Source organism: Ovis aries, chromosome 3 (assembly GCF_016772045.2).
Source record: "Ovis aries strain OAR_USU_Benz2616 breed Rambouillet chromosome 3, ARS-UI_Ramb_v3.0, whole genome shotgun sequence".
Taxonomy (NCBI): Eukaryota; Metazoa; Chordata; class Mammalia; order Artiodactyla; family Bovidae; genus Ovis; species Ovis aries.
Genome location: NC_056056.1, coordinates 97,698,228 through 97,821,339, shown reverse-complemented (window position 1 = coordinate 97,821,339; position 123,112 = coordinate 97,698,228). Strand labels below are relative to the sequence as shown.

General features: G+C 42.0%; 1 long non-coding RNA gene across 1 annotated transcript; it reads left to right on the top strand.

The window, feature by feature from the left end:
• Positions 1 to 3,611: 3,611 nt before the first annotated feature.
• Positions 3,612 to 78,938, top strand: LOC121819074 (uncharacterized). Its single transcript, XR_006059241.2, has 3 exons — positions 3,612 to 3,774; positions 71,715 to 76,065; positions 77,227 to 78,938. It is a non-coding gene; the product is annotated as an uncharacterized LOC121819074 (long non-coding RNA).
• The last annotated feature ends 44,174 nt before the right edge of the window (positions 78,939 to 123,112 follow it).

Sequence of the window (123,112 nt, the reverse complement as noted above, 5' to 3'; positions counted from 1 at the left end):
GATTGTTCCTGAGGTCTGAACGGCTTTTTTTTTTTTTTTTTTTTTTGTGAGTGTGACAACAGATTCTGGGGTGGAGAATGCAGATTTGTGCCATGCTAAGCTGGTCTTTCTTTGATTTACAGAAGACAATTGGATCAGGTCCCCGGCTCCAGGACACACCAGAATTTTTTTTTAACATGTTCAATTCCTGATGACCAGTAAAATTGGATAATAAATTGGGTGGCCATGGGCCATGGGCTGGTCCTGAGAAAGAAGACAGCAGGGTGCATGGAAGTTTGGGCTTGGGATCTTCTCTGGGCCACTGGACATACATCTCATCCTCCCCTTGATAGTGGGCCTGGGGCATAGTTTGAGGGGGACGCACAGAATGGAGGGTTGGTGTTGGAAGTGTGTGTCTGTACTTTTCATTTCTCAGGAGGCAGCAGAGAGACGGGGGTGTTTATTGCCACTTCCCAAGTGTGGTTCCTTGTTTTTGTTGTTTTTTTTTTTTCTAAGATCAAGTTTGCCATTCAAAGTGACTGGCAGTTATCCTGGTGAAAGAGAACAGACCTGAGCCATTCTCCTGAACTGTGGACTCTCCAGCATCTCTACAACTGAGAAAACTGCCCTCTCTCTGAGGTTCTATCCCCCAAAACTGAGGTCGTTATCAGAAGGAGCCTAGCTAGCAAAATGGCAGACTGTTATTTATGTATAATAATTGATTTCTCAGAATTCTTTTGAGGATGTTCCCCAAAGGAGGGAGAGCTTCTCTAGTTTCTTTTAGCAATGAGGTCTTGATGACTCTCAGGTCTGCCTAGAAATCTGCTCAGGGTCTGTTGGTAGATGCCCGGCCCAGATGAATTCCAAGGTGCCAGGGAACCTGTTACCTGAAAGCCATTCAGGTGGTGCTGCCCATCTCCAGTTTCACTGACCGAAAAAAGAGAGTTTCACAAAAATATTGACTTCCTATCTCCCGGAGGGTCCCTGGTATTAGTTGCTATAAGTAGCTCATGATTTAGAATACAAAGGCATTTCCAGAATGCATGTTGAACAAAATGACATAGCAGATAATTGAAATTTATTTGCAATTTTCAAACTACAATAAACACAATTCTCCTTTTCTTTCATTAATAATCGCACGGCTAATGCATAGCAATTCTTTCTGCAGCTTTTACAAGCAAACTTGAGCTGCTGTGTTGTAATAGCTGGAAAAGTTAATGTAGCTTGAACAAGGTTCCTAATTGTCCCTGTCTCTGTCATATTTGTCTACTTGAATGGTCCTAAATACCACAGCGATTAATTACTCCAGAGCAGGTATTACAAGATGTTATCATCTTTCCCCGACTGTCTGGGTGAATGGAGAGAAGCGGGAGACTGTGCCAGTGTTTCATCTCTGCTCTTCCTGTAAGGCACTTTAACCAGAAGATTTAACGTGTCAAAGTTAACTGCGTTCTCTAGCAGATATTCACATTCTAATTAAAGATTAAGAACGCAGTACATTACACTGTGATTTGTCATACATGGCTTGTTAAATAGGAAACCTACCGGGATTCCCTAACATTTTATAAACATTATTCAGGGCTTTTAATGTGGGCAAAGAAAAAAATGATTTGACTATACTGCAGTCTGGAAAGCGGGTCGCCCTCCGCCCAGCCCCCTGCCAGCCCCCCGTAAATCACAAAATCAGACGACAACTCGGGCAGTTGGGAAACTGACTTACTGCAGATATTTTGTTCAAACCCTGAACCAACTCTGGTTTGTCTTGGGCGATGCAGGGGAGACCTTGGTTATTATGCCTCGGTAATTTTTTTCTTTTCTTTTTTTTTTTTTTTTGACTTTTGCTTTTTGCTGTCTCCTAAGTAGAGGAAGAGTCTTTGTTTGAATATGAGTGCCAAAGGACGGCAGGAACATGAAACAGTGTTTTTACCGCAGCCTCTCATCCCCTTGGCCCGAGCAGCACTAGTGGCCTAGGACTGGTTCATGTTCTCTGATTGCCTGAGGAGTAAATTAATGAGGTTACTGAGACACTGCACATTTGCATATCCACAGATGCTTATTAGGTATGAATGCCAGGTGCACTGAATTTGGGGGATGCAGGATTTGTTAAGCATTAACCGTCTTTCCGCTCCTCGGAAAAGAGGTGTTTTGTCACTAAAAATAAGATGCAGGCGAAACTCCTGCTTAATAACTCTCTGAATAATTACGATCAAATAGAAACCCAAGGAAAAGGAAGGTCCTTCCTGAAAGCAACAGAGAACCCACCGGGCTTGCCCTCTTTGCGGGGAGACCTGGATATGGTGGTCCCAGAGCATAAAGGAAGTTGGATGTGATGCTCTGCTTGGAATATGGGCTTTAATGATGCTGGTGGCAGGCACAGCAGACCATGATGCCGTCATCCCGAATGCAAAATTATCAATTGAAGGAGACTTTACATCTGTAAATATTATTGACTGGTCGCCAATCCAAGCTGGAGCAGGGGAGACCTTTGCTAAGAAAATGATGCTCAAGCCTGAATCACAGAGTCAGTCCTGCCTGTGACTCTGAGGGGTGTGGGCGCATGTTTCCACCCTCGGGTGATCTCTGCTGTGTGCAAGGACACTGTGTATATCTTGTTACTGGGAGAAGGTTCATGGTGCCTTAGTGGTGGCTTGGAGACTCCGTCCTCAGAGCTTCAAGGGCCAGGTTTCATATTCCTCCCATTCTTAGGAACACTTAGCAAAACAACAAGGTGGGGAAAGCCTGCCTGGCCTTTTTGCTCTCATTTTATACAGGTAGGTTTTCTTACTTTCAATTTCTTTTTTCTCTCCCTTTTTTTATTCCTCTTTAAGGACAATGATTGGCAGCACTCAACCTCAAGGAACTGATCTATCAAAATCAAGCTGGGATAAGTATTTCCTTGAGAAATAATATATATTTACCAACAGACTCTGTTCTGCCCCCTTGTTACCCTGTACCTGCACACCACTCCCCTCCACCATCAGACCAGTGATAACCCTGTATTAAGAATATAGTCACCGTGTCTGTATGCAAACAAATATATATTTTTTCAAAGATTCCATGATACATATTCTCTATTTTACAATCTCTTTTCTTGATTGTAAAAATATTCCCAAGATCTAAAGAGCGTTTTGAAAGATCCTCCCCACCGTTTCAAAAAATAGCTCTCTAAATATGAATGACTTAAGCATCTTCCCAGAAAAAAGTCAGAGCCTTTATTTCAATCTCGCATCAGACTTAAGCTTTTCATTTATTCTGTGGAGATTCAGAGGTAGAGTAATTGTCAGAACACTACCCCCCACCCCGCCTCCAATGATCTGCACATGTTTTAAAATTTATTTTCTCACACAAATTTCTGAAGCATTCATAAACATACGGAGAAATCACAATTATTTCAACGTGGTAGAGTTGTAACGAGGCCCCTATATATTTTCATAAACTGGAGTATTACAGATTTATTACTATTTGTTAATAACATTATATAAGACATTAAAAAAAAAAACCTGCATTTCACCCCAAAAGGGCCTGCCTGCAAACATACACTGCAGTACAATCACTGGAGTCCAGGGTTTTTGTCACACAGGCAGAGCACAGATTTTTTTGATTATGTAGATTTCTTTTCCTGCCGTAGTTTCATATGCAAAGCATGCAGAGCCCCATCCGTGCTATCTCCTAAAGCAGTCATTCTGAAACCCAATCTGGGGACAGTGCAGACTAAATAAAATTTCATTTTGATTTGGCCTCCTGCTGCGAATGGGACTGCTTTGTCTCAGCCGACAGAACGAGCGAGCCAGAAAGGTATGTCCTGTTTTGCATGGCTGATGGTGTGTCTTGCGGCTCCCAGGCAGGCCCTCCTGCAGCCCGCTCCTGCTCAGGCGGGCTCCCAGCTCCTAGACTCTGCTTGTCTTTCTCTTCCCCTTTCCATTGCTTCCGGGACTGCCTGCCTTTACCTGCAAGGCAGAGCCGGGACAAACCCACACCGATGGTTTACTTTGGCAGATGCTTAATAGCTTGTGTGGCTGTGTTCGTTTTTTTCTCCCTGTCTTTGTTGTTGGTTTTCTTCTTCCTCTTCTTATTTGGGTTTTGTTTTGTTCTGCTTCCCTGCCCCACATTGGCTGTCCCTGTTTCTCAAGGTGTTGAATGCCAAAATCTGAACTTAAAGAAAAATTGTGTATTGCGGCTAGGATGCTCCTGAGATTTTCCTGGGAGATTTTTGTCATGCTGAATTTTAGTGTAAATTGGAAGCTTCAGTGGACAGCTTTGAAAGACTTTCGTTTGCACAGCCCTTTCGAGCCTCCTTGGCAGAGAAGCAATCGCCCATTTTAAAGAAAGGGGGAAAACAGAAAATAACAACTCTTCCGATAGGACTGAACTGTTTTGCCATCTTGGTATGTTTTTTTGTAAAATGTATTGTGGTGTCTGCCTGAAGAGCTGCAAAAAGTAACTCTTTTTTAAATGGTGACCTTCATCACAAGAGGCTGGATGGTGTCATAGACTGTTGTTCCCCCTTTTGGAGAATGGATAGTGATCAGGGAAGGACCTGCTCTGATGTCCTCAGAAGAGGCTACAGATAACCTTGGCAATGTGCCAGGGAGGCTGTCAGGGAAGTCAGTTTTTAAGCCCAAATTTCTCCTTGGATTTGTCATTGCCCTTGATCAATTCTTATGGCTCCATAAGGGAAAGAAGTTCTTCCCTGGTTAACATGCTGAGATACTATTAATATAAACTAGATAATAGCAAATTGGCAAAGGTGGGTATTAAAGTAAATAAAAAATAAATTAAGAGAAGAGCAGGGAGGGGCTGCTCTCTGACTCTGGGTTTGACAGAAGTAATTCCAAAGAGGAGACAGAGGAGTAGAAAAAATGCTAATTAGTTTCAGAGGGATCTCATCTACCCCCACCACCGGAAGTAGAAACAAAACGTCACAGAACTTTGTAAAGGGTTGGAAATTAACTTTGCAGCTCCATACTGTTGCACTGTTGCAGTCACCCCAGTGTGCTGCGGTGAGTGCACCTCTAGGGGTCATTCTTGGTGCCCTGTCTCAAATTCAGTGGATGAGGTCTTTGCTATTCCAATGAATTGTGCCTTTGTAGCTAAATCTCCAAGTTCACTATGTTGCATCATTTGGCCAAGAGCCATCAAAAATATTCCTAATGTGTTGAGAGACCCCTGCTTGTTGTGTACAATAGGTTAAAGAACAGAGTAAAAGCTAAAGAAGACATTGAAGAAACTCTACCCTGAAAACAGCACAACGCGTCTGATAAAGATGGCACCATCACTATAAGGAAAAGGAAGACGGTGGTGTCAGATGGGACTGGCAGTGTTTGGTTGGATGGGGGCATAGTTTCTCCATCACCCAACAGCATGTCTTTCTGCTCTAGCCTCAGTGGCAGAGTCAACTCAGCTATTTTACAGCTGCTAGTTGATTATATTAAAAAGCCCAAATTTGTGTTTTGTCTAATCTGTAAATGTTTTCACAGGACCATTTATTGGCATTATAGGGACTTTTTTGCTGACTAAGTGAACACATCAAAAAGTAAAATCCGCTACATTACCTCATTGGCTTTTTAAAAATTATGATTATTTGGCAATTATAAAATACTTTTTTTAAAAATCTGTAATATGAACACTGGCTTTGAATAACAAGATTTTATTTGTCCATAAATGTATATGGGAATTTATGTGTATGTTAGGTATATATGTACATATTTGTATACATGGATATGCGTGGTTTCCCAGGTGACTCAGTGGTAAAGAATTGGCTTGCCAAGCAGGAGATGAGGGTTCCATCCCTGGGTTGGGAAGATCCCCTGGAGGAGAAAATGGCAATCCATTCCAGTATTCTTGCCTGGAAAATCCCATGAACAGAGGAGCCTGGCAGGCCTACAGGCCATAGGGTTGCAAAGAGTTGGACACGACTTAGCCACTAAACCACCACCACCATATATGCAGAGAGAGAGAGAGAATGAACCAATTATGCTGTTAAAAAGAGCCACAAAGTTTATCTTCAGGGAAAAAACAACAAATATATCCAGCAGAGAAGATTCTATACTATGATTTGATATATCATACACATGTAATTATCACCAAAGTTTAACGTTAAAGCAAGGGATATTTTTATTAGTTCATGTCTTCATCTCAAAGTCTGTCTGCAGGAATCAGATTATTATAGGAAGACTTAACCTCTTTTGTGGTTTAGGGAAATGACCTCAAAGAAGAATGGATGCTGCCTTAGCATCAACCGCTTCATTCCAATCTTCTGGTGTCTGCCATGCCTGTTGGCCTTCATGTTTCAATTCTTGTGCTCCACAAACATTACAGTTCAGTGTGTCTGCAAGCCTTGGCTGTAATCGGTAGAAGTATTGTATAGTATAGTATAGTAACTGTAATGGTGGCTCTTGGCATGTGAACTCAGTTTGTTGCTGTTCTTGCTCAATCACTAAGTCGTATCCAACTCTTTGTGACTCCATAGACAGCAGCACACCAGATTCCTCTGTCCCTCACTCTCTCTCCGAGTTTGCTCAGATTCATCTCCATTGAGTTGGTGGCGTTATCTAACCATCTCAACCTCTGCCACCCTCTTCTCCTCCTGCCTCCAATCTTTCCCAGCATCAGGGTCTTTTCCAATGAGTCAGCTCTTAGCATCAGGTGGCCAAATTATTGGAGCGTCACCAGGGGCAATATTCAGCTCTGAATATTCAATATTCATCCCTGAATATTCAGGGTTGATTTCCTTTATGATTGACTGGCTTGACCTCCTTGCATCCCAAGTGACTCTCAAGAGTCTTCTCCAGTATTTTATTTGCCAGTGTTTGTGATGGGCATCGTCTGACCTTCCATAATTCATTATCTGGATTTCTTTACAAGTAAGAGAAAGATAGAACACTGACTGGAGTTAAGGCAAATTGTAGCCAAAGACACAGTTTTTTCTTTTGACCCCTCCAAATGGCAACCCACTCCAGTGTTCTTGCCTGGAGAATCCCAGGGACAGGAGCCTGGTGGGCTACAGTCGATGGGGTCACACAGAGTCAGACACGACTGAAGTGACTTAGCAGTGGTGGCAGCAACTCTTGGGAAACAGTAGATACACAAGAAATCCTCCTTGAGAGAATAAATGAGTGAATGAGTGACCCTGGCTGAGGGCAGGAGGAGAGGAACAGGAGAGCTCTCCATCCTTGGAGCCCATCTCCTGTACATCCAGCAGTCATCACACATGAGGAAGGAAGAAGACTGGAAAGCCGTGGCTTCTCCACCTGGGGCCCACAGTCTTCTTAGGCATGTGAATCCATTGAAAATACATGCACATCTTAAAAAAAAATTAAACAGCATGACATGCTCAGAAAGGTTTAACTAGAAACTTCCTAGGGCTCTAGGATTTTAAGAATATCCAGCCAGAAAACAGTCACAAGTGGCAGGCAATGGGAAAGCTTAACATTCTCTGAAGAGCTTGGTAAGAGAGGTCCAATTTATTTACTCTCTGCAACTATTTCCCGGCTACAAAGAAAGCATGCAACATACAGAGGCTGCTGCTGCTACTGCTAAATCAATTCAGTCATGTCCGACTCTGTGCGACCCCATAGACTGCAGCCCACCAGGCTCCCCCATCCCTGGGATTCTCCAGACAAGAACACTGGAGTGGGTTGCCATTTCCTTCTCCAATGCATGAGAGTGAAAAGTGAAAGTGAAGTCACTCAGTCGTGTCCAACTCTTAGCGACCCCATGGACTGCAGCCCACCAGGCTCCTCCATCCATGGGCTAAAAAAGAACAATATTAAAAAAAAAATTATAGGGAAATTTGGTTTTACATTTCAGCAGGTGTGCTAATAGACACTAGAAAACCAAAACAATAAAGAGAATGCAAGTTAGAATCCAGACTTTGGTCTCTGGGGAGGTACCACTGGAAAAATACCTTTGGCATTATTTTTCAGAGAATCACACTGGACTTGGAAATAAACTGCTTATGTTGTTTTAATAAAAATAGCTATATTTAACAGAAAGGCCATTCACTTTACCAGTCTTAATATGCAAAACACTCTCTGCTCTTTTGACGTATGTGATAATAATAAAGAACATTTCTGATCTAGAAACTACAGGACGAACTGTGAACAATTCAGTTTTCTGTGATAAGTTAGGTAACCTTGGAAAATCCCCACAAAGCAGCAGATCAGGGAGGCGATTCCAGCAAGGTTAGTCCTTAGACAATGTGACATCCAACTGTACTGTTGGAGAGAAGACTTCTACTTGACCTATGACATCAAAGGTTGTATTGTCAGAGAAAGTCTGTAAACTGTGGCGTTCATGCACATGGAAATAATCCTAGACTTCAATATTTTCATCTCACGAAACTTCAGTAGATTTTAGCATCCAGATTAAAGAACCTGAATGTCAGACGTAGAGCAATAGATGTTCTCCATGCAAGGGTCATCCTCAGAAGAAACGACACAATGTTTCTTAGAAAGCCCACATTGCAATGATCACTGACTGGTCAAGTGATTAACCAGAGGGGAGTCCTGAGGTTGGGCCTCCGTGGCTGCTCATGATTACTCAATGGGCGGGAGCTGCTGTCACAGCAAAGACTGGGAAGTAACCACTGGCCACTGAGCTGGGCTAAGTACAGGGCAGGGGCATGGGTTTCTCCGGATGGAGAAGTAAACCAAGGTCATACCCACAGGAGGAGTCCTATGCACTTCCCTTGTCATTCTGCTCAAGACAAAATAAAACAGCATGAGTTCCTCAGCTCCAGACTGCTTGCAGGAAAGCAAGTAGCCATGTAAAGACCACAGAGACAATGACCTCATTCAGGAGAGGACCAGAAGACAATGATTCCTGCTCCATTCCCAAGGCCACCAGGATGCATGAACTGTACCCACCGTTCCCCACACACTAGAATGTCATCTTAGGGGAAGAGGCAAAGAAGGGGGTAAACACCTAAGAGACTGGGTGTTTTATTCAAATGAAAGAATGAACACCAACTGAGAAAGACAGCTTAGATGATCAGGCCTGACCTGACAGCCCCAAACTTGATTGGACTTTTAATTAATTCCTTTCCTGTAGCCTCATTTGCTACTATTTGAGGGCTCAAAAAGAAGCTGAGATGAGCTGCAACCAAAGTAAACTAAATTAAACTTTCACTTCATATGCAAGTCAAATTGTCACAGAAATTTTGCAATAGCTAGGCTCAAAAGATTCTAGGTTTTCTCATAAAACTTGCCATCAATGACCTAAGGAAATGCTAGAAAGTCTATATGCCAGTCTCAAAATAGAGGGGGGAATAACATTGAACAAGTATTGGTTGCAATATGTCAGATTAATCTTCTTCCATACCTGCTATTGGAAGGACTGATGCTGAAGCTGAAGCTCCAGTACTCTGGGCTCCTGTTGGGAAGAGCCAACTCATTGGAAAAGATGCTGATTCTGGGAAAGATTGAAGGCAAAAGAAAAAGGGAGCAACAGAGGATGAGATGGTTGGATGGCATCAGTAACTCAATGGACATGGATTTGAGTAAACTCCAGGAAACAGTGAAGGACAGGAGAGCCTGATGTGCTGCAGTCCATGGGATTACAAAGAGCTGGACATGATTTAGTGACTAAATAACAACAAATATGTGCCATGCTTTAACTCCACAGGGCTAGACCTCACCTCTGCATGGATTTCTCAGAGCAGTTTCTCCATCTGTGGGAGGAATCCTTGAGGTAGAAGTGTGAGCTCTTAACTCATCTGCAAATTTCCTGAGTCTTGACCTAGTTCACAGGCCAGACTCTATAGGAGCTCAAATAAAGCCACATTATTCCTCCCAAGAATTTAATGTTTGAAACAGAAATGCCCACTTTTCAGGAGATGTTGGAACTTGATGACATCAATGCGGACATGGCAAAAGACAAATGATTTTATACCTCCTCCCAAAGACCTAGGTGCTGTCTTTCTGCTTCTTCTGCAGACCGGATTCATCAACTCCTTATGTCTGATGCCATGAAATGCCACAGTATTACCTCCATCAGTCCCCCTGTTCTGTCTAAGTTTTCTAGAATTTCTTTCTCTTGTTTCCAACTTAAAGGAATCTCATGTGGTGCCAACAAATATGTGAACAGGAAATTCTTAGAAATCAGTGAAACATCCTAGGCATTCAACCATGTGGCCTCATGGAGGAAGTATAGTAACCGAGAACACAGTCTTGGACTCAGATCCACATAGTGAAACTGAAGTGTGTTGTTGAATCTGATAACACTCGCAAATGTTGAAAATGCTCATGATGTCAACCAGAAGTTTTCTAGAAAGGTACATAAATGTCTTCAGGAATGCCAGTACTTCACATCAGGAAGATGCTATCTTTGAGGATTAAATGTTCCAGGGTACAGCACGTAGAATAACTTTCCAAAAGTTATGCCATCTTCCTTCTGTTCCATTGGCTTGTTTATTCATGTAAAACATGCACCAGGCTTAGTGAATGTAAGCAGAAAACTATCTTAAAATTCAAGAGGAAAGTCAAAAGAACTGAGAAGTATCATAGCATTCAAGGACAGAGGCAGAACCAAGCTGCTACTATAGGGATGGAGATACAATAGGGATCTAATTATTTCTCTAAACAGAGACCAGGGGGCTGGAGTTTTCAAACAGTGCAGGAAAATAAATGGAAATCTCAGTTCTTAAAAACAGGCATTATTTTGAAGGTTTGCTACTAAAACACCATCTTTGACTTCACCAGTAAATCAAACTAGTGAAGTGGCCTAGATATAAAAAAGAATAGCTGTGTTAAGAATAAGACATAAATTAAGGTTTGGTTTTCACCTGTAGAATTTCTCCCTTACAATATTTGATATAAGCATTCAGTAACTCAGATTATAGTATTAATGTCAATGGTTTTATTAAATTAATGACTATTGATGGATAATTCCCTGGTGGCTCAGACAGTAAAGAATCTGGCTGCAATGCGGGAGACCTCAGTTCGATCCCTGGGTCAGGAAGATCCCCTGAAGAAGGAAATTGCTACCCACTCCAGTACTCTTGCCTGGAGAGTTCCCTGAATAGAAGAGTCTGGTGAGCTATCGTCCGTGGAGTCGTAAAGAATCTGACACAACTGGGTGACTAACAATGTGTTATCAATTGATGTTTTTGTCACCCAGGAAAACACTCTTTCAGTTCATAATATGCAAGGATACTATTATAAAAGAACTACTATAAAAATAGATAACCTTGGGGAAAATTCTCACCCAATCATTTTAGTGGTGTTCTGTGTCTGTGTAAAGGGCAAAAGAAGGTGAATTTAGCTATACCATTATCACCCACCCACATTAAGAATGCATGTATTCCCCTCTAGTCCATTACAGACTGCTGTGCTTTTCACTTATAGACTGTTTTTTATTTTCTTTGCTTATTAAAAAAATACTTGAATCTTTTACCATTAAAGAATGCTTTTAAGGAGAACAGTGTATATGGAAACTGACATGCTTCTCAAAAGAGAAGTGACTATCTGTGGTCTAGCTAAATGGTAACCAAGAGTGTTTTTTATTTTTTTACCAGCAATCTATGAGTATTTGAAGAGCGTAAACATTAATGAGGGTGAAGGGCTCCGTGGAACAAGGGGATAGGGTTTGGAGTAATGGGATGAAATTAAGAAAAGGGAAAATTAGGTTGATTACCAATTACCAATTGAAAATCTTGTTAATGTTGAGGTCTATTAGACTGTAGGGTAATCTTCCAAGGGAAGTGGTGGGACTCCCATTGCTTCGATGTTTAAAATTAGAGTGGACAGAACACTATCAAGAACACCCCGTCGTGAATGATCCACCCTGTTGTGTGGAATGAGCCAGTTCACCTTGGTTGCCTTTATAGGCTCAAGCTTCCACATGACATAGGGAGAGACAGGGAAATCATTTTTAAATATTTCATCTGCTTTTCATCTAGAACAGTCTTTCTGACCCTTTGATAGAAACCCCCCAAAAGGCAGGGGGTGGTTTTTTTTTGCCACAAAGACCTTCCCAAGGTGTCCTTTCTACCTAGGAAGCTGACATCTTTCTGAGATCCAGAAAACCAGCATCTTATGTCTCACAGTACTTTGCTTTTCAAGAAAGTAAAAACTGGGGTGACCAGGTAAACAATACTTTAATAATATGGCTATCACAAAAATGTTCCCTCATTCTTGAAAGATCAAGAGAGGGACTGAATGAAAGGGAAAGCTAGAGATGGAGAAAGAACAGAGCTGATTAGCAACCAGTAAGCATTGCACTGTGTTCTGGAGTCATATAAACTCAGGTAGCGCCAATCACATGAAAAAAAAAAGGATATTTCCTTCTATTCCCTGGGAGTCCATCATGGTACAAAGTCCATTTCAGAAAAAAAAAAAAAATAACAGTCTTTATCTTAATGAGGACATTTCTGGAAATTAATATGTTAGAAAAGATAGTTACAGCTTCTAATTTTAATGAAGTAGTACTTTATACTTTTTGGAGGTTCTGTCAATCATTATTAAAAAAAGAAAGAATACCATACCCACATGGCATCCTTCTTTTTGCACAATATCTCTTTATTCTGGTTTAAATAAGCATGCCCAGCCTCATAAATCCCCAAAAGAAAACAGGCGTGAGATCATAAGCGTGTCTGTATAAATTGCTGAGCTGAGTGGACAGTGGGAGTCAGAGTGTCCATCAGAACAATGACAATCAGACATCCAGATCCTAATATCCCCTCATTACAGGAGGTGGACCAGAGGAGGCTAAAGGTTGTAGGATGGTGAAGGCAGAGAGAGCGTGTGCCCTGAAAGTCTGCATTAGGCAAAACCAGTGTGTCAAACCAAGCGGAAGGTCAGCAGATCCCACGCTTCCTCTTTTGGAGATTTTGCTTGTTAGCCTGTTTTTGGCTGGGCGGAGTCTTTGCGGCTGCACAGGCTTTGCTCTCGTTGTGTGAGTGGGAGCTGCTCTCCAGCGCTGGTGCTCAGGCTTCTCATTGCAGTGGCTTCTCCCGTGGGGCATGGGCCCTAGGCGCTGGGCTTCGGTACTGGTGGCTCGCAGGCTCAGTAGTTGCAGCTCCTGGGCTGTAGAGCACAGACGCGATAGTCGCAGCACATGGACTTTGTTGCTCCGGGGCATGTGGGATCTTCTCAGACCAGAGATGGAACCGGTGCTCCCTGTGTTGGCAGCTGGATTCTTTACCACTGAGCCACCCAGGAGTCCCTCACTCTTCTTCCATCCTCACGCTTTAACTTCCTAGTGACTGATAGTTAAAAAGTCATCCTTGGTCTTCAGTAAAGAAAATTTGGGATGGGAGAAGATACATAAAATGCAGGATTTCAATTTGTCTTCCAAAAATGACGCCTGGAAAAAGTGAGAGAGTTCAGAGAAAAAGATTTAAATGCTACCTTTCATATTACATGCCCTGTCTTAGTTTCCCATCCCTTCCGTCCAGTAAATTCCTTCCCTGTTTATGAGTTTAACGTTTTAACTGATTGCAAAATCACTGTAGTTGAAGATGTTCAATAGAAATCTCTCACTCCTACCAGTTGGTTTTACACATGAAATGAACATTTTCCAGAAAAAAAAAAAAAAAAGATCTTTTTTTTGGTCTCCTATGGGGAACAGCTTCTTTGGAAACTTGTGATTGTACAAGATGAAAAATATGTTTCTGAATTCAGACACTTCCATGCAATTCATTGCTGTGATTGTTCTTGAAATCACATCCATGCAATGCTTATTTAATAGGAATGGCATTCGGAGAGAATCTAGGTCCAGTGCTGTGAGCACAAGTGTTGGGTGCTTGGCAGATGTGTGCTGAGCCCTAGGCTGAGGCCAAGGTCAGAGAGCTGGGCTGATGACAGTGGCTCCCTCTGGAAAGCCAAGCTGGCAGTACCATCTTTACACCACAAGCCAAAGAAAGGTGATACCAACTTAAGAGGGGAGGTACAGAAACACCATGTCCATTCTCTTTTCTCACTTTGTGGCTAAGCTGACAAGCGAGGTTGATACGTATAAGGAAACAAGGGAAGCGCATTCATGAAAGCAATTGTTTCCAGTCTAGAGTCTAGCCAGGAAAGGAACAAGGGTGCTCGTGTTCTGTTGTTCAGTTGCTAAGTCGTGTCTGACCATTTGCAACCCCATGGACTGCAGCACACCAGGCTCTCCTGTCCTTCACCATTTCCCAGAGTTTGCTCAGACTCATGCCCATTGAGTCAGTGATGCCATCCAACCACCTCATTCTCTCTTGCCCCCTTTTCCTTCTGTTCTCACTCTTTCCCAGCATCAGGGTCTTCTCCAATGAGTTAGCTGTTCACATCAGGTGGCCAAAGTATTGGAGCTTTATCATCAGTCCTTTCAAGGAGTATTCAGGGTTGATTTTCTTTAGAATCAACTGGCTTGATCTCCTTCCAATCCAAGGGACTCTAAAGAGTCTTCTCCAGCACCACAGTTCAAAAGCACCAAGTCTTCGGTGCTCAGCCTTCTTTATGGTCCAACTCTCACATCCATACATGACTACTGGAAAAACCATAGCTCTGACCATATGAAGCTTTGTCAACAAAGTGATGTCTCTGTTTTTTAATATGCTATATATAGTCGTCATAGCCTTTTTTCCAAGGAGCAAGCATCTTAGAAATCCCCAAATCACCAGCTATTGTTGTGCAGTCATGCCCAACTCTTTACAACCCCATAGACTGCAGCATTGCAGGTCTCCCTGTCCCTCACTCTCTCCCAGAGTTTACCAGTTAGGGTACCTTAAAGTCAAAATATGGTGTTATTCATCAGAAATAAATACCAAAATTTTTCCTTATAGAAAACTCTTACTGAGAAATGTACAAAGCCATTTACATTTACTGTCAAAATTGAGTGTATATATTATTTAAATATCCACATACTCACTTCTTATGTTCAATTAGGAGATACTTTTTTTCTGTAGACCCCAACATCGCAATTTATTTTTAAAATGATACTGCTTTACATGTAAATAAAATTTCAGGACACTTTCAATCATATTATTTCATTTTATCTTTTAAGAAATGTTCAGTTTTTATTGTCAATAACAATTTAATTATAGCTTTATTTTATTTAACCAACTGGTAGAAGAAATGTAGACTTGAAGTTATGCATCAACAAAATTCATACCCAATAACAAATGTAGTTATAATAATAGACTCTAGCAAGTTACCAAATTATAATCACATAATACATTTTCCAGGCAGCTTCCCTGGTGGCTCAACAGTTAAGCACCTGCTTCCCAGTGCAGGAGATGTGGGTCTGATCCCTGAGTCAGGAAGATCCCCTGGAGAAGGAAATGGCAACCCACTCCAGTATTCTTGCCTGGAGCATTCCACAGAGAGAGGAGCCTGGCAGGCTACAGTCCATAGGGTCACAAAAGAATCAGACACAACTGAGCGACTAAACAAAAACAATCAACTGGTCATTTGTGGGACCAGGTAAAATGAACCTGTGGGGGACCTTGTTAAAAATAGTGAAGAGAGACTTGCCTGGTGGTCCAGTAGTTAAGACTTCACCTTCTAACACAGGGGATGTGGGTTCAACCCCTGATCCAGAAGCTAAGGTTCCACATGCCTCACAGTCAAAAAAACCAAAAGATAAAACAAGTAACATTGCTGTTGTTGGTCAGTTTCTCAGTCATGTCTGACTCCTTGCGGCCCCATGGACTGCAGCATGCCCAGGCTTCCCTGTCTATCACCAACTCTCGGAGCTTACTCGAACTCATGTCCATCGAGTCAGTGATGCTATCAAACCATCTCATCCTCTGTTGTCCCCTTCTTCTCCTGCCTTCAATCTTTCCCAGCATCAGAGTCTTTTCTAATGAGTCAGTTCTTCTCATCAGGTGGCCAAAGTATTGCAGCTTCAGTTTCAGCATCAGTCCTTCTAATGAATATTCAGGACTGATTTCCTTTAGGATTGATTGGTTTGATCTCCTTGTCCAAGGGACTCCCAAGGGTCTGCCCAAAACGACGGTTCAAAAGCATCAGTTCTTCGGCACTCAGTCTTCTTTCTGGTCCAACTCTTACATCCATATCTGAGTACTGGAAAAACCATAGCTTTGACTAGACAGATCTTTGTTGGCAAAGTAATGTCTCTGGTTTTTAAATGGTCCACATTAAAAAAAAAAAAAAAACTGGCTTAAAATTTTGAGAGGATGATGGAAGAATGTTAAACCCTACACACATGAAGGGGGCCTCTGTCACCACTGACTTTTCTGTATGTCATTTGATTCTGCTTCCAAAGGCCCAGATTTCAGTTCAAGGTAAAAGGAAACTATATAACAATTAGTTGTTGCTCAGTTGCTCAGTGTATCCAACTCTTTGCAACCCCATGGACTGAAGCACACTAAGCTTCCCTGTCCTTCACCATCTCCTGGAGTTCCCTCAAACTCATGTTCATTGAATTGATGATGTAACAATTAGGGCTGTTTACAAATAGAGCAGCCAGCCCTGTTACACAGCCTTTACCCTTCCACGGAAAGTTTACACAGAACCTGGAAGATGATCTGTCAGAGATGCTGAAGGAGAGATTAATTCCCATTTTAGGACAGAGTGAAACATGGCTTTAGAGGTCCTGTTTCATGCTACAATTCTATGAGTCTGCCTATTTTCATCATCTTCAAATTTTTTAAAGGAATCACTTTATATGATTCATTAATACGACCTAGGAGGCACACCAACATTCTCGACATTGTCACTTTAAAGGGATCATCTCCCTACCATAAAATCTTGGCATTGCCATTGTTGACATAAAGGTGGCCAAAGATACATGGGCTTCATGAGCATTTACATGACTCCACTCAGCACGGAAGAAGCTTGTTAACCAACATGCAAGATAGTCAAGGGGGTTTGGGTATTTCACTACTTGAAAATCCACGTGTCTGTCAGCGTTATGCAAAGCTTACAGTCCCCTAACCCACAACTATCACAACAAACCCTTTGTGGTCACTGTAAGTCTTCATATAATTGTGGCATCATTATACAGAGAGGCTAAGGTAAGAAGCTACTGAGGATAAATTTGAAATGTTGAAGCCATAATATTGAAATGCACATTAAGAAGATGCTACAGAGATAAAAAGTAGCCAAGAATCCCATGCCTCCCTGAGTTGATCAACAAAGAAACCAGTCCACAGGCACAGTCAGAGCAGAAAACCTATTGGGATTCTCAACTCACACTGCATTCAAGGACCAAAACAAGGGAACCATGGAACTACCTGGGTCTTATTGTTTTGCCTGAGTAACATAATCATTAATGATATTAATATAGTGTATTTTTATTGAGTCCCTCAGGCTGTTCAACTACTTTGAATCTACTTAATGTTGGTTAAATGGCGTCTGGCTGGTAATCAGATGGACGGGCTCTTGTTTTCTTCCAGAGCTCACATTCAGGAGCATTCACCATGGCCATTATGCTAATAAAATAAGGATGGGGCTGGTTCTAGCATCCTGGATTTTTGTTGAGCACAGCAGCGTGGTGCATCAAAGGCGAGTCGAGAGATGTGACGTAAATGGAAATCGCGGAATATCATAGTGCCGCACAACAGGTGCACAAAATAGATGTTCAAAATGGTTTCTATTATTTGGCTTTTTTGGAATCAAATCAGAATCAAGAACAATAGTGGCCATTTCAGATAAATTACTTCAGCACATTCTTGCAGATTGAGCAGCTGTAAAGGAGGGGAGGAGGGGAGCTGGGGGTGCTTGCTGTTTGGAAGGTGGATGCAAATGCATTTCTAGGGTGTATATAGTAGATGCAGGATATTATATTTGTTTTTGCCTTTCGTGTGTGATGATAAAAGTAGTTTGCTTTCCAGGGTTGCATGTTTCATTAGTACCAGCATTTTAATAATGAAGTAACACAACTCTAGAGCCAATAGCTAAGATAAAAGTTTGCAGACAATCCATTATTTTTCTCAGACAGCCCGTTTGAAGAGCCCATGGAGATGCAGGTTAATGATTTAAGTTCTAAGGCAGGTTGTTTCATAAAATCTTGGGTGTTTATGTAGTTCTGTTCTAGCGGGTAGTGTCTTTTGTCAGGTGTGGTGTTATTAATGACAGGAGATGGGGTGAAGGGCCGGTGGTCCCCTCTGAACATCATTATCCACTTCAGCCCACTCTCTGGCTATTTCTGCGGTATTACAGTTACTATCTGTAATTTTTAATGTTGGGAAGGGAGAGGTTTGTTGTCTTTCTAATCCTCTCTGTTAGCATATTCTATTTTATTAGACATAATTCAGAGGAAGAGAGAAAGAAGGCGGCAGACACTGGTTAAGGGGGATATATAATTGGGTGTAGTGGGATTAAACTGTTATTAGTGTGCACTCTTAATGGATGCCCCATAAAGAAGCCATGGCAAGGGCATTAATGAGCGATAAAGGAAGAGAAGGCAAGTTGAACAGTGTTTCCAATACTGAGATGCTACTTAACGAACAAATTGTTTAGTAACCACTCAAAAAGCGCACCAGACTCCTGATATATTTAAGCAGGAAAATTTTCCTCCAGAATTGTCTGTTTTTTTAAATCTGTAACTTCCCATTGGCAGGATCTTTCTCACACCCCGATCCTAATATTTAGTTTTGCTCCAACATCAAGCCTTAAATATAAAAATAAATAAATAAATAAAAAATCCTGAAAATTTTAAATAAAATGGAGAAATACATAAACGTATCTAAAAATATGGCTCTTCTTTGATTAAAAAAAAAAAAAAAGAGCAAAATATGTGAGCACTAATGCCCCCAGGTGATGGGAGTGGGAAATGGGGACGGGATTTTTTAGATACAAATATTCAAATGTTGAACAAGGTTAAAAGTGAAAATTGCAATGTATTTTTCTGTTAAACTTTTTTTTTTTTTAAGTCAGGGCCAGCATCCTTTTGCTGTGGTCCTTGACATTGCAAGTAAAAATCAAAGAGAAAGCACAAGTGTAGATGGTTTCACAGATGATTTAGGTAACATACTGTAATCTATGGGTGAATTACTCTTTGGGTTGTGTATCTGATGAATCGCTTTCCACTTAAACTGTGTAAATGTAGACAGTAACTTTTTCTGCTTTATATTCTTTTCATTCTTTCCCTCTCTCACAAGAAAGTAGGATTTTTTTCCCTCTCTTAAAGTAAACATATTATAGATTTAATGACCACAGCAGAGAAGCCAGAATACGCTATTAAGAGCATGATTTTTGTGTGATATTTTTCAAACCTCAGAGATTTTTGATAAAACTTTTATTTAAGAATTACTACTACACTTAGATTGCACACTCATAACCGTGAATATTGGTAAATTGCATTCCCCACAAAAAATCATCACCCCACTTGTTGAGGACTTTTTTGGAGGCTTCTTTATTTTAAACTTTTAGAAGAATTAATCCTTGAGGTCCTGTTCAATTATGACATTCTGAATAATATTCTTTTCCATGTGAATACATTTTTTAAAACAATCTAAATTCTGTGGCTGCCTATGTTTTCTAGAAATCCTCTCCACCTCTCTTCTGTGGAAGACTGTCTAGCATTTGTGACTTGGAATGTGTTTGTAAAATATGAAGGAACCACGGATGGTGTCTAAGGAAAACTCAGCCACCTCCCGAAATGGAATGTTTATGTGAGCAATTTCACAAGATAAGGTTGCCAGTCGAGGTGGCCCACCTCAAAGATCTAGGACTTAACCTTACAAAGATGCACAGTTTCTTTCTTTCTTTTTTTTTTTTTCCCTTGATGTATCTTTTTGCTTTTATAAAAATGGGTTTCGATTCTCATACATAAACGACTCAGGCAGAGAAATGAAAAGTTCTTTGCATGAAAAATAGGATCTTAGGTATATGAAAACTTGGTGTTGGAAGTAGTTTCGCTTTTTTCCATTCGTTTTTATTGCTTTCCAAAGTGAAAACTCCATAGAGTCAGAAGCCAAAGGGCCTTTTGAAAAATGCCACTTTCAGATTTCAGCCAACAGCCTCAGCTGACTCGACAAGAGAGGTTCTAACAAGACAGTTGCTCGCTGCCGGCTACAGTTCCCGCTTTTGTCTCCTCTGGAAACTAACACGGGGCAAATTGAAAGAGTGATTATTTTAAGGCTCCACTGTCTTTCCTGATCCAGTGTCTACAGTATTTTCATAGAAAATGGGAGCAGGAAAAGCAGGGGGAGATGTCAGACCTTGTCAGTTTCAGCTGTGGTTGTTGGCAGAGAGCTGAAAGTTCTAGCTTTTCAAACAAGCTGCAGAAATCTCTGCTCCTTTTGCTTTTAAAACAAAAATGTTAGTTGAACACCAGCTTTACCTTTACCTGCCCCTTCTATGCTTTCCCTTTGCATTGTGATTTTCAGGGAGAAAAAAAAAAAAAGGCACAATAGTTCGTTTGGGCAGATCTGAGGGAAACTTGCGCTGCCAAAACTTTGTTCCAATAAATAAGCCATGAATAATGGATGCTCTCAAACCATGGGACACTGTATCTGTGAATGTAAGTAACTGGTTTATCCAATCGGCGATTTATTCAGACCCTTTGGTTTGCTCTGTTGTTCCCTCCCCAGTGAAGCTTTATTCACTTCGTAAATCTCACCTTCTATGGAGTAAGACAAAAAAGGCAGGAGGAACGATAAACAGTTGCTCAAAAAAGCATAGATTATTACAGATCAAATGAGGAATTAGTCTGTCTCTGCCATCTAAACCTATCCTGTCCTGTTAGCTACTTCTGTCCTATAAAGTGCTATTAATACTTATTAATTAGCCATTTTTAGTATGCTTTAATGATTTTAAAATCATTACATTTAAATTTTACAAATTCAACATATTTAACCAGTTTTTGATCTCCCAATTCCTTTTTTTTAAATCACATAGTTTAATCACATTCTATTTTAAGACCTCAGAATATAGGAATAAATAAAGGAATGTTTTTTAGTGCTTCAGACAATCATGACAGGCAGGTTCTTATGACGATGCTGTGTGATTGCATCTATTATTATTAGGTACTTACTGTGTACCAGGCACTTCGCACGCATTGTCCCAATTAATTCTTCAAGAAATACTTTGAGGCAGCTGCTATTATCCTTATTTCACAGATGAGAAAGCTAAAGGCAGCTTAAATAACTTCCCAACAGGACACAGGAAGAGCTGGGAGGTGTGCAAACCCAGGCCTCTCTGACTCAGAACACATATTCTTAACAAATGACGCTGCGTCATAGTTTGTACCTCTGCTTGCTCACACGGGAGAGGGGAGGTGGGGAGTGCTATATGATGATGGTCTATGCATTGCTTGCTGGTGTAGACAGATAGGAGGTCCCAGACTGTTAGGCTGACATGTTGGAGGGCACACTGTGGCTACCCAGAATGAAGCTGTGGGATAATTAGGAAGAAGGGGAGCTGTTCACAGGCAGAGCTATACATAGAGGCTTGGATTGTCCTCCCAGTTGGAAGCTCCCAGTGAGCCCAGCCAGCTTCAGTGTCAGTAGGCACCTAGGCTCCTGCCCTGAGCACGTAGAGGAAGTGATTCCAGTCCCCAGAGCCCTTTCCCGAAGCTGCCTGAGCACAGAGACTCATCTCAAAGCTGAGATGATAGAGAAATGCAGGAGGCATGTGCCCTCAGAAATACATGCTCCCAGGCCCTGGCATCCGGGCATTTTGGACACAAAGGAGAGAGACGGTGTTTACACCAGCCAGAGGGCTGATCCAGACATTCCCTCTCTTTTCCAAGGACACCACTCACCTGCCTGCACACACACACACCTTGAAACAAACCATGTTTACCTATAATTTCAAAGTTAGGAGCGGACCCTGTACTTAGGCTCCAGTTCAAAACTGACTTTCTTTGATGAGAGGAAGGAAAAGATATTCATTCTACAGATCAGAGTTACTGCTACAAGGATTCAAATAGCTGTGAGATTTAACAATTGATGTACATGTTGTATTTAGAGTACATAGTAATAAAAGACTTCAAATTATTTCCCAGGTGTAAAGCGATGGAGAGGCCCTCAGGTGTCACTAAGACCCTCGTGGTCCAGCGGTTTGGGAGCCAGCGAGATGCAGCTGCCCCCAGGCGGGAGGGGGCAGAGCTCGGGAGTCAGGCCAGCTCCCCGGAATCTGGCTGTTACGTGTACTGTTAATTGTGCACCAGCGGTTTTATCTACATTAGTTCATTTATAAAGTTGGAAAGGAAAGGTCTCAAAAGTATGCTCTCTGCTTGTTATTGAAGCAAGAGGGCTTTTTCCAACTTAATTACTGAGGTAAATTGCCAACTTTCTTTTCTTCAGAAACAAGAATCTTCTTTTTAAGGCCTGACTTCTCATGGATTCCTATTAGATAACAGCATTTTTGAAAGAATTTGTGTATATTTTTCAGTAGAATCATTTTCGACTGCTAGAGGAAAACCCCAGAAGTACTTTGAGTTATCCTACAAATTAAAAATATGTAGCATTTTCAAAGGGCAAATATCCAAAATCTTCTAATTTAAAAAATCTTAATTATTCTACAAATTTGTGCCAAATATATTTGGCATATATTTGGTGGTATATACTACACACACACACACATACATAAACACATACACCAATGTATATACATATGCATATACATATATATACTATGTGTGCACATATACATATATACATACACACAGACATATCTACAACATACATGTATATGTACGTGTACATGCACTTATGAATACATATGGACATGCGCACACAGCTTATACATACACACAATACACGCATATATATACATGATATGTGTGCATGTTTACATATATACAATACACATACATACACAGCATGCATGCATAGTCACCTATACCATACACATTCCTGCACACATATACACAATATACATGCACATACACGCATACACAAACATACATATATACTTATATACACATTCATGTACACAGTCTGCACACTGTATACATGTGCACGTACCTACACATATACATACACACATATACCCACATACATATACACGCACAGACACCTATACATATATATACAGGCACATATTCGTTTATATACATACATATACGCCATATACATATACATACACATATATACAATATGTATGCGCTTATACCTACATGTTTGTGCTCAGTTATGTCTGAATCTTTGCGACCCTATGGACCATAGCCCTCCAGACTCCTCTGTTCTTGGGATTCTCCAGGCAAGAATACTGGAGTGGGGTGCCATGCCCTTCTCCAGGGAATCTCCTGCCCCAAGGATCGAACCTGCATCTCTTATGTCTCCTGCATTGGCAGGCGGGTTCTTTACCACTGGTGCCACCTGGGAAGCCCCACCACTATTCTAATTCAAGCTTATTCCATCCCAGTGAGGTGATATAGTTAATGTGGCATTGAATTGCAAGTCAACCGGACCCTAAAACCCTTATTCTTTCCACTAAATCACATCACTGTCTTTTCCTAATTTACTCTTATCAATAGATTTTCTTCTTATATCTACTTATTTTAAGGCTTATATTTCCTTACTTGAACTTATTCTTTATATATTATGGATGCTTATTCTTTAATGATTATGTAGCCATTTGTTTAAATTTTTTTTACTCTTTTTTAATGTAGAAAATCCTTGTAGTGTGTTCTTTTTCACTATCATCTAAGAAATGCTTCAACTGTGTATCAAACGTATATTCTCATATTTTCTTCTGAAATGTTTTGTTTTTCATATTGAAAACACTTTCCCATCTGGAATATATTTTTGTGAAAAGAGTGTGAGGTAGAGATCTAATTTTATCTTTTCAGTCTCTTCTCCCAGTTTTTTTACGTTTCTTTTTATGTATGTAGTAGTATTAATATCTGGCCACACTGGATGTTAGCTGCAGCATGAGTGATCTAGTTCCCTGACCAGGGATCGAATCCAGGCCCCCTGCATTTGGTGTGCAGGGCCTCAGCCACTAGACCGCCAGGGAGGTCTCTCCTTCTGTTTCTTTCTTTACCTTCTGTGGACAAACCCATTGTGCCCTTCTGTATTTGCAGTCCCAGCTCAATATAGGGGCTCCTACGAGCATACACAAGCATGTGCAGATGGCTGCTCATGAGCTCCTGATTCTGTTCCGAGGGTCAATTTGTTTACCCTTCCACAAGCATCACAATGATTTAGCCGCTATGGCTTTACCATAAGCCTGAGTACCTGTTTTCCTCCTTTCTATTAATGTTCTTTTATGAACATATTTCTTTGGTCTACACGATTTTTAATTTCCTCTTGTACTTTTCTGCTGACTTGAGGGTTAATTTTTTTTTAATGTTTGTTTTAGAGATTTATTTTGTGTTGGCAAAACTCAGAGTATGCATTCTGAGTATATATCTAAACAAGGATATATTGTCATTACTGTTTTTATTGAAGTATAGTTGATTTACAATGCTGCATAAGCTTCACATGTTCAGCAAAGTGATTCTGTTATATATACCTATATATCTAATTTTTTTCAGATTCTTTTCCCTTATAAGTAATTATAAAATATTGGGCAGAGTTCCCTGTAGTATACAGTAAGCCTTGTTGCTTGTCTATTTTATACACAGTAAAGTGTATATGTTAATCCCAATCTCCTAATTTATCCTTCCCCCCTACATCCCCTTTGGTAACCATAAATTAGGTTTCTGTGTCTGAGGGTTTGTTTCTGCTGTGTATATAAATTCATTGTATCATTTTTTCAGATTTCGCCTATAAACAGTATCACATTGTGTTTGTCTCTGTCGGATTTACTTCATTTAGTAAGTTAGTCTCTAGGTGCGTCCATGTTGCCGCAAATGGCATTATTTCATTCTTTTCTATGGCTGCATAATATTCCCTTGTATACATTTTCAATTCCTTGAGTAACCCTTTTTCAATGATGCCTGTGAATGGTAGACTCTGAATCCCCGTCTGAAAATGTTTGAATTTCAGTTCTAGTTTCAGTGGTTATTTATCTGTAGCTTGTATTTATCTGTATGTTACTCAGCAGCTTCTGCCAACAGTTCGGTTTCATTCTTCCAGTCCACCTCAGACACCATCCCTCTTTCTGCTGCCTGAGGAGTTTCCATGTGAACACCTAAAGAATCTTCATTAAATTACATCTCACTTTCTGATGTTCATACACAGAGGACATTCGTGGTATCTAATCTACCACACTACTGGAACCAGAACTCTTAGGATCCCCTTATCAGATCTTAGCCCGGCGCCATGTTGCAAAGGTGCACAGTGAAAACAACGGCGAGATTTTCAAAGACTAAAGCAGTCTTCTTAATCTTATCTTTGTATACTCTAAATGAATATAGAACATCTATTTCTATACTCAATGGTACATTTCAGATATGTGTTTTTATTTCCATGTGGGTAATATTCCAGTTAGGGAACAATATCTGAATAGTTAGTCAATAGCATCTGTTAGCTAGCCACAAAATTTAAAGTTTAGAAAGTAGAACACTTCAGGACATGAATCCCACCCCCTTTGTTCTGGACCCTCTGTGTATATCTTCTTTGTAGCTCTCTGGGCTTTGGTGTTATTCTTCTTTCTTGTCCCTTATTCCAAGTGGACCACTTTATCTTCAGAAATAGCAACATGTTCTACCCCACTTTGTGTCTTTACAACCCAAAACAGTGATTGGTGTATAAGAAGGATATGTTAAATGCTTGCTGAATAAAGGAATTATATAGAGGCAGGTAGAAGCAACAGGGATAAATCAACACAAATCAAGCAAGATTTAGAAAGTAGTGCCCTGGGACTTCCCTGATGGTCCAGTGGCTAAGACTCCATGCTCCCAGTACAGGGGGCATGGGTTTGATCCCTGGCCAGGGAACTAGATCCCACATGCTGGAACTATGGGTTCACATGGCACAACGAAAGATCCCACATGACACAACTAAGACTCAGCGCAGCCAAATGCATAATTTTTTAAATCAGTGCACTTATATTTATATATAAAAAGTTACTTGTGGGGGGGTGGGGATTTGGAGGGGGGGAATGCTATTGAAAGGAAGATATTTGTTTTGCTAAGAAAGAAAATGTAGAATTGTCCATGGACAGAGAAACACATTTGCGGAGTGACCTGCCGTGGAAAAGACAGTCTAGTTCAAAGAGAAGAAGCAGAATCAGAAAAAAGAATGTGGGAAGAAGCACAGCTTTTCCCAGCTGTTCAATTCAGTTCAGTCGCTCAGTCGTGTCCGACTCTTTGCGACCCCATGAATCGCAGCATGCCAGGCCTCTCTGTCCATCACCATCTCCCCGAGTTCACTCAGACTCACACCCATCGAGTCCGTGATGCCATCCAGCCATCTCATCCTGGGTCGTCCCCTTCTCCTCCTGCCCCCAATCTCTCCCAGCATCAGAGTCTTTTCCAATGAGTCAACTCTTCACATGAGGTGTCCAAAGTACTGGAGCTTCAGCTTTAGCATCATTCCTTCTGAAGAAATCCCAAGGTTGATCTTCAGAATGGACTGGTTGAATATCCTTGCAGTCCAAGGGACCCTCAAGAGTCTTCTCCAACACCACAGTTCAAAACGCATCAATTCTTCAGCGCTCAGCCTTCTTCACAGTCCAACTCTTACATCCATACATGACTACTGGAAAAACCATAGCCTTGACTAGACGGACCTTAGTCGGCAAAGTAATCTCTCTGCTTTTGAATATACTATCTAGGTTGGTCATGACTTTTCTTCCAAGGAGTAAGCGTCTTTTAATTTCATGGCTGCAGTCACCATCTGCAGTGATTTTGGAGCCCAAAAAAATAAAGTCTGACACTGTTTCCACTGTTTCCCCATCTATTTGCCATGAAGAGATGGGACCAGATGCCATGATCTTCATTTTCTGAATATTGAGCTTTAAGCCAACTTTTTCACTCTCCTCTTTCACTTTCATCAAGAGGCTCTTTAGCTCCTCTTCACTTTCTGCCATAAGGGTGGTGTCATCTGCATATCTGAGGTTATTGATATTTCTCCCGAGGATCACAAAACAGATTCCTACTTAGGAATTCTGATTCGATTCACCTAGAAATTCGAACTGAGACATACTATCAGCATAACAATTATGGAATGGTTTAAATATTACACACGCAACATCAATACACATTATGTGGGAACCACCTATAACATGAGTGCTCAGTCACTCAGTAGTGTCTGACTCTTTGGGACCCCATCGACTGTAGCCCACTAGGCTCCTCTGTCCATGGGATTCTCCAGGCAAGAAAACTGGAGTGGGTTGTCATTCCCTTCTCCAGGGGATCTTCCCTCCCCAGGGACTGAACCATATCTCTTGCATTTCCTGTACTGGCTGCTGCTAAGTCACTTCAGTCATGTCCGACTCTGTGCGACCCCAGAGACGGCAGCCCACCAGCCTCCCCCATCCCTGGGATTCTCCAGGCAAGAACACTGGAGTGGGTTGCCATTTCCTTCTCCAATGCATGGAAGTGAAAAGTGAAAGTGAAGTCGCTCAGTCGTGTCCGACTTTTCGCGACCCCATGGACTGCAGCCCACCAGGCTCCTCCGTCCATGGGATTTTCCAGGCAAGAACACTGGAGTGGGGTGCCATTGCCTTCTCCGCTCTTGTATTGGCAGGCAGATTCTTTACCACTAGCAGGCTGACTACTGCTACTGCTGCTGCTGAGTCGCTTCAGTTCTGTCTGACTCTGCGTGACCCCATAGACGGCAGCCCACCAGGCTCCCCCATCCCTGGGATTCTCCAGGCAAGAACACTGGAGGGGGTTGCCATTTCCTTCTCCAATGCATGAAAGTGAAAAGTGAAAGGGAAGTCACTCTAGTTCACTCTATAAATATATTACATTTTGCTTACCCACAAAACACTTTATGGATATTTGGGTTATTTCTAGTTTTGAATAGTATCAATAAACATTCCATTATTTATTGTGTACTTATTTTTTATGGATTTATATTTCTAGTGTCATGTTATTTCATAAATACCTAGCAGTGAGATGGTTAGATCCTATGTCACGGGATTGTCTACCATTTTAAGAAAAATATCAGTTTTTCAAAGATTGACACCATTTTATTTCTCCAGCAGCAGGGTGTCAGTGCTCCAATTCATCCACACCCTCATCACATCATATGAGGACAAGTGTTTTTAATTCTAGCCAGTTGCCGTTCTAATATGTGTGTTGTAGTGTCTCATTGTGGTTTTCATTTGCCTTCCCTAACCATTAATGATGGTGAGCATCTTTTCATGTGCTCGTTTGTCACCTGTCTTCCCTCGAGAAGTGTCTGTTCAAATATTTGACCCATTTGTAATTGACTTGTTTTTGTTTTCTTATTACTGAGTTTTGAAAGTTCTGTATGTTCCAAACACGTCTCTTTTTTCAGATATTTGCTTTGAAAATGTTTTCTTCTGTGTGTGGCTTGTCCTTGTTTCTTAATAACAGTGTCTTTTGGAGAGAGGAAATTTTCACTTTTGATGAAGCTCAATTTAAATGTTTATTACTTTATTTTCCTTTATGGATAGTGATTTTGCTGTTGCATCTAGGAAATCTGTAGGCTGGCAAAGTCATGAAGATTTTTCTCTTGTGTTTTCTTCCAAGTGTTGTATAGTTTTGTGTTTCACATTTAAGTAGATGATATACTCTAAGTTAATTTTTTTCATAGATTATACGGCTCAAAGTTCATTTGTTGGTTATAGATATCTAATTGTTTTTTCACCATGTGTTGAAATATGTACAGTGTTTTGATATATACAGTTTTTCTTTTAACTTTTTGGTTCAGTTAAACATATCAATCTTTACATGTTTGCCTTTTTGTTTTATGGCTTCTTCTTTTATCCTTCTCTTTTAAAGGCTTCTCCAACCAGAGATCAAATAGATTACATTTTCCCCAGGAAGTTTTAGATATATAAAGTATTTAATTAAAAAATTGCAAAATTCCTGAAACCAAAGGGCTTCCCATTGACTTTAAAGGTTGCATGGGAAAACTAAAACTGAAAGAACAAGAACATTTAAATTTTTGTTAGGGTAAGCTGGAACTTAAACATGAACGATTACTACATAAACAAGATGTAAAAATTGTAATATAATACCAAATATATATTCAATGCTAATACATTTGGAAACATTAAAGAATCTAAGAAAATATAAAATGACAACATTGGCTGGGAAAGTTGACAAACTTAATATAACAATAAACATGGGAAAAACTTGAATTGTTCTCAAAGAATTGTCTCAAATGAAATGTAGATCCAAATAACGTTATGGGTGAATTCTTTCAGAAAACTCAAAGTTCCATGGTATATAAACTGAATCAGAGCATAGAAAAAGATGGCAAGTTTTCTGGCTACATTTGCAAACCTTGTCCCACACTCAAAAACAAAACTACAGTCTCTTCTCAAATGTGCCCATGGATGTAAAAATTCCCAAACGATGTTAGAAGACCAAATCAATCAAATCTAGAAATATAGAGAAAAAATGGACATGCCATACCCAGTTGAGCTTCAATTGAGGTTCTCACAAATGCTTCATTATGGGAAATCTAGGTATTAAATCAGTAGAGAATTTATGCGATTAGCATAAAACATCACCAAAGATCTGTTTTTTAAAAAAAATATTTTATTGAGTGAATTGTAGTCCACACACAGTTATAAGAAATAAAACAGAATAATAACATGGAAATAATACACCCAGTTTTCCCAGTGTAACATCTTACACAGCTATAGTACAGCATCACAATCAAGAAATTTATATTGATGACATCTATCAATCTTATTTAAATTCGGCCAGTTTTACGTGCACCCGTTTATATGTGTTTAGTTCTCTGCAATTTTACCACTAGCACAATCACCACCATTCAAGATGCAGACACCTTTCGTCATAAGGACCTCTTATGCTGACTTTAATAGCCACAGACACAGCCTATGACTACCTATGACCTGTTCACTCTTTCTAGGATTCTGTCATTTTACTTCCAAGAATGTTGTTTAAATGACTCATGCAATATATAGTCTTTCTTTCTTCACTCAGCTTAATGCCATTGAGATGCATCCAAGTCGTTGCATATACCAATGGTGTATTCCCTTCATTGCTGAACTTCATTTCATGGTATGGATGAACCACAGCCGTTTTTGTTTTGCTTGTTTGTCTTTAAACATTCACCTGTTGAAGGACTTAGGCGAGTTGTTTGGTGTCGTTTGGTTACTACGTATAAAGCTGCTATGAAAATTTATCTGCAGGTTTTTCTGTGAACATAAGTTTTTATTTCTCTTGAATAAATGGCTCGATTCATCCCAAAATGTTTTTTTTTAAGTGCAATGGCTGGGTCATATGGTACGCATATGTTTAGTTTTATCATCAACTGCATACTCATTTTCATTTTACATCCCCACTAGCAATATATGAGTTTTCCAGTTTCTCTGTATCCTCACTGGCATTTGGTGATATCACTATTTTTTTTATTTTAGCCATTCTTTTAGGTGTGCAGTAATATCTCCTTGCGGTTTTAATTTGCATTTCCCTAATGGCTAATGATATTGAACATCTTTTCATGTGCTTATTTGCCATCTGTGTATCTTCTTCAGTAAAATGTCTCTTCATGTCTTTTGCCCATTTTCTAATTGGTTTGTTTGTTTGCAAATATTTTCTACCAGTATGTAGCTTGTCTTTTCATTATCTTAACAGAGTTTGGGCAGAGCAAAAGTTTTATTTTTGACAAAGTCCAATTTATCAATTTGTCCTGTTATGATTTGTGCTTATGGTGTCATGTTTAGGAACTCCTGGGCAAGCTCTAGATCCTGAAGGCTTTCTCTTAAGGTATTTTTCCTAAAAGTCTTGCAGTTTTTAGTCTTACATTTAAGTTTGTGATTCATTAAATTAATTTTTTGTTGAAGACTTAGATAAAGATTTCTCCTTTTTGCATATGGATACCCAGTTTCTCCAGCTTCATTTATTGAAAAAGCTATCCTTCCTCTTGGAGAAGGCAATGGCACCCCACTCCAGTACTCTTGCCTGGAAAATCCCATGGACAAAGGAGCCTGGTGGACTGCAGTCCATGGGGTCGGTAGGAGTCAGACACGACTGAGCAACTTCACTTTCACTTTTCACTTTCATGCATTGGAGAAGGAAATGGCAGCCCACTCCAGTGTTCTTGCCTGGAGAATCCCAGGGACGGAGGAGCCTGGTGGGCTGCCGTCTCTGGGGTCACACAGAGTTAGACACGACTGAAGCGACTTAGCAGCAGCAGCAGCAGCAACAGCAACAGCAGCAACATCCTTCCTCTACCAAATTATTTTTATACCTTTGTCAAACATAAATTGGACTTATTTGTGTATGACTATTTTAGGGTTCTTTATTCTGTTCCACTCTTATGTGTCTATCCTTCCACCAATAGTACATTATCTTGAATTACTATATAGTGGACTTATTATTGGGCTTCCCTGGTGACTCAGACAGTAAAGAATCTGCCTGCAATGCAAGAGACCTGGGTTCGATCTTTGCCTCGGGAAGATTCCTGGAGAAGGAAACGGCGACCCACTTCAGTATTCTTGTCTGGGAAAGCCCATGGACAGAGGATCTTGGCGGGCTACAGTCCATAGGGTCGTAAAGAGTGGGATATGACTGAGCGACTAAACATACACAGCCTTATTATTGTCGAGTGAGATCTTTCACTTTATTTTTCTTCAAATTTTTGAATTATTTTAAAGCCTGTGCTTTTCCACATAAATTTAACTTGTCCAAGTCTACAAAAAATGTTGCTGGGAATTTGAAAGGAATTGCACTAACCCTGTAGATCAATTTGGGAAGAATTGATATCTTTACTATGTTGAGTCTTCCAGTCGGTGAATGAGGTATGTCTCTTCATTTAGCTGGATTTTCTTTGATTTCATTTATTAGCAGTGTGTAACTCCCAGCACAGACATCATCTATCTATTTATGAAATCATTATAAATCAAATGTTACTCATCTATCTACTGATCGATCATTAAATCAAACTTTAGATCTGTATCTATTTCATTTGCTTCAGCACAATTATAGATTATACTTCGTCTTTAGTTTTGGTTTCTGCTGGTCTGTTGCTAGTTTATAGAAATACTGTTGATTTTCTGTGTTGATCTTGTATCTTGAAACTACCGAAGTCACATATTAGTTCTAGGAAATAGTTGAGAGTTTTCTGTATAAACAATACAGTTATAATGTGACCTACAAATAGGAACACAGTTTTTTGTTTCCTTTTACACATGCATGCTCTTTATCTCTCACTGCCCAGTAAAACTTCCAGCACTGTTGAATACGAGTGATGAAGACGGACATTCTTTCTTGTTTCTGATCTTAAGGAGAAGGATTCAGTCTTTCAGCGTAAAGTATTATGATAGATAATATTGTCTCTATCATATGAGTATATTTTTTGAATAGCTATCTTCATGGTTGCTCTATCAAAACCCAAATTTTTTAAATGTCATAGTAAAGTAAAATTGAAAGGTTAATTTCCTAACATAATAAAAATATCTTAAAATAATTCAAAATCAGGCATCAGAGCAAAATACAAAGTGTTTTGTTAAAGTCATGGCAGTGCAAAAATACATGTTATTATCAGTAATAGCGGACTTTTTAATGAAACTTCTACCTCATGCAATAAAGACAAGAAAATAAACAAAAGAATCAGACCTGGAATTGAAGAGTCAGATTTATCTTTTTCTTCTTATATTCTGATCCTTTGATTGACTTCCTAGAAAACCAAGGAAAGAAATTCAAATTTGTGAACTGATAAGATATTTCAGTTATATGACTAGCTATAAAATAAGGATATGGAAGTAAACAGATTCCTACAGTGAAAAATCTAGTAGAAGACATAAAATTCACAGTAGAAAAAAAATCCTAAGAATAAACATATTATTATTATTTTTTTTTAATTCTCAAAACTAGACTTTCTTGGCAGGCCAGTGATTAAGACTACGTCCAGTGCAGGAGGCATGGGTTCAATCCCTGGTCAAGGAACTGAGATCCCACGTGCTACACGGCTTCATCAAAGAGAAAAGAAACAAGGAAATAAAAATCCTCAAAACTTCAGTGGCTTGAAATAAAAATCCATGAAAACGTTGGGACGTACTATGATTTTGACTAAAAACACAGATATTTGAAAATAATGTAATACTTTTAAAGTCAAATAACATTTACTATAATTTTAATAAAATTTGCAACCAGACAAAGTTATTATAAAGTAAAAAAATGAGTAAGAAGGGCTAAGAAAATTCAGAAACAGCAAAATAATGAAAGACTTGACCTGCTTATCATTTAATTGTCTTTAAAAGTTGCAGTAACTAAAACAGTGTGATGACGATCTTAGAAAAGTCAGGCAGATTAAAAGTATGGGATAAAACTCCAGAAATAAAACACTTAAGAATCTGGTATATCACAAAAATTATATTGTAAAATAGGGGAGAACTGACTGTTTAATTAGTGTTTCTTCTAAACAAAATAAAATAGTGCATTGTAATTTTCATAAATTTAATTTCCTTTGAATCTAAAAATATATGGGCTTTCTCATCTTTTTTCCTTAAAAAGATGTTGAAAATAACATTTTTCTTAAAAAAGAAAAACTCAGGTTTCTTTATCTAATCTGCTTTTATAGTAATGGATCTGTTCTCTTTTACTCCTGGTTTGTTTTCTTTTACTCCTGGTTTGTTTTTGTTTCATGCTTATTTTTCTAACCTTTATATGAATAATTAACTTGTGTTATTCTTTCTTGCTTAGTATCAAAATTATTTTATCCTATAAATTTATGTGTAATTAAAGCTGTGACAACATCCCATAGATTTTTTTATTGTGCATTTTGATTGTAATTGTTTATTAAACAATCCAAAGCCATTTTTTTGCCCCTTTGTTAAGCATTATTTATGTGCTTTTTATTTTTCAAAAAAGATAATATTTTGTGAGCATTTATTTTTATTTTTGTTAATAACCTCTAGATTTTTTGCACTGATGTCGGATATTATGTGAGAAAATTTGTTTTGCCGGTATATTGAGAGTGGCTCTATAAACAATACAATCATATTTAAGTGATCCATGTGTGTTTTAGTTTGGATCCATGTCTGACTCTTCGAGACCCTTTGGACTATAGCCCTCCAGGCTCCTCTGTCCATGGGGATTCTCCAGGCAAGAATACTGGAGTGGGTGGCCATGCCCTCCTCCAGGGGATCTTCCTGACCCGGGGATGGAACCCGCATCTCCTGTGTCTCTTACATTGCAGGCAGATTCCTTACCTGTTGAGCCATCAGAGAAGCCCTAAGTGATCCATAGACATTTGAAACACATAGCATAATTACATATTTATTTCCTCATATCAAATTGGTTCATGATTTAAACCTTAAGCATCCAATTTTTTTTTTTTGCCTATTATCTGTTAAGCACTCAAAAAACATGTCAAAATCTCTCACTTCTATTGTTTTCTCTGTCAACTGACTTTCCTGTTTTAACCACAGTTATTTACATAGTTTGTTGCTATGTAATTCTGTATGTAAACTTTCATGAGCATTATTTTATTTGGTGATTATACTCTGAGTTTTTAAAAGAAAGAAAATGCCTTTGTAGGTTTGTCATAGCTTTTTTTTTTTTTTGCCTTCAAATATGTGTTGCCAGATATTAGTAGGGAGCATTATCTCATTTTTATTTATTGTCATTAAGTGATATATTTAGTCCCTTTTGGTTATTATACATTTTTGTGTGTATGTGCTTGTGTGTGTCCGACTCTGTGATCCCATCGACTGTAGTCCACCAGACTCCTCTGTCCATGGGAATTCCCAGGCAAGAATATTGGAGTGAGATGCCATTTCCTTCTCCAGGGGATCTTCCCAACCCAGGGATTGAAACCGCATCTCCTGCGTCTCCTGCATTGCAGGTGGATTCTTTACCCATGGAGCCACCTTGCAAACCCATAATGTTTTTTCCTTCCTTCTATTATTTTATTTCAGTCTTTTTAGCAGTGTGAACTGTGATCTCTTTGATCAATTTTCTCTAGCAATTTTGAAGTGATAAATCTTATTTTAATATTACTACCAGATGCCTTTAAAACACATGCCGTACCGTCCTGCTACTGGCTCCACCTGCTGCTCTGCTGCTCGCTGGAGCCATGCCTGATCTCCATTTTTGATACTGTTATTAAAATCTAGAAAAATAGATTTGGAGTGGCACTCCCTTTCTCGTTTGTGACCTGCTCTCGCTCCTCCAAACTGGTGCAATTGGGTTTCTCACAGATTCTCTGTTTAGATCTTGTTGAAACACACTTCTTTCTGTGGAAGGAAAACTAAGTTTTCTCTTGGGGTCTTCATCACATCTAGTCTGGCTGCATAATGTCTGACTTCAATTTCTAAATGTTTCTGTAACACAACCTTAATTTTCAGTGCTCATGTCCTCCCTGGTGGCTCAGATGGTAAAGAATCCACCTGCAATGCAGGAGACCCAAGTTTGATCCCTGGGTGGGGAAGATCCCCTGGAGAAGAGAATGACAACCCACTCCAATATTCTTGTCTGGAGAATTCCAGGGACAGAGGAGCCTGACAGGCTACATTGTCCATGGGGTCTGGAAAGAGTCAGACACGACTGAGCAACTAACACTTACTTTCCTCCCCACCACACTTCCTGTTTTTCTATTGCTTTGCTTATCTGAGTTGGAATCTGCAGAGGGAAAGTTCACTGAAGCTTGAAGCCATGTGCGGGATATATTGAGCAAAAAGTCAAACTATAGATGGTTGTATAAAACAATAAATCCCCTTTGAGCTTTCAAAAACATTAATTTCTCATATCTGAAACTCCTTATACTAAAGTAAGTCAGACAGAGAAAGACACTATCATATGATGTCATTTGATAATGCTTATATGTGGAATTTAAAGAAATGGTACACATGGACCCATTTACAAAACAGAAATTGACTAACAGATGTAAAAAACAAACTTGCGGTTACCAGGAGGGAAGGGGGAGGGATAGGCTGGGAGATTGGGATTGACATACACACACTACCATATATAGAATAGATAATAAGGGCCTACTGTACAGCATAGGCAGAGAAGGCAATGGCACCCCACTCCAGTGTTCTTGCCTGGAGAGACGGGGGAGCCTGGCGGGCTGCCGTCTACGGGGTTGCACAGAGTCGGACACGACTGAAGCGACTTAGCAGCAGCAGCAGCAGTACAGCATAGGGAACTCAGCTCAGCACTCTGCAATGACCTATGTGGGAAAAGAATCTTTAAAGAAATGGTTATATGCATAAAAATATATATAACTGATCCACTTTGCTGTACAGCACAAACTAACACAACACTGTAAATCAGCTACACTCCCCAAAAAAATTTTAAGTTAAAATATTAAGTTAAAAAGTGTATCTCCATATATAATTAATACAAGAACAACTTAAGAATATGAATTCTGTATCCCAAATGGAGATAGGGTTGTTTGATCTTCACACTTTCAAGCTTAATGTTAAAATCCATGGAGAAATTCTTCTTTACTTCATATCCCTCCATGGGAGGATTTTTTAAAGGTAAAATAAACTACCATAAAAATATTGTTTCATAGTAGGATCAAGAATCATATTCTTAAATCAACACAATTACAATTTAATCTATGTAATTTTACATATTCTCTGGGATTTCCCTAGAATAATTTAAATGATCAAATCTCATAACCCTATTTGTTAGTGACTTTCAGGTTTCTTTTAAAGGGGATAAACATATCTTAGACTGAGAACTTTTCCAACTCAGAATCTGTGTATTTTACAAAGGCCATGCATTTTGTGTCTCTAAAAAATTCTGCTAAAGTTAAATGTCTTCAACATAATAACTCTCTCGTAAAGAGCTTTATCATTCTGACAGCTTCTTTCATGTAGGTCAAAATGAAGCACACAACTTTTTCTCTGGTCTGCAAACAAAGCTGTTTGAACTCTTTTTTTTAAGGCAACTCTCACCTCTTCTCTTACCTTGCGCTGTTTTCAAATCCAAAGTAACAAACATCAAAACAGCACCTATACAAAGTAGTTTGTGTTCCTATCTTTATCCCTCTAATTGAAGTCTTATTTACAGTTTTACTATAATGTTTTTGAATTGTAATGGTTAGGAGTTTGTTTAAAATCTTCAGTACAAGTGAAAGTTTATTTTCCTATGATTAATTCACTCTAAAAGGCATGCACAAAATAATACAATCATAGTAAGCTTTGGAAAGAAACTTAGAGATCATTTGTCAAACTATCTTATTTATAGAGGAGAAAGTTTGGCCCAGAGACGTTATTTGATTCGTGTAATGAAAGAGTCATAATGTCAGTAGCATCTGTGTTTTCCAAGCAAAACAGGACTGAGGCAGAAAGTTGAGTTTGTTCCCTGAATAACTCAGATCAAAAGAAGCTGTGGTATATGAACTCAAAAGCCAGATGATAGGTTTGCCCTCAAACATCAGGACACATTTTATTTGTAATTTCGCTTATCCACAGCATTCATGTGCTTTCTGATTAAACATTTAATCAGTGATGATTAAGATGGACACAATAAAGGACAGAAATGGTATGGACCTAAAAGAAGCAAAAGATATTAAGAAGAGGTGTCAAGAATACACAGAAGAACTATACAAAAAGATCTTCATGACCCAGAGAATCCCGATGGTGTGATCACTCACCTAGAGCCAGACATCCTGGACTATGAAGTCAAGTGGGCCTTAGGAAGCATCACTACAAACAAAGCTAGTGGAGGTCATGGAATTCCCGTTGAGCTATTTCAAATCCTAAAAGATGATGCTGTGAAAGTGCTGCACTCAATATGCCAGCAAATTTAGAAAACTCAGCAATGGCCATAGGACTGGAAAAGGTCAGTTTTCATCCCAATCCCAAAGAAAGGCAATGCCAAAGAATGCTCATGCTGATGGACAGGGAAGCCTGGCATGCTGCAGTCCATGGGGTTGCAAAAAGTCAGACACGATTGAGAGACTGAACTGTACGTTCTGTTTTTTTGGCCAGGAGGCATATGGGATCTTAACTCCCTGACCAGGGATCGAACCCACATCCCCTGCATTGGAAGGGAAAGTCCTAACCTAGACAAACAGGGAAGTCCCCAGCACGTGTCTTAACTCAGTGAGCTATGCTTCCCTTAGCCCTGTCTCTGTGCGTTCACCCTCCTCTCCCTGCCTTGTGTTCAATCTTCCTTCCTATCCGTCACTCCCTCAACTCATCATGACATCACCCTGGCTTCCAGGGAATCCAGGTACGGCTGTCATCACCTAGATTGAGTCTTTTTTCCAGAATTCCCCAGGAGACACAGCTCCCCTCCTGACAGAACTGAGGCAGAAGTCCTTTCAGTTATTATAGCCATGCGGCTGAGCATCATTTAAAACCAGCCAGTCTGCTGGGGGATAATCAAGGAGGCCTGGATGGCTACCGCCTATCAACATAAGCATCTTTGATCAGGGACCTCAGGACCTGTTGCCGCAAAGCCACGCTTTTCCCTTCTAGGGAGGAACTGTGTCACTCCACCAAGAGAATTGCATTCACCAATTAGAATATGTGTGTTGTAAGCTCCACGGCTGCAGAGATGCACAGCTATGGCCAGAAAGGAACTTAGACAAGCATCACCGGGTCCAGACCCCAGCTTCGCAGAGCAGCAGACAGACTCAGGGAAGCGAAGGGACCCCCTCCCTCACCCCCACACAGCTACTTGCATCTGATAATAACACACTGAACTGAGACACTGAGAAAAGAAACTGCCACAGTGCAGGAGACACTTCTGTAGCTTTCCTTCACTGCGGTGGTCAGTCTGAGGCAAGAGGTAGATGTACCCCCTCCCCCGCTGTAAAGCAATGCGAGATTCGTTCTGTTTGGACAGAAACTCCAAGATGAGAGCAGCAGGGCAATCAGGGGAGGAGGCTGGGCCCTGTCCAGACCACATATCTCTCATTCCTGAAGTCAGGAGACTTCCCCAGTCACACATGCACAGAAGACGCTTCTTGGAGGTCAAAGGGGAGTTATGTCAAGGGATGCTCTACCCGTAGTCTGCTTTGGCAGAATCTATCTTGGCTGAGAGGTGAGTGTGCACACATATGGGAGGATCCTGAGGTACACTGGAAACGGACCGTGAACCAGGCAAATCAGAATGATTGGCCAGAGGAAACTGGAAGAAATGCCCCATATATGTAATTCAGACTCTCATAAGAGTGCAGCCCAGCGACCCTCCCTCCGAGTCTACCTGTGACTATCCACATGCGCTGTACTCTTTTTCCTCCTAATAAATATTTTACTTGCTTCACTACTTTCCATCTTTGTTGAAATTCTTTTCTGCAAAGCCAAAATGCCAGGCCCCTTGGTCTAGTGGCTAGGATCTGGTGCTCTCGCTGCGAACCTAGGCCACCCAAGACCAAGGCACACAAGGGGATCAGTACAGCTGAGTCAAAGGGCTAACTGATCAGACTCTGAGTCACAAGACAGAATATCTCCCTGCATGGCTGTGTTACACGCACATGAGTTTCAGCAGAAATTACTTATGTCTCATATAGAAGCTCAATTTAAGTACCAATTCTCCTGTCTTACCTGGTGGCTCAGATGGCAAAGTATCTGCCTGCAATTCAGGAGACCCAGGTTTCATCCCTGAGTCAGAAAGATTCCTTGGAGAAGGGATTGGCCACCCACTCCAGTATTCTTGCCTGGGCAATTCCACGGACAGAGGAGCCTGGAGGGCTAAGGGGTTAGAAAGTGTCAGACATGGCTGAGGGCCTAACACACCCTTTCTCCTGACTTAACAATTTTCATTCAAACTATGGGAAAGAGGATTTATACCCAAGACTGCTTTGTCACTCAATCAGTACCTCACAAAAAAAATAATAAATGGATAATTCAAGTCTACCACTCAGATAATTAAACTTAAAAATCCATAAGTGTACTTGCTCCTGGAGAGAGAGGACAGCCAGCTACAAACAGCAACCCTGGAATAGAATGGTTAAGTGGGAGGTGGCCCGTGGAGCCCCTGAGCCAGAAGGGCTCAGGGGAGAGAGGAATGACTGGGTCGGCAGGATGAGACCGTCCTTGTCCAGGCCAAGATTTCACTGGATGTGTCAAATCAGGGATGCTCTGCAGATTCTAAACCAGGGTTATTTGGCCCCAGTCTTTTGTAAAAACCAGTTGCAGCTGCCAGGTGTTAAGTATCTTTTATTTTGCTAGGATGAGAATCTGTTGATAACCTAGGACACGTCTGAAACTCTGAGTCTATGTAAAGATTTGTAGATTCTAGAATGGTATATGCCATTCAGGAAATCCACAGGTTAAGAATCTGCTCGGTGGACACCATCCTGATGCGGAGACAGACTGGTCAGTAAGATACACAAGATGCTTTTCTCTGTCTAAGACTGCAGCCTTGCAGGGAGACAGGTCCATGAACAATCTCTGTGTAACTGGACACACAGGGGCAAGCAATGCGAGGCCAGGGAGGGGTCTTGGCTGCAGAGGCAAGGAGGGGAGAAGCTGGGAGAGGAGGAGAATGCTCTGCCTGGGGAATCAGCCAGGCTTTGAGAGCAGGTGTTTTAATCACCTCTTCAGCATCCATGGAGGAAGTGCTGATTCAAAAGGAAAGTTCCCACAAAGACACAGATGAAAATACGTAAAATAGCCAGTGCCAGTACCCTGACCCTATGACCATAAAACTTGCTTCTTTTTTTTTTCAGTTGAAGTATAGTTGATTTACAGTGTCATATTAGTTTCAAATGTACAGCACAGTGATTTTTATATATACATATATATATAATTTTTCAGATTCTTTTCCCTTATTTGTTGGTGTTATTGTTTAGTGGCTAAGTCATATCTGACTCTTTGTGATCCCATGAACTGTAGCCCACCAGGTTCCTCTGTCCATGGGATTCTCCAGGCAAGAATACTGGAGTGGTTTTCCATGCCCTCCTCCAAGGGACCTTCCCCACCCAGGGACTGAATCTATGTCTCCTACATTGGCAGGTGGGTTCTTTACCACTGAGCCACCTGGGAAGCCCCCTTTTCCCTTATAGATTATTACAAAATATTTTAATGTTTTGTCAAACTTGCTTCTTGAGGCTCACATGCACCCCAGTATGTGAGCAAAATAATTTCACGTCAGGGGAACATGTTCAGTTCAATTCAGTCACTCAGTCGTGTCTGAATCTTTGCAACCCCATGGACTGAAGCACTCCAAGCTTCCCTGTCCATCACCAACTCCCAGAGCTTACTCAAACTAATGTCCATCGAGTTGGTGATGCCATCCAACCATCTCATCCTCTGTCATCCCCTTCTCCACCCACCTTCAATCTTGCCCAGCATCAGGGTTTTTTCTAATGAGCCAGTTCTTCTCATCAGGTGACCAAAGTATTGGAGTTTCAGTTTCAGCATCAGTCCTTCCAATGAACACTCAAGACTGATTTCCTTTAGGATTGTCTGGTTTGATCTCTTTGCTGTCAAAGGAACTCTCAAGAGTCTTCTCCAACACCACAGTTCAAAAGCATCAATTCTTTGCTGCTCAGCTTTCTTTATAGTCCAACTCTCATATCCATACATGACTACTGGAAAAACCATAGCTTTGACAGATGGACCTTTGTTGGAAAAGTAATGTCTCTGCTTTTTAATATGTTGTCTAGTTTGGCCATAGCTTTTCTTCCAAGGAGCAAGTATCTTAATTTCAGGGCTGCAGTCACCATCTGCAGTGATTTTGGAGCCCCCCAAAATAAAGTCTCTTGCTGTTTCCATTGTTTCCTCATCTATTTGCCATAAAGTGATGGGACTGAATGCCATGATCTTAGTTTTCTGAATGTTGAGTTTTAAGCTGGCTTTTTCATGCTCCTCTTTCACTTTCATCAAGAGGCTCTTTAGTTCTTCTTTACTTTCTGCCATAAGGGTGGTGTCATCTGCATATCTGAGGTTATTGATATTTCTCCTGACAATCTTGATTCCAGTTTGTGCCTCATCAAGCCTGGCACTTTGAATGATATACTCGGCATACAAGTTAAATAAGCTGGGTGACAATATACAGCCTTCATGTACTCCTTTCCCGATTTGGAACTAGTCTGTTGCTCCATGTCTGGTTCTAACTGTTGCTTCTTGACCTGCATACAGATTTCTCAGGAGTCAGGTAAAGTGGTCTGGTATTCCCATCTCTTTAAGAAGTTTCCATAGTTTGTTATGATACAGAGTCAAAGGCTTTGGCTTAGTCAATAAAGCAGAAGTAGATGTTTTTCTGGAACTCTCTTGCTTTTTTGATGATCCAGTGGATGCTGGCAATTTGATCTGTTTCCTCCACCTTTTCTAAATCCAGCCTGAACATCTGAAAGTTCATGGTTCACATATTGCTGAAGCTTGACTTGGAGAGTTTTGCTAGCATGTGAGATAAGTGCAATTGTGTGGTAGTTTGAACATTCTCTGGCATTGCCTTTCTGTAGGCTTGGAATGAAAACATTTTTCAGTCCTGTGGCCACTGCTGAGTTTTCCAAATTTGCTGGCATATTGAGTGCAGTACTTTCACAGCGTCATCTTTTAGGATTTGAAATAGCTCATCTGGAATTCCATCACCTCCACTAGCCTTGTTCACAGTGATGCTTTCCTAAGGCCCACTTGACTTCACATTCCAGGATGAGTGATTGATCACCTAGGGGAACACGGATCCTTAGTGATTCTTGGCCTTACACATTTAGAGGCTTCCCTGATAGCTCAATTGGTAAAGAATCTGCCTGCAGTGCAGAAGACCCAGTTCAATTCCTGGGTCGGGAAGATCCACTGGAGAAGGGAAAGCCTACCCACTCCAGTAATCTGGCCTGGAGAATTCCATGGACTACAGTCCATGGTGTTGCAAAGATTTGGACACGACTAAGCGCCTTTCACTTTCATTTTACACATTTAGATATGTGACTATGCCTTCTATTCAATTTGATTGCATCACTGAATAAGGCATATTGATTTACCAAAGTACGCATTGTGAGTTTTAGATTCATTAGCCTGTAGACTTTAAGGAAATCATTAAGCATGGGACTGCTTAGGCTCAATTCTTTACAGCTTGGTAGGGAAATAGAAAATGCCTATCTCCAACAATGAAACAAAGGGAGTGTCTTCTTGGTAGGCACCACGTCAACCTGTCAAACAGGGACCCACACAGAACCTCCCTCCTGAAGATCTGGAACTCACATGTCCTTGGTGAATACAAACGAAAGACAAAAACCCCTTTGTGTCAGGGCTCCACAAATGTGGAATCAGTCACCAGTCGATTTAAGAACAATTGGAAGCTTTTCCTGTTTTAAGACGGAGCTGAAACAATACCTCGTGATGAGTGGAAGTTGTCATAATTGTTTTAATTGATGTTATTCTTGTGTTATCTCAGTTTATTGTGTATTTATATGCTTTGGCTTATCGCAGGTCATGCTTGAAAATGGGCTTTCAGCTTCATTTACAGCCACAGTTAACAAATCAATCAAGACATGTATGTATGTTTCTCAACCCCACTTGTTTATATCAGATGGGGTTGCCATATGTACGCTCCATACATTTCATGCCCTCGTGTTTATATCACACAGATAATCCATCTGAGATTGATTTCAACTTCACTTTTAAGTCCTTAGAACCAACACAGCAAATATGCATCTTGAAATACAAGCTGAAGTTATACAGAAGAACAAAAAGACCTAATGTTTTTTAACTCTTTCTCGTGGATCTATTTAAAGTAATGTGCCTGTGGCTCATGACAAGAATTTGCTGGAGAAGAAAGTGGCCATCAGAACGCTGTAACTCTCTAATTTCATCCCCCACACACACGAGGACTGAAAGCAAAAAAGGCAGTGTAAACAAAGCCACAGAGAAGATCACTTGGGGAGGAATGCATTGTAACCCCAAGCACTGGTATCACAGCTGATGGAGAAATGGCATGTTTAATGCACACTCTGCTTATAAATGATAAACATCTATACACACATCCCTACCTGCCTGTCATTTTCTGGTATCCAAAACACAGCAAATGAACCAGCAAATACACAAGGAGAAAGGAGAGGAACAGGGTGTCATTGTTTCATTTACTCCATTTATAAACTTGCAAGCCATAAACACAACTCATCTGGGAAATGTGTTTTTCTCCAAACTTCATAACATGGCTGTGTTAATTCAGACATCATCACAGCCATGTGGTCACCCTTGCCCCCCAAACCCTCACCTTTGCAGCCTCCTAGGATGTTTGCCCAGCAGGGAACAGAAGTGGGGGACAAATACAGAATTGAGCGACCTGATACCTGTGCATCATAAACCCCACCACCATCCAAAATGGAAAATAATCTCACATGTAGGCAGCATGTGGACTTGCCAAGGAAAAAACTGAAGAGCGAAATATCTTCCTTAAGGGGATGGGTCTTCAGAGCTACTGGGCTCTTGTATTTCACTCAATAAATATCCAAATTTGAACCCTGCCCAGGGTAGTGGTTTGTAAGCAAATATTCTGAGGGAAGAGGAGGGATGGGGTGTTCAAAGAGGATGAAAAACCTGAAATGGCTATTAGGATCCATTGTATCATTCCAGCTGCTAGGCAGACATATTGCGTCCATGTGTCAAAAACGCTTACTAAGTTTTTCTCTTGGAGGAAAATAAGCCATAAGCGCACAATAGCCTTTGTCTCTTTCAAAGGCTGGATAACACAGGGCCTCTGCACATCTCAGTTGAAGGTACACTGGCCTGGCACCTAAAGCTCTAACCCACGCTTCCTGTGTTTCCCTCCACTCTCCAGGGGCCACGCAATTGGCTGGCAAGGACCACAGAAAGCTCTGTGCTGGGACCCCAGGGGACGCAGAGCATCAAGGGCCTTGAGAATGAATGCCCCTTGTTGATTCCACAGATGTGTGCTCTCAGGGCTCTCCAGAGGCCTACCGAGCACTTCCATGAACAGATTAACTGAAGCCTAAGGGCTCCCCTGGGGGCTCATTGGTAAAGAATCCTCCTGTCAATGCAGGAGACGTGGGTTCAATTCCTGGTCCAGGAAGATGTCCTAGGAGAAGGAAATGGCAACACACTCCAGTATTCTTGCCCGGAAAATTTCATGGACAGAGGAGCCTGGTGGGCTACAGTCCATGGGGTTTCAAAGAGTTGGACATGACTTAGCCACTAAAGAATAACAACAAGGACTCAAAAATCTCCAAGGTGGTCCAGATGTTTACATCGAAGTTGTAGGCACCACTTAGATGATTCTCTGCAAACACTCAGGACAGGAACCCAATTTCTAGAAAGATGCGAAATTATCTTAAGAACAATAACTATCCCTATAGGAGAACCATAAAAACCTTACAGGAAATAGATGCAGGCAGTTGTAAAGCTGGAAGAGACCTCAAAGACAATATAGGATAAGTAGGAGCTAAGAAGAACAGAATAGTCAAGCTATTTGTAGAAAATCGTGTACACACAGCCCAGAGACCATGTGGGACCCACAGCACGGCTTTCTCTATGCTGCATTTCACTGCACACATGCACACAAGACCCTTCAAGAAACAAAAAGATGAAGTCCCTAAACGAGAACAGTACACTGATCAAACTGTATGTTAACATGAATATATACATTAAAACTCTTACAACACATCTATCAGTGGAAAAGCACAGAAATGATTACACACGACCTAAGCCTCCTTTTCATTCTGAGCTTAACCCATGGTAATATTTCAAGACAGAGTTGAAACAACCAATCTATTGCCACAAGTGGTTTTGCATGATTCCCGAATGATTTCCTCCCTTCCTTAATTTTGAACCTACTGGACCACATCACAGTAATATTTCTCTAGATAACTGTTCTATTCAAATATCAAAGCCTTCTACTGCAGACCTATGGTTGTCATCTAAAATTATGTATTTCTCATCATTCGTTTGCTGGGATTCTTTGAATTCGGAGAATCAGTCTTGTCATGGAACACAAGTATAGCATTGCAAATGAGAAATGCCAACTTCAAACTTTTTCATGTGAGAATTTATTGCCGGCACACAAGTGGGTGCTGACCACGCCTGACTCCATAGAGAATAAATGCGATGGCACTTCTCATGGAGCTTACAACAGATGAGCTCATCAAACTTAGTGAAAAGTAGATTCAGTGCTTAGTAAAATTTTAAGGTGGGCAGGATGTTTTCACTGTTGTTGCCTAGTCGCTCAGTCATGTCTGACTCTTGGCGACCCCATGGACTGTAGCATGTCAGGCTTCCCTGTCCTGTACTGTCTCCCAAAGTTTGCTCAAACTCATGTCCATCGAGTCCATGATGCCATTCAACCATCTCATCCTCTGACACCCTCTTTGCCCACTGCCTTCAGTCTTTCCCAGGATCAGTGTCTTTTCCAATGAACCAGCTCTTCTCATCAGGTGGCCAAAGTATTGGAGTTTCAGCTTCAGCATCAATCCTTCCCATGAATATTCAGGGTTGATTTCCTTTAGGACTGACTGGTTTGATCTCCTAGCTGTCCAAAAGGCTCTCAAGAGTCTTCTCCAGCACCACAGTTGGAAAGCATCAATTCTTTAGTGCTCAGACCTCTCTTAACCAAAAGCGAAAAGAGCTAATCCTCAAAATAGCAGAGAAGGATTGACAAGAGAGAGATCCAGCATAATCTGGGCTTTTTTCTGGAGACAATGCAGAGTCAATAAGGTGTTTTTGTTTTTTTGTTTTGGGGAGATTTTTAAAGTATTGTAGATTTTCGATGTCGTCCCCATCTATGCTGGATAACAAAGTGACTCAGTTTTACATATATGCATACTCCTTTTTAATATTCTTTTCCATTATGGTTTATCCCAGGAGACTGGATATAGTTTCCTGTGATGTACAGTAGGACCTTGTTGTTCATCCATATAAATGCAATAATGTACAATAACGGTTTTTAAACAGAAAACTTGGGTTGTCAGTTTGCAGTTTAGAAGGTGAACTTGGCAGCAATGAGAACAAGAGGTTAGAGGTGGTGGTAACTCCAAAAAAGTAGAAAGGACTTGGAATTGGATAATTTTATGATCAGAAATTTAGAAACATTTTATTTGTTTTTTAATGCCCAAAGTAACTTCCGTAAGACTGCCTAAAAAAATTTTTTTAATTCAAATATCTGCTTATTTTGGTCTCAGAATTCCAAATATAGTTAAAAGGTTGACATGTATTTTGATGCTAAATTTTAGCAAAATTTTGGAGTAAATATGAATCTACTAAAATCTGACTCCAATTTTTCTTATGGACTTACTTTCTTTAAGAACAAACTCATTACTCTTAATGGATACTGGAAACATATTCAAAGCCAAGAAATAGAACATTGAATTGTTTCAAGTGTATCTCCCGGATACATTTCTCTACCTGATGAACTTGTGCTCAGTGCTGCTGAGATGATCTTCATCTTCAGGGCCCAGGTGGTAATTTAGGTTCTGCTTACCAGGAAAGGCAGGTCTGGCCTCTGTAGTATCAACAGCTACGAATGAATGAAAGCTTGTCTTTAAACAATCCATTTAGAAATTCAGAATTATTTTGATGTATGCTATTTTCACAAAGACATCCTGGTAAGGTAGACATAGTATAGTATTAAAGTGCTTTGATTTCTTATAAATGACTCCAGTGTAGTAGATTTAAATGAACAGTTGGCAGCTGAAAGAGTCTGGGGTAAATATAAACACAGGAAAACCGCGGGAATCTCAAAAATTGTTTCACTGCTTTCACAATAAATGAGATAGCACATATTTTAAAAGTCAAGATGATGGGACATTAAAGGAACATTTTGTAGCACCGGTGATTTTCAAGAGAAGCTAAGTTTGTAATGGCAACTAACCAGGGCTGCTCGTCTCTTGAATGGGATAGGTGAGCTGTTGCAGAAATAATATGCATGGTTTCCAACGGAATGAACTAAATGAGTCATTATGGAGACACTCATTACTGGGTGTCTCACTTAATGGCTCCATGAAAAGATGTATCAAGGGCTACAATCTTTGTGACCAATAAGAGAGTGGGGAAATAATGAGGTAAACTGGTCCAATCTGTACGAAGATAAAATCCCAATAAGCCACAGTAGGGGGGCGGTGTTTGCAGCCTTACGGTCCTCGGTTCAGGTGCCAAGGGTTTTCTAAAGCCTGATTGAAACCAGAAAATGACAGAGAGGGAGGGAAAGAGCGACAGAAAAAGAGAGAGACAGACAAAGAGAAAGATAAAGAGAGACAGAGAGGGGCAGAGAAAAGAGAGAGCGAGGGAGAGAGAAAAAAAGAGATTGAGAGAGAGACAGAGAGAAAGATAGAGAGATAGAGAGAGAGGCAGGGAGAGACAGAGAAAAAGAGAGAGAGAGAGAGAGATGGGCAAAGAGGGAGAAAGAAAAACAGAGGGAAAGAAAGAGGCAGAGAGGGAAAGATAACCTACCCGTAATAAGATTTTCTTCCTTATAGAAAGCACACTTCAATGTTCTCGTCACACACTTGTTTAGACATTATTGAGTGTTATGTTTCTGTAAAACATTTCAAAGGTTGATGGAAGTTGTACATTTCCCGAATTAGGAAATAGTACACTGTGCACTCTCTAATAACAGATGTAATAAATGTATTTTGACGCTCATTTAAGAATAGTGTTCCTTCTCTCCACACTACCACATACAGATGTAGGATGGGAAATCCTTAGACATAGATATCCATCCACATTCACACAGGTTCCGAGATCTATTATTCAAATGGAGGGATGGGATTAAATGCTGCACCTACCAGAGAGGACTTGATTCAAAAACACCCAAACTCATCCCAGTGAATCACACTTTAAATTCATCCCCAGCCATCTCAAAGGAAGACGAAACCACAGAGACCCTCCTTCATCTTCTCTAACTTCTGATTCTGTTAAAACCCATCCCTCAATCTGCCCTGCCACCGGTATAAGCCTATTACCTCTTATTTTGTTCCATTGACTAATGAGAATAACTGGCCCCATCCTCTTCATAATATCCCTTGATAGAGGAGTAAAATACTTATTATGTCTCCCTTGGGAAACTGAATGTGTCCAGTTCTCTTAACCTTTTCTCCTGGGTCGTATTTTCGAACCCTTTTATCATTTTCGATGTTCCCCTCAGAACCCAAAACCCAGGTTCCAAATGAAGCCTGTCCAAGTCAAGTCAAATAATTGCCTAGCTGGCTTTAACTGTGAGCACCTCTTCACACGGCCACCCTTCGACTTTTCTTGGCAGATGGTTGTATCTGCCGGCTCTTTACGATATTCTCCGAACAAGTTCACCTGGGGAGAGGGAATCAGTTTGCCTTTTCTCTGATGAATCCTCAGTCTTGCAAACAAGGATGTGCTTGCTGGAATTTTTTCACTAACTGGACCCTTACTTTGCTAGCATGCTTCTTGAAATAAAGCTGTTGTGCTGAGCAATACACTTCTCCAAATTATGTGAAAGCAAATTCACCTGATGGGACTTTTTATTTTTTACTATTTTTAACTTAAATTTTATTTTAAGGGAGGGAGGTGGGAGGGGGGGTTCATGTTTGGGAACGCATGTAAGAATTAAAGATTTTAAAATTAAAAAAATAAAAAACTAAAAAAAAATTTTATTTTATACTAGAGCAGATATTGGTTTACAGAGCTACATTAGTTTCAGGGGTACAGCCACTCTTTTTCAGATTCTTCTCTCATATAGATTCTTCTCCCATTTAGATTCTTCTCCCATATACTCCCATGCAGAGTTTCAAGTCCCCTGTGCTATATAGTAGGTTCTTCTTGGTTACCTAGTTTATCCATAATAGTGTGTTAATCCAAAGCTCCTAATTTTTCTAAATTATATGAAAGCAAATTCACCTGATGCGCCGTTTGTTTTCCTATTAATTTTTATTGGAGTATAGTTGCTTTATAATGTGGTGTTAGTTTCTGCTGCACAGCAAAGTGAATCAGCCACATGTGTAGGTATATCCCCTCTTCCTTGGATTTCCTTCCCATGTAGGTCACCACAGAGTACCAAGTAGAGTCCGAAGGAAACCATAATTCAAAAAGACACATGCACCCCGGTATTCACTGCTGCACTATTTACCATAGCCAGGACATGGAGGCAGCCTAGATGAGAGCAAGTGATGCTTTCGATCCTCAAAAACAATAAATAAATAAATAAGTGCTCTCAGTAGTATTATCAATAGCTAGGGAAATGGGAAATAGGTTCAAATACAGAAAATGGCAGGTTTCTTCCCAGATTCTACCTCTGATGGTCCCAGTTCCATATTCTAGGCAGGAATCCTGCTCAGTCTCCCCACCAATAATGCCAATGACTGTCCCCAGGGCAAGGTCCTTTCATTGAATGTTTAACAAATTCCCTTCGAAGTCTTGGTGAAAATGGCAAATCCTCCATCATCAACCTTGTTATTTTATCATCTTTTCAATTTTATCATCTTTCAATAGTTGTCCTTGAATGTTAAAACAGAAGAGTCAAAATATATCTTACCTTCATTTTCTGTAAAATAAAAGGTGAAATATCCTTTAAAACTACAGGGAATTAGAACAACAAGGAAAAGTTTAAGATCACCCAGCTGAGGCCCAGAGAAATGAAAGCAAGGCAAGCGCATTCCCCACCCTGCACTGAATCCATCCTCAGTTTCTGACCCACGGAAACCCGCAGCATAATAAAGTGGCTATTTCTAAGGACTGGGTTTGGGAATAAATAACTTGCTGTATGTGTGTGTGTGTTCAGTCTGACTCTTTGCAATCCCATGGACTGTAGCCCACCAGGCTCCTCTGCCCGTGGAATTTTCCAAGCAAGGATGCTGGAGTGGGTTGCCATTTCCTTCTCCAGCAAAACTTCCTGCAGGGATTGAACCTGCATCTCCTGTATTGGTAGGCAGATTCTTTATCACTGTGTCACCTGGGAAGCCCAGTCGTAGATAAATGGAAAATTTACCTAACAGTTTTGAAGGGCGTCCATCTAGGGAAGATGATAAGACCCTGAAATCAGGATTTTGAGAGTGCTGGCAGGCTGGGACAACGTTGTCTAACAACAGAGTACTAACCAGAAGGGCAGGATAAGATCAATCTAAGTATATAGCTACTTGACTCCCTGGTATACCTGCCAATCTATTCCAAAGGTCTGAAATGAAACCAAAACCCCAAGCCTCTTGCAGGACCCCTAAATACTGTTTCTTGTGGCATTTTTCATTCTTTTCAAATGTTGACACTTCGGGATGATTTAAGCACATTTTTTCTAATGGCACATTCTTCTATGAGTTTAAATGTTAGCAATTTGTTATAGCATTTCTCACTCTTCAAAGACATGTCGATTCAGACGATCATCGATAAATCACCGTTATGGTGTTTTTGTAGCAGAAATGGCTTCTGTTGACACAATGTAATTAGCAAGCAAGCAAAGCACTAAGTTCACGTGTAAATACAACACTACTGATTCCGCAGCTGCCAGACTCTGCCTCTGAAAACAGCCCGTGTTGTGTTTCTACCTTGTTCCATGTCTTGTATGACAGAATAAAAGCTGGCAAACTGTAGGCTAAGGTAGTGTTCTTCGGTTACTTTTCTTTCTTTTTTTTTGAGTTTATTTCTGACTGTGCTAGCTCATTGTGGCAGTGCAGGCTTTCCTCTAGTTGCAGCAAGCAGGGGCCACTCTCTAGCTGCACTGCGCGAGCTTCTCCTTGCAGTGGCTTCTCTTGCTGCGGAGCATGGGCTCTAGGGCATGCAGGCTTTAGTTGTGGCTTTCGGCTCTAGAGCAAGGCCCAGTAGCTGTGGGCCTGTGGGCTTAGTTGCTCCTCGGCACATAGGATCTTCCCAAACCAGGGATCAAACCGGTGCTTCTTGCATTGGCAGGCAGATTCTTTACCACCGAGCCACCAGGGAAGCCCCATCAGTCATCTTTCTGAGTCCCTTCCTCCTTCCTTCCTAGAGATGCTGCAAACACAGGTGATTGCCTCTCCTCAGCAGAGATTCTCAGAAAGGGCTCCTGTTTCTCTCTCTTGTCACATCAGATTCATCAGAATATTTCCTCTTTTCTTTCCTTTCTTTAAAGATGAAAACACGATTCAAACCAAGGCAAAGTGTACAAAGGACCCATCCGTCTCTCTGTCTGATTTGGGTGTAGTGAGGCTTTGGTTTCCTAAGCAATGGAATCCCTCTGCCCCTCTCCTTGTCTTTTTTCCCTTTTCAGATGTTTATGTTCAGCGCGCATCCGTAGAATTGAGCTAAATGCCAGGCGAGCTCCCTGCTGGGCAGTGAGGGTCCACCCGCCACCCAGCCCCTGGCTGCAGAGCTTCAAGCTATTTAATTTTGGAAATGACATTTCTTTACAGTTCTTCCAAGATAGCAATTTATGTCAATCATCTGAAAACTCCCTTTGCCAATCACAATGTCAATGGACTTGAATTTCCTATTGACTTTGGGGTGAGGAGGGCTATCTCTTTGACTCTTCTGAGTAGTACTTTTCACTACCGTTCAGAAAAGTTCCCCTCCCAGGGAATTTTCCTTGTGGTCACAGACCTAATCTAACCTTCCTTTTATAGTTCCAGGAAATAGAAAAAGAGGAAAATTCTGTGTAGTGTTTTATTGCCAGGAAGCATGGCTCTAGTTGACTCACTCTATCATGAACTCCTGTATCTTATCCCCAAAAAACTGTTATAATTCAGGGGGAGATGAAAGCCCTGGAGCACCCAGACTTAGCCATGGCAGTGCATCGTTGCATCCTAGGAGCTGATGTGAAAGTAACCTATCAAATCGTCTTGCATGCATGGGTTCTAAAAACCACTGTGTTTGTACAAACTAAACAATGTCTCTGTTTATTAGGATTATTAATGTTAATCTTAATAATTAAGTAACTAATTGGGTAGGATTAGATTTAATTCATGTTTACCTTTATAAATGCATAAAGGAGGGTTTTACGTGCGTCATTCACAGAAATCAAACATTCTTATCCAAAGGACACAGGTAAGATGAACAGTTTTGCTATTGTTCAGTCACTGAGTCATCTTCGACTCTTTTTGACCCCATGGACATCATCTGTCCTTCACCATCTCCCAGAGTTTACTCCCTTTCATGTCCATGGAGTCGGTGATGCTATTTAACCATCTCATCATCTGCTACCCTCTAAGTATAATTTTGAAAAAAATCTTACAATATTTCTTTTCCTCCACTTCCTTGAAAAAGGTGAATGACCTGAATATTTTTATTTTACTGAAAGTTCAAGATTCAATTTTGAAAAGGTGAGAAAAGGTATTGTCATGCAGATAGAGGTGATGGTCTAGGATAAATGGAAGTGAGATTCAGGTGAGAAGGAAAATGACAGGATTCTGTTTAAAAAAACTCGCATTTTGCTTCCTAACAAAAAGGATGTATGTCTTAGATGTAATGTGTGTGTGTGAACGTGCATGCATGCATGCTTAGGCATGTTGGACTCTTTGTGACTCTGTGGACCGTAGTCCATCAGGCTCCTCTGTCCATGGGATTTCCCAGGCAAGAATACTGGCGTGGGTTGCCATGCCCTCTTCCAGGGGATCTTCCTGACTCAGGGATGGAACCTTTGTCTCTTGAGTCTCCTGCATTGGCAGGCCGTTCTTTACCACTAGCACCACCAAAGCTTAAATTCATGTAAGTCTTGTGTAAGATCCTTTGGAGTTGATTGGCACCTGATAACACCAAGTAAGGAAACCCTGGGATATTTGGAGAATAATAATGCACGTAGAGCAAGCTCAGACAATAAACACGAGAAACCTGCTTTTGGAAGATGGTTGCTTTGTCCCTGTGGAATGACTCTGATTTATTTAGGAACTCCTGATGCCAGCTTTATGAATCTGAATCTGATAGTTCCGCTACTGGCTGTCCTTTAAGGCATCAGAAAGCAGAAGTTTTATAGCTTTAGTCTACTACCCAGAATGTTGTGGGGACCTTCAGTAGCCAGGAAGGAATATAGCCTATTTGCAAGTGAGGTGTGGGCATTTTCTGGGCATCATGGTTCTTTTGTAAAAGTGATTTGGGCAAGGAAAATCCCAGGCAAATTCTGTTTCACATTCCCTTGGTGTCCACAGAAGCCATCAATTTAAGCTTCCTTCTGTCTGGATTTCCCCAGCCAACAATTTGCTGCTTGATTATTGTTTTCAATTGCTAAAGTGACCCTTAACTATGGTTGCTGGAGAATTCCCTGGTCCCCTCAAAGCAACGGAGAAATCCTAGACCAGTGTGTTGGGTATTTTTTCCCCCCTACTAGTCTTGTGCCCTGTGCAAATACTTAGGTAGCTGCACTTTCTCTCAGCCGAGTGCCTGAATAGGCACTCTTCAAAACACTGATGATGTGCATGACATCAAAGGACTGGTGTGGCTGTAAAGACAAGAGACTTCTAGAAAGACATGCTTGTCCCACTACTGGCTGTCCTTTAAGGCATCAGAAAGCAGGAATTTTATAGCTTTAGTCTACCACCCAGGGTGTTGGGGAGTCCTTCGACAGCCAGGAAGGGAATGTCACCAATTTGCATGTGTATTAGTTTGGGTCTCGTGGTTTAGTTGCTAAGTCATGTCCAATTCTTGCGACCCTATGGACTGTAGCCTGCCATGGTTCTCTGTCCATAGGATTCTCTAGGCAAGAATACTGGAGTAGGTTGCCATTTCCTTCTCCAAGTTTGGGTCTAGTACCTGAAAAGCTAAACACATTTTGTCATAGAATCAGCACCTCCAAGCTGAAGCTAAGCAAGAAAACTTTGACTCCTGTAGCAAGAAGGAAAAAGAGATTCTGAGAAGGGACCACAAGGTTTGCTCATTTTTACTCCTGGGCTTTGGCGAATTTGATCTGTTCCCTTTTTTTAATTTCTTGGGCTTCCTAGCAAGCCACGGAGGAATACCACAGGTGCTCCCCCTCACAAATCTGGTATTCTACTCCAGTGAAGGACAGGGGAGAAGCTGCTTTGGGGCTGTCATTGTTTTAACTTCTCAAGGTGAGAATTCAGATACAGCCTTTAAATATGTTACAGCCTATGGAAGAACATACTTTGGCCACATGATGGGAAGAGCTGACTCATTTGAAAAGACCCTGATGCTGGGAAAGATTGAAGGCGAGAGGAGAAGGGGATGACAGAGGATGAGATGGCTGGATGGCATCACCGACTCAATGGACATGAGTTTGGGTAAACTCCGGGAGTTGGTGGTGGACAGGGAGGCCCGGCGTGCTGCAGTCTGTGGGGTTGCAAAGAGTCGGACACGACTGAACTGAACTGATGGGAGAACTTACTCATTCATGGACGTCTTCACTCATTCAACATCTGCCGAATGTCTTTCACACTCCAGGAATCAGTCGGTCTCTAGGAACTAGGAAGTGGACAGACCGTGACTCTCTGCTCTCAGGAGTGCCTGATGGCCCCACGGGGACAGATGGGCGAGCTCACAGTCCAATGTGATGTGACGATGTGATGGTGCTTATAACTGAGGCATGAACCAGCCACTGTGACCGGGCCTCAATAAGCCACCCCCAGGGGAATCAGGTCATGGAGTGTGATAGTCAAGCTAGAGGTTTCTCATCCAGAGAAATCACTTTGGTAGAAAAAAGAAAAGACATTGAAAATTGGTTTTTCTTTCAGTTGATAAATACATGGATGTACAATCAGGGTTAATGTACATTATTAACGCAATACAGAACCATAAGTTGTAGGTGAAAAATGTCACAGACAAGATCTTTCCTGTTATCTAAATTTTATATTTCCTAGAGAACTATATAGCCTGGATATTTAAAAGGCTTATTTAACTTAGCCAACCAAAGATTTTTACTTTTTAAGAGCATTAGTCATTCACAAACATGGGTCACTTATACACAGTAGATGCCTTTTCATTCAGAATCCAAATTGAGGAGCTCAAAACAGTCATTTAAAACATGTTTTAGGGACTTCCCTGGCTGCCCAGTGGTTAAGACTTCACCTTCCCACGCAGCGGGTGTGGGTTCAATCCCTCGTCAGGGAACTAAGATCCCAAGTACCTCACAGTCAAAAAAATAAAAATGTAAAACAGAATGAATATTGTAATAAATTCAATACAGACTTTAAAAACACATGTTCTACAATTTCTTTAGTAGCTCAAGTCGAGGATTTATTACTAAAATTAAGATCCTCATGGTCTGTCATAGGATCAGAACAATACCACATTAACATTTAAAACCATGAAATTTTGGAAGACCTTAAACATTAAAACAAGGTTGTTTAGTAGACTATTCCTGCTAAACATATTTGACTAAATGGTAATTCCCTGAAAACTTACTACTTAAAAAAAAACTTACTACTTTAGTATTTGACAAACAGTAACTAAGCAAACAACATTATTAAGCAAACGGTCCCTCCCCAACTTGGTTTCACCCATCTCTCCCCATCTTACTTAGGAGACTCCATCTTTGTAGTTTTTCAAGTCAAAAATGCACACCTTTTGTTGTTGCCTAAGGTTAAGAGGGATAGGAGAACTGAGAATGAATGTTGTGGTGAAAATTTCCCAAACTGATTTTAACGATGGTTGCACAATTCTGTGAATATCGAAATACGTATGCTGCTTAGCTTCTGCTTTTATTGTCTGCCTTCTTCTGAATGTGGGCTTCATGGGAGTGGGTCTTAAAACTTTGTCCCATTCACTGTTAATCCCAGAGAGCATAGAGCATATAGAATACGTACTAGACCCTCAGAAAGACGTTAGATACACTGTCGTGCACGCGCAGTCATTTCGGGTCTGACTGTTCGTGACCCCATGGGCTAGAGCCCACCAGGCTCTTCGGTCCATGAGATTTTCCAGGCAAGAATACTGGAGTGGGTTGCCATTTCCTCCTCCAGGGGATCTCTCTGAACCAAGGATTGAACCCATGTCTTCTGCACTGGCAGGCGGATTCTTTACCACTGCACCACCCGAGAAGCCCAAACTCTCGTGACCACCTTACTATAAACACTGGAAAGCACCGAATGAAAGCAGAGCATCTAACAAGTGCCCAAGCCTACATGTCTGTGGCAGAGGGCCAATATTTGGAGTTTTCCTAAACAACACAAATATTTTAGATCGAATAATTATATTCATTGGAAAGAATAGTTTTAAGAGATTCCTTAGATAACGGAGAGTTTGGCACATTATTAAATGTTTTAATGAAGTGTCCTCTCGTAGAAACTGTTTCATCTAAACACACTGGAGTCTCATCTTAATTTTAACTTTGCTAATTAAGTTATGCAAAGGAAATGCAGAAGGGATTTCAATGAAGACCAGACGCAGGTCCTGCTTCGTATACAACATACATTTGATTCTTCTGACACATTTTAATGACTTTGTAGATAACCAGGCAGATCATCCTGGTTATATCACCCAGTGTTAATAATTATCTTCCTGAATTTATAGTCCATTGTCTAAGGAATCCAACTATCAGAGAAGCATCTGTTTGTCCCTCATCTGTGATTTGATTCTTGCTTTTAATTTCAGTACTGAAACCAAAATGCCATTTACACTATTTAATTCAAAATACAAAATTCCACATTGCTCATGCAATTGAATATTGGATTCTTAACTGATGTAATGCTACAAAGTTATTTATAGAAGCTACAGTGTCCAAAAGATATAAAAAGGTTTACTCCCAGGTGGCTGCCTCTGGGAAAAAAAAAAAATCTTAAGTAGCTGGTAAAGTTTGGGCAAGGATCACAAGGTCAAATACAAATATATATTTACCACCTAACATATCCCACATAGGATATAAAGCTCAGGATTTTTTCTTAAAAATATGAATTTCTCAGTCATGCCCAAACTCAAATCACTTGAATAACATTTACTTTACAGCAAATATTTGCACTAGCCCCCATTTTGTTCAAAGCAAGAGTAGATTTTTCCCTATTCCTCTGCAAAGGTACAAAGGTACTCTAAAAATACATCTGTAAAATTATGATACAAAAGAGAAGCTACGTTAAACTATATCTAATGGCTATTAACCAAATGGGTCATTATCAATTGGAAATAATCAGGAATTGTACGCAAAAATACTTTGCCAAGTAGCAGGGCTTTTTAAAAAACAGGCAATCAAGTAGAGACTAAGACACAGAGAACAAATGTGTTGACACCAAGGGAGAAGAAGGGCTTAGGAGATTGGGGTTGACAGATATACACTACTGATACTGTATATAAAATAGATAACTGATAAGAACACACTGTAGAGCACAGGGGATTCTACTCATTGCTCTGGCATGACCTAAATGGGAAGAAAGTTAAAAAAAAAGGAGATATATATATATATATATATATATATATATATGCAAACCTGTGGCTGATTCACTTTGCTGCACAGCAGAAACTGACCCCACACTGTAAATCAACTCTACTCCAGCAAAAATTAACTTAGAAATAAACAAACAAATAAGTAAAAAACAGGTGACCAAAACCACTTTCATGGCTTAGCAATAATATAAAATTGACAATTTCAAATAAAACGGCATGTGAAAAACAAGTCTCGTTTGGTTCCCTCCTCCCTCTCCAGGGCTGTCATGGGACAGAAAAGGCATTTATCTGGGCTTTTGGGAGTGGGAGTCTGGCCCGAGGTCCAGGCGTGCCTGCAGAAGGGAATAGTGTTCACAGGTTGCTTATGGCACCTCCTCTATCTCCAGGGCATAAACCCCTCTCAATCCACCCCACTCCGCGACTGCTGTGGTTCTTCTGGAAAGAGGTGGAAAAGAAACTTGAGGAAGGAGGAAGCATAAAACAGAGCTGAGCATTAATCTGCATCAAAGTATTTAGAGTAATCAATATTTCCAAAATTAATGTAAAACAATGTGAGAATTCAAGGTCCTTTGAGGATTTTCTCTCAGTCATATTACTCTCTTATTTAAGCAAGATTCAAACGAGAGCTTGGGACACTCCAGTGCAAAGCAGTGGGTCTCTGTAAATTCCAGGGCTGGGAGAGAGAGAATCCAGAGAACCACTGGTCTTCCCCCTCAACCTTACCAAAACCGCGTGTTCTATGTGGCTAAAACGGAACTGTATTCTAGATTTTAAGCTTTTGCAAGGAAGTATCTCTTTAAAATATTAATAATCATTTCTTGTCTAATGCATGTTTGCTGTAGTGCTGTAGTCAGATTGAATTTGACTCTTACTTTAATTTGAAGGTGTATGTTAAGTCACCCCAAAGCATTTTTCCTTTACATTTAATATTTTACAACCAAACCATGTCTCTCTCCCTTGAAGCCCAGAATCCTCTAAAGTCTCATGAAGGACTTCAGTTGGCATCTTTCTGGCAACAGTGGAAAGAGTCCTCCAACTGTTTCCTACAAGGTTTACACCCACGTTTCACATTTTAAAATGAAGGCAGGGACTTCCCTGGCGGTCTCGAGTGGTGAAGACTTTACCTTTCAACGCAGGAGATGCAGGTTGGATCCCTGGTCGGGGAGCTAGATCCCACATGCCTCATGGCCAAAAAAACAAAACATGAAACAGAAGCAGTATTGTAACAAATTCAATAAAGACTTAAAAAAAAAAAGTGGCCCACATCCAAAAAAAAAAAAAAAATCTTAAAAACAAAAAAAAAAAAATGAAGGCACTTTTAACCCTATATCTGATTTCCTTTTCCATCCTGGGCACGTTAAGGAGGAATGAATCTTGTGTCTCAGGGGTCCTGCAAGGAGGATAGTGACAGGCTGACAGCTCTCACTATGCGTGGCCCGTAACTTTCTGAGTCATTCCCGGCCTCTAAGCCCAGGACTGCTCCCGCACCTAAGCTGCCTGCCCTTCTGCAGACCGTGCACTCTGCCCAGTGAGTTGCCTTATCGTCCAACATGACGACTCCTCTCTTCCACCTCAGGAAATCTTTTCATGTCTCTCGATCATTTTTCATTTCCATTGTACATGTTTTTTCCCCGATTTCTCTGCCATGCCTGCAATGAAGTGGAAAGAGTTAAACTATAACAATAAAAAACAAAATTGGAAAAAGAATCACTTCCTCCTTCAACTCATAGAAATTGAACATCAAAATAGCCAGGATTTCAGAAGGAAAAGAATTTAATCTCATAAAATGCCTTGGTGTCAGGGGTGTGTGGTGGGGAGAGGGAAGGCGGAGACTCAGCCACCTTCTGATGTCAAGGTCATAGTTATTCCAAATTCTACAACTGGAGGTATGCTCTGCTCACCTGGATAGCTCGCCTCTTCAATCACCACAATCAGACAATCTCCCTCTTTAACTATAATCATGACTTTTGCCATAAACTCTCTTTTGTCCCCAATTAATGGTGCTTCACCAACATTTGGAACTTATTCGATCTGTTTCTGTTCTTTTATTTTTAATATTTCTAGAATTTTGCTTCATATGAGCAGGATATAGTAACTTTAAAAAAAACCACTGAGCTAGCATCAATCTTGAAATATATGTGTTTAATCTATTAACATTTATTGCAACTACCAGTACATTTGGGCTTTGTTTTCCTGCAATTCATTTTCATTACCCTTCCTTTTTCTTTCCATTTTTGTGACTTCTGTGTATTTGACACAACGTTTTCAGTCTTCTTTTCATTCATTTGTCCCAGAAAATTGACTATAAATGTTTTCTAATAGATCACTTCCTAACACCGCACACAAAAATAAACTCAAAATGGATTAAGGATCTAAATGTAAGATCAGAAACTATAAAACTCCTAGAGGAGAACATAGGCAAAACACTCTCAGACATAAATCACAGCAGGATCCTCTATGATCCACCTCCCAGAATTCTGGAAATAAAAGCAAAAATAAACAAATGGGATCTAATTAAAATTAAAAGCTTCTGCACAACAAAGGAAAATATAAGCAAGGTGAAAAGACAGCCTTCTGAATGGGAGAAAATAATAGCAAATGAAGCAACTGACAAACAACTAATCTCAAAAATATACAAGCAACTTATGCAGCTCAATTCCAGAAAAATAAACGACCCAATCAAAAAATGGGCCAAAGAACTAAATAGACATTTCTCCAAAGAAGACATACGGATGGCTAACAAACACATGAAAAGATGCTCAACATCACTCATTATTAGAGAAATGCAAATCAAAACCACAATGAGGTACCACTTCACACCAGTCAGAATGACTGCGATCCAAAAATCTGCAAGCAATAAATGCTGGAGAGGGTGTGGAGAAAAGGGAACCTTCCTACACTGTTGGTGGGAATGCAAACTAGTACAGCCACTATGGAGAACAGTGTGGAGATTCCTTAAAAATTGCAAATAGAACTACCTTATGACCCAGCAATCCCACTTCTGGGCATACACACCGAGGAAACCAGAATTGAAAGAGACACATGTACCCCAATGTTCATCTCAGCACTGTTTATAATAGCCAGGACATGGAAACAACCTAGATGTCCATCAGCAGATGAATGGATAAGAAAGCTGTGGTACATATACACAATGGAGTATTACTCAGCCGTTAAAAAGAATTCATTTGAATCAGTTCTGATGAGATGGATGAAACTGGAGCCGATTATACAGAGTGAAGTAAGCCAGAAAGAAAAACACCAATACAGTATACTAACACATATATATGGAATTTAGGAAGATGGCAATGACGACCCTGTATGCAAGACAGGGAAAGAGACACAGATGTGTATAACGGACTTTTGGACTCAGAGGGAGAGGGAGAGGGTGGGATGATTTGGGAGAATGACATTCTAACATGTATACTATCATGTAAGAATTGAATCGCCAATCTATGTCTGACGCAGGATGCAGCATGCTTGGGGCTGGTGCATGGGGATGACCCAGAGAGATGTTATGGGGAGGGAGGTGGGAGGGGGGTTCATGTTTGGGAACGCATGTAAGAATTAAAGATTTTAAAATTTAAAAAATAAAAACTGAAAAAAAAAAATGTTTTCTAAGCAAGATCTATGGGCTTCCCTAGTAGTTCAGGCGATAAAGCATCTTCTTACAATGCAATTTAGACACCTGGGTCCAGAAGATCTCCTGGAGAAGGAAATGGAAACCCACTCCAGTATTCTTGCCTGGAGAATTCCATGGACAGAGGAGCCTGGCGGGCTACAGTCCATGGGGTCACAAAGAGTCTGACGTGACTGAGCAACTAACACACCCACAAGCAAGATCTGTGGGGACTTCCAAGATCTATGGAAGACTCTCGTCTTCTGAAAAACAAGGGCCTTAGATCACACTGTCTCCTGGTCAGGACCCCTCCTCCCCCTCCAGCCCCCTCGGCCACCGCCGTCTCTCTCAGTCTCTCTCACTGTATGTCTCTCATCATTCCCTCCGCCCTACTATTGCTGTTTAATACACTTTGGCTGTGCTAGTCTCTCAGTCGTGTCCCACTGTTTGTGACCCCATGGACTGTAGCCCACCAGGCTTCTCTGTCCATGGAATTCTCCAGGCAAGAATGCTGGAGTAGGTTGCCATTTCTTCCTCCAGGGGATCTTCCTGACCCAGGGATTGAACCTGTGTCTCCTGAATTGCAGGCAAATTCTTTACCATCTGAGCCAGCAGGGAAGCCCTTAATACACTTTTAAGTTCCATCTTGAAAAACAAAAGAAAAACTGATTTGTTTTTACAATTGCACTGTCGGTTTTACTGTTATTTTTTGGTCCTACTCCTCTCCATGTTTATTTTTCTTCCCTGTAAAATACATCATATGAAATTATTTCAATAGGTTCTGCAAATAGTCAACTCCATCTTCGCACTTCTGAATTTTTTTAAAAAAAATCTCCTTAATGAATAATAAGTTTCTGAATTCTACTGGGTGTAGAATTCAAGTTCAAAGGAACCCAAGGTATTGGTCCATTGTCTACCAGCATTATCGTCAATGAGGAGTCTGCTGTCCAAGACTTTAACCTGTAAACTGTTTTTATGTTGTTGCTGATTTGATTTCACTTTTTTTAAAATAACGCTTTATGTAATATACCATGCTTTTGAAATCTGAGGGTTTTTTTACAGTCCAGTACAGGAACAACCTTGGTGAGCATTCTGTGTGCACTTGAAAAGACTGTGTATTCCATAGTTGTTGAGTCTTTTATTCTGTAAATGTCGGTTAGGTCAAGATGGTGCCATTCACATCTTCTGTATCTTTACTGACTAATGTTCTAGAAACAACTGATTTTTCTAGTTGTTCTGTCATTTGCTGATGAAGTAGTAATGAATTTTCCATTGCAATGGTGATTACCTATTTCTCCTTTCAGTTCTGAGAGTTTTTGTTTTGAACCTCTCTTATGGGTTACATCATAATTATTATGTATAGATTACAAGCAGACCTCAGAGATTTTACAGGCTCCATTTCAGACCACTATAATAAAACGAATATCTCAATAAAGCAAGTCACAGAAAATTTTTTGGTTTCCCAGTGCATGTAAGAGTTAGGTTTACATTGTTCTGTAGTCTGTTACGTGTGCAAAAGCATTGTGCCTTTTAAAGAATGTACATGCCTCAATGAAAAATGCTTTATTACTAAAAAGTGCTATCACCTGAGCCTTCAGTGAGTCCTACATTTTTTGCAAAAGTAACATCAAAGATCAGTGCCCACAGAGACTTCCCTGGTGTTCCAGTGGTTCTGACTGCCTTCCAAGGCAGGGAGTACAGATTTGACACTTGGTCAGAGAACTAGATTTCACAGACCTTAGAGCCAAAAACCAAAACACGAAACAGAGACAACAAGGTAGCAAATTCAACAGCGACTTGAAAAAACAGATCGGTGATCACAGATCACCATGTATATCATAATGAAACATAATACAAGTGTAATATAATATATATAATAACTATAATAATGCAAATATACTATCGATGTAACAAATATAAAATAATATTTGAAACATTGAGATAATTAGCAAAATGTGACACAGAGGTACGAAGTGAGAAAACGTTGTTGATGTTCAGTCACTCAGGCATGTCCGACTCTTTGCGACCCCATGGACTATAGCCCACGAGGCTTCCTATCCATAGATTCTCCAAGCAAAAATACTGGATGAGTTGCCATTTCCTTCTCCAAGGGCTCTAATTTCTGACAATTTAACTAACTTCCCAGAATCAGTTTAACCAAAGACTTGCTGTAAGGATTAAATGAGGTCGTGTCCATGACGTGCACAGGCTAAGAGCTTGCTAAATGGGTATCGCTCCTGCAGAGGCTGCTGATAGTAACAATGGCACTGTCACATCAACTGCAGAAGCGAAAGGATCCGTGGACCAGGACCCAGAAGCTGAGAAGTGCAGAATGACAATGGTTTTTTACAGCTTGTCACAAGCCAGCAGCATTTGGTGTCTACCGTGCTGGGTAGAGAGCTAAATTATGAAACTTGGCTGGGAACCAGAAGGTGAGGCTGGAGGTGGAGCAGGAGTTCAGGGCAGATCTGAGCAAGGGGAGCGTCACCTGGGCTGGGGTTAGCAGTGGCAGCAGACTTCCTTAGCTAGAGCAGCAGCATTGCTGGCAGGTGATAGCTCTGCTGACCTGCTGCTCCCCTGGAGTTTGTACCAGTGCACAAGTTCCAGGCCTGGAATCTGCCTGGTAGTCAGTGGAGCTCAGGCCCTGCCCCTTCACCATTTGGGCTGAATGCAGAGAGTGCCTACATGCATGCTAAATCGCTTCAGATGTGTCCGTATCTTTGCAACCCTGTGGACTGTAACTCACCAAGCTCCTCTGTCTGTGGGATTCTCTAGGCAAGAATACTGGAGTGTGTTGCTATGCCCTCCTTCAGGGGATCTTCCCTACCCAGGGATCAAACTTGCATCTCTTATGTCTCCTGCATTGACAGGTGGGTTCTTTAGCACAAGTGCCATGTGGGAAGCCACAGATGCAGAGAGATGGCTCTTTATTAGAGACTCCAGGTGATAGAGACGAACAGGACTGGAGATGTTTCCCACCCAGGTATAAAGACTATGGTATAAATACACCGTGGTGGTGGTTACATGCCATACATTAAAGTGGTTAAGTGATTCTAGGTCTTTCCAGAGCTCCCATGTTGAGAGTCTCCCAGGTTCCCCGTGGCTGTTGGGTGCCTCTATAACCTTCCTCCAGCACAGACCTCCAGTCCATAACATTGTGGACCAACAGGAGACAGGCAGCAGAAGAGCTACGTTAACCCGCTCACCTCTGGTCTCACCATCTGCCCTCCGCAGAGCTGATCTGTCCAAGGTCACCACGAGCTCATCTTTCGAATCTTCCCATGACAAGTCTTTTCATAAAAGCTTGAATTTCTAACTGTAATAGGCTGATGATAATAAAAGCAATTGTTCAGAAGCCAGAAAAACTGAATAAATAAGTCAAGAGGATGGTTAAGATTTAAACGTAAGTCATTTTTAGATATTTTTAACCAAGTAATATGCTAGAAAAATATTTATTATTCTTTAATTAGGCAAAGAGGCATAAAGGCCATAAAATACTGTGTCTCTATCCCAGTCTGCTTTGACTTGGGTAAACAAAAAGCTCTTCTTTGCCAAGTTCCCCAACTCAAGAAGTAGAAGTGTCATGTCAATGAAGTTAACAGTTAAGAACAAAGTATTTTAACTTCAAACTGTTATTCAGGAAAGAATTTTGAGGACTCCTTTTAAAAAAATTGGCAGTTGTCATTTAATATATGATGTGATCTAAAAGTGTATTATTTTTTAATGTTACCTAGGAGATTTCATCAGCTTCCTGACATTCTTAATCTTTGGTATAATTGTCTAAATTGATAGAACATCTTTTATTAAACGGATCAAGTCACACCCTGCCCTTTCATAAGTCAAGTAAACAGGTGTGATTATTCAGGGCTCGGAGTTCTTACTTCCTTTGTCTCGCTTTTCCCCCCACCCTCCAACCCTCTTAAAACTCTCTGATAATGATAAAAGTGACATTGTCTTAAATGATAAGAAGCACCAAAATTATTTTCTCCCTGACCTTTATCGCTTGCCGAACAAGTAGCTTCTGTTAGCAAAAGAGTTCAAGCTTTTTCTTACAAAGCATTCCTGGCATCGTGCCTCAAGAAAAACATTTATTGTTTCTGATAAGGAAAGTTATTAAGCCCTCATCTTTTCTCAGAAAACCATTTAAGCAAAATAAAATTGAAGAGTATTTTAGGAACTACAGAGGGAGCAATTGAAGGGAAGGGCTTCCCTGGTGGCTCAGATGGTAAAGAATCTGCCTGCAAGGCAGGAGACTCTGCAAGGCAGGTTCAAACCCTGAGTCAGGAAGATCCCCTGGAGAAGTAAATGGCACCCCACTCCAGTGTTCTTGCCTGGAGAATCCCATGGACAGAGGAGCCTGGCAGGCTACAGTCCAGAGTGTTGCAAAGACTCAGACACGACTAGAGACTAACACACAGGGGCAAAAAAAAAATTTATAGGTTACATTTTCTGCAGATTCTCGCGGAGTTTTAGAACTTGGACTGTGTTTCTTAAATCACATAAAATACATACCCAGGATAATTGTTGGCATCGTTTTGATACCCTGTGGCACATTTAAATCGCTAAACTTGAATGTAGAAAAAGTAAGTTTTGTAAAAAGAAGTTGGGGAGAGCAAATAACAGGAAAAAAGCGCATGAAATTCACATAATGGGCTGATTACGCTTGAACCTCTGCAATTGGCTATTTCTTGGATTGAGGGCTTCAGAAGCAATTTTCATCTCCTTTTAAACCTTAATGTGTGTGTATTTGTATCAAAAGTGTTGCCAACATTTGTTAAAAAGGCGGTTCATATGCAAGGGTTCATCACTTGGTAGTCAGCTGCCTTTACTGGTTTTTCTTTTTTTTTCTGGGGCTTTGAAGCAAACCAGTATGATCTATGTATCCTGTAGGCTGCAGAGTCCGTGAGAACGGAAAGACACTGTTGTCATTAATTCCTAAAAAACTATGGACTAAATGGCTGCCAAGTCAAAGTTATAACAAAATCTCTTCCTTTTGTTCCCAAAAAAGTGTGGGTTGATTTCACACTGTGTTCCATTCAGCTGTAGGTATAGCATATAGTCAGAGAAAAGACACCTAGTATATTAAAGCCACATAAAAGGAAGCATGCATTTACAAATAATAAGATTCATTAAGGAAAATAATAGAAGTGGCAGCAATACTCATTAAGTCGAGAATTCATAACTTGAGATTTCTCATTCACAATAAGCTTTCATGGTATGCCACAGTCTTTAATAGTCTAGCCGCTTTTTGTAATCCTTTCCTTAAAAGGTGATTGGCTTTGCATGTTAGAATATGCAAAATACACATAAAAGACCGGCTTCTCTGACCAGCTCTTTGTGTTTGGGTATAGATTTCTGTATGGCATAATATTTCCACTTGTGCTGGCTTCCTGGCATGAGAATGTTTATTGCGCTCATTAGCTAAGAGGGTATCGGCACTGGTCCAATGCACACAGATCTGCCTTCTGATTTCAGCCATTAAATTGCAATGGGGATTCACGGGCTTTAACATTGTGGGTGTGAGAATAATAAAACGGAGCTCCATCTTTAGCCCAGTTACCATGGATGCAGTTAAAGGTCAGGGTGCCAGCTGCTAACTAGTTGCCGTTTGAGCTATGTCTCCCCACCTGCTCTGGGTTTTCAAGCACTCTGTCCCTCTAGGTCTGTCCCGGAATACCTTCACCCACTCCAGTGACACAATCACCTCTCCCCTCTAAGACAGAGGGCTCCCCCCTTCAAGACAATGGTTGCCCTAGGTCTTGTCTTCTATTTATGTTTTATAGGTGGGTACAGAATCGGAAGAAAGAGGCTATAATAAAAATACACACTGCTGTTGCTTCAGCATCCTCAATTCTCCACTCATTTTCTGCACATCACTCTACATGCCTAACGAAAAAAGAGAAGTATGGTAAATTCCCATCTCTGTTAAAACTGGTAATGGGTTCAGGCGCTGATGCATTCACAACATGAAACATCAACTTCTTCATTCGGCCCAAAGTCCTAGGAGTTAATTCCCTGTACTGCATGAAGTGTCAAGGTAATTACAGAAGACCAGCCCTATTTCTCCGTGCGCCGCCTGGCTTCCCGAGCCCCTCTGTTTACAGATGCACCAACGCAGAACCACAGTGCTTTCATTCAGCCGAGCTTCTTAATCGAAAAGGTTTGGACAATGTTGGATTTTCAAAAAGAAGAAGTATGTCTGTGGTGGGGGGTGGGGGTGGTGGTGTGCAGAATTAAAAGTTCCAAGCAAAATCAAGTGCATGGTAAGAAAGCTGAAAGCTCTACAAAATATCGCCTGACGTCAACACCTCATTTCAATAGATTTTAAAACTCCTGTTCATTTCCAAAAGAAGGTACTATGTGCCTTTCCCCAAGTAACCTAACTGGGGATCTAACCTAACACGATCACATTTTGATATATTCGGGGAACACGTAGCTAAAAAAATTACTTTGGGAAAGTTTATTGTTTTTCATTCTGTGTAGATATAAGTCCTAACTATGTGTAGCTATATAAGCCAGAATACAAAGACACTCAGAAAAAAAAATGTTGTACCCCTCTGTTTTAAACATACATTTATATAACTTGTCATTTCATAAAAATAAATTAAGTATTATATGAGCCAAATGTTTCAATTCCACACAAGAGTGGTTTCTGGGACTCTTGGCAGAATGCCACTATATTCATTTTTATTTCAAACACAATGTGAAGTCTTTAATTTTAATATACTTTGTAACTATAATGGTTATAAGGTATATACTGTATTAATTCATCCTCATCGTTTGCTGGTCCTGGGCAAATTCCACTGAGGAACAGAAAGATGCCCTGATTTCATGTGTCTTACATACTTGAAAATATTGCTGAAGAATCAGTAGGGTGTGAACCGGAGAGCACAAGAATCTGAAGCTGAGCCTTCAGGGCTCTGTGCCCTAAATGCTGACACTATCTTTGACATCTTGTCCTTCCACATTCCTGGTCCCCAAGTTCAATGGCCAAGTGGAAAGGCGAGGGGCGCCCCCTGGGGCGCTTCCCCAGCTCCTGAGTCCCGACACATCTCCCCAGGAAGCCATCTCTCAGCCTCTCCTCAGTCTGGAACAGAGCATCAGTTGGTTAGCTGATGGGAGCCTGTGTGTGGCAGGCCTGTGTGACGGCAGTGTGTCCAAGGGCCCCTTTCTTCTCAGGAATGCCACCACCCAGCAGTCAGAGAAACAGCAGAGAGAGACAACACCAGGATAGCCTAGTGCCAGCTCTGCCAGGAGAGGGAAAGACCGATCCCAGGGAGAGGGAACAGAATGAGAAGGACCGACACGCATGTAACACTGCTAATCCCCAGGGACAGTCCTGGGGTTTCAGAATGACCTTCGTAGCACAGTGGAGTTTCATTAAAGAGGCTGCTGAACGGGGCGGAAGGGAGAAGGCATTTCCCTAAGCCGTGTGGCAGTATTCTTGGGGACACCAGGATAGCACATTTCCAGCGATCACGGAGACCTCAGCTCCACTCTTCCTCTGCCACACTTCTAATCAGAGAATTTCTTCCTGCGCCTTGTTTACTGTTGATATTTTCAGGCTGATTGGAGAGGAATGACATTTTGACAATTTACTATAGCAGTAAGCACTGTGCAAACAAAAGGTGCTGATGAAAACGGGAACCCATTATTATGTAAATGACAGCTGAGTAACACAGACTCCATCTCCCAGTCACCATCATTGAGACCAGTTTTACTCAATGATAATAATTTTCATGATTGCAGACTTCAGAGTGATCAGAAATATGCTTTCGCTGTTGCATTTATCTACTGCTGGTACTTGACCCTTAATTAAATTCTGAAACTTTTTTATATAATAAAGTAAAATACAGCTGACACTTCTGCTCAAACAAAGAGGCTCCAACACAGAGCTACCAAATCAGATAAAGGTATTCCAGACTTACCTCGCCGTATTTATAGTAAACATGGATGGTACAGTGTATTTTGAAAGCTAGCTTAAAGTTTAAAATGCAGATGTGTGCTATCAAGCAATTTCAATTCTGTGCTTCAGAGCTGCTCCTCTTAAATGGTGCTAAATATCTTGGACACGTCATAATAAAAAAATCTGTTTAAAAGACATGTAAATGTGCTCTGAAAATAAGTTCTGTGGATTCTTTAAATCTTCCATCTTAATATCTAGACTATTCAAATCGAGTCTTCAAAACTATGCCACTTATTAAGATACACACAGCATGGTAAGCTGGCGCTGAGTTTTGTAAAGGAATATTTTCTTCATAAATTCGTTCTTGTCTTAAAAGGAGAAAAGCCGAGGCAAATCTGAAGACAGCATTTTGGCTTTAATGAAAAATTGATTGGCTAAAACAGATGTCAAAGTGAAAATACAAAGAAGTCAGGCATTATGCATGTATCAGCTTTTCTTTTTAAGCGTTCCTGATGGAAGAATACACTTTGGCTAATGTGTTCTCATTCTCTTGAAATCTTTCTAGTGCTCCAGAGCATTTATTTACCTTGAAGTTTTCAGAGTCTCGGGATAGGTAGAAGGTCTTCATTGAATATGTTAATAGGGAAAAGTCAGCTTGAAGGGGCAATTGTATGAGCCCATTTTTTATGTTTATTTTTTTTATATAACCCTTTGTAACCAGGCAGCTCATGGAACCAATGAGCTCCGAAGGTAATTACTTAAGTGGGTTTCATGAAGAGTAGAGAGATGATTGGGCCACATTAAATAACAATTGTGTCCTTAATGATGTGTTGGGCTATAATGCAAACATCCCTCCACCATCACTCGCAGGATCTCTACTGTACCTTTCTAACGACCTCCAGGCCCTCCATCCCCCTGCCTCAACTGGGGGCTTTCAGAGACTGTATAAACACCAAGTGAGCTGGTATATTTTTTTTAGACTGCAGGGCCTGCAGCTGCGTGGTCATTGATAAATTGGCTATGAATTGCTGAAATACTTCATATGAATATAAACATTGTTGTAGCTTTGTAACTGAAAAAAAAAAGGAAGAAAGAAATATGCTTGACTTGAGAGAGAAGACTACAGTTCAAAGCACAGCCTTCTAGAGATTTCCTTCTTGGTGAAGTGTAAAGGTCTCGTTTACAGGGAAACCAGCATAACAAGTCCAAAAAGTATGGGGATGTAGTGGAAATTTTCTCTTTTAAAGAGGGACGTTTTAAAGAAACTAATTCAAGTGTGGTTTTGAGTTTAGGTATCAGTGGTTAAAATTTAAAAAAACACCTGCCAATACAGGAGACTTAGGTTAAATCCCAGGGTCAGGAAGATTCCCTGGAGGAGGAAATGGCAATCCACTCCAGTATTCTTGCCTGGAGAATCCCATGGACAGAGGAGCCCTGTGGGCTACAGTCCACGGGGTTGCAAAGAGTCAGACACAACAGCAATTAAACAACAACAATGTGTATAGAGTCAGGAAATACTACTGCAGAATGCTATATTCTTTTTGAACATGTAGTATTCTGAGCGTTTGTGTCCACTCCACTTGTGTACAGATATCATAATAAATATACTCGATGTCTGAGTTAGGAGTTACATGAGATGCTACCTAACCCTGAAAGCATTTTCACAGTGGTGTAAACTTGTAGGAGAAAAATAAAATGGAAAGGGTAATGCGCCCAGGGCCATAAATTTTCTTGACTGCTCTTGGATGTTATTATAATGACTATTTCCCTGGTAACCCCTAAAAGTATCTTTTTGTGGACATGTCTGTTGAACCTTTTAGATGATCATGAAATCTCTAATGTTAAAATTAATAAATACATTTCTGAAAGAGTTAATTCCAATAGAACGGACAAAATGCAATCAGCTGTGCAAATACTTTGCATTAAATTCTAACTCTTGGGATTAACTCTGAGAATGGGAAAATGAGGTACCTAAAATGAGAAAGTGAAAGTGGAGTCGCTCAGTCGTGTCCCACTCTTTGCGACCCCGTGGGGTGTAGCCTACCAGGCTCCTCCATCCATGGGATTCTCCAGGCAAGAGTATCGGAGTGGGTTGCGGAATTTCACTGTAAGTTAAATATATGGTGGGAATGGAAATGAACAATCGCTCACTTCTTCTCTCTCTCTCTCTCTTTTTTTTTTTTTTGGTCTGTCTGTTTGTTTGTTTTAGTTGAGTAATGAAGACGTTGAGATAAGAACTAACACTGAAACAGACATATGCGCCACAGAAAAACCACAATCCAGGCTCATATTGAAAGATGTGTTCCTAGAGTGGACTTTGGAAATAAGTACCACCAAACCTGTCCGTGTTAATTCTTCAAATTAAATGAGGGTAGTGTAACTATGGGGCTTCCCAAGTGGCTCAGCAGTAAAGAATCTGCCTGCAACGCAGGAGACAAGTTGAGTGCAGTTAAATCGCTGAGTCGGAAAGATCCCCTAAAGTAAACCCACTTCAGTATGCTTGCCTGGAGAATTCCCTGGACAGTGGAGCCTGGTGGGCTACAGTCCACAGGGTCGCAAAGAGTCAGACACGACTGAGCACGCATGCATCACACCTGTATATCACAATTTCCAATTCTGTCTTCTTGGATGAAGCACCTATGATACACCAAGTGTGGAGCTTTGCAGATGTAAGAACATCAGCCCTGAACAGAGGACAGAAGAGGAGGAGGCCACCAAGGCTGGGTCCTGTGTCTTGTTAGATGCCTCCTTTTTGTTCACAGCCATCAATGAGCTGGGGTATTAGACCCCATAGGAGGTTGCCTGTCTCTCTGCTTTCTCAGAGCTTGAATTGAACCCTGGTCTGATGGACTCCAAAGCAAGACTCGTTCACAGCCTGAGCTGGCCAGCGGGGAAAGGGGTAATCGAGGCTCGTAGCATGCTGCAGGCGCTGGAAAAGAAGCAATGTCTCTGTAGCGACTCTAAAGGAGACCACCCCCAATCCTGAATATTCTTTTAAAACCAAGGATGAGCTGCCATATGAGATATTACCTGACCAGCTCCTACTGAGTCCTGAGCAACCTGACTTTCCAGCAAGTATTTTGCCCTGAACTCTAGAGAATTAAGCATTTTGTGCCCATTCTACAGATTTGAGAAATGAAATTCACAAAGTAAAATATTTCTCCAAGGCTAGGATAAGTGGATTGCATAGCTGGAAACGGGAGAAAAGCCAGGGGCACTTCCACTGGTGGCGGTGGGCCGCAGTCTTCCCTGGCCACCGTGCTGGATTCCCAAAGAGCCTTCGTAAGTTTGTGTGCTATGATCCTCTCAGTGACATTTGAAAGTGGGAGGAACCAACTGTGACACACACACACAGACTCCTTCAAAATATCTTGGGCACAACTCTTTTTTAAAGCAGAACGCCATGTGAGTGATAGCCAATTATTTAGAGCCTATTGGGTGCTAGGCAATGTTTTGCACTTGATGTATATGGACGTCTCAAAACCACTTTATAAAGTATGCATTATTGTTTTCAGGGTTTCCCAGGTGGCTTAGTGGGTTAAGAATCTGCCTGCCATAAAGGAGCCACAGGCTCAACCCCTGGGTAGGGAAGATCCCCCGAAAGAGGCAGGGCAGCCCACTCCGGCATTCTTGCCTGGAGAACCTCGTGGACAGAGGAGTCTGGCAGGCTACAGTCCATGGGGCTGCAAAGAGTCAGACACGACTGAGTGACTGAGCTCACACGCACACACACAGCATTGCTTCCATCCTCGTTTTACGGATGAGGAATCTGAACCACGAAGACTAGGTGACTCACTCCAGGCTGTGCAGCTGGAGAATGGAGCCAGGATCTGAACCCAGGATGGGCTTCATGAGCCTGGACCACTGAACCACTGCTTCCTGCAAAAGCAACGGTGGTTGGTTAGAGTGAGGCCCATCCTAGACCACGGCAGCAAGAAACGAGGAAGTACTGATTAAAACCCTATGGTAAACAGACTCAACTATTTATCCCTTTCTTCAAAATATTTTTGATGGAGACCGTTCTCTCCTCTGTATTGAATTTGTTACGATGCCCGTTCGGCTTTATGTTTTGGTTTTGGGGGCCACGAGGCATGTGAGATCTTAGCTCCCCGACCAGGGATCGAACCAGCATCCCATGCAATAGAAGGGGGAGTCTTATCCACTAGACCATGAGGGAAGTCCCTATTTATTCTTTTTAATACAACCTGTTTAGATGCTTTCATTTTCTCTTGATTTTCATTTCATTTCATTTCATTATTTCATACATAGATTTCAAATTAACAACAAATTTTGTTTCCTACCGTCAGACTGAAATACAATAACATATAGACTTAGATTCAGCAACATCCATGCTTATATGTATTGATACTTAATATTTCTTTACTGTAGCTAAATTAACAGTGTAACTTTTTATGTCAATGTGCCAATTCATATGACAGATACTTGCAAAAAAATTTTATTCTTGAAGCACTTTAGGAAGAGATGTAAAAGGAATAATAAAATAGAGGAATAAATAAAATTATTTGGGATGAAGCTATAAATTATAGTAACGGCTTCCCTGGTGCCTCAGAGGGTAAAGAATCTGCCTGCAATGCAGGAAACCTAGGTTCAATCCCTGAGTTAGGAAGATCCCTTGAAGAGGGGAACGGCAACCTACTTCAGTACTCTTGCCTGGGAAATCCCAATGACAGAGGAGCCTGGCGGGCTACAGTCCATGGGGTCGCAAAGAGTTGGACAAGACTGAGCAACTAACACTTAACTATAAACTTTAGTACTGGCTCAAAATCCTTGAGAAAGGAAACCTCTCCGTGTCTAGGTGTCTCTGAATTACCCTTGCTATTCTGTCTCGTTTCTCTGTGCTGTTCTCTTTTCTCACTTGACACTGGGAGATGGTCCAGGTCTCTGGCGGTTTGCACAGCATGTCACAACATTCTTCCTCCTTGACTGCAAGGAGGAACCACAGTCCTGACCTTTTCCCCACCTGACCCCTCATGGATCAGGGAGTGGAAAGCTCCCCCCTTGCCCTCAGGAGCTGCAGGTCATTCCAGCTCCAGTGCCGGCTGCCCCTTAGGGTGACCCCTGGAACCTTCCAAACCAGAGCACAGTGTTGGTTCACGTGTGACTGGGGTAAAGGTTTCTGATGGGAGCTTATGCCTTTTAATACATGCTAACTGAGCCACCACTGTGGACCCAGCCCTGCATTCCCTGACTAACCCTGGAGCGAGGGTAGAGACCCCCACGTTCTTGCTGAACACTGCTTGAGAGACCCTGGTCAGCCGGAGATGCCCCGAAGGTTCCTGTGAAGATGCACAATCTCAAAATGCTCCCAGGAGCCCTGCGCTGCATCAGAGGCACTTTGCTTTCTCACAAAATGATGCTTTCCCAAGAAGTAGAGACAGAGCTGAAGCATGGGCTGCCAGAGTGTCAGCGGGGTGATGCATCGCGACCAACATGGGCGAAGGAAGAGAACAGAGTGGGACTGGACAGAGGGGAACGCCAGGCTGCACTGCCAACAGCGCCCCAGTGGACTCAAGGGGCTCAAGGGTCGGCATGGTCCTTCCAAGTCACCCCAGTGTGGAGCAAGGAGATCAGGCCCTTAAAACCCCACATCAGGGCCGTGCTCATGTACACGTGCTCAGTTGTGTCAGACTCTGCAACCCCATGGACTGTAGCCTGCCAAGCTCTTCTGTCCATGGGATTCTCCAGGCAAGAAGACTAAAGTAGTTTGCCATTTCCTCCTCCAGTGGATCTTCCTGACCCAGGAATCAAACCTGTATCTCCTGCCCTGGCAGGTGGATTCTTTACCATCTAAGCCCCCTTTGTTTATTTATTTTTTGTTAATCATTCTACAGGCTCTTCTCCACAGAGCAGTCAAAGTGATCTTCCTTTTTTAAAAATTTAAAGTACAGTTGATATACAATGTTACATAAGTTCAGCTTCCCTGGTGGCTCAGGGGTAAAGAATCCACCTGGGATGCAGAAGATTTGAGTTCAATTCCTAGGTTGGGAAGATCCCTTGGAAAAGAAAATGACAACCCACTCCAGTATTCTTGCTTGGAAAATTCCATGGACCGAGGAGCCTGGTGAGCTATAGTCAGAGGGGTCTCAAAAGAGTCAGATATGACTTAGTGACTAAACAACAGCAGCAGCATTATGTAAGTTACAGGTGTACAATACAGTGATTCACAATTTTAACGAAGATCAGGTTGAGCCTCTTCTAAGCTGAACCTCCTCCGCTTGGGATATGGCCCCTCGGCCTTGATTCCTGGCCAACAAGCACCTCAAATCTGAAGACCAATCATGGCTCAGCCCTCACCTTCTACCCACTGCTTTCATCTCAGCTGCTTTGCCCTTTTCATTGTCATGCAGACCCTCCTCCTATGCTGTGATTCAGGCCTCTGCTTTTGCTGGGACTTCTGTTTCCTTTGCTTGCCCCCCAGAATTGTTGCATCTCCTTTAAGATGCCAACTTCTTGAGGAGTCCCCGGCAACACCCTGATTCAGAAGGGCTCCTCGCCTTTCCAGACTCTTTCTGCCTCTCTGAAGCCTGTATTCATTCCCGGTAAGGAGTGTGTGTGTGTGTGTGTGTGTGTGTGTGTGTGTGTGTGTGGTTTGTGTCTGTGTGTGTGTGTGTGTGTGTGAGCACATGTTGTTTTGCTCACCACTATATCTAAGCTCCTAGAACAGTTCCTGGCCTAGAGGAGCACTGAATAAATATTTGTTGAGTGAGGATGTAAATGGAGAGATCAATGAGCAAATAGAAGCATGCCAAAAAGTTATGGATAATGGAGTTTGTAAGTTACCGAAATTTTCAAGGAGAGGATCAGAGTAAATCTCAGCTAAAAGAAAACCCTCCAATAAATGGAAATAAAAATGTTTATTCTACTGAGTTATGATCAGAAGGAGAGGATTTATATCTCAGTTCATTTACAGGCACCATATTATAAATTCCTTGAGGCCACAAACCAGGTTTCATTTCAGTTTTATTCCCCCAAAGCCCCTAGCATAGGTGCATGGTACTGTAAGTGAATGAGTTGCCCCCTAAATGAATGTTGAACTCAAATAATTTAGCATATCAGTATACTCTGCCGTTAAAACAAAGCCTTCGGTTAGCTGAAGGCTTCATGAATGTAGAAGGCTGGCCATTTCAAGTGTGGTTATGTTCTTTCTTGATCATCTTTAATGCTGTTAGACTAGCACACCAATTTTCCTTAAAAATGCCTGTAGATGTCGAGTTAGGAAAAAACATTAAATATTGCATTGCTATTTGAGAGAATTTGCTAACTTTCATAGGAATGAAAGACTCATTCACTGGGGCTCAGAAGGACTAGCCCATGAACAGCGTTTATAGGGTGGGCTCCGTGCTCGGCCCTGCCACGGGCAAAGATGCTGTCTTAATGATCCAGGGGAATGCTCAGGACACACGTGGCTGTTTGAGGGAGCTGATTGTGGGGGCTTTGGCTGGGTTCCTTTATTTTAGCTTGGTAAACCAAGCCTGGAATAGGAAACAGCAACCCAGTCCAGTATTCTTGCCTGGGAAATCCCAAGGACAGAGGATCCTGTGGGAGTGACAGAGGAGCCGATGACAGCCCATTAGGTCACAAAGAGTCTGACCCTACTGAGCCACTGAGCACAGCAAACCAGCTACTCTGCCTGCTAGTGAAAAATTGGTACGATGTGTTTTGAAGCAAGTAAGGGACTGACTGTGACTCTCCCCTTGCAGCAAACATACATCCCTATGAACACTGGGAGGAGCAAAGCTGAGCATCCCTTCACCCCAACTTTCGAGAACCTCAACAACAACAACCAGCCAATCAACAGTAGGTGGGGGTCCAGCTGAAAAGCCATGAGAAACCCAGACATAGCATTACAAAGCAGAGACATTACTCTGCCCGTCTTCCCAGTGGTCATGTATGGATGTGAGAGCTGAACTGTGAAGAAAGCTGAGTACCGAAGAATTGAGGCTTTTGAACTGTGGTGTTGGAGAAGACCCTTGAGAGTTCCTCGGACTGCAAGGAGATCAAACCAGTCAATCCTAAAGGAAGTCAACCCTGAACATTCACCTGAAGGACTAGTGCTGAAGCTGAAACTCTAATACTTTGGCCACCTGATGTGAAGAGCTGACTTATTGGAAAAGACCCTGATGCTGGGAAAGACAGGGCAGGAAGAGAATGGGGCAGCAGAGGATGAGACAGTTGGACGGCATCACTGATTCAATGGACATGCTGCTGCTGCTGCTAAGTCTCTTCAATCGTGTCTGACTCCATGCGACCCCATAGACGGCAGCCCACCAGGCTCCCCCGTCCGTGGGATTCTCCAGGCAAGAACACTGGAGTGGGTTGCCATTTCCTTCTCCAATGCATGAAAGTGAAAAGTGAAAGTGAAGTTGTTCAGTCATGTCTGACTCTTAGTGACCCCATGGACTGCAGCCTAAAGGGTGCTCCATCCATGGGATTTGCCAGGCAAGAGTACTGGAGTGGGGTGCCATTGCCTTCTCCGCAATGTACATGAGTTTGAGCAAACTCTAGGAGATAGTGAAGGACAGAGAAGCTTGGCATGCTGCAGTCCATGGGGTCAAAAATAGTGGGACACAACTTAACAACTAAAGAATAAGACAACAGCTCAGTAGAGAAATGCTAGCATGGACCATCATACCGATACTGGAAGCAGTCCACCCACATTCAAACCTGCGCCCAGTCTTCCCAGGTCAAGGCCAAATCTCCCATCACAGACACCAGGTAGGAAATAAGCTGAGGGAGACGGATGGGAAGAAGAGTCCAAGAGACCAGAGACCCAGAGGACAACAGGAGGCCGCAGTGGGCCCTGTGTGCCCCATCTCTTTGCAAAGTCTTGCACCATGTTTAAGCAGACACTGCATTTTCCCCCATTATCTCTGTTTTTCTCATCATGAAAACAACCTAAGCTTTAAAAAAAAAAAAAATTAACCAAGACACTCATACTGCAAAAGTCAAATAAAAACACTCATAAACTTACCACAAGCAGACCAGCATTATTCATCGTTTTATGTGAATGCTACACATATATTTTTCTCTATATAATGTAGTTCACATCTACTAACTAATGACTGACTGTCAACTGTCTGAGAATTCTGCGGCTCTACGGCATGCCCGAGAGAGGTGCTATCAACTGTATGTAGCATTTCTGTCTAATCCTTGGTCCATTCATCCAGCAAATATTTTTTAAGTACCTACTATGTTCCAAGAAGCAGTCTGCAAGCTCCTGATGCAAACTAAGAGACACCGTCGTTGTTTTCAAGCAGGTCAAAAGGAGGAAAGAAAGTCATTACAGTTCCATGAATTATAATTTAGTGAGTAGGAGCATCTTACCTAGTTAGAGACTGAGAAGTTCCAGAGATGTGATAAATGAACTCCGTGTTGGTGAGTAGGAGGCAGTTTATTAAGAAGTGGCGGGGGGGGGGGGGGGGTGCACCAGAAGAGTAAATACTGTGCATTTGAGGAGTAGTCAGGAGGTCAGAAGAGCTGACACCCAGGAGGGGAGACGAGAAGAGAGGATGGGTGATGCTCACTGGGTGTGGGATTCAGGAGGGTTCTGCTGAGGCTGAGCTGGCGTTTATTAGAGCTATTCCAAGAATAGCAAAAGCATGAACGGGGGAGAGTAGAAGCATGGACAGTAGGGAAAGTTAACCTGAGCCCAGGTGATAGGATCTGAAACAGAGGAAGCAACTGGGAGCCTTGGGCAGAGGAGGAGGTGGGGGTGGGGCTGGAGAAGGGTCCCTGTTGAGAGGAAGGCAGCAGGTGGGACAGAGCAGACAGGGGCCAGCCTCCTGGGGGAAAGGGTTAATGAGGGCTGAGGTGTCTGGGTGCCAACTCCATGGAAAGCCGGACAGCAAAGCGGGAAAGAGGAGCTAGACCTCAGTCACAGCAAGCAAACTCTACAGCAGGGATCTCTGCAAAAGTTGGGGCTGGGGTGGCTTGGAGGTGTTTGCAGCAGAATCGGAGACAAACGGGACACCAGCCACGTGGTGGCCAGACTTTTCTCCCCACCTTTGACCCCTTCTCCTCTTCTTCCACCTGCAGAAAAATGACCGCACATGTGCTGTTCCCAAGATGACCTGTATGTCACTCTTCACATTTCACCTAAATCCATCAAAGGAATTCTGTTTCTTCTTTCTGTGTGTATGTGTATGTGTGTGAGAGAGAGAGAAAGAAAGAAAGCTAGTTTCTCCATTCCTTATTGCTCCCAGTTCTTACTGAGGCTTCCTAAGGAACAATCTGTTTTCTACTCTCTCATCTGTTTCACTTTTGTCTGTATAGGACTCTGACTGCTTTTCCTGGAAAGAGACTTGCTGTGAGGTGTCTATAATGGGGCACTGGGGTTGGAGAGGATGTTTAAAAGAATAATTAGAAATAATGCAATTAGATAGTCACATCAGAAGCTACACACACACACACACATACACTCACACATACACTCACACATACACTCACATTCACACAAACATTCACACACACACATATTTCAGTCTACGACCTCATCTTTTACAACTAAACCTATATTTCCTCAAGCATTAGCATTTTAGATCAAACCTTTACAAGGATTTCTTCATTAATTTTGTCACCTTATGATTTTTCTACTTGGTTTAATTTACCAGCATGGCAACGGTACTGATATTTGGCTTATTACCGTATGGAGCTTTTCAGCCAGGCAGGTGCAGTGGATTAAACAGACTTTTATAGGTTAGATCTCAAACATAAACACGATTTGTAATGCATTTCTTTTCGAAAGTGTATACTAAGCTCCCCAGCAGCATACTTCAAATTAGCCTGTAGAAGTTACCTGCTCATAATTTGAAGTTTCCTGAATACACATAGATATTGATGTATGTAAATATGTCTAGATAGAACTCTGGATGCACGATATAATTGTGTTGTAGCTAAAATAATGTTCCACAGCAGGGTAAATTAGCACATTCGTGAATTATCCATATGTTTAACATCAGTTGCAAAGATCTAATCATTAGTTGAAGAAAAACTTACACTCCATCAGAAAAAAAAATTTCTCTATAAACACTGACGCAGTTAGATTCCTAGAGTGAATGGCAGTGTCAGTAGAAGTATAAACAGGCTTTTGAATTCCAAACACACTTGATTTGAGGATGGCCACTTGTCAACAACAGGCTTCCCTGATGGTTAAGACAGTAAATAATCTGCCTGCAATGCAGGAAACCCGGGTTCGATTCCTGGGTTGGGAAGATTCCTTGGAGAAGGAATCAGCCACCCACTCCAGTATTCTTGCCTGGAGAATTCCACGGACAGAGGAGCCTGGCAGGTTACAGTTGATAAGTTTGCAAAAGAGTCAGACACAACTGAGCAACTAATGCACACACTCGTCAAGAGCTGAGTATCTTTAAGTTCAACCAAATCTTACAAACAAAAGTTAGAAGAAAGAATAATCAGATCACAGACTGGTTCTTTCCTATCACAGATTAATCTTGAGGCAATAACATTACAAGCTTGGATTTAGAAAAAAAATAATGTTCCCAAAATATAGACTATAAAAGACGGATGCCCTGTGAGATGGGAACAGTTATTCCACAGATGGAAAAATCCACCGGATAGGCTGCCGAGTTAATCACAGTTGAAACAGGTTTCTTTTTTCTAGAACTTCTCGGAGACTTTGCTATGCTGACGGGTGCTGTGAATTTCTACAATGGGACATTACTTCTCAAGCTGATCTGTGCCTTGTCAGTTGGCAGTGGCAGGGAGCGAGGTCTCAGGATGGGAAGACCTTTCAACATGGGTGAAAGCACAACTGGTCCAAACTGTACCTGGGGCCTGAAACTGACCTCAGGAAGTCAACTGGAGATTTGGAGATTTCATCACAAGTGCAAGAACTTGGACTTCCCTATTGGTCCAGTGGATAAGAATCCACCAGCCAATGCAGGATACACAGGTTCGATCCCTGGTCTGGGGAGAATCCACAGGCTGTGGACCAACTAAACCCAGGCACCACAACTGCTGAAGCCCGAGCACTCTAGAGACTGTGTTTGACAGCAAGAGACGCCACCACAGTTAAAAGCCCATGTACTGCAACAAACGGAAGCCCCACCTTGCCACACCTAGAGAAAAGCCCTGGCAGTAACAAAGACCCAGGACAGCCCCAAATAAATAAACGTTGTTGCTTCTTAAAATGCAGTTCATTTTCCTGGGTCACAAATGCAAGTCTGAGAAATAAGAGAACAAGCAGTCACTATATCCATGGCTTTCAAACAAATTTAAGGGGAGCAAGAAAAAAATAAGGAAAGCTCTTCAGCGCTACCATTTTGTAAAAAGTATGGTGTTCTAGGAGGGCGTGGAGGGGCATATGGCAGTGGGGATGGAGGGCACCAGAAGTCACCAGGGGCCAAAGAGATGTGTTGAGTCACCTCCACCCAGCCCAGCTACTCTCTGTAGACGAGCAGCAAGCACGAACAATCTCAAGTTCACGGGTGTCTTGGACGGACGGGCTGACTTAACCACAGAGTCGAAATCCCCCGAGACAGTCAGTGTAAACCGCCACGGGGATTGGTCTCTGCCTCTGAAAGCTAAACCCTTATCGCTCCACAATGAGGGTGCTTTACATTTGGAATCAATATTTAATTCATCGACACTCAGCCTGAAAACTGAATGTACTGTCAGAGTTGGCAAGGGGACGCGAAATTTATGTTTTAATTAGTTGGCCATTTCATCAAACGGTAGACACGATGTCTGTGGTTTAGGGCTTTGAAACAAACCCTATGTGAGGGGGAAATCACCAGGCACATAGAACCCATTCATGCGCCTGTTTATGGTTTCTCTACCTGCGAAACGGAAAGAGTTGGTGAAGGTATATTTTGGGGGAAATTTACACAGGTTTCTTGTTCATCAAATTAAGCCAGTGCATATTTTACGCAGCAGAACATGAACTTGGGTGTGGCTTCTTAGACTGGGGTGGGGTTTTGCCCGGGGATTTTTCTAAATTGTTCAATGAAGATACCACACACACGGCAAAGAAAACTTCCAGGTTGAATTGGGTAGAGACCATTTTTCAAAGTTTTATGCGTGTGTGTGTGCACGCGCACGTGTGATTATATATATTTTTGGCTGCCTCGGGCTTAATTGCTCTATGGGACGTGGAATCTTAGTTCCCTTACCAGGGATCGAACCCATGTCCCCGGCATTGCAAGGAGGATTCTTAATCACTGGACTACCAGTAAAGTCTCAAGAAATCATATAAGTATGTGAACTCGAGTACTATGAATTAAACCTTCACAGACACAGTGTGTGGAAAGGAAGTCAGAAACCATCGCTGAGAATGAGACACAAGCAAAGCGCTTTTGCCCATCTTTACGTAACAATTCCGTGAAATCAATGAGATTATTGGTATAACCGGAGCTTTGACTTCTGGAGCTGGGAAATAGAAGTCAACCAAAGCACTGGTTCTTCTCAGTCAGACCCTTGGAAGGGTCAGTACCCAGGAAACAGCCCTGTCTAAACTGGTCACACGCCCAGCCTACAACACAACAACCCTCCAGACGGATGCTCCAGAGAAGAGCGGAAGGTACTTAACGGCTTCGCCCATCCTTGTAGACCCCAAGCCCATCCTCATGACGCACTCTGCTCTAAGAGGACTGGAAAACCAGTATCTTTCATAGTAATGACTTCCAGTTTACAGCCTTCATTGGTTATATTTCCTCAATAGCTGTTGTGTTGAGATTAACTGCATAAATGGTCTGCAGCTGTCTGTTATGAATTAAGGGAGTTTAATCAAAGTATTTCTAATGTACAGCATAATGATAATACATGGGGGAAGTACTATTTAAGAGATAATGATGGCTTCAGAAGATCACTGTTGTAATGTTTAGTGCATATGCCTCCAGCATTGAATTTGTTGTTGTTCTGAATATGCTTAATGGATCGCTGAAAGGCGGCCTAATGCAGGATTGTTTGATGGGGCTGACAGAGCTGGAATTAGCCCATTGCTGTTTACTGCATACAGCCATTAAGATTAATTGCTGCCAGATAATTTTGACTGTTTTTATCTTCTGGAAAAAGTGTCACTAATGGGTTTATAAATTGGTTCACTATTACTAATAGTCAGGCCAGTGTAACAGGATAGAATGTCAGCTAATTCCAAAGATAAAGGTAAAAAAAAAGCCTAAAGTACTATATGGCTTGCTAGTTTTCAGGAATACTGTCATTTAATAACAGACATGCTGATATACGATGCTCATTAATGTGATTTCCTGAGCTTTGCATTGAACCTAATAGATGCTAATAAAGTCTTATTGAATGTCCCATTAAAAAAGCACAATCTGTTTTCTACATTAGTGGCCAGTGTTGCTTATCCTCGATGAGTAAAACCCAAATTCCAATCTGTTCCCAAACCAAGCTTTTCAGAGCATCTTTACACCTATTTTTGTTTTTATGAATGTGAGCTGACTTCCCAGGGGGCTTAGATGGTAAGGAATCCACCTGCAATGCAGGAGATCCAGATCCGATCCCTAGGTTGAGTTCGATCCCTAGGTTGAGTTCAATCCCTAGGTTGGCTTCAATCACTGGATTGTGAAGATCCCCTGGAGAAGGGAGTGGCAACCCACTCCAGTATTCTTGCCTGGAGAATTCCATGGACACTGGAGCCTCACAAGCTACAGTCCATGGGGTCACAAAATGTCGGACATGACCGAGTGGCTAACACTTTTACACTTTCAAATGTGAGCTGTACAGAGTCAAACCCGAGAAAAATTAACTAAGTTCATGAATTTGCAGTCATAAGCGGTATGTAAGTTACCTGTGAAATTCACAATTTGGGCTTTTTTATATAATGTCCAGGCAAGCTTCCAGGAACCATTGTTTGGGGATTGTTTGCAATTGAATACTATTTTAAACATTAAAGTAACTTAATAGTACTGATTTAAAAGAAAAACAAAAAGCTTTAGGGTCTTCCCCAGTGGTCCAGTGGTTGAGGGTCTGCCTTCCAGTGCTGGGGATGCAGGTTCAATCCCTGCTCTGGGAACTAACATCCCACATAAGGAGCAACTGGGCCTGCTCCGCACAACTGCTGAACCCAAGAATCGGAACTGGCGAAGCCCGAGAGCCACAGTGAAAGAGCCAAATAAATAAATGTTTTTTAAAAAAATTCACACACCTAAATCTTAACAAGACTAAAATGTTTTTGGTATATTTTTCTGAGGAAAATTAAATGAATATAATTATTTTTAAGTGATGTGATTCTAGTAGGTTATCCATGGAGCAGTCAGTCATCTCCGCAAACTAACCAACCAAACTGCCCACACTCGTTGGCAGAAGTTAACATGAGTTTTGCCAGCTTACCACAATTTATAATAAAAGCCCTTGTGCATGGAATTTCAAATGGACTCTTTATTTCTGAGTTCTAAAAAAAATCAATGGAAAAAATATGAACCAGACAGATAGACAGAGAGTGAATATTTAGCTATGAGAAGAAACCAGTAATTCATGAGTGGTGAGGTTCTTCCTCAAGAATGGATGGTGTAAACTATGAAGTGTTTCTTTCACAAAGTCAAAAACACATTTATATCTTTCAACTAATTCTTTGTATTACACTTTAAAGTTTTACATTTAAAAATACCTGAACTCCTGAAGTGTGTATAAGGTAAGATATGACAGTTTATTTTTCCTTCTTTTTTTTTGATGGTGTTGTTTGATGAACATGTTCAGTTGCTCAATCATGTCTGACTCTGCAACCATTTGGACTGCAGCCCGCCAGGTTCCTCTGTCCATGGAGTTTTCCAGGCAAGAATGCTAGAGTGGGTTGCCATGCGCTCCTCCAGGGGATCTTCCCGACCTAGGGATCGAACCCACGTCTCCTGCATCTCCTTTATTGACAGGCAGATTCTTTACCACTGAGCTGTTGGGGAGTTACTAATAAATAGTCACTGATGTCAGAGATCTGTACAGGTGATTCCCAAGCTCATTAGAGTAACAGGTTCCTGCAGTGCTACGGGGCATATTCTTCAGGTCTCCTTTCCCAAACTACTGACTCAAGTTAAGATTACATCCTCTGCTTCTCTGCGTGTATTGAATTTGCCTTGTAAAGCTCATTCCTTTCAAGTGATAGGGTGTCACGAGAGACATGAGGAGGGCATTCAAGACCAGGCGTGAGATTCATCCGATGCTATGTCTTTAAAGTGATCCATTCTTCCTTTGATCTGTGAAGTTCGCCAGCATCCCGTCAAGGTTACTGGGATCCAGGGATGGAGTGTTGGCGGCTGCTTCAGTGTTAGTCGTCTGGCGTTAGATGATTTTTCTCTCAGCCACATTCTACCCGCTACCCCTGAGGCATGACATTCAGTGCCTCACTGCATCGCTGAGAAAAGAAACGGTAAATGAAGTACATTTTTTAATTGCCCATTGAACGCACATCATTAAATAATTCTATAAGAAATTCATAAACAGAGACAAGTAGGAAGATTAAACTGCTACAAATTATGTGGTGGGGGTAGCAGGGCATGTACACTTATTTTACTCTTTGTCCTAGCCTCAAAGTGTCCATGGCTAGGCATGGTTATGCCCATGGCTTAACAATGAGTACCTTTAAGGAAGTGTGACCCCTGAGTGCCCCCAAAAGGGAGACTACTGTAACAGCATTTAGCTCATATCTAGGAACTGGTGAAGAACAGGTCTGCCAATGCAGGAGATGCAAGAGACACAGATTCAATCCCTGGGTTGGTAAGATCCCCTGGAGGAAGGCATGGCAAGCCACTCCAGGATTCTTGCCTGGAGAATCCTATGGACAGAGCGGCCTGGTGGGCTACCCTGGGGTCCATAGGGTCACTAAGAGTTGGACACAACAGAAGCAACTTCACATGCCCACACATACAGAAACTGGTTTAAAATGTCTTTGTGTTGCTCAAGTTACAGTTGTTCTCAGTGAGGCTTTAAGTTTCTATCTTTCTTCCTTTCTCTGTCTTGGCCCTTCTCCACCTTAATTCCCATCCCACCAGCAGCAAGTAAGTGGGGAAAGGAGCAACTTCCTCTCCTTCACCCCAAAATGCCATGACAGTGCCAGCCACCGGTGACCGCTGGTATTCCCTGCCATTCTTCCTGGTCATTCCATCCTGTCTCTTTGACAGGTGTTGAGCCTACTTACCTCTGTTTTCTCTGTTTCTACCTGTTCTGTATCCTTCATGAGACCAAGAGCTCTTGTGTTTTCAAACAAATGAACCTCAGCACACGAAATGGCACTGGGTCCCCAGGTAGTGTGTTAGCATCCAAGGCTGTGTAACAAACCACTCCAGAATGCAGCTGTGCAAAGCAACAGCCTTCCCCTTGTCATCTGTCTTGTGGGGGTGTGTGGGTCAGGAATTAGGGAGGGGATAGTTCCTGACACTCAGGCTCAGTGGTCCTGCCTCAGGACCTCCCAGGCAGTTTCAGGAGACATAACAGCTGGGGGCTTTCTGGGCCTCAGTTTCTCTTCTGCAGTCTCAGGGCCTCTCCGTTTGGTCTCTCTGCGTGGGGTTAGTTGGGCTTCCTCACAAGCATAATTCAGTAAGTGATGATATCAGATCAGCTCTTCTGTGGAGAAGTGGCTAGGTTGGCCCCTTTCTAGGTGTTTCAAATAGAAGTTGTTTAATAAAGGAGATCAGAGAAGGCAATGGCAACCCACTCCAGTACTCTTGCCTGGAAAATCCCATGGACAGAGGAACCTGGTGGGCTGCTGTCTATGGGGTTGCGCAGAGTCGGACACGACTGACGCGACTTAGCAGCGGCAGCAGCAATAAAGGAGATGACTATGCAGACATCAGAAGTGCAGAAAATCATATGAGGGTCATGATCCCCTTCAGATATAGCAACATCATGAAGGACCAGAGGGATGAAAAAGGGACAACGGTGAGGCATATTCAGAGAACCCAGTGGAGTTGAATGTTCATCTTACTGAACCAGCCAATGACAGCTCCCATCTCTCTCCAGGCATCACAAAACGTGAGAAAGTTATTTACTTAATCTGCTATATTCATTTAATCTGCTCTGATCAGGGTTTTATTTTATCCATAAAGAATCCAAAAGGTTCTGTAAACAAAGTTAACCTAAAATGTACACCGTCCTTCATTTAATCATTTCTCTCCATTTATTTATTTATCACTTGTTTGTTTGCTTTAGCAGCCTGTGTGGGAGACTGTATACTGGATGCGTGCATGTGTCCTCATATGTCATATACTGTTCATCGTAGAGTTAAGACTGTAAGGAGATAGACTTCTAAAGATTTCATCTCTGCTCCCGCTACTTTTTTTAAAAAATTTTTATTTTACATTGGAGTATAGCTGATTAAATTTCCCTGGAAGAAAAGCTATGACCAACCTAGACAGCATATTAGAAAGCAGAGACATTACTTTGCCAACAAAGGTCCATTTAGTCAAAGCTATGGATTTTCCCAGTAGTCATGTATGGATGTGAGAGTTGGACTATAAAGAAAGCTGAGTGCTGAAGAACTGATGCTTTTGAACTGTGGTGTTGGAGAAGACTCTTGAGAGTCCCTTGGACTGCAAGATCAAACCAGTCAATCCTAAAGGAAATCAGTCCTGAATATTCATTGGAAGGACTGATGTTGAAGCTGAAACTCCAACACCTTGGCCACCTGATACGAAGAACCATCTCACTGGAAAAGACCTTGATGCTGGGAAAGATTGAAGGCAGGAGGAGAAGGGGATGACAGAAGATGAGATGGTTGGATTGCATCGACTCGATGGACGTGAGTTTGAGCAAGCTCCAGGAGATGGTGAAGGACAGAGAAGCCAGGCATGCTGCAGTCCATGGGGCATGCACTCAGACACAACTGAGTGACTGAACTAAATAGCTGATTAATAAGGTTGTAACAGTTTCAGGTGGACAGCAAAGGGACTCAGCCATACACATGCATGTATCCCTTCTTCCCCCAAACACCCCTTGCATCTAGGCTGCTACATAACATTGAGCAGAGTTCCCTGTGCTATACAGCAGGTCTTTGTTGGTTATCCATTTTAAATACAGCAGTGTGTGCACGTCCTTCCCACACTCCCTAGGTAACCCTTCCCCCATTTGTCCCCCATGGCAACCATAATTTCATTCCACTTCTTTTTGAAACAAACTATTCTGTTCCAGGGGTGTGTCTTTCTTATGCTCAGTCACTTGTGTGCAAGAGCCAACCCAAGCCACAGCAGCACACTTAACTCTCGTCTCACACCAACTCACATTCCATTGGCCAGGGCAAGTCATGGGGCCACAACCAACATGAATGAGGCTCAAAAGCGTTTTTTCCCCACAAAGGGAGGGGAAAGAGAGCTGGAAAATACCTCTCTCATTTTCCCATGTGTCAGAATTCCCTGGAGGGTTTGTTTGTTAAGGCTGACTATGAGTCCCAGTGCCAGCGCTTCGTATTTGTTAGCTTGGGGCCTGTCGATCGGCTTTCCTAACAAATCTCTTAGTCGTGCAGAGGCTGCTTCATCCAGAGACGATACTTTGAAAAACACTGATCTAAACCCTCACTGTTGGCGTCTGGAGATGCCATGCGACGCCTGAGTGGAGAACAGGAAAGTATGAGTGCAAGAGGAATGAAGACCCCAAATGATGAAAGTCTTGGGATAGTCTTTGTGAAAAAAAAAAAAAAGGCAATAGGATCTTAGTTTAATTAGCCTAAAGCAAGGCAGCTAACAGAGAACTTAATGACAGTCTTCACGTCTGCAATGGAAGAGGAACAGCTGTGTTTTTGGAGGATGGGACCAGTACGACAATGCACCGGGAGAGATTCAAGGTAGCCGTGAGCAACAACAATCCATCTGCAAGGCGGCAGAGGTGACACGTGCGCTAAGGACTCTGAGAGAGAAGCAGAATTAGATCACTGCAGGCATGAACCATATCCACTCTACAATTATTTGACTTTTGTTCTTTCACTGGAGCAATATGAGACTTGTCTCTGAGGGTCACTTTTGGCTCCATAATGAGGATAAGAAGAGCAATGAGGAAGAGGTAAAGACCAGGGGGAAAAAGTCGTCTGCGTCTGTGAACGCGTTTCAAGATGCCACCAGTCGTTTTCTGTAAAAGCAAGCATTTCTTAATTTTGCTGTCACCCCTAACATATGATGAACCTCATTCCATTGTGAAGCTGACCTTTCGGGTTGAAAAAAGCGTAACACAAGACAGAACACCTGGCTCCAAGTCTCAATTCTGGCATTTTTTGTTGTTGCTGTTGATTGCTTAATTACTTCAATCTTTCTGAGTCTCTTGTCCATAAATGAGGTTAATAATTTCAACAATATTAATGTGCTGCAAGGATCCAAAAAGCTAATAAATGAGAAGTTGCTTTGCAAACCATAGCGTGCTGTTGGCAGGATGAATTTGTGGTGATTGGAGGTGGGGAGCAGGGGAGTGGGAGGGATGCCGTCTTAATGGGTGGCTATGCTTCTCCAATAGGAATTTCAAAGTGAAAGTCGCTCAGTGTGTCTGACTCTTTGCAACCCCATGGAGTACATGTAAGCTGCCAGGCTCCTCTGTCCATGGGATTCTCCAGGCTAGAATACTGGAGTGGGTAGTCGTTCCCTTCTCCAGGGGATCTTCCCGACTCAGGGATGGAACATAGGACTCTCGCATTGCAGGCAGACTCTTTACCATCTGAGCCACCAGGGAAACCCAAGAATACCGGAGTGGGAAGCCTATCCCTTCTCCGGGGGATCCTCCCAACCAGGAATTGAATCGGAGCCTCCTGAGCACTCTGAAATTTCAAGGATGTTGTGTATTTTGGACCTCAGATGATGAAGGCAGTTAACTGAACTCTCAGTTCGGGCATGTTATAAACATCAGTTGTCACAAGGCCCTTCTCTTGTCTCATTTTATTATTTTCCCTTTAGCCCCATTTTCAATCCTGTCCTCCCTGATCCCTCATTCGATATGCATAAATCTTCGAAACGCAATTCGTGTGCAGTCACTTCAGTCACGGCCAACTCTCTGTGACCCCATGGATTGTGGCCCACCAGGCTCCTCTGTCCATGGGATTTTTCCCAGCAAGAATACTGGAGTTAGGTTGCCATTTCCTTCTCCAGGGGATCTTCCCAACCCAGGGATCAAACCTGCGTCTCCTGCATTGCAGGTGGAGTCTTTACCCCGAGCCAGTTGTTGGGAAGTCCAACAATTAAATGTGTATGATTGTGTGGTTTAGATCTTGCTCCATGTTTTACAGAGTCAATTTTTTGTACACCTGAAATTAACACAGCGTTGGAAATCAATTACACTGCAATAATAAATAAAGCCCTGAACACTCTCCAAAATATATACATTATATATATATCATTATGCATATATTATTTACCTATATATACATTCACACATACACACTTTTCTTACACAAAATTTCAGGAGTTAAAGATCCTTTGAGGGCTGAGGAACCACTATCAAAGATCTATGAGAATGATTAAGCGTTCGTCCCTAAGGGATATTCAAAGCTTTACTCCCTGAGGTATCAGAATCACAGGCTGCATCCATGCTAGAGCAACCTGGAAGAAGAGGTACATTCTTAACAGTGTGAATTAACCAACATGAATCCTAGAATCTTCAAGTCCTCTCAGGACAGGGATGACGAATGGGAGGCTTGGAGGAATGAATTACCCCAGCCATCCTCAAGGAGCATTCTGCACTCCCAGTGAGGAGCTCTCTGTGGCTGCTTCTTCCACTTACTTTCAGGGTGGTGAGTTTTGTTCAGAAAATGTGATTGATGGGGCCATGTCTCCACACACATCGTTAGCCTGTGGTGGGTAAGCTCAGATGGTCAGAGCTTCGTACTAATGAGGCGAAGGTTAGGGGCTCAGTGCCCACATGGACCACAGCTTTTGTCTCGTTCACGTCCCCAGATTACTCCCAACACGGGCCACCTGTCTTGGAAATGTATTCAGAGGGAGGAGCCTTGCGGAAGGGCCCAGATGGATTGCTTGCGCATGGATCATGACTCTGGGTAATCAACTCCTCTCAGAGCTCCTGATGGTTGATGAGGATGGTCAGCTTGATTTAAAAAGGAGAGCAAGCATAACACTCAAGACATTCACGCTCTGTGGATTTTGTGATGATGTTAAATTGTCACTAGATTTTATATCCTTGGGAAATATGTATTTGAATGAGAATGTATTAGATAAAATAGTGAGTATTTACTGACATAGAGACGGGTGAGCATTCAGTCTGCAGAAAACTCATCTGAGTAAAAGCAACCTTGAATGTTCTGGAGTTCTTAATTGGCAAATCCTGGATGAAATGTTATTAAACAGTTGTTGAACTGAACAAAACTTTTCAGTGTATTTCTCTCATAGAGCAAAGCCTATATTTGTGGAGCATCCTGTCCATGTTTGGGAGCACTTTAGACACTTTTCTCATTTTGGGTAAAAGCTGTACAATCCAAAACAAGCCAGAGGTCAGGAAATGGTTCTTAGGTCCTCCCTGACCCGTAGACTTTTCTTCAACCCATGCATGCATGCTAAGCTGCTTCATCATGTCTAACTCTTTGAGACCCCATAGACTGTAGCCCACTAGGCTCCTCTGCGCATGCGATTCTCCAGGCAAGAATACTGGAGTGGGTTGCCATGCCCTTCACCAGGGGATCTTCATGACCCAGGGATTGAACCGCCGTCTCTTATGTCTCCTGCATTGACAGGCAAGTTCTTTACCGCTAGCGCCACCTGGGAAGCCCTTCTTCAACCCATAAGAAGTCAAACCGTGTTGTTTTAGCCCTTCACGGTTACCGTGTCTGCCTCTCCCCCATCCTCCTTATTACCACTTCAGCTCAAATCCTGGTTATTTCCCTACTGGACTGGCTAGAGCACACAGCTAACCGGTCTTTCACCCCTCAGCAACAGTGAGGATGAGTTATGAAAGTGAGCTCTAGAATTTGACTGCCTGGTGAAGCTTGAAATCCATAGAACTTCTCTTCCCTCTAAGCAAGCAAACTTTCAAATGTCCTTTGAGTCAAACAACCACAAAAGTCATTTGTATTTTTTCTAGTGGGTGATCATTTCTGACCTCAAAATTGATCCAACATCCTGAGGGCTTTTGTCTTCTCCATGGGACCCTAGAGAGAGGCGGGTGCTGCTTGAATTGGAGAAAAGAGATGGAAGTCACAGGCTGTGTATAGTGTATGTTTTCATCGCCTGCCCTCCAAGCTGTTTCTCACACATATGCAGAGTAGAGATGCGGCATAAATAATTAGCTCTTGATTAGAAAGATCAGGCTGGCTAGTTCTCAGTTCTTTTTCCCCCTCTTCATTTTCTTTTATTTTTTCTTTAGATAGATAGAAATACCAGATAATAGATAAATAAATAGATGGGCTGTGCTCAGTCATTTCGGTCTTGTCCAGCTCTGCGACCCCAGGGACTGTAGCCCACCAGGCTCCTCCGTCCATAGTATTCTCCAGGCAAGAATACTGGAGCGGGTTGCCATTTCCTCCTCCAGGGGATCTTCCAGACCCAGATCAAACTCAGGTCCTGTGTCTCTTGCACTGCAGGTGGATTCTTTACCACTGAGCCACTGAGAAAGCCCCCAGATAGACAGATATAGTAGATAAATAGATAGGGCTGATAGATGGATAGATAGATAGAAAGATATATACATAAAGACATAGATAAACATGATATGATAGATGATAGAATCAGAAGAGTCAGTCTTGGCGCTAATCTAAAATGATCACAGCTATGCTTTCAAACTGATCCATGTCTAAAGTGCCCCCAAAATGTGGACAGGATGCTCCAGAGTGAATTCCACAGTAGAGGCACTCCTTGGAAAGGTGAGGAGGTGGTTGGTGGGGGGCGGGGGGGGGGGGGGGAGAAGGAGGAGGAGGGAGGGTGGGTTTCTCTTTCACTCTCTGGCCACTCCAGTTAGAGGAAGATCGGCAGCTCTCAGTAGACCACAAGCCAGGAACTGAAAGCAGCACATTTAAAATAAATAACTCTCCAAAATACAAACCACAGAATATTAGTTACCATCAGAGAAAAAGTGAAGGAGAAAACGAAATGAGGGGAAAAAATCGAATCCTCCCCACTCAGCCTCAGAATGCCACTTGGAGCTGGGCAGGAGTTCTTTATTACACAGATAATTCAGAAGAAGAAATCTCCTGTCTGGACAGGCATCGCCTCTGGGCTGAGTAGGTTATCCATTTGAACTCCCTTCTGCAGCCTAGCTGCTCCACAGGTGAATGTGGCCTGAAATAAAGGTATAAATTATCAGCACGGTACATGGGGATTTAACCTTCCAAGGCCCCTTCATTAACCTCAAACCTCCTCTGCCTACAATCACCATGTGGAAAAGAAGTCCTATGTGTGGCCTGGCAGAAGCTAACACAAATGTTTCACTGATTTTTGAATGAAGGGACAACAGCAACAAAAAATAACCCTAACTGCGACCTATAAAATACATAGCAATTTAGAGTTTGGTTGTTTCCTATGGAAGGTGTATGATTTTTTTCACCTCCTCCTCTGATTTTCCCTTAAAAAAAAATAATTGTTAAGTTTTTTCAACATTGTGGCCTTAGGAGGTAATTTGCTAAATAGGACAAAATTAGCTGATTTTTGGACCATTTAAAAGAACATTTCTTTTGAAAGCATATAAAATGTATTAAAGCAATCTTCGAAGTCTTTACCCCTGCTTGAGATTTTAATTTACTCCAAGCTAATAAATTATCCCCTTTCTCAGAAGCTATTGAAAAATTTCAGTTAAATCCTTTTTAAATTTTAATGTGTTCAATTGAATCCCAAGCAATTTAGACACACACACTCCCAGCTTGGGGTGGTCAGCTCACCAAGGAAAGACTGAAAAGGGGTCAGATTAACGGGAACCCCCTCCCGCCCCCTGGGATTACCAAGGTGGTATTAACGAATGCGATTTCCCCTGCACGTACAAGGTCCGATTGTTGGATAATTACTTTTCCACAACAGCATTTAACAAACGCTCCTGTTTGAAGGCTAGGACCATTTTCTCTACAGCTGGAGGATGTTCAGGAAAGGCAGGATGATGGGGAGTCGGGGTGGGGGGAGCAGGAAGCCGGGTGGCTCTAATCAGAGCCAAATCGGGTGCTAGGGTCACTTTGGTTGCAGCGTTTGCCCGAGCACAAAGGCTCACTTCATCTCCAGCAGGGCTCTGCTCACTTATCAGAAATATTTTTTCAGGCTATCAATTATTATATTTGAACATTGCATCCTGGCTCAGGGGAGCCCTCAGCAAGCTGTAGCAAAAATCAATCCAGTTTTACAACTTTTACCTTGGCAGAGCTCCAGCTCTGTCCGTTACCCGGTAATTTAAAGATGCCATAGCTCTTTCAGTGCCACAGATATATCCCCAAGTATGACATGTCCTTGATCACAGCAATCATTTTTTAAAGTTTGCCCAGTTGTCCTGGGTAGGGTTAACTCTCATGGAGGTTGCAGGCATCACCTTAGCAGCTCCGCTTTGTCCATAATCATACCTGATGATTGTGGTGAATAAAACACTTCCCCTTCCCATACTGTCTGCTCTATATGACAGCAGCCACCAAGCTCATTTTATTTGATCAGGTGTAAGAAGGCTGAGCAACAAAGAATTGACGCTTTCAAACTGTGGTACTGGAGAAGACTCCTGAGAGTCCCTTGAACTACAAGGAGATCAAACCAGTCAATCCTAAAGGAGATCAGTCCTGAATGCTCATTGGCAGGTATGATGCTGAAGCTGAAACTCCAATACTTTGGCCACCTGATGTGAAGAGCTGACTCATTGGAAAAGACCCTGATGCTGGGAAAGACTATGGGCAGGAGGAAAAAGGGGACGACAGAGGATGAGATGATTGGATGGCTTTAGTGACTCAATGAATGTGAGTTTAAGCAAACTCCAGGAGATAGTGAAGGACAGGGAAGCCAGATAGTGAGGACAGGAAGTCACACGTGACTTAGCCACTGAACAACAACAAAGGAGAATCTATTGTGTTTTTGAAATCCCAGATTAGGAATAGAGTCCGAGTCCTATTTGAAAAAACTTAAAGCCAACTAGGATGTGAACTGCACGAGCCTCTAGAACTTGGCTCTTTGATTGACACCCTTGGGGAGATGGTCCTGGCCCAGGAAGTAACTGCCTGTTAGCTGAGTGCACATGTGCACGTTAAGGGCTAGGCTATGAGGATTGGCACTCTAGAGCAGGCTGTGTGTCATAAGCCAGGGCAGTGTGATTTTAAGAGGATATGGTGCTGCTCCGGGAAACATTTATGACCTCTCAGAAGGTGGGAAATTTGGATTGCAGCTGCTGATTTCATATACGGATGAGTTGCTATAGATGGCAGGAAATGAGCCACCCATACCAGGCTTTGGAATATCTGTGAAGTAGTAGGAATAAAAAAGGAAGGCTTGCCTCAGGGCTACGTTTGAAAAGAACTTTTAAATTTTATTTTTATTTTTAATCGGAGGATAATTGCTTTACAATGTTGTGTTGGTTTCTGCTATACAAAAATGTGAATCAGCCATAAGCATACATATATCCCCTCCCTCCTGCGCCTCCCTCCTACCTCCCTATCTCACCCTCTAGGTTATGAGGAGTGAAGCTGAGTCAGAAAGAGAAAAATAAATATCGTATTTTAATGCATTTTTTGTGGAGTCAATTAATAGAAAAATGGTACCAAAATTCCTGCAGGGCAGGAATAGAGATGCAGACATGAGGGGGAAGGAGAGGGTGGGAACAATTGAGAGAGAGGCATAGACATATATATACTATCATGTGTAAAACAGATAGCTAGTGGGAAGTTGTTGAAAAGACTTTATTGGCCTTCTCTGCATCTATTGAGATAATCATATGGTTTTTATTTTCAATTTGTTAATGTGGTGAATTACATTGGGGCTGGTGCATGGGGATGACCCAGAAAGATGTTATGGGGAGGGAGGTGGGAGGGGGTTCATGTTTGGGAATGCATGTAAGAATTAAAGATTTTAAAATTTAAAAAATAAAAACTAAAAATAAAAAAAAAATAAACAAAGTCAAAAAAAATAATGGAGAGAAAAATAAAAAAAAAAGACTTTATTGGGAGAGGTTTTTTTTAAATAAATTCTTTATTCTTCTAACTGAAGTATAATTACTTCATAATGCTGTGATGGGTTTTGCCACATAACAACATGAATCTCATTAGGTATACACAGGTCCCCTCCCTCTTGAACCCCCCTCGCACCACCCTCCCCATCCCATCCCTCTATCTGTCACAGAGCACTGGCTTTAGGTTCCTTGCAACATACATGAACTTCACTGGCTAGCTATTTTGCATACAGTAATATACATGTTTCAATGCTATTCTCCCAATCATCTCACCCTCTCCTTCCTCCACTGTGTCCAAAATGTCTGTGTCTCCTTTGCCGCCCTGCAAGTAGGCTTGCCAGTGCCATCTTTCTAGATTCCATATACACACAATAATATATGATATTTGTCTTTCTCTTTCTGACTTCACTCTGAAAAGACTTTTTAAGCAGGTACGCTTTGGAAGCCAGGAGCATCTCAATCTCTTCAGTGAATCCGCATATGTAGATAAAGCAGCGATTAGATGCGGCTTGTTTTCCATGCATGGGGTGAGGTGTGGAGTCCTTAGCGTGGGGAAGGGAGTGTGTATGTTAAGAGTCATTCATTAACCACCCAGTGGGCTGGCCAAGTTGGCTCAGAGGGTAAAGAATCCCACCTGCAATGCAGGAGACCTGGGTTGGGAAAATCTCCGGGAGAAGGGAACAGCTACCCACTCCAGTATTCTTGCCTGGGGAATTCCATGGACAGAGGAGCCTGGCAGACCACAGTCAATGGGGTCGCAAAGAGTCGGACATGACTGAGCCAATTTCACTGTCACAGGATGAACGGGCTGCTCCTGTCCGCCTTGTCTGATGACAGCGAGGGTGAGCTTGGGACATCTTTCTGCAGCCCCACGAGCATGAAAGTCTAGATATCCTTCAGCTTAGGTGGCAGGAGGGTGGAGTCATATATGCTCTGTGGTTTCTGTCAAGAGTACAACATTAATTATATAAAAGGTTTGTGTTTGACTCAGCTGGACACACCCTTCCCCAACCTATGGCTTCTCCCGGGCTTTCATGGTTGAACACTTTGGCATTTTCAGGTTGCCAGCTTCGCCAGGATCCGGTCTGGGATTCATGTTGCTGTTGTTCAGTCACTAAGTCACGTCTGACTCCATGCAGCCCCATGGACTGCAGCACGCCAGGCCTCCCTGTCCTCCACTATCTCCCAGAGTTTGCTCAAACTCATGTCCGTTGAGTCGGTGATGCCACCCAACCGTCTCATCCTCTGTCCGCCTTCTCCTCCTGCCCTCAATCTTTCCCAGGGTCAGGGTCTTTTCCAATCAGTCAGGTCTTTGCATCAGGTGATCAAAGTATTGGAGCTTTAGCTTCAGCATCATACCTGCCAGTGAGTATTCAGGGTTGATTTCCTTTAGGATTGACTGGTTTGAGCTCCTTGCAATCCAAGGGACTCTCAAGAGTCTTCTCCAGCACCACAGCTCAAAAGCATCAATGCTTTGGTGATCAATCTTCTTATGGTCCAACTCTCACATCCATACTTGATTACTGGAAAAACCACAGCTTTGACTATATGGACCTTTGTCAGCAAAGTGATGTCTCTGCTTTTTAACACACTGTCTAGGTTTGTTACAGCTTTTCTTTCAAGGAACAAGCGTCATGAGGCACAAAGAAACCCCAGTACACACACTGATGTGTCCTTTCAGAATGTGCAGGTGCCAGGCAGCACACTGGCACAGTTTCTAGGCTCGTTTCATATATAAGGTCCATGGGTTTCAACTGCTCTCAGCAGGAGGAGGAGGGAAAGGTACATTTACCCCATCTTCCAGAAGCAGAAGTCTTTCTCTGATGTCTTCTCAAATTATGATTTAGTTTAAAAATAACTTTTTCTCATGACAGTTCTACGGCTGGTTTCACGGATGGACAAATGAGCTATTTTTTCAGTTATTGAACTTTACCACATAAGTGGCATTTGTGTTCATTAAAATTTGAAAGTAAATAGAAACAACAAATAGTTCTGATGATAACTGTCTTATTTTAATATTTATGTGGAAGCTGTAGCATCATAAATATTGAGTTATGCTATTATCCCTGTCTGTCCTGGCTTTTAATAAATGTAAAATCTGGCAAATATTACTACATCTATGCTTTCTTTAGCTTTGAACTTAAGAACAGAAAACACATCCCCTTATTAAAATTTGAAAAATGTCTGTTTGGTGAACAGGATGTCTCCAAGTCTCATTTACCATCTCGTTCCCACTTCCCAAATATTCTCCCAGAAGAGTCTCTCCAATCTTCATCATTTTTGCAAATGCAGGTAAACACAAGATAACTCACATGCTGTATAGCGATGAAAAAGCAGTGGAATGAGTTGTTTCTAACCTGCTCATGATTTCCTTCCTAGCTACACAGAAAAGGAAGCTGAGAGGAAGGGATAGAAAAGACAAGGGTAAATCTGGGCACCGGGGTGACAGAGTGAGGGAAGGGAAGGAAAGCAGAGGGAGAAGGAAGCGCCCAAGGTGTCCTGGGGGACCAACACGGTGCTGTGTCTGCGAGGCCAGATTAAGATACCTCTAGATGTTAGGACCTGGAATTTCAGTATCTGCTAACAGACAAATGGATAAAGAAGATGGAACGGTGGGAATTTCCTGGCAGTCCCGAGGTTAGGACTCCACACTCTCACTGCTGAGAACCCAAGTTCAATCCCTGGCTGGGGAACTAAAATCATACAAGCCGCTCAGCGTGATTAAAAAAAAAAAGATGCAATATTATTCTCCTATGTGTGTGGATGCTAAGTCTCATCAGCCATGTCCAACTCTTTGCATCCTCCATGGACTGTAGCCGGCCAGGTTCCTCTGTCCAAGGAATTCCCCAGGCAAGAATACTGAAATGGGTTGCCAATTCCTCCTCCAGGGGATCTTCCTGGATCAGGGATCGAACCCACATCTCCTGTGTTGGCAGGTAGATTCTTTACCACTGAGCCACCTGGAAAGCCCCACCTTGTGGGGAAAAAGTGTTATACCCATTTACGCATGAGAGTAAGAGGCTCAGGGAATTAGAGCCCAGCAAGAAGAGAATGATGAGCTACACAAAGCCATCAATGCCTGCTTCCCCTCTTGCTGGGATGTGAAGAGGTGATGGAGAGTGAACAGCGCCGTGGCCTAAAGTCAGAAGCCTTGGGTTCCAGGTGGCTCTGATTCATGACCTGGTGATCCTGGGCTACTCACAGAATGACCCGGCCTCTGCCTGGGGTGTGTAAACAGTGGATTGGACAATCAGATGAAATGCCTGTAGAGGCTTTTGCTCGGCTGTCAAGATGTGTTAGATTAAAGGGAATCTGACGGCCACAGGCAGAGGCTCAGACACCCCCGTGCCACCTTCAGGGACTCCCTCCCTGAAGCCGTTTAAGTCTACCGCCTCTGCACAGCCTAACTCTTTCCAGATCCCACAATTAGCAGACTAACTCCAAATAACGGGTTTTCCCCCCAGTATTTGTACCAAAAATTCATTTGCAGCTTTCAGATCTTGAAACACTGGCTTTATTCTGAATGGAGCACCTGAAATAATTTAACACCTAGGTCCTTCCTAAGACGTAATTCTCTGCACTAACCCACCAAATACTCAACTCTTTTGAAGGAACATATAAATCGGCCCAGCTCTTTGTAGCAGACATCCAAGACATCAGGTTAGATCAAAAGAAGGATTTGAACAAAGGTGGATATTTTTGATCTCAAGTTACGAAACTGCCCCAGAACTCCACCGCTGGGTGCGGTATTCTGAGCAAAGATTCCCATGGGCCCTAAAGGAATTCTGAGGGTGGCCATCATGCTACATTCCATCGGATGAGTTGGATCTGTGGCAGGTGAACATGGAGGGCTTCACATGGGTCTTCTGGGATTTTTATATGAATCTTCTGAAATGTTTATGACAGATGACTGTGTTATAGACAGAGACAAGTCAGCTCTTAGAACCACCTGTTCATTCCCGTTCCCCTTTCCCCTGTCCCAAATTTCCCTTTGAGAAATGAGGGGAACCTCATTCGCTGTGGAGGGCAGTGTCAGCAAAGAGGAAGCACCATCTCTGAGACACACACTCCCCAGTGCCAACCCCACCATCGGGCATGCCCACACCTGCCAGCATTCCCAACCAGAGCAGGACCTCCAGCTGGAATGGTGACTACAGGAGGCCTAGCCTGTCCCTCCTGGAGCCAGGTACCTACTTGCCACACCTGGAATGGTCCCGTAGGGTGGGAGTCAGGAGGGGTCTCCATGCTTGTGGTCTGACTGGAGATGGATGTGGCTGGGAGATGCCAACAGAAGCACGTAGCACTTCAAAGAACTGAAGACCTTTTTCTTAAACTTGGGGCTCGGGGAGAAATGCCAGCACACAAATAGACTACAGCACACAGGAGCTAGTGTACACGGAGACAGCCAGGGATGCCCCCCAAGGCAGAGAAGGGTGGGACCAAGGCAGCCAGCATGACCCTCGTCAGGCAGGAAGGCAGGCCGCTCACATCAGTTGTCACCCAAGACACCAAATGCTCTAAGAAGTGGTAAAAGAGAAACTGAAGTGCTGGTCGCTCTTGTGGATAAGGATGCACAGCTCTGACAGGACGGGGAGCCCTGGAGGATTAGTGGCCAAGGTGAACGCTTGGGCTTTTGCACACTATTGCCAGGTTTCCCCAGGTGGGTCAGAAGTAAAGAGTCCGCCTGCCAATGCAGGAGACACAGGCTCGAGCCCTGAGTCAGGAAGATCCCCTGGAGAAGGAAACGGCAGCCCACTCCAGTATCCTTGTCTGGGAAACCCCAAGGACAGAGGAGCCTGGTGGGATGCAATCCATGGGGCTGCAAAGAGCTGGACGTGACTGACAGACTGGGCGCGCATGCAGGCACGGCGTACCTGGAAAGGAGCCCAACCATTTGGAAAGCTCTAACATTCCTCAGAAGTATTGTTTCTCAAGCTTGCAATTGAGTCTGAAATGCTAAGGAGAGGGAAGCTTTTGGCTGCGGGTGAAGGCTCTGAGTTCTGCTCCTGGAGGTGAAATTCCCAGCATTCCACACTCAAGCATGCTCTGGACCCCTGGACCACACACGGCAGGTGTAAATTCCTCCTGTATCCGATGCTGTCTGGGCGGGGGAACTGTGTGCGTGCGTGTGTATACTACATAAGCAAACACTCTTGTTGTTTCACGTTTCCCACTTCAGATGACAGGCTATGTTTTGGCAACCTTGACTCCTGCGGGGATGTGAAAACCTGTGGCCCCAGTTGGTGTCCACAGGTAGCAATAATACGCACGCCACTAAAACAGAAGCACCAGCTCTGAGGTAATCTCTTTTAACAACACCCAAGGGATGGAAACGAGGCATTTCTTTTACCACGCTTATGGCATTGCTACTCATGAACAAAATTTAATGCTTTATTTGAAGATGTCAATGGATTTCAAGGCATTGTTTCTCTTTGGCAATTGCTTGTTTATCGGTGATTCTCTGAGAGCCAACAGCCTGCTAGGAAAATGCACTAGGCCTGGGAAGCACATACATTCAGGATAAAAACTAATTTTGCCACTTTCCCATGCTACTAAAGCACAGGATCTGATTATTACACTTTGGGCTTCAATTTCATTTATTCTTGCTAATTTCCTAATTTCTGAGGTGGACAGCATGATAAACAAAGACAGAGCATCCAGTGGAAATGCACTGGTGATGCTTTGTTGAGTTAAACATAAATGGATCAGAGGCTCAGGGTCACATTTTGCTGTAAATCACTATACATGATCCCAAAAAAAGAATAGTTAAAAACTTTACGGACAAAGCAGCTGGAAAAATCAGTGAAGACATCTAATATTTATACTTTCTTCTCAGGAGCAATCAGTGTTTAGGATCCAAAAATGCTCAAATGATAGCCTTTTGCTAACTGAACCTGTGATTTATGGAAAGACATCTTAAACATATATAATGTTTTTCAGTAGCACAGTGGTAAAGTATTACCTGCCAATGCAGGAGACACTTGGCTTCGATCCTGTGTCAGGAAGATCCCCTGGAGGAGGAAATGGTAGCCCACTTCAGTATTCCTGTCAGGAAAATCCCATGGACAGAGGAGCCTAGGGGGCTAGAGTCCACGGTGCCGCAAAGAGTCAGACACAAGCGATCGACTGAGCGTGCACGCACGAGGTTTTTTCCACAGGATTTTTTGAGATATCCTTTGGTTTATTCATATGACAGTTGGGTTCTATTTATTTATTGGTTGGTTCAGAAAGGAAATGAAAACCCAAGTATAATTTTCAGCTTTTATATTTGAAAGAAACCTTCTGAGTCATAGTGATTCCATTTTGTATCTTGACATGTGTAGTGATTTTTATTTATGGATCAAAGAAGCAAAAAATTTGGCACACTGGTGCCGTCGTTAAAATTGAGTTACAATAGGGTTATACTCATCATCAAAAAATGTTTTCATTTATGAGTCAAAGTGGACCACAGAGTGAACCCAGGCCCAGCAGAAGGAAGTCTTGGAATGCAAAACTCCCAAGGCCCTTCAGGACCTATTTGTTTGGTGTTTTGTTTTTTTGTTTTTTTTTTTTTCTTTCAATTCTGTGTTAGGACAACTGCTTTGAAATGTGAGACCCAAAACCAAAAAAGGATTTCGTATTTTCACCAGATTTTAGATCAAACTGACAGGTGTCTAGTCTATTTCTAAGCACAATTGGGCAATTTAAAATAAACTTCCAAGAATTGATTTGCGTACAATAACTTGCCCAGTCTGGTTTGTGAGTAGCATCACATATTATCAGTCCTCAGGGAGCAACAGCAGGGATGAAGAATAGTTACAGGTCTTCCTGGGTCCCTTCTGTTAACCTTGATTCCTGCTGCTGCTGCTAAGTCGCTTCAGTCGTGTCCGACTCTGTGCGACCCCATAGACAGCAGCCCACGAGGGCTGGGATTCTCCAGGCAAGAACACTGGAGTGGGTTGCCATTTCCTTCTCCAAACCTTGATACCTAGTCCTTCAGAAATGCCTAATTGCAGTTATTTCTGGGGACTTTTGCTGCTTGCTTCTTTGGAAAATCAAGCCTGCTGACTGGTAAATTTGAAAAGTGCCAGCTTGTAGATGAGCAGGAAGCTGAAGCAGAGGTGTTTGTTGTGTTCTTGAAGATCAGAGTCTCTGAAATGGGCTTGGACCAGGTTAGTTTCACATGCTTTAAAAAGCATTTCTTTCATCTCCTACGGTCAGGAAAGTTGCACATGAGCGCATGCTAAGTCATTTCAGTACTGTCCGATTCTTTCCGGCCCTATGAACTGGAGCCCTCCAGGCTCCTTTGTCCATGGGATTCTCCAGGCAAGAATGCTAGAGGGATTTACCCATGCCCTCCTCCAGGAGATCTTCCCAACCCAGGGGTCAAACCCACGTCTCTACATCTCCTGCGTTGGCAGGTGGGCTCTTTACCGCTGGCATCACTTGGGAAGCCCCTCAGGTAAGTTACCAAGACTTAAAAGACGCCAGTGAAGGAGCTGGAGAACCAACAGAGCTGGGCATGATCAAGCTACACCTTAAACAATTGTGTACATCAAGGTTTCCGCCTGAGGAGTCTTCTTATTGGTATTTTGGGGGCTTATTGGGTATTTTAGTGGCTCAGTGATAAAGAATCTGCCTGCCACTTCAAGAGACACAAGTTTGATCCCTGAGTCAGGAAGATCCCCTGGAGAAGGAAATGACAACCCACTCCAGTATTCTTGCCTGGGAAATCCCATGGACAGAAGAGCCTGGGGGGCTACAGTCCATGGGGTTGCAAAAGAGTCAGACACGACTTAACAGCTAGATAATAATTTGGTGGTATTTACTTAGGAGGGATTCAAAATTTTGTAATGTAGCACGATATACTTTTAAACCTATTTCAAGGCTGATGAAGCCTGAAATTTTACTCTTAATTACAAGCCTTTACATCTATAATTAGCAGAAATAACTCTTCTTCCGCTTGGGTATTTATTCACAGATATAGTATTAGTTCCTAAATCACAATCACTAAAGCTTAATTACTTAAATCTAGGTGATCAGTTATTCCCAGTACCGAGTCCACATATGACCCAACTCTCGACACTCCCCAGTCCTCCAGATATTTTCCATAATTAAATACTCATTCATTCAGTCATGTTCGAATCTTTGTGACCCCATGGACCGTAGCCTGCCAGACTCCTCTGCCCATGGGATTTCCCAGACAAGAATACTGGAGAGGGTTGCCATTTCCTCTCCAGGCCATCTTCTCCATCCAGGGATTGAACCCAGGTCTCCTGTCCCAGCAGGCAGATTCTTTACCACTGAGCCACCTGGTAAGTGCATAAATACTCAGTTTCAAACATCCAAATCTACGAGTGTAAAAAATTCCCCGTAGAAGAAAATTCTAAAATTTCCACACTGTTTCAATGGAGAACCTCATGTCCATTATGTATTCGATACATTTACTATTGCTAGAAGATGCCACCTGTAAAATCAGATCATTCACAGCAGCTAACATAACACATTTAATCACTTGAGTCTCTGGATAACAAACCCAGGCTGAAATCTGTTCTACACAGTCATTTAAGATTTAAGTATGGTTAATTCTCACGCACAAGCTCACAATTCTAATAATCCCCCCCAAACATCCAGCTGGCCTCCTGTGCCTCTCGTCTAACACTTTGAGTTTTCTCTCTCCATCACTACAACTCCATTAGGTACCGTCATCCTAATGCTTTGCACTCATCTTCCTCCTTCCACTCAACTGCTTTATGAGCGTTATTCCATCAATCCTCACAAATGCCTCTTTTAACAGAATCTAACATTAGCAGTGCATGATGAAGAATTATTGTAAATAATCAACATTAAATACCTTCCTGTCAAAATAAGTGGAAGAGGACGTTTTGCAGTGCAGGACTCCTGATTTTTATTGTTTTTTCATGTACTCGCTAATTTGCAAAATTCTACAATCCACAATGGGTCCTCCCGTCATTAGTGTTAATTAGCGGGATTGTACTGTACTAATAAATCAACATTACCCAAATGCAGCGCATGGAGATACATCCCTGCTTATGCATTTTTAAAAGTTAGATCGTGTTCACCACCGCAGTCCTGGTCTTCACTGATAGAGTCTGGATATACGTAGATCCCCTTCTACAGTGAGGTTTGCATGGAGACAGCAGGTGTATTTGTAATAATTGCGTTTGTGTATGCTCAGTCGTGTCTGACTCTTTGTGACCCCATGGACCATGGGCCACTCAGGCTCCTCTGCCCATGGGATTTCCTCCTCCAGAGGTTCTTTCCAACCCAGGGGTTGAATCCACGTCTATCGCATCTCCTACACTGTCAGGTAGATTCTTTACCCCTGAGCCACCAGGGAAGCCCAATGATTGTGTATCTGTTCTAAATCTCACACACTCAGAGGGAGAAAGTGAGCAAGGCAGGAAGGACCACTGGTTTCACATCATCCAGCACATTAATATAGAAACAAGAAGCTTGTCCAAAGTCTAGTTGGAATCAAGTGTTCTCACACCCAGGCCCCAGTCCATCCAGCACAACAAACTGGCCACTCGTGTGAAAAGTGTGAACATGAATCTCCACCAAAGACTTATTTTTCCCAAGCCCATCCATTTCCCAGTCTTCCAACCCCTACCATTAATGGTACCCATCCTGCCAAACTTACCCTCTCTCTGCCCCTTAACTGCTTAGCTGTGAACTCTGTGATTCCTGTGTGTAGCACGCTGTGTGTATTATTTTTTCTCATGAGAACATTCAGTCAATTAAATTAGACTTATGGCTGGGATGTACTTCAGAATTTATCCGACCTGGGATCCACTGATTGAACAGCATACCTTTCTCCTAACCTCATATCATCATTTAATTATAATAGACGAAAGTGGTTTCCCTGGCCAGTCGGCACGAAGGAAGGTCATATGGCCACTGACCCACATCTGTACAGCTGTTCCTCATCTCTTTTCACAGGCTGGCTCTCTGGTTGGCCAGTAATGGCTCAGAGCCTGTCAGCACAAATGCTTCCCAACTGTATTGTTATTCTACAATAAATAATGTCCAACAGTGCTCATGGAAGCCCTCATATTTCTCTGCCTCTTGACAAGGAGATGGGTGACTGAGGGAGAGTCTCTAGATCGCAACAAAAGCAAGTCATCCAACGTCACAGAGACAGGAAAGAGGCCGGAGCATCGTCCTCTCTAGAGAATCTCCCCAGAAAGAGGACAGTTTTCCCTTTGAAATGGGAAGGGATCTTCCAAAGAACTTTTAAGTTCTGTGGCTCTTTGATTCTCCCAGCAGTTGCTTTGAATTGTCATTTCTCCCAAAATTTTGTGATCTTGTCACCAAAGGCACATCTATATGCATGGATGAATATTCAGTGTATCTATGAACAGTATATTGGAAAAAAACTTGAGCATAATTTTAGTATCCCCGTCCTATACAAAGGGTACTCAGAATCTCGGTAATAAATACACTGGCACCCTCCGCTGCTCTGTAATCCAAGATGGAGAAACTGTCTGGTTTCTGTTAAAGCTGGATGAATTAAGAAAGACTGTAAGATTGCATTTGGACAAGAACCCTGAAATTTGGCTGCTTATTCAAATCTTGTGCAAATTTCTGTAGACTGCTGAGTTGGTCTGAAGCGAGGGGTTAGCCTGTAAATATTATGGACCTTGACGTGCCTTTTCATCTGCTGTTTTTCCTATCAAATTGTAAAATAAACTTGGAGGTGGCTCGGGGAAGTGAGAAAGTGTTGGGAGACACACCCCAAAGCCAAGTGAAAGGAAAGAATGATACAAAAAGGGCCATGTTAGGTTTCAAATTAAGCATATCACAGTGGGAATGCTAAATATCCTATTTTATCATAGGAAAAATAAGGGAAATAGAATATGTTTTTCCAACTGTTTAATATTGAAGAGGTCAGGGCTGTGTTTGCAAAAGGAAGTCTTTGATATAAGCAAGGCCCTGGTTAGTTCTAAAGTCTCATCTGAAACTTCTGCAATGTGACTTTTGCTGAAGCTCATGACTGTGTGTGTATGTGTGTGTGTGCATGTACACAGGAGTGCGTGGACCACTGGGAGGACTGGAAACTTAATTGTATTTATCCATCACATTGTTGCTGGTTAGCCGCTCAGTCATGTCCGACTCTTTGCGACCCTATGGACTGGAGCCCACCAGGCTCCTCTGGCCATGGGATTTCCCAGGCAAGAGTACTGGAGTGGGTTGCCATTTCCTTCTCCAGGGGATCTTCCTGACCTAGGGATCAAACCCACATCTCCTGCATTGGCTGGCAAATTCTTTACCACTAAGCACCTGGGAAGCCCATTTATTCGTTATACTTTTTCACATGTCAATATCCCACTTTACAATGACTATTTTAGTAAACTGAAAATAGAAAAACTGTATGAAAAAGAGAGAATCCTTAAGCATGTTTACAGTATATTTTTAGAGGTTATTGTATTAGATGGATTTGACTGTAGACTTAGCCCTTATTTACAGAAATAACTGGCAAGACTTGATTTTTGGCAACAGAAATGTACTAAACATAATATCCTAGGCATTTATCTACCGCTGCACTTTCATTGACTCTCTTCTAGTTTCACAAAATGACAATCTTATCATCCGATATCAATTATAAGTTATGCCATTATAAACGATGTCATATAGAAAACGTCTGTCTTCTAAAGATGAGTACACAGGTGAAGCAAACTGTCTCAGTGAATAATCAGCAATGAATTTTCCCAAGTGGTTCCTGCAAATTCCAAAAATGAGTATTGATTTCACCTGCTTCGTGAACAACAACAAAAAGAGCAGACAGCTGGCTGTAAAGATTCGGGACATAATTACGATTAGTAATTACTATGTTGTTTCTAAACAGGAAGTTCATGAGGAATTTCTTAGGATGCTCTGTTTAGCTACATGATTCTTTCCATCGTTTTATGTCGTGAAAAGAGTCATTGATGGACTGCCTCGTGAAAATCAAAACTGTTCATCATGTTGCTGGAAAAGGCATCACTTCTGCTCCAAATTTCCTGCAGAAGGGAGCAAAGAGAGAGCACTGAAAATAGAAAACGGTGTGTACGAGTGTGCACTGGGGCCCAGATTTCTAAGAGGTGAATATGTTTAATTTCCTGAGGGTTTATCCCTTCTAACTCTTGCATAGAACATATGGTTCACTGGATGCAATTCAACACCAATTGTTACCATACAGAAATATTAAAAGTGAGTCCTTACGGCCCCGTCTCAGTCCTTGGGCTACTGTAAATACTGTTTGCCCATCAGTTCATGATCCAGTAAAGGGTACCATGTTTCAGCAAGTTGAGCTACGGCAGTGATCCTCAACCAGGGTCAGCTTTGCTTCCCATGGGACATTCAGCAAAATCTGGGGATGTTTTTATTTTTAGTGATTGGGGAGGAAGAGAATGAACACAGGCTTCTTAGTGGACAGAGACCAGAGATGCTGCGAAACATCCCATGATGCACAGAACAGCTTCCGCAACTAGGAGTTATTCGGCCCCAAATGTCAAGAACACCAAATCTGAGAAACCCTAAGTCAGGGAGAGCCAGGACAGTGACCAAGGTTGGAGAACAGATTTCTCAAATGTCAGTTGTCTAAGTCTATCACCTGGTCGCTCAAAGAAAATGTTCTAAACGTCTTTCCCATGAAAGAATCTCGTGGGAACTCTGATGGCTCCTTGCAGTAGGGTGCAGCTGGATGCAAATTTGCCCGAAGCAGAAATCCCTTTTGTCTCTCTCTATTTATCATCATCATCATTACTTTTTTACTTTAGTTAGCAGATGTTTCTTTAGTGCTCTGACATCCTTTTTAATTTGCACATTTATTAATTTGGCTGGCGGAGAGCAGAGTTCTTTACCTGCCGATCCTCCCTGTGCCTTGGGGCTAGTGGCATTGCACATAGAGAGTTGCTTTGGTCCACCATCCATCACTGGGAAGCATTTTTTTAACCTACAGCGTCTTTAAATGGGATCATCGGCTGACCAGTGCAATTTGGGCTTTTGTCCTATCTCCAGCTCCAAGTGAAAGGAGCTGATTGCTCTGAAGTCCATTTACCCTCCACTCCAGGGGAATTGTTTGGATTCTCACGTGCACCCTCACAACATCCCATTTATAGCTGTGACAAAGAAGTAAGCAATTAATCAGACATCTCTCCTAACAATACTGACCTGCCAGCATTCAAATGCTTTAATTAAAATCGCAGCACAGTATATGCCAGGGGTAACAGCCTAGCAATGTCTCCGCGAGGCAGGAAGCTGCTCTGCTCACCAGCCCTGAAGCAAACACACATATTAGGGACATCCTGGCATGAGATCCATAATGAGAAGGAAAACACTTCTCCGGGGAGGGTTTGCGCACACTGACACTCACCTACAGACGTAGATTACGTCCACATCGTGCTCAGTCACAGACTGCGACATAAAAGGATGCACTGGATAGAGTGCTTTGTATTTTTCTTTCTTCCTTTTTTAAAAAAAATTTTTTTTTTTCCAGAAACTTACACAGACAAGGAGGAACCATAAACCTAACCCAGCAGTGTTGGGCTTTAATCACCTCTGCGGCTTTAAAAATAAAATGTCAGTGCAACTTCAAGATTTACAAGGTTTAAATATCAGTAAGCACAGAAAAGCCTGGGTTGTTTTTTCTTCCAATGTCAAGCCACCCTAGTGACAGGTTTTAGTTTCATGATATTCAAGCATGCTCCCCAATTGTTCTGCCTTTCGAATACACAGTCCTACAAAGACTTTTAAATTGCCAAGAGGCATTGCATTTACAGTACTGTGGAGAGTTTGGAAAGACTGCCATCCACTTATTTTTACTATGCTTACAGTTATTTTTTTCAAGGTCATATATAATCCATTGATACAGGTCAGCATCCTTTGAAATAAACACAGAATCCGTTCATCTCTTCTTGGGGTACAGCACACCCACAGTTAACAATTGCCTATATGGCCTATATTTTAACTGGTAAGCTGAACATATTAACAGGTAATAGGTAACATGGACAGGTTGCTTTTCAACATAATCTAAGCTAACTTAAAACGTTTCTAATGCATATGGTCATTGCAATTATACTCCAGAGTTTAAGTCTTATGTTGTCCTTTGCTTCCAGCTAAAATTCCCTAACACATCCTCCATGAAAAATTATTTTATTTGTTATTTATTTTCCATTTTTAAATTTGATATCAGAGTATGGTTGATTCACAATGTTGGATTAGTTTCATGCGAACTGCAAAGTGATCCAGTTATACATATTTATTTATCTATTCTTTTTCAGATTCTTTTCCCTTATATGTCCTTACAGAGTATTGTGTAGAGTTCCCAGTGCTATGCAGTCGGTCCTTATTAATGAGCTATTGTACAAATAAGTTCACTTGTACGTTTTTTGGATTCTACATGTAAGTGATATCATATGATAAAAATCTATTTTTTACTGAAATCTAGTTGAGCCACAAAGTTTCAGGGGTACAGCAAAGCAGCCCAATTTTACATACAGTGTCTCTTCTTTCTAAGATTCTTTTTCATTATCGGCTGTCACAGAGTGTTGAGCAGAGTGCTCTGTGCCGCACAGTAGGTCTTTGTTGATTATCCATTTTATACACAGCAGTGGTTTAGGATTAACATGCAAAATGTTAATCGTAAAGAGTTAGTCTTATTGGTCAATTTCCACCAGAACAGCTGTCCAATGGTGCTCAAACTGGTCCCCTGTCCCCCGGGATTTCCAGGGGATTTTGAAAATCCCACGTGCCTTTTTCTAAGACTCCAAATCCTGAATGTCTTTACTCAGTGGCTCCCGCCAGCTGCCCTCAGAACTTGTGACCTACATGGGTTCTACTCTTAAGTGCTTTCACGGCTTATCTTTCTTCCACATGTGGCTCATAGGCGTCTGGGGCATCGGCGGGGAGTTGCCCACATCCCTCGGTGCCTCAGGAGGGACCTCTGTATCAGCTGCTCCCGGCTCAGCGCCCCACGCCACGGCCACTCCCGGAAGCCAGCGTCCTCTCGCTGTGTTTATCCGCGCTCCCCTCAGGGCACCGCATGTGGCCGGCTTCCTCCTCCACTCAGCAGCCCATTACGCTCCCTCTTTCTCATATCCTGCCCCCTTTCAAGTTTGTATCCTTTTTCCTTTGAAGGACCTTGATCCTTCCCACGATGGTTTTCAAGTTGGAAATATGAAACTCCAAACGTCCTTCACTTCCCTCCTCCCGACACTTCCCTCCTGTGTTTATTAAAATAATCTCTCTCTTTTCCTCTCTCTCTCTCTCTCTCACACACACAGTTTCTGAGATGAATTCAGGTTCAGAGAAAAAGACAACTATTCTTTCATCACCTCATCTGATTGTCATGGAAGACAGTGGGCACCCTCAACAGAGAAGACATGTATCCAGGCAGTAGTAGTCAAGTATAATTTAACTATTTTTAAAGGAGTTTAGAAAGTTGTAATGACGGTTGGATGCAGAGAAAGCATTTTTTTAATCCGAAGTTTGATTTTCCTCTCAACCTCTTCATTATTTGCCCCTGATTCTCTTTAGCCTAATCTGCTTCCTAAATATTACCTAGATGGTTACTACTCAGGATTCTCCAGAGAAATACATCCAATAGGATATATATGTATGTATCTATGTATATATATATAGAGAGAGAGAGAGCAAGAAAGAGAGAGATTTAAGGAACTTGCTTATGATAGTGGAGGTTTGGTAAATGCAAAATCTGCATGGATAGGGGAATTGGGGGCCTGAAAACCTGGGGAACAGTTGTAGTCTGAATCCAGAGAAAATCTTCTGGCAGAATTGCTTTTTGCTCAGAAGAAGTCAGGCTATGGTCTAAGCCTTCCACTGATTTGGTGAGGCCCACCTACAATGATGGATGGTAATCTACTTTACTCAAAGTCCTCTGACTTAATCTCGCCCAAGAAACACCCTCACAGAAACAACCAGAGTAATGCTGATCAAATATCTGGGCACTATGGCTCAGCCACACTGACACATAAAATTAACCATAGGAATTCCCAAATCACCATCTACAGAACACTAGTTCTCTGACTCAAACCCTGGGTTAAACTGCATCTTGGGTGTTTCCTTTTATTATCTCTTATTATTGAACGAAAGAAAAGCAGTATTGCTATGTACTGAACACCTCCTAAATGTCAAATGCTCCATATTCACTATCTTATTTAATTCTTATTTAATAATGACTTTATGAAATAGGTATCATTATCAGAATTCTTGATGTGACAGCCATCTTATAGAAAACAGAATACTGATTAAGAAATATTATGGTTTTTCAGACTCATACTTTATGAAAAAAAGATTCAAGCTCTCATTACCATCCCCATCATTAGACTGGCCACTTAAGAATCATCTAATCATTCTGCTCTCACATCACCTTTATTTACATCTAATTTGTTGAGCTAAGGCATTTTTAACCCTTCATCCAAAGCCACAGACTATTAAAACAGGTTATTTATTTCATCTATGCCAGAGAAGTACATTGATCGTGGATTTTACTAAAAACATTTGAAATTTCTTAAACTCATGAGATAACAAAGTCCTCAGCTTACCCCTATCAGAATCCAAAAGCCAAAATTGATCAAAATGGCTTCAGGGTATAAAGTTTTTCCTAAATGGGACATGGTAGTTTAAAAAAAAAAAATGATTGAGAGAGCACTCAGAAGGGGAAAAAATGATTAACAAAGGGTCAAATACAAGGCAACTGTGGTTTTTTGTTTGTTTCTTTGTTTTCTGAATGACAATTTGGTGCTGATGAGGAGGATGCAGGGACTTTGCTTTATAATCAGTCACCACCTATGGTGATAGATTTCAGCAAAATCACACAGCAGCTTAGCTGCTACAGGGTCAGTACATCCTTTAATCTTGAGGGTCACCAGAGGTAAAGCCCTGCCCATACTTTCCAAGGCAAGAGTATGGGGAAAGCAAGAAGAAAAACAAGAGAAATCATTGATGAGGGAGAGGGACAGGGGAAAAATCATAGCAAAGTCCCTCCATATTGAGGTGGGGAAAAGATAGATTCTTCAAGATCAAGCGTGTGTCTGCTGCTTCAAATTCTCCAGAGCAGAGTTCTATCATCTAGACCTGGAAGTCAAATCTGTCTCATTGCTTGTTTTACAAATAAAGTTTTATTGGAATACAGCCACAGCCATTCATCTATGTATTGTCTGTGACTGGCTTTCCTATATGGGCACAACTGAGTGGCATCATTGACGAAGGCCATATGAGTTTCATAGCCTAAAATAATATTAACTCTCTAGCCTTTGACAGCAAGACCAGCCAGCCCCTGACCAGTGTAAACCCAGCACACTGAGGGTGCCCACTTCCCCAGACAGGTCTCTGCCCTTTGCCCTCTCTACAGGTTCTTGTAAAGACAGCCCTTATCCGCTTGGCAGTAATTTTTTTAAACATCCTGTTGACCTCTGTGGAGCAACACTTGCTTCTCCCTGTCTTAACCAGGACGACTACTGAGAAAATTAATTTTAAATTGCTTAGATATCCTCTGAAAGAAAAGATTACATTCACCAAGGTAAAAACAGGTTTGACCTACTGGAGGTGTTTTGTTTTTTTTTTTTTTTAAGTGAAAACACAGTCATGTTCTGAAGAATATAGCAGAGAGCAGAAATTCCTGGTTTAGAGTCAGGCTGTCCTGATGTGAAAGAGCCACTGACCAGGAACGACATAAGGAGCACATACTGGTCTGTAAAATGGGGAGAAGAGTGTCCCCTTTCCTTTGTGTTTATGAGGATTTAAAAGTCTGGTGCAGAATAGGAATGCAGCAAACCACACTGAAACTGAGTGCTGGACGTAGAGAATAGATACGTGGGCATGGAGAGGGAAGGAGAAGGTAAGACGGGTTGGAAGAGTAGCGTTAACATATATACACGACCATGTGTAAAACAGGCAGACACTGGGAAGCTGCTGTATAGCGCAGGGAGCTCCCGGGGAGGCTGGGGGAGGCTCCAAAGGGAGGGGATTCGTGTGAACATACCACTGATTCATGTTGTACAGCAGAGACCAACACAGATTTGTAAAGCGTCCTCCAACTCAAAAATAAAAACTCAAGCTTAAAAAATTTTTAAAGCATGAAGAAAAAATATCTACGGCACAGAAATTTTATCACAATCACATGGACGGAAATCAGAATGAAATGCCCGCAACCTCATGACTCCAATAAATCAATGTTTTAAATCTCGAAGAATAAAAACTGAGTGCTGATGAGCAATGTGTAACTCCTCCCCACCGTGTGGTTTTCTGGGTGACTTTGCTGATCTCATCTGAGCTCCCAAGAGCTTCCGGAGTCACCTGCAGGGGCTCAGGGCTGTGTCAGCCGAGACCGTGGGTCTCTCTCCAGGGCGACCCAGCCTGCACTTGGCCTCTAGGCTGGCCAAGGAGCTGCCACGCGGCTCCTTGCTGTGCATTTGCTGAAGTCCCAAAGGCCCAGACAAGCCGGCGGCCAAGCCCTGTGACCATGTGGTTGCAAGGTGGCCTCCGTTCCTGATGGAGGGAGCAAGGAGAACTGGCTCCCCCAGCTCCACACACCTGCTAAGGACGAGGCTGAGGAAAGGCCGTTTTGAGTCTCTCATTCTGTGTCTGTGCCCGTTACATGGCACCCCAGCCCCTCTGCATGTGCCAGGAATGTTCTAACACGCCAGCGTTACTCCTTTCCTGGGAGTCAGACACTGCGCTCAGACGCAAGCATCTGTGAATTCTGCAGCTGCAGTCACTGTCCTCAGTGCTTCTGGAGCCCAAGAAAATAAAATCTGCCGCTCTTTCCTCCTTTTCCCCATCTATTTGCCAAAAAGTGATTCCTCTAAACCCACGTTTTCTCATCTGCAAAATGGATAGAACACTGCCCACCATTCAGAGAAGGGGTAAGAATTCAACACAGTTCCTGTCTCAATTACCCTCAGAGGAGCTCAGGGATAATTATCCACAGACTTGCTTTTGCCCTCAGAGGCTTTCCAGTTTGCATAAAGTACAATATGTCCACCTCATATCAAAAACACTTAGTTCCAGTATCTAAGACTCTGTGGTCCAATGCAGGGGGCCTGGGTTCAATCCCTGGTCAGGGAACTAGATCTCACATGCAGCCATTAAGACCCAATGCAGACAAATAAATAAATATTTTTCAAAAATACTTAGCTCCAGGCCTGACACACAGTGCATGCTCCATTAGGCACCATGGTTTAATATACTGAAATTCTCCCAAATTTTGCATTAACTTTTTTAAAAATGCATTTATTTTTAATTGAAGGAAAATTGCTTTACAATATTGTGTGGGTTTCTGCCATACATCAACATGAGTCAGCCATAGGTATACATTTTTTCCCTCCCTCTCCAACCTCCTTCCCACCTCCCACCCCATTCCATTCTTCTACGTTGTCGCACAGCACCGGGTTTGTTACAAACTATTCTTTCAATTCGTCTCAGCCTCTTCTTCCCTCACCGTGTCTACAAGTCTGTTCTCTATGTCTAAGACTCTACTGCTGCCGTGCAAATGGGCTCATCAGTGCCATCTTTCTAGATTCCATATATATGTATTAATATAATAACACATTTGTTTTTCTTTCTGACTTACTTCATTCTGTATAATAGGCTCTAGATTCATCCACCTCATTAGAACGGACTCAAGTGCATTCCTTTCTATGGCTGAGTAACATTCCATTGTATAGATGTACCACAACATTTTTAACTACTCATCTGTCGATGGACATTTAAGTTGCTTCCATGTTTTAGCTATTGTAAATAGTGCTGCAATGAACATCGGCGTATATGTGTCTTTTCAATTATGATTTTCATTAACTTTCTAAAATGTTTACATTTCAAAACTGTTTTTAGCAAATATATTTATGTATATATATATATATATATATACTGAAGAAAAGTTCCAAAGTGTGCAACATTGTCAGGCCTTGTGGGCACCAGAGCCTATAAAACAAAAAGGCATTTTGGAAAGAAGGAAATATCAATAATACTGCCTTTGTTTGCACAGTGATATTAATAATATATCAATACTGTTAATGCATACAAACTCTCAGTGTGCTGGAGCTGGTCACCGTGTGTTACATGGATTGACTCCTCCACGTCTTCACCCGTTCAGTCGTCATTCTCCTTTACGGGAGAGTAAATGGTCATCCCCGTCAGAAGCAGTGATGCTAGGTTTGCAGCCCAGCCTGTCTGTCTCCTGAGACTGAGCTCTGGTCTTGCTGAATGCGCTCACGATGGAAATCTCAACCTAGTGGTTCCACTGTTGGTTGCCTGTCCCGGGCTGGGAACCCCCATATGATAGGTGACTCTTCTATGAAGGAAGATAGTTTCCAAGGCACTCAAATTTTGTCACCATTTTGGCCTCTTGGTATCTTCTTTAGCTTTTTCCCAGGTTCTCATTTGTGTTCCAAGACAGCTGAGGTTCTAGAGAGATAGTCTGTTTGAAAAAATGATGCATTCTTCCTCTTGAAAATCAACATATTTTACCCAAGGGATATTTCAGAATATACCTTGCCTCCCTATAATGCTGATCATTTTTTCTAATAACTACCTGATTTTTTTTCCCTATCACACCTAGACAAGACAAGAGCTCCACTCTAAGATAATAAGGATGGCTCAGCTTCCACTCTCATTAAGGTAATGATTCCATAACATGATGACAGATAAAAGAACTTTCTTTCTCTTCTATCAAGGCTGGTTTTACATAAAAATAGACCATAACTCAGAGTCTGTAATGTCTATGGAAAGGTTATACTCGTTTCCATCCAAATAGGCTGAGCTAATAAAAACTATATTTGTTACAATCCAAATAGATTAACCGGCCTCAAGGGCTTAGCTATGTATTACACTTTTCAATTTTCTTATAATTAAATTAACATAAAATAGTCTTCACAAATAAATGGCTGCTTCAGAAATAGTTAAGCTCTGTTTAACAAAAATGGCCATTCTGTTTACACGTGCAGCTGCTCAGGTAAATCCAGGAGGTGGGAAGAGGCACTTCTCTGTGGAGTGGACACATGATAGAGGGATTAGCGGAAAGACCCCCTCTCATGTGCCCTGCTGGGGCCTTCAGTGCCCCGGTCGCAGCTCAGAATAAAGCCAGGATCAACGCCACCTGCACCAACCTGCCGCTCCTCACCGGGTGCGGTCGGCCACCAGCCAGCAGACCTGATGGCAGGACCTCGGTTGCTGTACCCAGGGTTCCTGCTGCCCTGAAAGCTCATTAACAAAGGTTCTGCTGCCTTTACTCGGCTCATCTTCCCTTGTCTTCTCCAGAAGCCTGGCCTCTACGCATTTGCCTTCCTCCTAGAAATCCTGCTAAAATATTGCTTCTGTTTGTAAACGCCTTTATTCAGGACTTTCTGCGCCATGTTTTCACTCACATTTTCACCCAGAGGGTTCAGAACTTCCAGTCGTCAGGGAAGATTTACATTGCGCAGCTGGAAAGATCTTGAACCAAGGAGAAGATGGCCCTAATCTGCTTGAATCCCTTCAGAGTCTTGATCCTTCCAAAGGGATTAACTTCACATCGGCCTTTTGTTTTATTCTGTGGATGTCTCCAGTTCTTCTCTGGTGACTCAGTGGTAAAGAACCTGTCTGCCAATAGAGGAGACGAGGGAGAAGAGGGTTCCATCCCAGGGTCAGGAAGATCCCCTTGGAGAAGGAAGTGGCAACCCACTCCAGTATTCTTGCCTGGTAAACCCCATGTACAGAGGAGCCTGGCGGGCTATAGTCCATAGGGCCGCAAAGAGTTGGACATAATGACTGAACAACAGCAATGGATGTCTTCATAAGAGGTACAGTGCAGTGGCTGTTGCCATTTGAAACCATCAGAAATAGAGATTTCTTGGTTCTGAAAGTCAAACGGGAGACAATTCAAAGTAAGGACGTGGGCAGTGATACGGGCTGGGTGCCATCAGAGCTACAACCCTTCCTCAAGTCTCTCATCCATATGTCCTCCTGTGTTTTAACAAACCCTACCCCATTTCAAAATGGGAAAGCTGGTGGGAAACAAGGGAGCAGGTGTGTAAAAGCTCTGAGTTAGTCTTTATGAAAGCCTGAAGCAGGATCCCTCCAAGGCTCAACCTTGTATACAGGTTCTGGAGGAACTCTGACATGGACCCAATGGGAGCCATCCATCCTGGGAGCTCTTCTTTGAGCTCAGTGGTGGTCCAACAACTTCAATGGGAAAACACAGCTTAATAGGACAAATGATGGTAGAATGCAAATGTTCACACCAGCAGCCCTTTCTACATCACTGTGATTATCTCCTGAAAAATAAACAGAAGTTGGGACTTCCCTGGTGACCTGTGGCTAAGACTCTGAGTTCCCAATGCAGGGGGCCAGGGCTCAGACTCTGAGTTTCCAATACAGGGGACCAGGGTTCAGTACCTGGTCAAGGAATTAAGTCCCACATGCCACAACTAAATATCCTGAGTGCCACAACTAAGACCCAGCACAGCCAAATAAATAAATATTTTAAGAATAAAATTAAAAGCAAACAGAGCTTAGAAAACGCCTTGATCGTGTTGGGGCACAGTGCAGTCTCCTTCACTCTCCCTAAGCCCCTCACCACTGCCCATGTTTGGAGTGATGAGTCCTTGTTAGCACCTCTGCAAAAGACTCAGAAAAACAGAGAGGAGGCTCACAGGAGTCCATTTTGCTGCACTTCTGCAATTTTTTGTCAAAGGTTGGTTGAAGAAAGAGGTCAAAACTGATTGTGCAATAAAAGAATTCAATCATCTGTTTAGCTCTTTTGTTTATGGACCAGCAAGACCTAGCCTCACACTTCAGATTAAAGTTACTTTGGGTCAAGGGTCCCAGTGAGATGAGCAGGTGAGCAGATGAGAAACACTGTACTTTGCTTTTTATCACATCTCCTCTTTTAGTGTAGATGGTAGAGCAAGAGCCTCTTCATAAAACAATGCATTTGAGTGTCTCCTTTCATCCCAGCCATCCAGTGTGCAGAATAAAATCTCCCATGAAATGACCCCAACTCATCTCGTCCCTCCTCCGGCCTCCCCTGCAGCGCAGCAGCCCTTCCAACTGCACATCGTGAAAGGCCACATCCCAGCATTTCTCTCACTGATTCTTGGTCTTCAAAACCCCTTCCCTATTTGTGGTTTGATCACTCAGTCATGTCCGACTCTTTGCAACCCCATGGACTGCAGCACGCCAGGCTTCCCTGTCCTTCACCATCTCCTGGAGTTTGCTTAGATTCACGTCCATTCAGTCAGTGATGCTATCTAACCATCCCTCTGGCTGAGTAATATTCCGTTGTCTATCTGTTCCATATCTTTTTTATCCATCTCTATCAATGGACTTTTTGCAGCAACATGGATAGACCTAGAGACAATCGTAGTAAGTGAAGTAAGTCAGAGAAAGACAAACATCATATGATATCACTTGTATGTGAAATCTAATTTTTAAAATGGTGCAAATGAACTGATTTACAAGACAGAAATAGACCCACAGATATCAAAAACAAACTTATGGTTACTTAGGCTTCCCTGGTGGCCCAGATGTTAAAGAATCTGCCTGGAATGCAGGAGACACAGGTTTGATCCCTAGGTTGGGAAGCTCCTCTGGAGAAGGGAATGGCAACCCACTCCAGTATTCTTGCCTGGACCATGGGGTCGAAAAGAGCTGGACATGACTGAATGACTAACACACAGGAAGATTTCAGTCCAGTGATTCTCAAGCTTAGACAGTCATCAGGAGCACCTGGAGGGATTCTTAGGATGTGGACCACTGAGCCCTCCCCCATACCCACCCCACAGTCCTGAGTCAGTGAGTAGGACTAGAGAATTTTCATATCCAGCAGGTCTCCAGGGGTGAAGCTATGCTAATAACTGCTGCCAGTCAGAACATACTTTGAGAACTGCTGCTGGAGTCCCATGTCGTGGAACTCGCACCCTTAAATTTCATCCTGAGGTTTAAGTGTGGAGCCTTCCCGATCTCCATAGAGATATCAGCCTCAGTATAGTGAGCATATTGACGGAAAGCTAGGGACACCAATGAAAGTGACCCAAAATGAAAACAGGAAAGCAGCCATGAGAACGCTGCCCTGCTCCGCTAGAACTCACAGAGACTTAAAACTCAGCCCAGGCTCTCAAGATGTTATCGTCCCCAAAAAGGAAAGGAAAAAGCTTTATCAGACTGAATGTCTATACAAATAAGCAAAGCTGACCTCCTTCCTTTCAATAAGTAGCTGACAGCTCAGGACACCAGAGGAAGGGAGCGTGGGGCCAGCCTGTGGGTCCTGAGAGCAAAGGCTGTAATTAATCTGTAATTAATCTGGAGGGAGAAGAGGGAATTTGGAGCACAAATGCTGTGAAACAAGAGGAATGTGAAAGAAAGAGGGAGAGAGAGAATGAAAGAAGGAGGCATGGAAGGACAAGGGAGAGGGAGGAAGAGAGAAAGCAAATGAAAAAAGGAATGAAAAATTAAGCAAAGACAAAAAAGGTTGAGAGCAGCCCTGCTCTCGCTGTCACTCTGAAATAGTTTATCTTCTGACTTAACCGGCCAGAGACCAGTTACAGCAGGTCTAAATGTGATTCCATTTCCCACAGTCCCACAGGGTGGCCCCTATGAACAAAGATGCGGTTCTTTCTCTGAGGAGCTCAGGTGAGCCGTCGACAACAACCACCTGGAGTGGGGGCCCGCCGATGGCTTTAAGAGAAAAGAATTTGATTAAAATTCAAAGGCAAAAAAATCAGCCGAGATGATTTAGAAAGCATTATGCATTTATTGAACAAACACTGCTAAAGACATTTCAGCAAACTGTGTGCTTAAAAAGTAATAAATAGCTATTGTGCTTACTTCATAAACTTGTCAGACTGTCTTCATTTTATTTTCCTGAACAAACTGAATTTCTGTACTGCTCATCCCCAGCCAGTTAATAAATACATCACCCTAAAAAGTGCTGTGGTATTAAATTTACAGCAGATAAAATATGGATGAAGGTGCTATGCTTCAGGTATGTCAAGTGTGATTTAATATCTCACACTCCTCTCAGGAGGAGTAAAAGATTACTAGGGTTGCTTCACCCGCCAGGGAGCGACCTTTGCTCCCAGGTAACAGCCACTCAGCAAATAGAGCCAAATGAAGACAGAGAATAGCATATAGATTTGCCATAAGAAAATATTGATCTAAATCCAAGTATCAAATCTGCTGATCAGAGCTCTGGAGCAAGCTGGAGAAGCGCCTTACAGTCTTCATGTACAATTGAAGAAACGTTGGGTAGAAGGGACACCCTGAAAATGTGTGGGATGATTTGTGGTGCTTCTGAAAATTTTTTCTTTATTACTATTATTATCGGGCTTCCCTGGTGACTCAGAGATCAAGACTCCTCCTGCCAAAGCAGGAGACTCTGGTTCGATCCCTGGATCAGGAAGATCCTCTGGAGAAGGAAATGGCAACCCATTGCAGTATTCTTGCCTGGAGAATCCCTTGGGCAAAGGAGCCTGATGGCTACAGTCCATGGGGTCAAGAAAGAGTCAGACATGACTTAGCAATTAAACAACTACTACCGCTGCTATTATTATTACTATTTGCCTGTTGGATCATTGGAATAAAATGTCCTTAGAAGAAAATACTCCTTGACTTCAGGTCTTAGCAAAGAGTGTTTTCCTCTCTCTGTAGGAACTCTAAGCTCTCACTGAGCATTTCAGAGATCAGGAGAGTCTTATAAAAGAAGGCGCTGCTCCCCAGGCAAGTTTCTCAACAAGCTGATTTAATTTATATCTTTTTTTAAAGTTCTGTTTAAATGACAAAAAAAAATCTCCAAGGAGAACATTTGTTAGCTCAGAAAATAAATTCTTATGATTAACATTTTGCCATCCAAAAGGGCTGGTGACTAAGAGAGTCCTCTTCACTTCAAAGGTAGGAGAGAAATGAGTTTTAAAACAAGGGTAAGAAAGAAGCAAATTGCTGCTGAGCTATTTTTATTTCAAATATATAAAAGTAGAGTTGGTAACTGCCATGTATAAATCTTCAAAGTGCAGATTGCCAAGGGTCTTCCTCTAAAGACTGCTGTGAAAAAATAAACTCGGGCAATTAAAGCAGCTTTTTCCTTTCGCCAGGGAGGTAAGGGAAGTGGCCCCGTGTCCCAGGGGCTCCTGGCTTCCTCTCTGTTCCCAGGGAGCAGTGTGTCTTTGCTCATTTAAAAAAAAAAAAAAATCTCTCCAGCTCTGGGCCTTTGCAAATAAAAGCTTTTGTTGCTTCCCCCGAAGTGATGGCTCCATGGTTTGAGTTTTTTTTTGTTTGTTTATTTGTTTTTCACTGGGCATATTTGTGCTCAACTGGTAATTGGTTTGAAGGAGCCAGAGGGGGCTGGGGACAAGGTTGTTTATTTCAGATTTCTTCAATGGTAAACAGTGAGGCCTTGGCTCTACCAAATAGGTTTGCACAAAAGCGCTGATTTTTGAAATAGATGGAAGTGGGGGAAATATTTCAAAACACGTGAGAGAAAGGATTGAGCGGGTGGTTGGAGAGGCGTGTGTGTGTGTCTGTGTGCCCATGTACATGTACCGTAAACAGGAGAGTTCAAAACGAAAACTCTCTTTAAAGTCAGTTATTGAAAAAAAATTTTTT